Below are 143,175 nucleotides of genomic sequence, written 5' to 3' on the forward strand. Positions count from 1 at the left end.
TCTGTAATGGTGATGTCCTATTTTTACAGACTGCATAATGCAAATGTAAACATGCAGTTATTGTGGAAACTGTGTGTTGATGTGTCCGTTGAATTCACTAGAAAATGCTTACATAGAGAATTTTTATTTCCTGTGCTCCTTGAAATCTTCTAAATACGACTGTTTCAATGGAGTTGGAAGATAAATTACTATTCTAGTCAGGTCCGTTGCGTGAACAGTCGTCAGGAGAAAGAAAACATTCGCATAATACATTTTTCTTGATGTAGCTACATGCTTGCGTATTCCAATTTTTACATTTATCACTCATCAGTACGTTTAAACGCGTACTCCCGGACGGACCTCGAGCACACATATTTCATTAGTGCTTTTAGTGATTAGTTTCACCTTAAAGATGCTGTTAATATAATCTTTAAATATCATTTGTTCACCTTTCATTATCATGTAATGTCATTCCATGTATCTTAATCTAGTAATTTAAGACAGATCATGAAAGAAAGAACATTGTTTTCGTGTACATTTCCGATTTGTTGATATTTCTTTTATTACAGGAGACGGTACTAAATGGTATCGAGATTAGTTTATCAAAATTTTAAACCTTTTTAACATTTTAAAAATATAAAGAATTCTTGAGCTGCAGTCTGCGCCTGTAAATTAAATTTCACCTTAATCAAGACCAGGCCCGTATCTAGGGGTCTAGGCCCCCCTAAATTTTTATTGGACCCCCTAAAATTTTCACGGTAGGCTTACAAATGAACTATAATATGGTGATGAACTATAACAGGGTTGGATCGGGACCCCTAACTTCTACCCCCCTTCCCCTTACATTTTTGGGCTAGCTACCGGCCTGATCAGGACATATCATGTCTGACAGAAAAGTACTACCCTTTTGTATGATGCATGTTTCTGTCAAAAGTGCCAATAGAAGAGGCGCATATTTACATATTTTCGATTATGTCCTCCATTATATCTCTCCCCATCTCATCGCTTCTCGGAAAGAGAGCGATTTTGGCCCACCTCATCGCTAGTGATGACGAATATGGATTTTCCTGGTTATGAAATTCCATGGTAACGTTCAGATGAAAGAAACAACTCAAAACAAATAGCAGTAGCGTATATAAAGTATATAACAAAATGAAAAAAAATAAACAAATCAGCAGTTGCTAATCTGAAATGTATAACGAAATAATTAAAAAGTGAAGAAATTAACAGTTTTCTCTGGAAACTACCCTGATCCTATGTGCCAACGACGGGCAATACACCTGGAAATTTGTAATGGACGAAATTGATCTACTTATAATCCCCTCCCAAGATAAACCCATAAGTGGCTCCAACAGGAGCCTTGTTACGCTTTTATCGTTGTCATGAAGCATATTGCTACAAATGAGCTGTTGTTCAAGGTTAACCATATACCCACAGTATGGAAGAGCTCGACCTATGTCTCTAAGTTGTTTAAATATACTTACGACGTCATTTACTCTGCTATGGAGATCTACATACTCGTTTTTTTTTAAAGTAGCCATTAAAGTTTTACACTAATTCTATAGCCTGTGGAAATTCAATTATTCTTAACCACCAATCATTGACATCCGTAGTAGGCAAAAAAAAAAAAAAAAAAAAAAAAGATAAAGTTGCCCTCATACATGATGCTTTTCCTTCTGATTATCTTTATATAATTTTACCATTCCGAGATCGTTCATTTCTTTCCACAAACACTGACTAAAGTGGAAGTTACACCCTCGCAACTTGTACGCGGGAAATGTTTCCCGAATAGCCGTTATCATAGGTGTTTCAAAATCTATCACCATAATCTTAGGTACCCTATGCAAACAGAATCGATTTTGAAGGTGAAAAAAGGATAGATGTGTCACGTAACTTTCTTTTTCTCTGTTGAGTATTAGGCAATCAAATGTAATTCTGACCAAGCCCTCAACCTCAGAATGTTAATGTGTACAATTGATCAAAGTAGTTTGGACTTGTTTTGAACATTCTGTCACCGATTACAAGACTACTTTCACAAAATCCTAACATGTCCCATTGCTATCAAATGCAACAAAACTGACATCTGTGTCAGAATAGCCTACTCATCAAATTGATGTCTTCAATATGTTTTCCAAAAATCTTGTCACATTCTGATTTAGCTGACAACGGTACTCCTAGGGATGTTGCACGAGTTCTACACATGCTGGATTTGTACTTTGATAGAAACAGCATTTTGGTACCAAAATCTCTTGCTTTACGAAATTCCTCTTGAAATATTTCTTCCCTAGCCCTTTTCATGCAACTGCTTTTACACATCTCAACTTCAATTGCAGCAACAGCAGGAACCCAAGATGTGGCTTTTTATTAATAATCGACGGAAAATTATTTTATAATATTTTGCAAATAATATTACAAGTTTCTGTTACACATTACAATAATAGATTATTTAATAGAGAAAATAATTAATATAACTAACTAAATACTGAAACAGTAAAGCCAATAAATTTTACAAGAGACGAAATGGGACCTCATTACCAGGAAAAGACATATTCGTCATCACGAGCGATGAAGTTACTCGAAATTCGTACCCTATTCGAAAAGAGATTAAATGGGAAGTGATGTAGTGGGCTTAATTGTTATCAATACATTGCATCTGATTCTATAGGTTGGCACCCGTGGCGGATTTAGGTTTGATGGAGCCCTAAGCTATTGAAGGTAATGGGGACCTTTATATTTCTAGCTTTTTTCAGTGACAAAATGTCTCCATTCTTTTTTTTTTTTTTTCTGGTGGGGGTTGAATATATGCTAGCTATATTGCAATTTATGGACCGAATAGATATCTAAGTACGTTTACAAAAAAAAAAAAAAAAGTATTTCATTAACTTAACTTACTGTTTTGAAGATATTACAGAAATACTGTAAAATTAGCAGTAGTTTAATTGCATCCCAATGAAGCCCCTTGCCAATCTTCTTTGTCTTCTTTTACTCCAACTATGATCAACGCTTCACTCTATGCTTCTGTATGTGGAGGACTCATCATTTCTAATTCCAAGTTGTTTCTATTCAGTTTGGAAAAGTTTGAAACGTTTCCAGGGATCCAAAGCAGGTAAATACAGTCTCAATATCATCCAGGGTTAGTAGGCCTATGTATTGCCTCAAGCTCAACTCCTCCCTCAACCAATCGTGTGAGCTTTTTTTCAGGTTAGGTTATAGTAACTGTAAATGGAATGCAGGTCTCGAAGATTAGGCCTATACAAGGTGTAATACCATGCAAATTCGCTGGGAGCAGAGGCGAATCTAGAAGGTAAAAACTGGGGAGGGACAAACCAGAACCCAGACTCTGATACGTTTATCGTGAGTTTACTACAAACTTTCAAAAATATATAAGTAATAGCTTCAATTATTTTTGTCTCTCAAAAAACTGGGGGCTTAGGGCCCTGCGACTCTGGGCTAGATCCGCCTCTGGCTGGAAATCATAAAAATATCGTTGAAAAACGTAACTGTTGCAATAGAATTATTATAAGATCTATAAATGTACGTAGCTTCTTTTTTACTGTGACGTGAAAAGATGTTAGTGCCTTGCCTTGTTATGTAGTAACTAGTACCAATAGCCTAATGCATTTAAACTCGTGCATACTAACTTACACAAGGCAAATTCACTTGGGCAATTCTGAACGTAATAATGCATAAAATACAGTTAATATATATATATATATATATATATATATATATATATATATATATATATATATATATATATATATATATATATATATATATATATATATATGAACGAACGGCTTATATGCCTAGAACGGATGGCTCAAATCACTATGATTCACTTGCTCCTATTCTTTCCTTTAGTGATCCGTTATTGACACTCTACAGATCACTATGAAAATCAGTGCCAAGGCTAGCAATTCTGAATGTTATAAAATGCGTCTGCGCACTACGTAGGCCTACTTCTGCACTCACACTTACGTACAGTGAAATATCTATAATTTCGCGAAATAAAAAGTATTGCCACTTAGGGCTGTAATTCCTTTATATTTTACTATTATTTTGCCAGTTTGTCGTCTCATGTCTTCTTCTTATGTATGATATCCACTGTTACCAGACTCAATTTCTTTTCGAATTCCAAAGAGTACGCAAAAGGGTAGCACTAGAGTTCTATCCACATTCAAGCACAAGATACCGTATCGCTTATACTGTAAAGTTTTATTAAAGTAGCTAAATGTATTGGCTGGGAAACGGTGTCTCCACTAAAAGCGGGGCTCTGAAACACGGTATCCATTACAAGCAGAGCTAAGAAACATGGGCCACATTACAAGAAGGACTGGGAAACGAGGGCCCCAATATAAGCGGAGCTGTGCAAAAGAGGTTCCATTGCAAACGGGTTGGGAAGCAGGTCCCCATTACTTGCTTCATAAGAGCCTAGTACATAACAATACAAAGAACACCGTTGTTATATGCGCGTTTTAACTTATTTGCTTTTTCTTATTATTTGGAAATGGCATTACAGCCAGTTTTTTCTTTAAATTTTTGGGACCGCCAAGAGAGTGGGACCCTAAGCTATAGCTTGTTTAGCTTATACATAAATCCGGCACTGGTTGGCACATACACAAACACACAAATGACATTGAAAAGATTTTAAGTAAAGAAACACTGAATTCCTTAACAATCGAACTTGTATCGTCAGTAATTCAAGCACATATCCGATTCTTAGAATGTCTCCTACATCTTAGCTGCCAACTACTTAAAACTGTAAACTTAGCTACCAACTGAACTTAGTCATTTACAGCTACTGTATATAATTCTCAAATAATACTTACCGTAAAATGGGGAACATTGACAGGTTTTTTAAAAGTTTTATTTCAAGATTTTTCACAAACTATTGAAGATTCATTTTTTTAAAAAAGTCAACATAACATTTGAACCTTCCCCTTGAAATATCTGGAACGTCTTTTGAAAATTCTAATTTGTACCTGTATAAAAAATATACTTTTTGGTGCCAATTTTACCCCGTTTAGGGTAACTTTGGCAAGTAATTTATAAGCCTCGTTTTTACAAATTTTGTACTAAATAGAGGCAACATTGGCACCTAAAAGTATTTTTAAAAATATTTTACAATATTTTTGGGTTTATTAAAACCATTAATTGTGCATAGGAAAACTGACATCCATAGATTACAAAAAAGGAGTGAAGAAAATTACAAAAATAGTGTTGAACAGAATTTGGAGTGCTCAATCAGAGAGGCACATTGAACATTCATAATAGGGATCTGTAGTGTTCTCATTGCAATTGCCACACACCCAATTTAAACAGTTCACACACTGAAACCAATTCGGGCCTAAAAAATTACCCCAGAGACAGAAACACACGTGACATTTGTTTTCGTTTGAGGAGATCTTCGCAGCCGAAGTCGAAGATTGTCCAGAATCATCTTGGCTTCCTGACGAAGCAAACTCTTCACCTAAATTTGTACCCGGAATTATCTTCTTTCCTCGTTTCTTTCGCGGTTCCTTCACTTGGCCTCTTAACTCCTGTAGCATCTCTTGAAGACATTTGTCCAGAGAACTTCTAATTGATTGTCCCTCTTCTGCATCCGGTATTTTTTCCAGAACAACTGACGGATTAAACGGAACAAGTCTAGTAGCTCGAAATCCAGATAGCACAATGTTCTCCTTAGGTCTCATTTCATCCGAAAGTCTTCTTAACAGCAGCTGAAAATGCTCCTTGGGTAAACATCCTGATACCCTGCTCTCCTTCCCCCATTTACCTAGGATCTTCCTCCAGATGATCTTCATGGGACGGAACACAGTCACGTCTAGAGGCTGTGTAATATCTGTAGAATTCGGAGGTAACGTCGTGAAGTAGATTTGATTCTCCTTGCAGGCTTTTATTACAGTAGGTGAAAAATGTGACCCCAAGTTGTCTCTAACTACCAATTTCTTTCCATCCGTCTTCTGGGCGTGTGGTAAAAGGATCGTGAAAAACCAGCACTCAAATGTTCTGGATTCAAACCAACCAGTGTTCGTACAATCGTAGAAAGTTCCTACAGGGCCACCCTCTGTCCAGCCTTTCTGAAGATTAGCTTTGTACACAACAAATGGCGCTAGCAATTCTCCGCCGGCAGTGATGCTCACCATAAGAGATAAATTCATTTTAGAATGATCCTGCACTCTCTCAATTCTTTTCATACCCCGCGGTACCAACACTTTCTTCGAACCAGGGTCGTCCGATAAGTTTGTTTCATCAAAATTGTACACTAGGGAAGGCTCTACTGAATTAGCGTATCCTTTATCCTGGTAAAATAATCTGCCACAGCTGTACGTGTAATGGATGATCCAGATTTCTTAGTATTACTTACAGTTCTCAATACAATATCGTTCCTTTTGAGAAATGAATATATGAAATCGTCTCCAGGCAGAGTTTTAGAAAAATAGGGCATGTTTACCCCTTTCTTATCCAAATAGTTTTTAACCATTATTTTCATATCAAATGGAGTCAAGGGATAACCCCATTTAGCAATCTCCACTATAGTATTAACAAGTTCTGTTTCTTCCTCTTTTGTCAAAGTGGGGGCCTTTCTACAGTTTTAGTACATTGGCCTTTTAAGTGATTTTGGATTGTTCCCCTACTTATATTATACTTTTTGCTGGCTTCATTTTGTGACATGCCGTTTCTAACATCCTGAATTGCCCTTTGTAGATCTTCATCTGTATAAGGTTTATATATTCTCTTTCCATTTCCTTTCTCGTAAGTTCTGACCATCTTGAAAAAAAGGAAGATATACAGCACGCAACTGATTGTGACTCCAGTCTACTCTGTAATGAACCTCGAAAGAGGCTAGAGTTTGTAAATTGGCGGTATCGTTCGTATTGGCAAAAGTAAAAATAATAATAATGTACGGTACTGTGTTTGTCTAATTGTCGGTCAATGTTGAAGTAATTGTTGGAAACCCGATTAAACAAAAAAGAGCTAAAAGGAGAGAAAAAATTTTGCTTAGAACAACGTTGCCAAATTTACCCCGCTCTATAGCAATGTTACCCCTGGGCCAATGTTCCCCCATTTTGCGGTATATTGTAAAAAACTGTATACAGTACGTGTTAACTTTTCCACGTACTGTATAAACTTTGATTCTATTTCTCAACTTTGGTAATTTTTAGACTTAATTATATTGTGCTATGAACGCCGCAAATGTTCAAGAAACATTTACGAAATTAATGTCGATACGATAATCAGAAGATTTAAAATTGTACTACAAGCTATTTATAATGGTCACAGAACAGATGAAGAAAAGTTTCGCACTCATGCTCTGGACACAACAAATCGCATTGTGGAGAAATACCTCGGTAGCCTATGCCCCCAACTGTACGCAAGGAACTCATCCATGATTCGGCTGTAGTTGTACACGTGCTGACTGAAATGCGGGAACTGGCATTCTGCTTGAAACATGTTCTGTCTAGAGACACTTTAATGCCTTTATTTGCATTAATATCCGCAACTTATTACTTTTCTTATCTATATCTTCGCTAGTAATTCGTAGCACATCTCCCTGTACTTCATTTGTAGCCTGTATATAGTGCATATTTATGCCGTCGTCTGTGATTCACATGGAAGCTTTCATAAATGAAAAAGTTCTCATTCTCATAGAAGTACAAGTAATCGAATAAGATCTTTAGGTTAGTTCAATTGACTGTTTTACCAGTACTAGTTCGAAACTATTTTTTTTACTAACACTAAAAAAATAGTAATAGTACTATTTCTTTTCTTAAATAATAATAAGGGCACTTGCATTACCAACGGGTGCTAATTATGCCTACATTTAATTAGTTATAACGAAACTTGAATAAAAACATTCTAATTATCAAAGGACTGGTTTGCAAAATATATATTTGGTCTAGGAATTAATTCGTGCGGGTGGACAAGAGATGGCGCAACGAACGGAGCGTCCCACAGTTCCGTGTATCCACACATGTGTTGCAAACCCCTGTCATCGCGTATCGTTCGTAGTATAGGGCAGTGGATTAAAGCGTCAACAACACCAGTTTGTAGTTAAGTGAACATGGCGCAATTTGTGCCTGATAAAGTGTTTTTGCGGGGTGTCCTGCTGCATTACTTTAACATGCAGAAAAGTGCGACTGAAAGTCATCGTATTTTGGTGGAAGTGTATGGTGACCATGCTCTAGCTGAGCGAACGTGTCAGAAGTGGTTTGCACGGTTTAGAAGTGGTGATTTCGGCTTGGCAGACCAAGAGCGAGCTGGACAGCCAAAAAAATTTCAAGACGAAGAATTGACAGCATTGCTCGAGCAGGATTCGTGTCAAACGCAGGAACAACTTGCAGCAGCATTAGGCGTTGATCAAACAACAGTCTCCAAACGCTTGAAAGCCATGGGAATGATTCAAAAGATGTCACATTGGGTTCCACATGAATTGAAAGACAGAGACGTTGAAAGACGAAAAACCATTTGCGAATTGCTGCTTCAACGACAGAGCAGAAAGGGGTTTCTGCATCGAATTATTACGGGTGATGAGAAGTGGATCCATTACAAGAACCCTAAACGAAAAAAGGCCTGGGTGAAACCAGGTGAACCAGGTCCATCACAACCAAAACGAGATATTCACTGTGCAAAGGTTATGCTGTGCATATGGTGGGATATGAAAGGTGTGGTGTACTATGAGCTGCTGCAACCGGTGAAACTATGAATGGAGAACGTTATTGACGACAATTAATGCGTTTGAAGCAAGCTCTGGCCAGAACACGACCAGAATGGGAGAACAGACATGATAAACTTATTGTTCAACATGATAACGCTCGCCCACATGTCGCAAAACCGGTCAAAACCTATTTAGAAAATGTCGGATGGGAAGTTTTACCCCACCCGCCGTATTCACCAGACGTTGCTCCTTCGGACTACTACTTGTTCGATTGCATGAACAACGATTTGATTGGACAGCGGTTTACTTCTTCAGAAGATATCGAAACATGGGTCTCTGACTGGATCGCTTCCAAGGATGAGGACTTCTTTCGCCACGGAATCCGTACATTGCCTGACAGATGGGCGAAAGTGGTGGCTAGCGATGGACAATATTTTTCTTAAGGTATTTATGTATTTTGTGTTTGTACTACAGCTTCAATGTGTGCGTACCAACCGCACGAATTAATTCCTAGACCTATTAATTCCTAATACATGACATCACACCTCATGTTCAACAGCATTTTTTAAGAGTTCAACATAAAGTATGAGTAACGTGAGATGTAAGGAAAGACTTAATGACACTTTTGAAAATGTGAGAAATATTTGTTAAATGGTGTTGAATTGGGTAGAATAGCACCAACTTTTTCACAAAAGGGGCTGAAAGTGCCAGCGTGGTACCAAAGGGCTGATGAATGACAAAAGGGCTGAATTTGGTACAATTGTACCAAGTGTGGCAACACTGCCGGTAGGGCAATCGAGTTCAAATATATATTGCTACTCTTTCACGTTTGTAGGACAGCGCCAGAAAAAAAAAACGTAGTACATAATTGTATACTAGAAATATTGCTCTATCTCATGCACTCTTTTTTTTTTTCATTTTCGTATCACTCTTTACAGTTTTGTAAAGATTTTTTTTTTCAATTTCTCTTAAGTTGTCGCCATTTCAGGACTATCCCCTGTCTTTGTGAAAGTATTGTTGAAATTTACTAGCAGTGGATGGATATATTATTTGATCGTATTTTATTTGCAGTGTTAATTCTCAACGGAAGAATGTACCTTTAATTCTTAAGGTTTTAGACAAGCTTCATGGCGATAAATCGGAAATATTATCGAACTCAGGATGACATTTAAACTGAGACTTACTGTTAGATAAGTGGCTCAATTAAGCATATTGAAACACTAAATAGCTAATTATGTGTTTCCTTCCCCATGGTACACACTCACACTTGATGTATAAATTTGATCTTCGATGGTCAAACAATTTTCAGTTTGGTGCCATAATCTCGAAATAGATGTGTAATTCTTTGAATTAAGAAACGATGAATTGCAAAGGGCATGGTTGATTGAGTCGACCTTGATCACACATCATTCCTCTAAAAACTTATCTAAATGTATCTTACAATGCACTGTCATGTTACCTTTGCCGAAAGAGCTTTCAGAAAGATGTTTCGTGAACCCACCTACAGGAAACCTCAGATTACATTTTTTTTTCTTTAAAGAAGCATACGGAAATGCCTTTGTGAGTTATTCAATAAGATGTTGGATACCACAAACAAAGTCACAAAGTGAAAGCTGCTTGTTAATCAGCAGCAATAAAAGACAGGCAAGTATATTCTTCGCCAATAAACCTTGAGTGACTAGCACATTTGAAAAATTTTGAAAATGTATTGACGAATAGACAGAATTTGTAAACAGGAAATTCTTGACGCACTGTTAGATCATATATCAATGTTGTCAAAGATCTGGCATGCATTGTATCTGAAGTTGTAAGTCAAATCACAATAACTCAGGTAGATATTCCGCAAATTGAAACAACACTCTGATAATACCACAAAACAAATTGTAATTGAACATATTATGATATATTAATCTTACGTTTAGAGGAAACTGAACTTTAAACGAAACAAACAATTTAAAAAAGATCCATTTCCTTTCCAAAAATGTCATTGAAAGTCTGTCTCTGGAGTTAGGAATAATACAGAAAAGGCTAGTGGTACCGCGTACTGTAGAAGTGACCTAAAAATGTTTCCGCTAATGTAAAGGATTTCACCATCATCCTCTTGACTTATTTCAACCCCAACCAAATAGAGTAATTCTTATTCCTCAAATAAAATGACTTATTTATTAATTTGTTACAAAAATTACCTTGAAATCTTTTCTCGAAGTTCCAACTGAATTTACATTTTTACCCTTCACCAGGGGTGGATCCAGGAGGGCGATCGCCACCCCAGAAGAGGAAACTTTCTTATTTTATATATAAATAAAACCCATCCCAGAGTTTAGAGTTCTTAAAAGTAGCTCTAAGTAGCAGTATTACAACCTACCGACCCCCCACCCCCCTTAGAGGTTCGTCCTGGATCCGCCCCTACCCTTCGCTAACTTCGATCCAAACAGTATACCTCACTGAGAAACCTGATGAAACACACGAGCCATTTTTCGTGCAAATCTGATAATTTTTAGGGAAGATACTGTTAGATATGATTATTTAAAATGGTGTAAATTCACTGAATCCACTCTTTCCTTATGGCTCTGAAATTTCCTCTGTTTAATATCAACTTCAAATAATAGAGAGAACTTTAGACTTTCAAACACAACTGACGCTGTGTTTCATGAAAATCATGGTTTGTATGAGTTTTATTTTCGAACACGTCTTTCACGCTTAAATAAAATGACCCTCTTGCATGTTGCTAATTACAACTGCATACATTTGGGATAGGTCTTGTATCAAAGAAAATCATGCTTAATGAAAATAGGAATACATTTCTCACATTTATCATACAACGTAACATTTAAAATGAGATAAAGTCAGCTTACTCTAGACTTATTTCAACCTAAAATTTTATATATATATATATATATATATATATATATATATACATCAGAAGGAATAAAATAAGCCTTGTGGACCCCCGACCACCGTTAGTTTTGTTTTTAGTAGTACCACCGTTAGTAGTATATATATATATATATATATATATATATATATATATATATATATATATATATATATATATATATATTAGGGTGGTCCACGAAACAAGGCTTATTTTATTCCTTCTGATGTATACAAATAACTAACGAAATTTCAGTACAATTAAGTCATATTTACAAGTGGCTTTATTTGTGCCTTTTTTTGTTAGTTGTTGTCACACATTTCAGACCAAAATGTCAGTATTTGTATTCTCAAGTTACAAAAACACTTTCTCCAGTGTACCGGGAACAGTTTTACTATGGATTTCAACCAATCGGAGACTAATCCGCTTTTGTTCCTCGTCTTTTGTCAAGGCTTCATTACGTTTTTGGATGAGACTTATATCTCTTTCAGCTACATCATCAGCACAGTCATTTGTTTTAATAATACACAAACTTCTTGGAAAAAAGGATTAACTCGCCATCGAATGACCATAATGAACGCTACGAAGTTATATATATCCGGTTATTAGCACAGCTACTGTGTTAAATTACATTGTAGTTTTGGCACCTATAATGTATTAGTATACAGGAGTAAATTGGTGCGTATACCTATTACCCACCTAACTTACGAATGAACGAGTTTATACGAAGGTAGCATACGCTATATTTTCAAAACTGTCCACCGTATACCTCCCTAAAATTCTAGCATTAAATCATTGGTAATACTACTAAAACAAAAAGGTTTAAAATGGAGAGACCTGTAAATATTGAGCAATAGGGTTGAAATTTTGGAGGAAAGTACTTATGACTCGATGGAAAAAAATAAACATTGTGGAAGATATATATATATATATATATATATATATATATATATATATATATATATATAGGGGCCGCGGTGGCTCAGTGGCAGAGCGTTAACTTTTGCTGCATGGGGTGCCCGGGTCGACCCCAGCTCGCGCAAAGTGATCTGATGGTCTTATTCACCTTATATATGGAAGTTCCGATGGACTTATTCACCTTAAACATATGAACAGGCTTTTAACTTTGAAATGTTTTGCAAGAGATTTTTGCTCTCTTAAACCGTTTTTCCGTACTAAAAAACTTTCGAGTTTACTTATTTTAGGTCTACTATTTGTGTATGAATTTAATTTCGATTGTTCATGTCTTTTTGTGGATTTCTCCACTGGTTAGAAACTATTTGAGATGTTGCTTTTGCCCCCTTAAACCGTAGGAAAGAACAATCAAACTTTCGCTTATTTTATGTCTACTACATGTGTGTGAAATTTTCTTGAATTCATGAATACACTTTTGTAGGTTATGCTGAAGATTGATTAAAATTATCACTTTTGCCTGACAACATGTTTTCTTGCAGGAAAATAATAATAATAATAAAAACATCTGTTTACTCATTTTATGTCTACTATTTGTGTATGAAGTTCATTTCAATTATTCTCTGTGGATTTTGGCACTGGTTAGAAACAATTTCAGTGGCCCCGCGTCGCGAAGTTGCTAACGCTTTCGCTTTTGGTGTGAGCGGTCCCGGGCTCGATTCCCGCTGGGTACACTCGTTCGGAAATGTGTAACAGCTTTTTAAGAATAGTCCTTTTGAATGAGGTTTTTGTTGGGTTTTTCTCATTCACACAGGTAAATACCGGGATGGTACCAATATAATGGTCCCAGGCCGCTTCCTTCCTTTCCCATTTCTTTCGTCCTCTCCAATACCACAGGAGCGTGGTCACCGAGGGACGTCATCCCTTATATGTGTGATGAGTTAACATGGCCATAGATGCCGATAACTCAGAAATTTATTTCCTAATCCTTAATCCTAAGAAACAATTTTAGGAGTACTCTTGTGCCCTTAAACAGTTTTTCTGTAGAAAAGAAAAGAAGCATGTTCGGTCATTGTAGATCTACCTTCTACTTACAAAATTTCATGAAAATCGAAGTACAACAATTGTAGCGAATTTTCCTTGTTTGAAAGCGTCCTTTCATTGAGCTAAAACACAAACGTATTTAATGTGGAGTAGAAGTATTATAACCGAATTATTAGCGCATATACTTTTGGTAAACTGCCTTTGGTTTTGATTTTGGTAGGGGCGCAGAATTTTCGGCACTCATCCAATATCGTGAGACAATTGAGAAAATACTTGAATTGTGAGGTGGCAAATTCTAGTTTGAGAAACTAGAAATACCAAAACGTATGTTGACGATACTCAACTTAAAGACGCATTAAGGATGAAGTTCTTCATGAACTAGAATATCAGATAGTAGAAGACTAGTGACATCAAATCTTTGACTTAACGTTCCTCGATTATGCTCTGTGGGTTGACGGAGATGCATGGTTAACTATTTGAATATTATAGAAGTGACGAAATGTGGGAGGAAACAGGAGAACCCCAAATAAATCATAACTGCTTATTCATACGCAGTCACTGAGTGACGCAACTCGGTGACACAACTGCTTGTGAATCATTGCTTTAAATTGTAGTATTCGTACGAGGCAACTGCAATTGCCGTCACTAAAACGGTTGCCGTCACCGACCTCTCTCGCACAACTGTCTCGAGCAACTCTCAGTGTCCGTCACTCGAGGAAAAGCGGGGACACTGCAGTGACCGTCACCGCATAAGGTTGCCAGTGTTATGTTGATGCCAATGTATGTTTAAAAAAAATGATCAGACGAAACATGCACAGTAGACCTTTCCGTCCTGCACTAGTCGCGGGTTTTCCACTCCTCCCTGATGGGAGAAATTTTTAACACAATAGAAAATAATAATAATAATAATGAAAACACTTATTTTATGCATACCTCTGTTTAGTTTTTTCTTTAAATTTTAATAAATTTTCATTTTGCATATGCTGTGAAGAAAGGCGAATTGCTGCAAATTCACAATCTCTTTTTGTTGTTTTAAATAAAGTTACAGAGAATGAGTTTGAGTTTGACAATATGCATTGATGCAATAATGAAAGAAATTCGATTTGAATTTTCGGCTGTAATAGTTTGAATATTCAAACACTAAGAATTTCATTAAAATAATTAAAATAATTGGATTTTAGAAATTTATCGAGATTGATATTGTGACAAAGTGTTGATGAAAGAACATGCACAGGAGGGATGAAGGGGAAATGACGCACAGCATACTCACCGGTCTCTTCGTAACGTTAAAATTCCATTTAGCTTCGACCAGGGCCGTGCCGTGGGGGGCGAGCGGGGTAACGGCCCCGGGCGCCGAAGTAAGGGGGCGAAAAAATCGGGATAGAAAAGGAAAAAAGATGAAAAATTACTTGCGGGCGCCATCGTGTAGTCTCGCCCCGGGCGCTGATTTTCCACGGCACGGCACTGGCTTCGACGACCAATGATTAAAGCCAATACACTTGCTAATTCAATAATTATTTGAAGAGAGTTTAATTTGATTTCTATTATTATTATTATTATTATTATTATTATTATTATTATTATTATTATTATTATTATTATTTTGCACTTTTCTTCATCTTGCTTATTAAATTGTTGTTCAATCTGCTTCCCTCAAAATGTTGCGCAACTAGACCCGGGCCTAATGGTGAATCCAACCCTTCCTAGTCGTCCATTATGTTTTGTTCTTTGGGTATTAGTCATTTATATTAATCATAAGATTTTCAGCCACCCCTAATGCCAAATGAATCATTTCTGGGTCTACGTTTATTACTATTATTATTATCACATAGCGGGACTAATAATATTGTACTGTTAGTACGTCCGTCCGTTACTCCCACGATAACTCTTGGACAAATGACAATCTTTTATATTCTGTTTTTGCAATAGATATGTGGTGCGATTATGGTATCTCTTCCGAGTTCGTCGTACTTATCTTAAAGTTACAGCTAGCTTTTCTTCCGGCGTAATACTTGTTCTCATCACTGTATCAATCTCTATAATATCTGTCCGTATTAACTCCAGAGGCTCATCAAATGAAGGTTTCGACATACGGAAGTAGTTTAAGAACTTCATTTTGTCTGCACACAGACCACGGTATAACGTATGATACGGCCAGTTTGCAATCTCATTAATAGCATAGGATGCACATACATTCTTTTCCCCCCTCTACCTTTCCTCTTTTTGAGCAGCAAATGAAAACGAAGCGCTTGCTTACTATTAACAGCCATTTCACAAACTGGAATAAATTCAGACGGTAGAAATTATTCTACGAACCATATGAACTTAGCAGTCGCCGAATGGACACTGCAATCTCGAACCATGAATGGCTGTATGTGTGTTTCTGCATGTTCCGTGTATTTCTATGTGTCCTGGCAACACCATTCATAAATTGGGGAATAAAAGGGAGAGAAAAACAGAAAAGGACAAGAGGCCTCGGTATCTGCTGCCTGTTGCCTGGTTTGTATTTCTTTTCACAAACAGTGACGCAACTAACAAGGAGAAGGCAGACTTTGGTAAGTGGACTTCGGGGCCATTTTTTGCGGGGAGGTAGTGCACATTTAAAGAGTTAATATAGCAAACTGGGAGAACGCAATGGGCAAAAATAAAGGAGAAAAACCTTCTTCAAAATTTTGCTACTCGCCAGAAATACTCTTCGACGCGCAAAATTATCAAATGATGGCGTGGAAGAGTGAGTAACGTGTGCAACTCATAAGCAAAGACTCCCGCGTTCGATTCTCGTTGCAATCAATCTTTGTTTTGTTGTTTGCTTCAACTAATAAAGTAACCATTTGTAACTATAAATAAAATATTAATTCACCATATGTTTATAGTGAATAAAACAATAGAAATTTTAAAATCACTTGTAAAATCTTTCAATATTCCATGTTAACTAGCAAGAAAATTGAATCTATTCCTTAAATATACTAATATCACGAGTTGTATTATGGTTACGACAGTCAACGGCGCCAATTTCTCTGGAAATTTGGAAGGGGGGGCATTCATAAAAATATATGTAACAATAAAAAAATACATATAACAAAAAAAATACATATTCTTAAAAATACATGTGCCCAAATGAGCTTGGGAAACGGGCCCCCGGCCCCCCATAATCGGAGCGCTTGACGACAGTCGTTGTGTAATAAATGTTCTTGACGCTTCGTGTCTACATCTGTTGATTGTGCGATTTACAAAGGAGTTGAGTGGGAAATCTCCTTTGCTAATACTGGATGTTGCTATAACCAAAGCAGATTTCCCTCTCATTACCCTTGTAATTCTCACACTGTCAACAGATGTAGACATTAAGCTTCAAGAACATTTTGTACACAACGACTGCAGTAACAATAATATTTACGGAAGAGATTAAATTTTGTTCCTAGTTAACATGGAACATCAAAAGAATTTACAAGTGATAGAAAATTTCTATTGTTTTATTCATTATAAACTAGAGATGCAAGGGCTCGGAAAAAAACCGGCTTTTTTGGAAAAAAAACTCGGTTTTTTCTGCTTTGCTTTTTTGCTTGGGAAATTTTGGGCTTTTTTCAAAATTCTGCTTTAAATCGATAAAGCAGACTTTGTTTCGCTTCTCTATAACACAGAAAGTCATTTAATTAGTGGTTGATGCCGATAATAATATAAAACCTCGAAAGTAAACCATGAATTTCGAAAAGATATTTTAAACAATTTTACTTCAACATTTTTACATTATGAATTCCAAAGGATTAACCAATGTATATAATAAACACATTTTAACCTCCTATATACTAAAGTAAGCAGAGTTGGCAAGAACCATGGTTGTTTCTGAGAATGCCAAAAACCCGTTTTGGGGGGGCAGTTTAAACCAGGCTTTTTTGGGGTTTAAACCAGGTTTTTTGATTTAGATATTTTGCTTTATGTATTTGTATTACATATTCACAGAAATAAGTTTGTTTCGCCTTGGTGTTATTATTCAACAACGGGGTTATGCTGGAAGAGGTCACATAAGCTTAAAGAAGTCCGGTCAGTAAATTTCTTAAATTGACAAACTCCCGCCCTAGCCATCGGGAAAATCCCGTCATTCTTTTAAATGTAAAACAATAACGGGAAAATCCTGTAAAATTTAATTTGCATGTAAAATTTAATGGTCAACGTATTATAATCAGTACGCTAAAACTGAGTGACACACAATCATAGCCAACGTCTTGCGAATAAAGTCAGAAAAATAAACACACTGCTGAACAAGACTGCACTTATTTAATATAAAAACACATTTACACCTGACGTTTCGATCTTCTATCCAAGATCCTCATCAGACGTGAGTGTACGTCTGATGAGGATCTTGGATAGAAGATGGAAACGTCACGTGTAAATATGTTTTTATATTAAATAAGTGCAGTTTTGTTCAGCAGTATGTTTATTTTTCTAAAACAGGTATTAAATTACAAATTTAGTATGTAGGTATCATTGAAAGTTCAATCCAAGCTAATGTTGGAAGCTAAGTAGGCAATCGATAAATTTTACCAATTTTAATCAATATATTTAAGCAACCTTCGCTTCTTTATAAAACAACAGGCATGCAGAAATATATAATTTGGTTTCGTTTTGTATGTTTAGGCTTAACATCCTTACGTAATACCGAGGTTATCAAGGAGAAGACTTTCGCTTAAAGTGACATCCGAAAGAGTACTTGGTTTACACATGAAAGAAGGGTTGTGGTTCGACCGAGAATTGAACATGGGACACCTTGATTAAAAGGTGAAAAGGAAATAAGACTAATGCAGATGGTTTGACATGTGAAACGTCACTATGAAGTTCACACGATTCGCATTTTTGTTCTTTTAATTTTTTTAGTTTAAACCAGTTATTTAAAAAAAAAAACAGCTGGTGTAAACGAGCCAACCCTAAGAGTAAAAACTTCTTTCAAAAAATACACAAATAACTACCAAAATTGTATGTAGTATTTTTACTTCAAAATATTCCATACCCTCTTTTTGAAACAAAATAAAATTAAAATAAAACATAAGAGAAATACTTAGATTTGTATGATACAATTAAAGGCTGCACATGGTTCTGTATATTCTTGAAATTCTACAGTCAAGTTTTTTATAACCACCATCAAGGGCGCCCATCAGGGGGGTTAAGGAGGCGCTTGCCCCCCCTAGAGGAAAATGTACTTCAGAATATTGAAAATCCAATAGGATTTTTACATTAGTTACAGCAAAATTTGAAACTATTTTTGAAACGTCGCTTATACTTCCCCTCCTTGGAAACCACAACATGGGCGCCCTTGACCACCATCACGGTTTACCCAGTCTTCAAGTTTTCTGAATTTTTAACAAGAGGGATTCAACATATCATTACGGAACAACAAAAAAAAAAAAAAAAAAAGACTAGGGAATATATTTAAGTTAAGCTAAATACAACTGCACAACAAACGTGACTGAGTGGTTGGCTTTTGCGCTTCTATCGGGAAGTCCGGGATTCAACCCAGCATTCGACCATTCTGACAAAGCCTTCCTTCATTCCATCTGAGAATCTAGAAATAGTGCGTGTACTGGCCGACTAGGAGTGTAGAAGTTGGCCGACTTCCTTTCTTATTGTTTTTAAATCGTTATTATTACTAATTACCAGCAGTGACGGTTTTGCGAAGGTTAGAGGATCGGTCTTTCGGACTGAAGCCTGTTCTCCAAAGTTGTGGAATGTCTAAAACGAACGAAATATCTATTAGTTATGCCTTTTACTCATAAACTTTAAGCTCCCGTCAAATAAAAATTACGAATATTTAGAAAAACTAAACATTAGTAGTAAGAAAACCCCTCCCAAAACACTTTTTTAAATTCGCCACTAATTCTCAGTATAAAATGATCTTCAAGGTTGTATCCGGAAGATTATTGCTAAACATATAAACGAAACGAAATATTAGTTATGCCTGTACTCATAAACTTCAAGCACCTCCCAAATAAAATTAGGACTTTTTAGAAAACGAAACAATCAGAGAAACCCCTACCAAAGTACTTTTCTAAATCCGCTATTGATTATTTGTATAAATTGGTAGAAACACGGATGACAAACTAAAATGATCTAGAGAAGGAAAAAAATGTCGATAACTCAAAAGTTAAAATAAAGTTAAATAACCTGTAAAATTGCCCTCAAATACTACATTCTTCATGTTAGCTTTAATTCGTAAAATATGTGCTCCATCCATCTTGATGGTGAATTACAGAGCTAAATATGGCATTCAGGTCGTGGAAATCTTATCTACTTACAGAATATACTATAAGAAAGCTATTTGGATAGAAAAATCATGAAAATGAAAAAAGCCAAAATTTCCAAAATTCTCGGTCTTTTTCCAAAAAAGCCGGCTTTTTATGTGAAAAAAACCATTGATTCAAAAAAGCCGGCTTTTTTGCATCTCTATTATAAACATATGGTGAATTAATATTTTACTTATAGTTACAAATGCCTACTTTATTGGTCGAAGCAAAAAACAGGAAAATAGTTTGACTCGAACGAGAATCGAACCTGGGACCCTTTACACTTGAGTCGTTAATTCTTTTTTTTTTAAGTTAACTAACTCACCGAACGTGTCTCAGTAACTTACCTGAACTACTTATTACTTAATTTTATTTGCTTTACTCGTTTATTTGACTTTTTTCCAATCACCTAGAACGACTGGGACACGAACACAGAAACATAGAGGACAATTCAAATCACAAAGGCTCTCCCACCAGGAATCGAACCCGGGAACCCGTACACCAAAGACGCACGTGCTAGGTACTAGACCACTTCTCCATCTGCCACGCAGTCACTTGATAAGTTTGCGCGTTGTACAATATATGCGTCGAGTAGAAAACTTTAAGACGTTTTTTCTGCGTCATTTTTGCCCATTGCGCTCTCCCAGTTTGTAATATTAACTCTTTTAATGTGCACTACACCTCGCAAAAAATGCCCCGAAGTTCACTTACCAAAGTGTGCCTTCTCCTTGTAAGTCACGTCACTCGGTGACCACGTGAAAAGGTAGCATAAGATATGATGTTGTCCACCACAAATTCATGTGACCTTGGGTAGGTGCGCGCGGCGCCTAGTGCGAATAATGACTACGTGGGGCCAGAGGTCTGATAAAAATGCTGAGCGTGTGAATTCAAAATATCTCTCTCTCTCTCTCTCTCTCTCTCTCTCTCTCTCTATATATATATATATATATATATATATATATATATATATATATATATATATATATATATATATATATATATATATATATATATATATATATATATATGTGTGTGTGTGTGTGTGTGTGTGTGTGTGTGTGTCTATAATGTTTATTTAGGAAATATGAAGAAAATTGTCTGAGAAATTTTTGAGATTATCTTTTTTAAAATACTCGGATGAGTACCCGTTTTCGGAAAATTTCAGGAGAAAAGTCTAAGGCTACATTATAGGGTTCTTAATGAAATATTTATTTTTCAAATAAGGAGACAATCGTCTAGCATCATATTCGAGAAAATCGCCAGGACAAAACTCAACTCCCAGAGTACATTCTCCCTTGTGGATTTTTCAAAGAAACAACACTCAATTCACATTATAGATGTATTAATAAAATATACATTTTTGAAATATGAACATAATCGTGTGAGATGTTTTGGTTTTTAATCGCCCCAAAACTATTTAAAAAATAATACCCCTTCCATTATTTGAGTATTATTTGAACACTTCTATTTTTTCATACTCTTAACATTGTTTTATGTTGAAGAGTATCTTTTTTCCTGTTGTTTTCTTCATAAATGGAGTTCCAGTTTGGGAGAATTAAGGAATATCAGAATTTTCAATTCTGTTCGTTTTAACTACTTACATTGCTCTTCCCGGCTATTGCTAATAATTATAGTGGTTGCGGATTTGCGATATAGCTGAAATTAGAAAAAAACGTTTGAGTTTTACGTCCCACGCTTATGCCGGTTAGGCTAAAGGAGACGGTGATGATGAGACATGAATGAAATGGTGGAATGAAGAAAGTGGGAGGAAACGGGAGAACCCGAGATAACCCACGCACACGGTGTTTGTCCACCACGAACTTCACTTCGTGGGAGCAGTGTTTGAATCCGCGACCCATAGCACGAGAGGTGAACGCTCTACCACTGAGCCACCGCGGCCCCAGCTGAAATTAGAGAATGTAAAGTTTCACCAATTTCATTCTCCGCCAGTTTGATTTTAGTTTTTAGAAATATAATTTTATTATTATTATTATTATTATTATTATTTTAAAATTGACTTATTTTTTATAAATTTTCTTGTGAGTGTGTATGTATGTTTGTATATATGTATGAAGATGGTACAAACTAAATCATGCAACAATGTAACACTTGCTCAGGGTGTTACATACAGATTTAAATGTGTAACATAAGCTGAAATGCATAAGTTGTTTCAATATTACAACTACAACCTACGTAGGATTTTTTTTTCAGTGTAAAAAAATTTCACATAAATTTTCAGGTAAGATCTTTGTGGGTATTCGATAAGACCATGAGTTCAAACAGTGTTGGGAAACATTTCTTTTTTCTCATGTGAAGCTGTTTCCTCTTGTACTATACATTCTTGATGCTGAAAGAAATCATTCACCGATGAGTCTTCATAGTATGATTGTTCTTACTTAAAAGAATGCCAATTAACCACGTCTCTCTCTTTATTACAAGTAAGTTTATGACTGAGCAGTTGACTGACTGAAATAAACAAGTAGGCTTTGATGAAATATATGCGATGTTAGCAACGTGCGACTGATATAGAAATCAAATAATATCCCACCTGTTATTAAAAAAAAATCAACAATACTGGGATATATATAAAACTCTTGTAAAAGAAAAGATAACACTTCTCAAATTCCATTGAATTATTTATGCGAGCAACTTCCTTGTTTTAGGAATCTTCGTCATTTTTTTCTAATACTTACTTACTTTTTTTTTTTTGTTCGTGTATGTTAAATGTGCATGCAAAACTTTCACTTAAGTCATAGCTTCTCATTCTTTACATTTATGTACCTCTAGACATAGGCATCTTCGCAGCATATATATTGCGAAATTAATTTTTAAAAAACAATTCTTAATTCAAATATTTGATTTATAACTTATTGAAACCATTACTACTAACAGTACTTCATCCATCTAAATATTTTCTTGCTTCATTAATACAATCATAAGTATTATTAATTTTGTTAATACCATCATACTTACTGTTACTACATTTTTAAGAAAGTTACGTTTGATCGTGAAATCATTAACACGTTAGTAGTTAATTTAATATAACTTGTGCACATCAATGCACTTGAACGTTTTCAGGTACCATATTAAAAAAAAGAAAAAGAAAAGGAAAAAGTTTTGTTTCTCTAAAACTCTTCCTCATTCATGTCCCCATTGCACCTCTTCACTTTCAGATTACGTTATTCTTTTTCTTTTACATAATTACTACTAAGAAGCAAATAAGACCATATAGGCTAACTATAGCAGGAAGCAAGTAATAAATTATATCATGAAATGCAGGAGAAGAAATTGTCGAGTATGGTTTATATTTCATCTAACTTCCTCTCTTCCGCAACGCTATGAATATGATAAAATATTCTAAGGAAGGGTTACATTTTAATCAATATTCTCACATTTTCTACCGATGTACGTTTTCTTACTAATATTCTTCACTGTCTAAGTGGGCTTTAGAAGCACAAAACACTGCAAGCGGATTTTGGGGGTAGCCAGTAGGGCGTTGCCCTAGGACCTGCGCTCAGGAAGGCTCCGCGCTCTGAGCATGTTTCGTCCAAGAAGTAGACACAAAAGCACATCACACACACACACACACACATATATATATATATATATATATATATATATATATATATATATATATATATATATATATATATATATTTATATTTTGAGAGAGAGAGAGAGATTTTGAATTAACACGATCAGCATTTTTATCAGACCTCTGGCCCCATGTAGTCATTATTCTCACTAGGCGCCGCGCGCACCTAACGCCGCTTCTGCACAATATTCACCTGTGACGCGTGGGGACCCTAGTTTCTACCCAAGGTCACATGAATTTGTGGTGGACAACATCATATCTTATGCTACCTTCTCACGTGGTCACCGAGTGACGTGACTTACAAGGAGAAGGCACACTTTGGTAAGTGAACTTCAGGGCATTTTTTGCGAGGTGTTATAAAAGAGTTAATAGAGTTAATAGAGTTAATATGAACTTAGCAGTCGCCGAATGGACACTGCAATCTCGAACCATGAATGGCTGTATGTGTGTTTCTGCATGTTCCGTGTATTTCTATGTGTCCTGGAACACCATACATAAATTGGGGAATAAAAGGGAGAGAAAAACAGAAAAGGACAAGAGGCCTCGGTATCTGCTGCCTGTTGCCTGGTTTGTATTTCTTTTCACAAACAGTGACGCAACTAACAAGGAGAAGGCAGACTTTGGTAAGTGGACTTCGGGGCCATTTTTTGCAAGGAGGTAGTGCACATTAAAAGAGTTAATATTACAAACTGGGAGAGCGCAATGGGCAAAAATGACGCAGAAAAAACGTCTTAAAGTTTTCTACTCGACGCATATATTGTACAACGCGCAAACTTATCAAGTGACTGCGTGGCAGAGGGAGAAGCCCTTCCCGCTGGTCTAGTACCTAGCACGTGCGTCTTTGGTGTACGGGTTCCCGGGTTCGATTCCTGGTGGGAGAGCCTTTGTGACTTGAATTGTCCTCTATGTTTCTGTGTTCGTGTCCCTGTCGTTCTAGGTGATTGGAAAAAAGTCAAATAAACGAGTAAAGCAAATAAAATTAAGTAATAAGTAGTTCAGGTAAGTTACTGAGACACGTTCGGTGAGTCAGTTAACTTTAAAAAAAAAAGAATTAGCGACTCAAGTGCAAAGGGTCCCAGGTTCGATTCTCGTTCGAGTCAAACCTTTTTCTTGTTTTTTGCTTCGACCAATAAAGTAGGCATTTGCAACTATAAGTAAAATATTAATTCACCATATGTTTATAATGAATAAAACAATAGAAATTTTCTATCACTTGTAAATTCTTTTGATGTTCTATGTTAACTAGGAACAAAATTTAATCTCTTCCGTAAATATTATTGTTACTGCAGTCGTTGTGTATAAAATGTTCTTGAAGCTTAATGTCTACACCTGTTGACAGTGTGAGAATTACAAGGGTAATGAGAGGGAAATCTGCTTTGGTTATAGCAACATCCAGTATTAGCAAAGGAGATTTCCCACTCAACTCCTTTGTAAATCGCACAGTCAACAGATGTAGACACGAAGCGTCAAGAACATTTATTACACAACGACTGTCGTCAAGCGCTCCGATCATGGGAGGCCGGGGGCCCGTCCCCCCAAGCTCATTTGGGCCCTTGTATTTTTATGAATATCAATTTTTTATTGTTACATGTATTTTTATGAATGCCCCCCAAATTTTCAGAGAAATTGGCGCCGTTGACTGTCGTAACCATAATACAACTCGTGATATCAGTATATTTAAGGAATAGATTAAATTTTCTTGCTAGTTAACATGGAATATTGAAAGATTTTACAAGTGATTTTTAAATTTCTATTGTTTTATTCATTATAAACATATGCTGAATTAATATTTTATTTATAGTTACAAATGGTTACTTTATTAGTTGAAGCAAGAAACAAAACAAAGTTTGACTGGAACGAGAATCGAACGCGGGACTCTTCGCTTATGAGTTGCACACGTTACTCACTTTTCCACGCCATCACTTGATAATTTTGCGCGTCGAAGAGTATTTCTGGCGAGTAGCAAAATTTTGAAGAAGGTTTTCCTCCTTTATTTTTGCCCATTGCGTTCTCCCAGTTTGCTATATTAACTCTTTAAATGTGCACTACCTCCCCGCAAAAAATGGCCCCGAAGTTCACTTACCAAAGTCTGCCTTCTCCTTGTTAGTTGCGTCACTGTTTGTGAAAAGAAATACAAACCAGGCAACAGGCAGCAGATACCGAGGCCTCTTGACCTGTTCTGTTTTTCTCTTCCTTTTATTCCCCAATTTATGTATGGTGTTGCCAGGACACATAGAAATACACGGATCATGCAGAAACACACATACAGCCATTCATGGTTCGAGATTGCAGTGTCCATTCGGCGACTGCTAAGTTCATATGGTTCGTAGAATAATTTCTACCGTCTGAATTTATTCCAGTTTGTGAAATGGCTGTTAATAGTAAGCAAGCGCTTCGTTTTCATTTGCTGCTCAAAAAGAGGAAAGGTAGAGGGGGGAAAAGAATGTATGTGCATCCTATGCTATTAATGAGATTGCAAACTGGCCGTATCATACGTTATACCGTGGTCTGTGTGCAGACAAAATGAAGTTCTTAAACTACTTCCGTATGTCGAAACCTTCATTTGATGAGCCTCTGGAGTTAATACGGACATATACACCGGTGTATTATAGAGATTGATACAGTGATGAGAACAAGTATTACGCCGGAAGAAAAACTAGCTGTAACTTTAAGATAAGTACGACGAACTCGGAAGAGATACCATAATCGCACCACATATCTATTGCAAAAACAGAATATAAAAGATTGTCATTTGTCCAAGAATTATCGTGGGAGTAACGGACGTACGTACTAACAGTACAATATTATTAGTCCCGCTACGTGATAATAATAATAGTAATAAACGTAGACCCAGAAATGATTCATTTGGCATTAGGGGTGGCTGAAAATCTTATGATTAATATAAATGACTAATACCCAAAGAACAAAACATAATGGACGACTAGGAAGGGTTGGATTCACCATCAGGCCCGGGTCTAGTTGCGCAACATTTTGAGGGAAGCAGTTTGAACAACAATTTAGTAAGCAAGATGAAGAAAAGTGCAAAAGTATAATAATAATAATAATAATGATAATAATAATAATAATAATAATAATAATAATAATAATAATAATAATAATAATAATAATAATAATAATAATAGAAATCAAATTAAACTCTCTTCAAATAATTATTGAATTAGCAAGTGTATTGGCTTTAATCATTGGTCGTCGAAGCCAGTGCCGTGCCGTGGAAAATCAGCGCCCGGGGCGAGACTACACGATGGCGCCCGCAAGTAATTTTTCATCTTTTTTCCTTTTCTATCCCGATTTTTTCGCCCCCTTACTTCGGCGCCCGGGGCTGTTACCCCGCTCGCCCCCCACGGCACGGCCCTGGTCGAAGCTAAATGGAATTTTAACGTTACGAAGAGACCGGTGAGTATGCTGTGCGTCATTTCCCCTTCATCCCTCCTGTGCATGTTCTTTCATCAACACTTTGTCACAATATCAATCTCGATAAATTTCTAAAATCCAATTATTTTAATTATTTTAATGAAATTCTTAGTGTTTGAATATTCAAACTATTACAGCCGAAAATTCAAATCGAATTTCTTTCATTATTGCATCAATGCATATTGTCAAACTCAAACTCATTCTCTGTAACTTTATTTAAAACAACAAAAAGAGATTGTGAATTTGCAGCAATTCGCCTTTCTTCACAGCATATGCAAAATGAAAATTTATTAAAATTTAAAGAAAAAAACGAAACAAAGGTATGCATAAGTGTTAGTGTTTTCATTATTATTATTATTTTCTATTGTGTTAAAAATTTCTCCCATCAGGGAGGAGTGGAAAACCCGCGACTAGTGCAGGACGGAAAGGTCTAGTGTGCATGTTTCGTCTGATCATTTTTTTAAAACATACATTGGCATCAACATAACACTGGCAATCTTATGCGGTGACGGTCACTGCAGTGTCCCCGCTTTTCCTCGAGTGACGGACACTGAGAGTTGCTCGAGACAGTTGTGCGAGAGAGGTCGGTGACGGCAACCGTTTTAGTGACGGCAATTGCAGTTGCCTCGTACGAATACTACAATTTAAAGCAATGATTCACAAGCAGTTGTGTCACCGAGTTGCGTCACTCAGTGACTGCGTATGAATAAGCAGTTATGATTTATTTGGGGTTCTCCTGTTTCCTCCCACATTTCGTCACTTCTATAATATTCAAATAGTTAACCATGCATCTCCGTCAACCCACAGAGCATAATCGAGGAACGTTAAGTCAAAGATTTGATGTCATTAGTCTTCTACTATCTGATATTCTAGTTCATGAAGAACTTCATCCTTAATGCGTCTTTAAGTTGAGTATCGTCAACATACATTTTGGTATTTCTAGTTTCTCAAGCTAGAATTTGCCGCCTCATAATTCAAGTATTTTCTCAATTGTCTCACGATATTGGATGAGTGCCGAAAATTCTGCGCCTCTACCAAAATCAAAACCAAAGGCAGTTTACCAAAAGTATGTGCGCTAATAATTCACTTATAATACTTCTACTCCACATTAAATACGTTTGTGTTTTAGCTCAATGAAAGGACGCTTTCAAACAAACGTAGGCCGAAATGTCCATTGTTAACACGAAACAGGAAGAAAACTAAACAAGAAACGTACTAAATGGGCTTCAATCACTGGTAGTTCAAATCATGCTTTTGATGACCAATCCAAGAAGATATGTTCTACACTCCGGAGCTGAATGCCAACTTGCTGTAACACTAGAAATAGTCCTTTGTGGTTTATGTAGTCTCCAAACGAGCGCTCGTATCGCGGGTTGCAACTGTGGGTTTTTAATGTCCCAAACGGAATCCCAATATCCTCGAAAGACAATGTGTCAATTCGGATGCACTTCCATGCACAGACACTGTCGCAGTTACTTTTCGCGTACCATTGCTGTGGCGTCTTGCCCTATTATTCGTCCTTCGCATACACGTTTGTTTTGCCCGTGTCTTCCACACTTCGCCCCGTCCACACCATTACACATATGTTTTTCGCGGTGTAGTTTTCGTTTTGCATTTTACCTTACATTGATATGTCACACACACCGCTTTTCATTCCAATACCTTACACTATAATCCAAGACCGTGGTTTCAAGATGGCCGCCAAATCAGTGTTATAGTATATCAGATATCTTGATGTGACCCCGGTGCTCCTCGTCCTTTCCGTTTTCGACATAAACAGTATCTGGCGACGTTTATCTTATATCATATTGTCGCGTGCTGCGTTATGTTGCGGAGCATATCTTCAGTGTTTCTGGATGGGCATTGGCATTTTTTCTTTTGTATTCTGTGTCTTCCGGGCGAAGTTTGAATCGGATCTGATCGTGCCTTGTTCTGTACGTTGCTTGTTAGGCATGGAGCTCCATTGATTGACAAAGACTAGGATTATCAAAACCTGAACGGAATACTTAACCGTGATGTGGTATTCCATCCACACAGTCCTTCCAAGTGAACTTTGTGGTGGACAAACACTGTGTGCGTGGGTTTCCTCGGGGTTCTCCCGTTGCCTCCCACTTTCTTCATTCCACCATTTCGTTCATTGCTCATCATCACTGTCTCCTTTAGCCTAGCCGCATAAGTGTGGGACGTAAAACTAAAAAAAAATCATTTCATTTTTTTCCATCCGCACAGTTAGGGTGGGGGTGCAACGTCACCGGTATTTAGTCAACTGCAACAAAAGAGCGAGTACAATAAAGTGCACTGAACCTGTTCAAAGTCAAGATCATTCTACAAGGAAAAGGATTGTGATTGATTTCCGTGTTTCCCTGAGGAATTGAAGACTCGCTGTAGAAAAGAATGTAAGTGTCAGAAACAAAAATTACTGTAACAGTAGAGATAAAAGACAGTAAATAATGCCCAAACGTCACAAATAGAAAATATTATTGCTTAGAAATATAACCTAGCATATAACGAAGTATGAAAATCTAAGTAAGGCACAAACGTAGTAAAAAAATAAAATAAGTGGAACAATTACAAGGTGACACTTACATTGTTTTCTACAGCGAGTCTTAAATTATTTTCGGAAGAGAACAGGAGTACACACTTGTGTTTAAACTCATTTTTGATAAACATAACAACCTTCACAAACTTACAATTCTGACTGTGATGTTTTTGTTATGTCGTTCTTCAAAATAATATCCTAAACCTGTCTGTTTACAAAAATGAAGTCATGCATGAAGACATCAATGAACTTCTTGGTTTGTTGCCTTATGAAATAATGTATGTAAATAATTTTCCAATATATATATTTAAGTGTTTGATTTGCGATAAATTATATTCTCTCTCTATCACGATATGGTCTTAGAATAAAATGTAGTTTTTCAAATTACTTCTTGGAAGTCCATAAGATGCATCATGAATGTTTATTTCGTTGTCTCCAATGTTCCCAAGTTTCTTTTTTGTTTTATTTTCTAGTTCATGCTCCGCTCCCCCTTTATTACACTATTGAAGCTACTTATTTCTTGAAAATGATTTAACAGAACTGAATCAATCCAAACTAGATTACTTTAGCAGAGGACAGGATCTCTTTCTTGCTAACTACAAATTTTAAATCATTTATTAATTAATTTATTTATTTAATGTCTCTCTTTAGCAACGATACTTATATGCTCATGGGAGACTTGGATTTACTGTTTAACTGTCGTTTACTAATATTAAACACTACTGTTTAACTGTTTAACTTGATATCCGAACCACAAGTATCGTATCAGGGATAGATCTCTGCAACATGCACATAGAACACATGTTACTGTTCAAGTACTTAGAGAGATAGTAAGATTATATCGAATAAAGTTTATATGCATTAAGACTTTATGAAAAGTATAGCATATCAAACGATCTATAATTCCGAATATAATCGTCTTCTACATATAAAGAAGGCTATAAAATAAGTTATTCTAACTTGCACGGTTTACTATAATAATAGAAAATTTGAATATGCTAATTTATGACATGGTCGTGACGAAAATTACTTTCATCACTGTTATGGCATATAGAGCAGGAAGCAGCTTCAGTGGGCTCTTTTAAATGGAAGTACGATTTATTTAATTTTCTTATAGAATATAATATCATATAGAAAAAATATTTACAGTTACGGAAAGAAACAGAAATGTCCTTAGCTGTTAATTGTTCTGCCTTGAACATTTAATCTAATAGAGTACCTTTTGATGGAAACACGATCAACTCAGATCAATTTGTCCTTATCAAGATGGTCACGACTACAGGCTACTTAACGACATTGGGAAATAACTCGTCATGATCAGCATAAGTGATACTCACGTTTCTCTACCGAATTCATCTACGTGTTCTTTTGTCCGTCTTAACTCGTGATATCTTTAGAACCGTGTATATTGCCAAATAAATCAGTTTAAAACACTTACTATGGATGTTCTCACCATTTTCCACGAAGTACTTTTAAGTTTGGAAAGTGTAATTTATGAGAAACTAAAAAAAAAATCATGGATTTCCAGTTGTTCGATATATTTTAAGTTACATTTTATGTAATGCGTTTCCACTATAAATATAGAATAAAGTTTTCAATAGCGTGCACATATAATAGATTATGACGCAGTTTTATTCAAAATCATAAAGTTGAAAAAAAATAATGAAAATATGATTTTCCTAATAAACTGATTGATTGCATTTATGTCCTTTGTCAACAGGGATGCCGTATAGAACGAGACCTGCAGTTTGACGTTGAATCTAAACAGCTGACGTGCTTTTAATGCTCTCCCCCCCCCCCCGGAATCAAACATGGAATCTCGTGCATTAAATTTACGCGCTCTAGCCACTACAAACTTTTAATGAATATTAATGCAAATAAAAGGATGATAAATAGATAAAAGCCAAGAAACGTCTATGGAGGGGTTAAGAGTTCTTGGACATGTGTTCAAAATCAACATAACAAATAGGTCAGGTCATATACTGTACATATTTTTAATTTGACTGTATAAACTCCACTGTATTTCTTGTGAATCTATTAATTTTTTTGGTCAGGAACTATAATAATTTGATTTATGATAATACTGAAAGGTTTCTTTTATCTTTTTTTAAAAGTAACATATAGCCTAGTTTATAGGCTATCTTGTCATTCGCATAAGAATTTATGAGCAAACGTTCTTTTCTATATGTATGAAACACAATTATCTATATCTATCTATCTATCTATCTATCTATCTATCTATCTATCTATCTATCTATCTATCTATCTATCTATCTATCTATCTATCTATCTATCTATCTATCTATCTATCTATCTATCTATCTATTTCATTTTCAGCAAAATGCAAGGTTTTCTTTAATATACCAGGTGGAAATAAAAATTGTAATCCATTTACTGCAATATCTCAAACTGGACATAGAATAACGTGGGTAGAGATTGCTTTACTGCTGAAAATGGTGTGTGTTGGATATTTACATAATGATTGTTGCTTTTCTTTGCTTCTTTAATATTACAGCAACGAGTTTTGGTAGTTGTAATTATAAGTTCCCGCACTTACATAATTATAAATAGTGTTGCAAATTTTACCAATGTTTATCATATCTCCGGAACGGTTTCAGACATCAAATTGTTGTAAACAGGTGTGGTACTTGTGTAAGGAGTTTCTCGAAAAACGACTTTCTAAATAACTCAAACGTTCAATTCTTTCTAAGTTTGTTCCTATCTGCAGAGGTTGATGCATTTAAATTGAGTCGAAGTGAATGTGCAACTGTACTGCAGATGCACAACGCATCGCCATGAGACTGTCACGAAGTAAGCAACAGCATCTCATTAGTCACGCAGTAGGTCAGTGTGCTCGAGCGCAATTTGATCCCGCCGAAACTGAACAGATCCTGGGAACTTTCTGGCGCTAAGTTCACGGCGTCGCGCATCGTAGAAATGTGTAATTTTCGTGTATACCATGTGATGCTGAGTCGTATTATACGGAAATATGCGGCACAGAGCCCTGGGCCCAGAACATTGACGCGAGTAGCAGGAAACCGACCTCCCGTGTGGAGGACCTCGACGCTATAGATGTGGTTCGGCATGTAGCGACCTCCGAAAATCATCATACACACCGTATGATAGCCAGCAAATGCCACACATCGCAGGCGACAATCAACCGTGCAATTCACATGGATTTACGTCTCACGATCGTTCGCAAAAGCACCGTGTACACCCTGAAGCCGTGTCATGTAGCTGAGCAAATAAGGAACTGCAAGAATCTGTGTGAACATCATCTCGTTGGAGATTGGTGAAAGTTTGTTGTTACCCTTTATGAGGCGTGGATTTACCTCACAGACAGGGCCGGCCTTAGGTGGTGCGGGCCCGATTGGAAACATTTGGCTGGGCCCGAGGTTTACAATTAACTTGCACCAAGGTATATATTGCTCTCTCAATGCTGGTCTAGTAGTTAGCGCATGCGCCTGTGGTATACATATTCGCGACCTCGATTCCCAGTGGGAGAGTACACAAAATTTAATTTCATAATCACTCTCTTTCGTTAATCATCCATCTCCTAAGAACAAATTCTGGGATGTCAAATAATAAAAAAGTATCATTTTCATTTCATTTCAAAAGTTTATTATCGATTTTGCAGTCAGAATGAATGGCAATCAAAGTGTGCGGTTAAATAGTGCGTGGATGTTAAAAGACGAAACATATATATATATATATGTAACTTAAAACAATGTTAGACATGGATTTGCATGAATATGTTTTTTATAGCTATTTTTCATTCAAAATTGGAGTCATATTAGTATATCATAGGAATATTAGTATATCATATCTGAAAAGGAATACTACTTCGTTTAGTGACTGTGAAATGATATATTTAAACAATTAATTTAGTTTAGTTCAGAAAAGACAGGACAAGACAAGAAGTGTTGATTAGTTCCCGCGAAGTGGGGCCAGAACGTCTAGATCTCAGACTACTTTGTCCAGAGAGAAAATTGTTGAATGGTTTTGTTTTTGTAGATAAGATGACGTTTTCTCACCTGCAAACTGTTCTGTGAAAACGCTCAACCTGTTCATTGCTTATAGCAGCTAATTTTTCAGAGAATAACTCAATGGAAATGCAGACTGTGAATGAATTTTAAAATACATACTTCACCCTTGTACCTCGCAATTTTTCAAGAAAGTTCTGTATCATTATTTCATAATTTTCTTCTCTTACAAGTAAACATATCGATGTGAAAATCTAGTTTCTTGACCAAACTTGGCAGAGAAGTGTGGAATATCAAAGGTCGAGCCTAGCAAAAATTAAAGTGAATCCATCCATAAAGGCGGCCGCAGTTGCCAAAAACCTGGTTGATCAGAATAGGTCATAACAATGTGTTTCTAGATTGAAAATTTCATTGTATTTGTAAAACGGGTAAAGGAATGAAAAACAAAAGCACATTAGCTGACACCGAGAGGAAGTAGCCTTCTATTTGAGGTTATGGTTATCATGGCCGCCATCTTGAAGTCCGTCATCTTGTTTCCCACTATACTTTTTTTTTAATTGGAAGGAGGTCATGTAATGCAATCAAATTGGGTTAGAATTTTACGAGAAATACAATGGTGAAGACAATGTTTCCATAAGTTTATTTTTGTAAGACATAATGGAATACACATTGATATGAATTCGTTGGTTCAAAGATTTCCCCTCAGCAGTATCTTTTTCAGCAAAATCTAATGTACGCTAGTGAGCAGTGATGCATTGCTACAATTTTCGAAAATATAGCATGTATTTGCCCCGTATATGCTTGTTCTCTTATAAATTTAAGGTGAGTAGAAGCTGGACTATAAGATTATTAGATGGGTATACGCCGTATACTCCCGTATACGTCCCATTACATCCTGCTAGTGAGAACATCGTAGGTCAGTTTGAAATTGCTATCGCCTGCAGACAAAATCAAATGGTATTGAGACGATCACAAACCTAAAGGAACTGATGGAAGATGACATATTTTCCATTGGATTATTTGAGTTAGAAGACAAACCTTCATAAGCAGCCATCAATTCAATACGCATTAGTGTATATTCGATTTCCTGACCTGATTTAAAAAAAATCCACGATATTTTTCGCAGGGCAAAGATTGTCCTCTGATTTTGTATTTTTAATATAGCTATAATAAGAGAATGGATATGCAAAGAAGTCGCATTGAGGCTGATTTATTTGATACCATCTCAGTATTCACATCAGTATCACATGGCATAATCAGTGAGAATGCCAGGAACTTTTACTTAGAGGGGTATTAAGGCAAAAATACAAGAAGGTCTGCACCCTGAGTAATGATATACATATTTATACAAACTCAAAGAAAACCATATTTATACGTCCAGAGGTATGTGTAAAGAAATTTGGGGAAGTGTTAGGGGTGTTGGAGTGTGCAGAATATTCCCTGGACATAATAGAATATTTTTTTACAACAGAAGTTGTAAACGTAAAAAAATAGAGAAACTACTGCAGCATTTAATTAAGAAAATATTTACTTATGCCCGGGAACTTAACACAAACTATTAATTTACAATACAAAATGTTCATTCACTTTTAGGGAGAGGTACCGCTCATACCCTTCCTTGTGGACTCTATGGGTGCACCTGTATTGCGATATGTTGTTGTGTGTATTTGATAACTGAGAGTAGCAGAGCCATCTTAATGGAACCAAAACTACTTGGCCGGGGGCCCCGCAGTAAACCTGTCGCTACAAGTGGTCAACAATAGAACAGCAGGTGGTCTAATTAAACTCGTACTTAACCACTTTCATGTCAGGTAGGGCCGAACAGACCCTGGGTAGGTCCCTGGGGGAGGAAGATTTATTACCCTGACCGTTAGGTGGTCAGACTGGTTCCTGGAAAAGGTTGACCGTTAGGAGGGATGGTGTATAGTTTCTAGAAAAGTTTGAATGACCTGTATTACGTGATTTTTTATAGGCGTTGTTCCTATAGGAAAGGCGGGATATGTGTTGGATCGTATGTTATACAAACTCCATAGAAAAACTACGCTGTGATAATACTAAAAATAAAATTAATCTCGAACCCAAATTATTTATCGGAGTGTTTTTTATTTCATTCGATCGTAAATTATACATGCTTCATAGAACAGCAACGATGTGATCATATTAATTATTTTAATTGGCTCGGTTCCATTAAAGAAAACTCAGAGGAATTATATTCCGAAATATTAACAAAGTCGTCGAACAATCTTTAATTGTGATCCTATTTTAAAAATGGGGAGGGAATAAACTTTATTCATGCGTTACTTTTTTCTTTAATTCGATTATTTGCTTAGCGAATACGGAACACTCTTTGAGTGTGAGCGTACTAGAAAGCTCGTGTACGGAGTACATATACAGAGCGTGGTTCTAGTACGTCTTTTCTGGTGAATTAAAGACGGGAACTAAACTTTTCGTGCGCTTTTTGGAAACCGGTTGGACGGGAGTGAAAGATAGCGTTGTTCTGTAATGACGTTACAGGTACGTGTTAAAACATTAAGACAAGTAGAAAAGAAAACCGACGTCGTGTCGGGTAGATATCACAGAATGCCGAGTAATAAAAACAAGTTTGGTTCCGCGGTAGGTGAACGTAAGACATTGTCGGGGGAGAATACAAAGAAGATTAAGGTTGCGGTATGTGAACATGTTGAAACACGCCTCTATGGTAATTTGCAATGTAAAAGAATTTTGGCGCCACGAATGTTGAACACGTGATTACCTTGCGGGTATGAAAATACTTTAATATATAGAGAGAATCATGCATCTCTTTGAGAAAGAAGATCCCTACGAAGTTAACACTGAAGCAATATTTGATACTGAAACAGAAATATGGGAGTCGTCGTCAGATGAAGAATATGATTTTGATGCAATAGAATGACCAATGCTAACAGTTTCACCAACCCTGCTATCATCTCCAGTTGTATTTTCAAGAACATCACGATTTTGGGGTTTAGATTTTTGTTGCAATAGTCATCAAAAGGTGAATGTATAAAGAAGGCTATTGAAAAATGGGATTTCAACGATTCAGTAATATGCGATGGATGTAGAGAAGGATCCCATCATGATTTTGCTCATGATTGTATGAATGTGCACCCAAAGTCATTGGAAACCCGTGCTTGGAGTATTATAACAAGTCCTAGTGTTCAAAAAGATGTGTTTCACTTGTATGCAACACTCATATTATTGGAATATTAACAAGAGAAAAATTCTATGAAACGTATGCGGAATTATTAAGTGATACAGATTATCTTTCGGAATTACTGGACATTTTCTTAAGAAAAGACAGACGGAAATCGGACATTCCAGATTGAAAAAATGTATTTGAATAGAGCTAATATTTCATGTGTGTTATATAGTGATGAAAACATTAATGTCAATTGTGTATTAAAACCTACAAAAGTATTCTTACGCAACAATAATCCATTGAGTGCATGGAATGCAAGTTAAATCTTCCTCATAATTGTACTCTTCATAATACTGGTTGATTTGCAACAAAGTACTTATCTCTTGAAAAAACTCTTAGTGAACCTTTTGAAGTTTTTGAACAAGAACATAGTGAAATCTCATTTATATGGTTTACGCGTAAAGTTTGTGATCATTTAAAAAATACAGAATTTGTTGGAAAGGTTATTTCATTTTTCATTCATTAGACAAATGAAATTTTAACATGTGTAAATCAGTATATTATCGATATTCAAGATTTCAAAATTTCTAATAACGAATTTATCATTCGTGAGTTTTGTTTAGCTGCATGGGATGATACAGTAAATTTCCATTGCTTGGTAAAATCACCAATAGATTATGATTTATTGTCACTAGGTTGTCAAAAACAAATTGATTGGTTAACATTAAATTTACACGGTCTGAAATGGAATAACAAAACTGGATATACTGTATCATGCATACGAAACCTTGCATATGAATTATGTTCAAAGAATTCAACCTTTTATTGTAAAGGTTTAGATAAATCTCTTTGGATTAAAATGTATCGTTCGATGAAGATCGTAGATGTGGCGTAGATGATGCGTTCTGTCTATCGCCTGGTGGAGATGTGGCTAACAAGCTCTCTCTGTGCGTGCGTGAGCATTTGCTGTTGGCTGTCAGTTCAGAGAAAGTGCACGTAGTGGAAGTATTCCTGTATCTATGTTTCTGCAGCAAGCGCAGTTGAGAACTGTGCTTGGAAGGAAAACGGATTTCGCTTTGCAGCAAAAAATGAAAAATAAATAAATATTCTTTCCTTTCCTTTCCCGCTCCTACATATCTTATTTCTATTTTGTTATGTTCTGTTAATATTTTCAGAAAAAGTTTTCTAAGTTACCGTATCTCATCTTAGTAATTTACGTAGTAGAACAAACTGAAAACAATCCATTAAAAATCATACTTTTTAAATATTTTCGGAACATTTTCTTACAAGTAGTATGCTCTGGCATACGAACTAGTACATAAGCTGAGTTTCTTATTGAATTTTAACATCGAGTTACTTTTAAAATTACAAGTCAAATAAAAGTGTTCGAGTAGCTACGAGAGAATTAATTTCAAGATTATAAGTTAAATAAAAGTGTTCAATTAATTTTAATGAAAACGAATTAAATTAAAAGAAATAACATCATTTTGACGGATCGAATTAAACATTTAAGTAGGATCATAATTAAATTAATGGAGAAAAGCTTGTGAGAGCTAGGGATCGTGTTTCAAGCCTTGTACTGAAGTTCTAATGATCTGAAACATATTTTAATTATAATTTTTAAAATTTCGATTAAAGAAACATGTAGGATTATGTTTCAAACGACAAAAGAGGTCATTCCACTTTCCAGGACCACTTCATCCCCTTCTTTCGTCAGGGTAATAAATCTTCCTCCCCCAGTGACCTACTCAGGGCATGTTTGGCCCCACGTGACACGTAAGTGGTTAAGTACCAGTTTAATTAGATCACCTGCTTTTCTACTGTTGATCACTTGTAGCGACAGGTCTGCTCCCCGCGAGCAAAATGGCATGTATTAGGAAAAAAATGTAATCATATTGAACACAACACACTTGTATGTTCTGGGCCTAATATGCAGTAAAAACGGCACTGGAGAGTAAATTAGACTGTTGAGTAGAGCAGACTGCACTAGCGCGGGGCCCCTTTAGGCGGTCCAATCGGCTTAAGGCCGGTCCTGCTCAAAGATTGTGGTAAAGTTCATGCCATTACTTACAGACCTGTTGACGGCAAGAGCCGAAACATATTTATCTACCGGTGTGCGGAATATTTCCCAAAAAGGTTTATGATCATGTCTGGTTTCTCTTACACGAACAAACTACGTCTGCGAAAAGTAGAGTAAAACGTCGTAATCAATGCTGCGCACTACCAGACTCATGTTCTGACTGAAATGTACCAGTATGAGACCTAGAATTGTACGAGCAAGACGTGAACCAGATTGAACTACATTAAGATAAGGCATCCAGCAACACGGCAAAAACATCTCTGAAATTCTGTTGCTGTATGGAACAGTAAACTGGAATTGCGGCAATTCCCTTTGTCAAGAGTTCAGATGAACGTCCAATGGACTATTGTGCTTTCAGACTCCTCAAGCGGCGCCTGATTCATCGTCAAGTTCGTACCGTCTCCGACCTGTGGAAAGCCTGTAAAGAAGAGTGGGATAAAATACTTATTTCCAGCTGCAACGCAGTCTCCTGCAATGTAAAATCCGATCTGGGCAATAGTCGTTAGATTTGGCCTGTAGATCGAACATGACCAGTGATATTTTCTAGATAAGAAGCACATTCAAATTCGGCTCAAAATAAAGAAATTAACCTCTCTATTCGAGATACTTCGTATTATGATCACAGTATTCGACGTTAAGGTACTCTCAATGTGCATTAACTTATTCATCTTACTTGATTTATTGCTGTTAAGGAGGCCTCCATTTTTTTAATTTGTGACACATCATAGTTAATTTGTAATACAGAATAATAAGTGTTGTATTGTAAATTTTCATTTAATATGTGTATTTGAAATGTATAACAACCTTACCTAGAGTCACTTCAAAAATACAATTTTATGTTAGCAACACTGTTAATCTCGTGGTATTGAAGATTATGTCAATGAATGTCCCTTCCGATTGCCCTTCCGATATTTGCATATTTAAAACTTTCAGCAATTTCTCTATTACTTTACAAGGGTCTTCCAAAATAAATGCTGCACCCTGTATATCCCAAATATTAAATATAGGACAAGGAGCAGCATTAACAGTACATTTGGAACAACATACTACCAAACAAATAAAATAAGTATTGTTTCATGATAACATAAACGAACTATTGATGTACGCAACAATAAAATGTATTTAAGTGCATCTAGGGTTTAAAAATACAAATATATCAATAAATTACAGGAATGAGTACAATGTAATGTACAAATATGTCATTAAAATCATAAATATATCTATCATAATGTATCTTTTGATACAATGAAGTATACCGATTGAAAAATATTTTTTACGACGGATGATCAGAAAGGAAGGTTACAAAGCCTGCAGTGAAAGGTGTATATATTATTTCATACAACCAATACAACCAACAGATAGTACATACATTAGGTTATTTTTTTTAAATAGTCTCCATATCGGTTGATGGACAAGTCGCATCGTGCGACGAGTTTGAAGATTTTCTCCTGGTAAAATTCCTGTTCTTGCGTGTTCAGCCACGTTGTCATAAAGCGTTTCACCTCCTCTGAAGCGAAACGACGGTCTCCTAGCTGCAAGTGCAAGGACAGGTGAAAGTTACTAGGAGCGAGGTCCGGGCTGTAGGAAGAATGATCGATGATGTCCCAGCGAAACTGCTTCAACAGCATGGTGGTCTTCTGGTCTGTATGCGGGCGCACTTTGTCGTAAAGGAAGATGACGCCATAGCCTTAAATTTCTACCAGCTACCGGTGAATTTCAGCCGCGGTTACATGTTTCGCTCGCACTAATCGAATAACTGACCGGACAGTTTTCCAAATGAGTCACCATTTGTGTTTATCTACAACCAGTGCCGTAGGTAAAGGGTGGCTGAAGTTCTGCATAGTTGCCAACTACATGTAAAAATTACCACACACTCCTTATTCCTCTATAAGAGATGAAACTCCAGAAATATCGACCCTGTGGCCTTAGTTTTTAATCCTTCATCATATATTAATCAAGTCGTTTCCAACCGGTGTGTCGCCATACTCCTAGGTAGCGCGAAATATTAGAATTTAAAAATTCTGTCGCACTTTATAATTAGTTAAAATCAATTTTGATTCAGATTATAACAGTAAACACCCCTTGCAGCATCAACAGTATCACATACTCACTATTTTATAGAAACTTATATAAAAACTACTCTCTCTTATAATTTATATTATAATTAAAAAATAAACAAGTTTGTCGCGATGTCATAAGTGTTTACTACTTGTGTTATTAGTCAATACAAAAGGAATCATTATATTATTCTTTCAATAAAATAAGTAGTATATTTGCAATGGTATATTGTATTCTTTATCGTATACTTGTATTCTTTATTGTATACTTGTATTCTCTTCGAGCAATAGTTGGTTCATAAATAGGTACAAGCCAGTTTATTTTTATAGAGGAAGAAAAAGAAAATAATATAAGATTAATATATATATATATATATATATATATATATATATATTAAATATATAATGGAATGTTGATACGTAACTAAGAACGACGAACAGAAGGTTGTCATAGGAACAAACAAACAAGATATAATGTTATGTAATGTCATAGTTTCGCTGTTATGTTGTATGTGAGTTAATGTTTTACGAAGCTTCAAAAGGATAATAAAAGATTTAACAAGGTAATTTAGACTCGGTCAATTTTACTAATTATTAAGAACCATAGGGCCTACTATATTTGTTATATATTTACAGAAAAAAATATGAGCGAGTTTTCAGGTGTCTTGCAACAATTCTTATATCCTTAAATAATCCACCAAAGTACACAGAATGAAGTTTTTAGCTATAGCAAATGTAAAGTAAGGAATAAACATAAACGACCAAAATGGTCATTAATTATAGTAGCATTTTCGGTCGTTTATTTTTGTCCTTTACTTTAAATACCCATTAATAGAATAGATTATTCACTGAAGAGATTCAGAAGAAATACAGGTCGTGGTACTTCAATACCCGTGAAAGTTAAGAATTTATCAAGTAACCCTCATTTGTTGGATGTTAGTGCACATTAATTAGATGGGAAACGTGACTTAATTTACCAAACATTGAGTGTTCATGAGAGGCATGTGTTAACAGTAAGTTTATTTATCATTGAGGTATGATTAACAAAATGCTATTATTGATTTGTTGGTGTATTTTATTACACTACCTTGGTTGTATCATTGGGATTGAATCTCAAATAGGGGCCACGGTGGCTCAGTAGTAGAGTGTTCACCTCTGGTGTTTGGGGTCCTGGGTTCGATCCCATCCCGCGCCAAGTGAACTTTGTGGTGGACAAACACCGTGTGCGTGGGTTTACTCGATGTTCTCCCGTTTCCTCCCACTATCTTCATTCCACCATTTCACTCATTACTCATCATCACCGTCTTCTTTAGCCTAAACGGCATAATCATGGGACGCAAAATAAAAAAAAAATAAAAAAAAATCATTTCATTTTTGAATCTCAAATAAAACAGTACAATTACGTACTTTTAAACACCAAAGTGTATTATTATATGAAAGACATGTCTTAAATACAATTTTTTGAATATCATTTGTGCTCTATACCAGTGGCTCTCAACCTTCATTGACTGAACGTCCAGGATATCGCGACATACTTGTTTGATACTTTTATTATAAATTATATACATGTGTGTGTGTGTGTGTTAATAGTGAAACATATTAGTATTTATAATGATTATAAGAGGGTCACTACCAAAGTTTTGAGATGTGAAATAACTTACATACTTAAATCGTATAGCACTGAGCATTATTGCTACTGTTGGAGGTGTTGACGGGTACAATCTCTCTCGATTTTAACTAATTGTTATTAAATTCTTCATGATTTTTAAATTCTAAAATTTCGCAACAAATCTTAGGGGATTGCGTGACACACCAGTGTATCGCGACACATCGGTTGAGAACCACTGCTCTATACATAATTGTATCTACTAATAACACAGCTTTCCTAATACACTGGACGAGTGTTTCTTGTATATTTGTGAAATAACTGAATAAACATCACTCTGTACTAGAGATCTGCACGGGCCAAATTTTTCGGCCCGAGCTCAATCCAGCCCGAATGTACCTAGGCCCGGCCCAGCCCGGGCCCGAAAAGTTTTGGAGATTTTCGGCCCGAGCCCGGCCCGGCCCGATAAGTTTTTTAAAATTCTTGGTCCAAGCCCCAATCTTTCTCAAAATTTAGTATTAAACTTGACCTAACCCTCATAAACATTTTCTAAACTCTGGTTCACAACCTGACGTTTGCCTCCCGAATGGTACCATTGCCTCCTAGAACTTTACCTGTCATCGAGAAAACAAACACTGCATTTCCTGTAACAAAAATCGTACTTATTTGATTTTTATCATAACGTGAAGATGGCAATATTGTTTAGCGACAGACAAAACTTTCCCACCCCTTATTGTCATATGTTGGGTTCAGTAAAGATCAAGGTAAGAGTTAAATTTACCGTGCAATGCCTGCAATCCTCTATAGTGAAAGTGGAGCCGCTAAGCAACACAAACTGTAAATAGCTATTGCATTCTTTGTAACATTTTTCACGGGCACACTTCTTCAACGTTTGCCTTTATTCCAATTATCGTTCAACGAAAGTTAATAATTATTAAAGAATTGCAATTAATCGGCCCCAGCCCGGCCCGACCTAAAGGAAATTAGTGTCGGTCCGCCCAAGCCCGACCCGATCCTAAGAAATAACAGAGTCGGCCCGCCCAAGCCCGGAACGTGCAGGTCTTTACTGTGTACTATTGAATTTCTGCTTTCAACAATAAAATTTAAGTAATTGCAAGAAAATATCGAACATTAGCGCATTTCCTCATATGACCATTTTGACCAACTTTTCATGCCTTTGCTACCTTGACTTTTTGGTAGTTATTTTAATTCATACTTCACTACCTAAAAGAAAAAAAAATAATGGTGAGTTTTGTGCAAAGAGAATGTGTTTTTAATAGCAATGTTGGAAGAGTCTCAGAATTATTGAAGATTGGTGGAAGCTCGAGGGAATAATGGGTGACCGAGATTTTTCCTTTTCCCCTTCTACATAGAAAGGAAATTCACCCTTTGGCTATTTGAAGTTCGTTAGACGTGGTTTTGGAATACCTTCTTTCTTGTTATATATATTAAATTCCTGCATTATATATTAACTTTAGTTTTTCTCATACTTCTACAGAATCACATAATTTCTTCTTCAATTTTTAAAGTTTCATTCTACAAATTTGTTTCAAAAACACTCTTACATTAGCAATACCAGTTCATACATTGGTGATACAGGTCCACGTATTAGAAACATAAGTAAGTGTAATACTGGTTGAAGGATGAAAACTTGTGTTTTGATTGCATTTAGTTGTTCTAGCAGATATTCTATTGACAGTAAATTTGCAGTATTTAATTAGTAAATACTGCAAACAAACAAGAAACTAACTGAGTTGTGTAATATTCCCACTTACAGAAGTTGTTTTGCTTTATGGACAGATTGTACAGTACATGTAACACAATAAACGAGGAGTATTCAACAATTATTGTCCTTGGCATAGAAGATTTGTCATTTTTTCACATAATCTCGCCTCACTGTAATGCACTTCTCCCCCCTATGTTCTAGAGCATAAATACCAGTTTCAGAAAAACTTCATGGCTGTGCTAGAAGCCATTCTTCGACAGCTTGCGTAGCATGCTAATCATTGGCAGACTTTGTCCCTCGCAGGATCTGCTTAAGATTGGAGAACAAGTAAAAGCCACTTGAGGCAATATCTGGAGAGTAGAGAGAGTACTCAAGTACTTCAAACCCGGTATCAGCGATAGCGGAGGTGGTAAGGTGACTTCTGTGAGCAGAAACATTGTTCTGCAGCTGGAGCATTTTCCTGTGTACCATCCTTCTGCATTTTTCCTTGGTTGTCTCCCTAACGTTTGGAATCAATTATGAATAATAGCTCCTGTACTTGTCTTTTGGTCCTGGAGATAATAAATGAACAGTACGGTCTTACTATCCCAAAAGATCGTGGTCATAAGCTTGTAAGCTGGCGGCATTTCCTTAAATTTCTTGGGGGCGGAGAATCATGATGCCTGTTGCTTGAACTGTGGATCGTAAAGATGTACCTAAGTTTCATCTACGATCACACATCTGTCTCTGAACAACGGACTCGTTCACACTTTTGGTCAATGGTTAATATTCGTGCTACCTATCCGGCTGATACCTTGTGCACCTCCTAGTGTTGGTGGAAATCTGTGTCTATTAGGTGGGGTGCTGACTGCCACGGGTGCTGACTGCCACAGCCAATTATTGGTACTGATTGCCACGACTGGCGCTGATTGCCAATATCAAGGTGCTGACTGCCACGAGCCTGAGAGAAAGTTGCTAGACGTAACATGACCGGACGCCAAGAAGCATGAAAGAAACTAGATGAACCTTAGGATCGTGTTGTTCAGACCAACACTTAACAACGGTAAACAGGTCTCTGTATGTACACTCATGTCCAAAATTATTGTCGCATGACTATAAATATGTTGTTCTAGTAATATAATTTGATAACGAATTCGCCCGGTATTTCTTATAATGTTAGTGTGTGTATAATCGGTAAAGACAAGTATGTGGTAAATTTCATGTCAAAAGTGCAGTAAATAAGAACAATAAAACGAAAATAAAATTTTCTTGTCCATTTAGTTACATTTTATTTTACTCATTATGATTTTCGTATTTATAATTCTTTTCCTATGAAATTTATCACAAATATACATTTCCTGATTCTCTGCAAAATTATCAAATTATATTCTTGCAAGAAGATAGTTATAGATATGCGACAATAATTTTGGACATGAGTGTACTTTCAGTTTTGTCAGGGAGCGGTGCGTACAAAATTGGTACGATTTATGTATTCTCACTTGAACTCCCTATGTCAGTATGAACTGTGTACAGCTGCTCAAATGGTTTCGAGCAGCTCTTGAAAGTTAAATCAAAAAAGCACTGCTGGCTGTCCCTCACAAGGGAAGCTCAGGAGAAAGCACTCGCCTGCAGAGAAACTAAACATGCCATTTGAAGTCCCAATTCATCTTATTACAACAAGCTAATAAAATTCCTGTACGGTTGAGAACGGTTCGAGATATTCAACTTGGAAGTTTATATGAGAAAATGAGGATATACACATTTATACGTGTTAAGTACAACATAATTAGTAACGAATATTGACATACGAATTGAAAGCTATCGGAAGTAATAGAAGAAAAGAGTTTCGCAATAACTAACGGTTTGTTAGATAGAATTAGTCATTACATTGTTCACAATAATCATAGGTTAGAGATGAAAATTGATCACTGTTCTTCTTCTGTTTTATGAGGAAATGACGCAGGCAAAAGACTCCCTTGCACCATGAACATTTTATATGTGCAATTGCGTTGTATCCGTCGTGGGAACAGTTCGCAGAACCAAAGCAAAAAGCAAATTCGATAAGTGATTCAAAAGTTATAGGCCCATAATTTGTTCGTAACCTGCCTTGTAGAACGCAAACTGAAACGATCCAATGTATCACGGTGATCGGAAGTGATTCGTATGGACACGAACTTTATTTGATTGTTTCGTTGGTACATTATAACGTCCAGATGAAGTTTCATACCATGTACAAATCTCCTGCCATAATCTTTGATTGATCGGAATCAAAACACATCAAACGGTTGCACAAATCCTATGCAATTCTTTGGTATCTTCTCAACCATTAGGTCTTTGCTATCCGTCATTCAACTTGTAATGGACAATTTGTCTGTGAATGAACCCCAGTGATCAAACAATAGCAAGTTCAAACCATCAGGCTTCGCCATGGGAGAGAATACTTAAACGTGCATCCACTCATTTTCTCATGAACTTTCAAGCTGAATATCTCGAACAGTTCTCAACGTACAGGAGTTTTATTACATGTAATCAGCATGAATTGGTCCTTCAAATGACATGCTTATTTCTCTGCAAGCGAGTGTTTCTCCCAAACTTCCCTTGTCAGCTGGCTTCAGACCATCATATCCATTAAATAATACAATAAAACAATTAATATAAACAATGAAATGTGCAAATTGTACATACAACAGAAAAGACAATCCCTTTATAAACATCAAAGTGTATGTTGTTTCACTTAGTGAGCAACTTTGCAACTTATAGGATGCCACATAGATTTGCTAAATTAATCCCTACTAAATTAATTAATAATCATACGAGTAAATTTAGTGTGAGGGATTAATTCCTCTCTTTCCAATTACAGTTTCTCCCAAGTTCGTGGCAGTCAGCAACTTCATATTTGCAATTGAATTGAATATGCCTTTATTCATGAGGCGAGGTTTAGCCGTAGGCTGCTCTACCACCTAACCTAACAAAAGTACAATCAGGAATGTCACATGGGAATATACAGGGTGCGAATTACCGGGGGGGATGAGGGGGATTTTCCCCCTCAATCACATTTTGTTCCCCCCCCAAAGAAGTCAGCTGAAGTATCCCCATCGGGGATGCTCGCTTTCCCCCTCAAACTATGCTTAGTATAACTCCAAATTTCACTGATTTTTGTTATTTCTTGTAAATTTAATCTTCTGGCTGTATTTCGAAATGATCGATGTAAACTGTTCAGTTTTGGTCATTTCTACTTACCACCTAATTACCCACTATTTTCAACGTTGTTTAGTAGAACTATATTATTATGACTACGGTTGTTACTTGCAACTGTACCTTCGTACCCTTCAATTCGTCATCGTTTGTGAATTTGAATGTACTAATTGCGTATAACAAAGCCACATATAGATTTATAAATGTTATTAGCGGTTGGCCAAGAAGAAGTGAACAAATAGCTTCTTCTACCATACTTGGCGAAGTTCGGATATGTCATATTCATCCTCTATATTTGTATCGATTATCATCTTATTTTAATTTTTGTTATAACATGTTATTTTATTTTCCACTGTACTCTTTGTTAGCACATGGTCTTCATTCCCTAGTAGGTTGTGTGTATGCAACTCAAAAGTTGCATTTAATTTGTGATAATTAGCATAGTAATCACTGCTTTTACAGTTTACGGAAATGAACTTTTGAAACTGTACTCAAAATCTGAGATATAGGTATTCTCTCGTAAGTATATGTTAACGTACACGCTGGGGGATACGCTCCTAGTGAGCAGACATGTTAATGAAGGTGATTTTTAGGTGAATAAGCGAATAATTCAAGATTTGTTTCAGCATTTGTTAATACGACTGGTTCTCCGTGTCATTGTCCGTGTCTGTATAAGCATTTGAACTGAAGCGTTTTTTTTTTAAAGTTAACCCTTCATTTTTCCATCTTTTCGCTGTACAGTTTGCTGTACACGCAATTAATGTTGTCTGAAAAACTTCAGTGTAATGTTTTACTTTATTTGAATAACGTAGCCCATAGTGAATCAACTCATCTTCAACCTAACAGTAAAGTAATTTTTAAGTGTTGACTTCCTGTGCCCATCACGGAATCGATATTTGGAGAAAAAAAGTCGTGATGAGCACAGCTTTAGCGGGAAGTAGAAGCACAAGCTCAAAATTTGAATTGAGAAATTTTAAATATTTGGCCTTCGATTTGATCTTGATGTGAGAAATCGGGACCAGCAACAATCCATTTCTTATTTGATAGGCTAATATCTAGATTTTCTTTTTTTTTTTTTAAATGTCCGGTTTAACTGATAATTTTAGTGGTTTTCACAAGACTGAAGTAAGGTTTCTTTTCGCAACCTGTAGGTATTAATGCAAAGTGGAAGCTTTCAATATGAGTGGAAAAATTAACATATGCTTGTGATCATGGCTATCGCTCGAGCCGAATTATTAACTAACTAAACCTTAGAGAGCTACGGGGACAAGAGTGAGTACAACATTAAAACACGTTCAGAAAGGTTTAGTGGGGTGTGTGTATGTCAGACAATATATATGTGCCTAGTTATTGTCGGTAGATTTATTAAATTAATAAATCTCTTATTTATTACAGATGTCACACACACACACACACACACACACACACACACACACACATATATATATATATATATATATATATATATATATATATATATATATATATATATATATATATATATATATATATATATATATATATATATATATGGGGAGTAAGGCATTTATTGTCTCATTTTGAAATTTGAACCTTCAGACTATGTCCTTTGGCCTAATTTTATCCCCCCCAATATGGATTATCTAATTCGCACACTGGGAATATATATATAAAGATATTATACATATATAAGGACAATAAACATATATCGTTTAGTTAACTACAAACTAATATTATATATATATATTGAAGAAAACCAATATGAAGTAAGAATATAATAGTTGTTCAGATACAATAGGCCTAATACTTGTCCTCTATACTACAATATGCATACAAAATTGGTTTACTTGCTGCAGTCTAAGGCGTAGGTGTTCAAGCTAAGTTTCTGTTGATGTAAAAGATGATCCTTTACCCTACGTTTGAAGGTCTAGAATCCTTTGCACTCGATTATATCGGAAGGTAATGAATTCCAGGCTCTCACAGCTGAAACAGAGAATGATTTCGCTGCTTTTGTTAATGCAATCAGCGACAGTCGTGGCAATCAGCACCAATAATTGGCTGTGGCAGTCAGCATCCGTGGCAATCAGCACCTATCCGTCTATTAAACCGAGTGGCAAGTTAGTAACCTCAGCTAACCTCTGCACAGTAAGTCGTCTGTCAGCCATTATCAAGTCGTGAACCATGTTAATGTTTTCTGGTGTGCATATTGTTACTGGTGGTCCTGCACCACATGCATGCTCACACGAACCCTGCCGCATCGGAAGTCAAGTGACCTCTTCTTGATGATTTGGTATGTAGGGGCGCAATTAGCTGATACATTCATCATGTCTTCATGAATCTCCTTGGGTGTTAACCCCTTCCTCTGGAGGTACTTAATGATGGTTCTTTGTTCCGATTTGTTCCTTTTCTCTATCCTCGCTCAACTTGACCTGAGAAACAATGCAGAACATTAACATTATACAGCCGACATTCTTGAAACTGTCTCTAAACATTCAAAGAATATATTATGCTCCATGTACAATTTCATCTACTTCGGATAATGCCTTTTACATTAGGGACAACAATTGCTCAACACCCCTCGTATTATCCTGATTAGATACCGTATTGTAAATATATTGTGTGCTGAAAGTAATTGATAAAATATTTTAGAAAGTAGTGTTTTATGTACCTAGAATATCTTATTACTACGTATAAAAATAGTTCTTGCAATCACCACACCAAACACCAACACAACAAAATTATATCTCCTAACCAAGGGTAAAAGTGGATCTGAAAAGGTAGGGGGACGCATCACGTCACGCCGTCTTCAGTGCTTATCTTTGCCATTGTATTTTTTAGAAAGTAGAGAGACGCCATAGATATTTTCTGGAAGTAGGGGAACGGCATCCTTCCTCGTACCCCTCACTTTTACCCCTGCTCCTGACAAAACAAATGATTAAATATTTCATTTAAATGACATTTAAACTTTCATTGTTTTTCAAAGACCAACTCTATTGCTTAAATAGAATGTATCTTTTATCACACCACATAATATGCTGTATTAGACCAAAAGTTTGCGTAAAGCTTTTATGTATTTAAAGTAAATAATTTTAATACACTAAGAATCACAAGGACAAATTTAATAACTAAAATATAAGGATGGTCATATTTTAAGGAACAAAGATGCAACAAGAATCACAGATTATACACCGATGTGTTGTCTATTGAAACATAGATTCCGATCGAAACCATGTACGAGATTTTACATTTTCATTTGATTATGATTATGTTAACCTTACAGCAGAAAACGTTATTGTTGTAATAACATGTCCATATATCGAAATCCCATAAGATTAGAGACATAAGAATTTATCTTTAAACTTTTAACTTAAATTAATTAAAGACTTGTTGTAGCGCTTTTTCATTTTTCCCTGGAAAGGGAAGAAAAAAGATTGGGAGCTGCAATTGTTGTAATAAGATTGCTATATCTCGAAATCTCTTAAGATTAGAGACGTGTTGAGAATATGAAAATTGCTATATACATTCCATATTCAAAATTAGTGGACACGTGCCACACAGGCCCGTATCCAGGAGGGTCTAGGAGGTGACGGTCCCTATTAAATTTTTGCTGACCCCGCTAAAATTTTCATAGTAGGCTTGCAAATGAACTATAATACGGTTGGATCGCCTCCCCCTCGCATACATTTTTGGGCTTGCTACCGGCTGGTGCCACAGCATTTCCGGATATTCTACTTTTATTTTACTTTATTTTTATTTTTATTTATTATTATATTTTTTAATATTTAAAAATGACTCGAGGTTATCATTTTTAATTGTCACGAGAAAATGTGTGAACCATTTGAAATTAATTTTTGAACACATTGGGACTTGGGAAAACAGGGTTTTTATTATTTCACTTTAATTCAAATGCGTACTCTAAGGTAGAAAGGGTTTAAACTTTCCGCAAAGAATTTTTAATTCCATAAACGAATTCTTGCCGTATGGAGGACGGAAACAAATGCTGAAATATGAGGTGCGAGGCCTTAGGCGGAGCAAATTTGGGGGTCTGAGGGTGAAGTTCCCAGCTAGTCGAAGGCTTGTCTAATATAAGACCATAAATTTGTAATTGAGTTCCCTCCTGCTATATGGATATAATGTGCACCTTCGATGCATATTCTAATCATTTGTCAATCTGTAGGGTCACATCTAATGTAGCCTCGGTGATGAGACGGACACTAAACTCCAAAGCAACCGATATCACGTCAGAAGAGCACGCACAAAAGAGTGAAGACAGGAAGCAGAGATTCTCAATTAGAAAGAAATTCAATAAAGTAAATGTTTTTAAGTCTGATCATATTGCACCAAGACGTCAAGCTTTCTTTGTAGTTGTTTCTCCAAATGGTCTAACACTGTTTGGAAATGCCCTGGCTACTTACATGTAGATCTTGCTCGACTTTATCCAGGATATTATCCATTTTTGCTGTGGTTGGTGGTAAACTGTGAGGAGCTTCTTGGACTTGGAAAAATTCAAAACGAAAGCAACTGAACCATCTCTTGGTTATTGCTTTTGATAACGTATGTTGCCCATAATCAGTACACATTCCTCCACAGGCTTGCGCAGCATTTCTATCTTTATAGAAATAAATATGCAAAATATACACCGGTGTAGCATATAGTGCTGTCAACGGGTCGGGTCGGGTGGGGTTGAAGACCGACCCGACCCGACCCGTGACCCGAATTGACTGACCCGACCCGATTGACCTGACCCGACAACCTGACCCGAGCTGACCCGATTGACCCGACCAGAATAACCCTACCCGACAACTCGACCCAAGCTGACCCGATTGACCCGACCCGACAACCCGACCTGAGCTGACCCGACAACCCGACCCGAGCTGATCCGACCCGTTTGAGAGCACTATGGTCACGACACTGGGTGAACGCCAAAACACACTCCCATTGGGAATTAAACCCGAACCACGTGTAGCGAAGTCTTACACGTTAACCACTAGCTAGATCAAGCGGGGGATTTGTATATGCATCTTAATGAATATTTGGCACTTTTGAGGTTTGGTTATTTCTTTTTATAACTGATACCAATGTCCAACGTGGGAGAAATTTATTTTTTTTTTTCTTGGTTTAGTTCTATGTGACGAAATTTTTCTTCAAGGTCAGTGTTCTCACCTGCTCGGACGTTAGTGGGTCTTCTCGGAAGGCAGTAGCAAAAGTCTCTTAGCGGAGACAAAAGGAAATCGTTTAACTACAATGATAAGGGTTGAGGAAACGGGAGAACACCTGTGATTTTTTCCAACCCTTCAACTTTCATTCCAAAATAGGTTCTTATGATTCCGGGACCCGTGCCACTTTGATTTTTCTTTCTTGGTAATTAAAACGTATTTTACAGTATATATAGTTGCAAGTAAGAAGATACATAATATGAATTTTGTAATTAAAATTTAAAAATACAGTATGATAATTAATTATAAAGTACAAATTTTATTTCATCACTTTCAGCCCAACAAATGAAATTCAAACAATTCGCACCCTGGGTCTTGGTCATCAATACTGCGTCTTATTCTTTGTCTTGTACAGTCAAGTCTTGGTCCTGCATTTCGTAGTCTTGGTGATTTTTCATGCTATACAAGAGCCAAGAATGCTCGCCTCATCGGTACAAATGAAGACCAAGTGTGATTTTGAATACGATCTTTCATACTATACGGAAAGCAAGAAAATATGCTCATCGCTACTTGTTGATCACCAAAACAAGGCAAAGAGCAAGATTACTATGCACTTCGTCTTGCATATCCAATCTTTATCTTGTTCTTGTATCGATGTCCTTGGGCTTGGTGAAATAAAATGAAATATTCAGTTTAAGGTCCCTCAATTCTGCACCGAGGCTAAAGGATATGGTGACCATGAGAAATGAATGAAATGGAGGAATGAAGAAAGTGGGAGGAAATAGGAGAACCCCGAGAAAACCCACTACACGGCGTTTCTCCACCAAAAAGCCCACTTAGCACAAGCTGGGATCGAACCATGGACATTATGCAGCAGAGATGAATTCTCTACCACTGGGCCACCGCGGCCCTGCTTGGGCTTGGTCGTCCATATCCAATCATTCTTTTGGCCTTGATTAAACAACTTCTAGTTTTGTTCTAAATCCAGACTCCATATTGGCGTAGATATTAATATTACAGTCGATTGGTAAAATAAAAATTCCACATTTAAAAATTAAAGTACACACAAGTACAAAAATAAGCATTTACCATAAAAACACTAGCTGCGAGTGTTCAAAATATATTTATGGTTTCTATAAAATCAATTGAAAATTGTTATTTTTAATTAGGCAGCTAGTGAAAAACAGCAGCTTTCGACTCCAGCCGAGTTTAAGCTCAACCTAAACTCAGTTGACCAAAGTGAACTGACCCGACCTGACAAGCCGACACGAGCTGACCCAACTGACCCGACCCGATAACCCGACCCGAGCTGACCCGATTGACTCGACCCGAGCTGACCCGATTGACCCGACCCGAGTAGCCTGACCCGACAACCCGACCAGAGCTGAACCGACCCGATCGGTTTCAAAGCATTAGTAGCATAGTTTTGCGGAAAGTTCACTTATCTTCAAGGAACAATAACTTTCGTCTGATTATATAAGAATTCCAACACCTTTTGCACATCTACTAGCTTCAACTGTCAGCTGCCAAATGAAACTAGGCCTAATTCGCTGTCACTCATATGCCCTGAGGTTTATGACACTAACATCATCTCTTGCGCACAAGGCCCAGTATTTTTTAGATTGCCTGATATTTCAACCAAGTTTCATTGACATACAGTCTGTAGGTATGAATATAAAAAAAAACTTTTGGAAGTATGTTGAGCATTTTGAAATTCGAAAAAAATACGTTCAAGAAGCACTTTCTAGCATGTTTATCGTATCTTTATGGCTTGTACATCTTCTTTAGAATGATACTAATATTCGACACACACACGTGCAGTGATGAAAATTTTCCGATTCATAAAAAGTTGGGAAGTAAAAATTTACATAGTGTTTCTCTCTCTCTCTCTATTATATCTACTTATTTATAAATGTTGCAGAATGTAAATCTATAAAACTAGTAAAGCTATGAGAAAACCGTCTTATGCGTATTAAACTGACGAAATCTAATATTGTAAGATCAAAGGTGGATTCTGAGGGAAGAACGCATTGAAGGTTTTGAAATATTTTTGAAATGAAGAATCGTTAGATTTTCACTTCATGAAACTTTTTAAGATAATATTTATTACCGATAAATTTTACGGCTAAACAACGATGTAGGAATAGGTGGAGTATGTTTTTATGAATCGGAAAATATCATGACTTTTAATAAATTGAAATTTTAAATAATAGAATGGGATATTTGTACTTTACGAACTCATGTTCTCTGCACTTTGCGTACACACACACACACACACACACACACACACACACACACACACACACACACACACAGAGAGAGAGAGAGAGAGAGAGAGAGGAGTTGAATTGAGTTAATTTTGAGTTTAAGGTACCTTTCAGCAGCAAGACTATATAAGACGGGACCAACTGATTAACGTGAAATCCGAACTACATGAGCTCTCGCTGGGAATCGAAGCCAGGTTTTCCATGCCAAAGGCGCGTATGCTAACCGCTTAGCAACAAAGGAGCTCGCAGATGAAGAGAGAGAGAAACACTGTGTAAAAATTACTTACCAACTTGAAATATTAGAAAATTTTCCGATTCCCGAAAGCTAATTGGAAAATTATAATTTGTTGCTGACTAACTTTCCTCTACAGAAATTCAATTTTGTAGCTAAATATGCAGTTAAATATAGTGGAAAATTTTCCACCTAACATCACTATATATAATATTCAAAATTGTCCGGCTTATGAAAAGTTTTTCTACTTGTTTCTATATCGTGGTGAAAATTTTCCGATCTATGAAAATTCCTTTCACTTGTTTCTACAGAGCAATAAAACTTTCCGATTCATAAAAAGTGGTTTTACTTTTTGCTTCAAAATGATGAAAATTTTCCGACTCATAAAAAGTTCTTCAATTTTCCATATAAGACAGAAAATATTTCGATTCATGAAAAAATGATTAACTTGTTCCTACATACTACTGAAAATTGTCTGAGCCATGAACATTTTCAGATTCTTTAAACGATCTTTCACTTTTTTACATTTCTGTACATGAATTCAACCAATTTTATGATTGCTGAGAAATTGTTACTTGATTACTGATATTTTTTTAGAACGGAAAATTTTCCGCGGAAAATTTTCCACCTCACATCACTACACACGTGTCATAATCTATATATTTGGAAAAATTTTCCGAAATTCTCTGAAAAACAAAATTCTTCTATTTGGGTGTCCCTGTCGGGACAGAGGATCACGTACCTGAACGGAAGGTACTTCAAAAAATGCTACGGGATATATCAACAAGTAGTTGATAGAATGGGAGAGGAAATGACAGAGAAGAGATTCGAAGGGGAGTTCGACAGGGGAGTTCTCCTACATTCTTTAATATCTATCTAGAAAGATAGCGAAAAAGAGTCTACAATATGAAGACGGTATTTCAGTAGGAGGTAAAATGATTAGGTGTATATGGTTTGTAGATGATAATGCGCTTGTTGCAGAATCTGCAGAGAAAATCAATAAGATTTTAGAAAACTTGAGGAAGGGCTGTGAAAACATGGGATGAAAATAAATGTTAGAAATAAAAAAAAAAAAAAAAAACATGGTCATTGGAACGAAGCGAACAGTGTCAAATATAGAATTTGGAGGTGAGAAAATAGAACAAGTGGCTAGTTTTCGATACTACCCAGGTATCATTAGTGATGGTATGAAAAGTGAACGTGAAATAAAAGCAAGAATAGGAGTGTTAACAGAGGCCTTTACGAGTAAGAAAATATTATTTTGTGAGACCTTGAAAAAAAGAGTTGAGAAAAAGACTCATAAGATGCTTCGTGTGGAGTATTGTACTGTATGGAACAGAAACATGGACATTACGCAAAAATGATGAAAAATGACTGGAAGCTTTCGAAACGTGGATTTGCAGAGGAATGGAGAGAATTAGCTGGGTCGAGAGGAAAACGAATGAGAGGTTCTTAGAAATGGCGGGGAAAAAGAACAATTTTAGATATTAATAAAAAGAGGAAGAGAAACTGATTGGGACATTGGCTAACAAGGAGCTGTATCCCGAGGAAACTGCTACAGGGTATGGTGGCAGGAAACTACAATTAATGGACCATACCAAGACAGAAAAATCGTACGTGAGGACGAAGAGGTTAGCGGAAGACCGTGGAGCATAGAAGCTTCTGAGTTCCAGCGCGTGGTCTGCCAATAATAACAGAATACCCACCGGGTTGTCTTGGTCTTATTCCTAGTCTTGCACATCCAGTCTTGGTCTTGGTCTTGGTTTTGCTTGCAAGAGTCTTGCCAGTCTTGCATTAAGAAATCGTATGCTTTCCATAGGTAAATTTTACTCTATATATAAGGGATAATAAACTTTACACTGCGCCAATACAATGTATGTTCCTAAATACAATATAGTTTAGTTTACCTTCGTGTAAGTATGATGATAGTGTACAACATAGGCAATGACTTTTTTTTTTTTTTTTCAATGGGTGCCCACGCTTCACAGCTTATAAGATAAATCACAACGTTTCGTAATCCTTTTATATTTTTTAACAGATCCAAATACTCTACTGGTTTTCAAACTGGAGAGCCTACCGCTGAGACGCATGAAAGACAGTGGCGTATTTTATGGGCAACCGAGGCTACCGGCGGTAGCCCTGCCACATTAATAAAGGAAGTTAATATAACACGTATAAACTAATTTAAAATAATACGTTTACAGTTTATTATCTTCTTTTCATGGTACTAGTTCCTCTATATTTTTCGCAAACATGAATACATACTAAGACAGCCGTTAACGCTTTGAATGCAATCCCTCTCGCTTTCGTGGACAGTGATGATTTGGCAAACCTTGGGATACCGCTCTTTGCAGCCAGCAAAAAGAAACGTGTAACTGCTTGTGCACCCACGTAAGTTCCTCCGTAACAGCACATATGTTAGCGACCTGTGGCTGCGGCTGGCAACCAAGCAAGTTTTCTATCTGTGTATCGGTTTCCGTAGGCGGAGCGAGTAAATCGAAGTTAAGAATAATGACATAGCAGCCATTTTGGGGCTAGCTGAGAATTTCGGGGCATCATATTGTAGCACTTTGTGTCAACGCAATGCAAAATTTGAGTTTTACTTCTCGATTGTTGTTGTTATAGATATGATTACTTATAGCGTTATTTGCATTAAGTAGAATCCGCTTATTTTGCGCCAACCGTTACGAAATGAGGCCCGTAGACAGTATTGTAGATTGGAGAATGTGTTAACTTCTATTACTCTGGTGAACATTGTGAGCAGTGGCGTATTTACGATTTTCTTTCGGGGGGGCTTTGCTAACTTTCGGGGAGGGCTTTGCCTGAAAATGTGAAAATTCTGCAAGATATTTCATATACTTTACTATAGTAAGTAAGATTTCGAGGGGGGCTTAAGCCCGGAAGCCCCCCCTAAATACGCCACTGATTGTGAGTAATATCTAGCGGGAAAATGAAATGCTACGAAGAATTTTTATTTTTGGTATAAAGTAAATTGATTATAGAACGTTCATTTGTAAGGCTAAAATCAATGCAATAATGTATTTAAGACCAAATAGTAAAATCACTATACATCGTGATGGAAACTGATGAACGGAAAATATTGTATGGAATAAGCGGGCACATTTCATAACCGTTTGCATTAACACAAAGCAAAATTTCGATTTAGGTAGCGATAATCGACTTAACAATTATAATGACTGTCTACATTTTTGGTTACGTTGCTATACCTAGAATTTTTTGTGAAGACTGACAAAGGCGACTCTTGAGGGAAGTGACATTGGTAAAAGTTAACATTTTACGAATGCAATCCACGAAAAGTTAAATGCGCAAATGTATGATGGAATTTCATTTACGGTGGAAAAGATTAATGGTCTCAAAATAAAAGTTCAAAGATAACACACAAACCACTTTTTGTTCATTGTTATGCATATTTTGTATATTATTATTATTATTATTATTATTATTATTATTATTATTATTATTATTATTATTATTATTATTATTATTATTATTATTATTGCTACTACTACTACTACTACTACTAACTACTACTACTACTAATACTAATACTACTACTACTACTACTACTACTACTACTACTACTACTACTAATAATAATAATAATAATAATAATAATAATAATAATAATAATAATAATAATAATAATAATAATATACGAGGGTTATACCAAAAGTAAGGTTCCCATATTTTTACCAATAGAAAACATTGTTTATTGTTGTTAATTTACACATCGGTCGAAAGCTTACTCTGTTGTCTATTTTTCAACATAGTCTCCATTTTTTTCAACACACTTTTGAAGACGGTGCTCCAGCTTTTGTATTCCTAAGTCGAAGAAGTCTCCCGCCAATCCGTTGAGGAAGCGTGTGACCTCTGCTCTGACTCCATCGTCGCTCTTGAAGCGTTTGCCACCTAAGTATTCCTTTAGCTTGCGGAAGAGGGAAGGACAAGTTCACGAACAGTGACCCTCCGATCTTTGAGCAGCTTACTGTTGATTTACTGGACAATCGCATCCGACACCGGCGGTCTTCCACTTCGTTCTTCATCGTGAACTTCGGTGCGACCCTCAGCAAAAGCCCTGCACCATTTGCGGACTTGCTGCACAGACATGCATAAACCTCAGTCAGTTGCCGATAAATATCACGGGCGGTAACTTCCTTGCGTGGAGAAACCGGATTACTGCTCGAACCTCGCACTTGGCGGGAGCGGCGATCAACACTTCCATCTCTAACGGCTGCCAAGCGAACACTGAGCGACCTGAAAAAATGGAGACTATGTCGAAAAATAGCAAACAGTACAAGCTTTTGAACGGTGTATAAATTAATAACAATAAACAATGCTTTCTATTGGTAAAAAATACGGGAACCTTACTTTCGGTACAACCCTCGTACAAGGTCAGTAGTACCCCATGCCGTCAAACCAGTATGCCACTGATGAAAGAAAATGAAGGCGGCACAGAATACTGAAATACCATTTTTTTAAACTTCGATTAGCTAATCTTTCTATTGAACAAACTTCCAATTAAATTTTGCGATTTTGTTTTACTGGCTTTAATATGTACTCTATGGGGCAGAAATATGCACATTACGCAAAAGCGACGAAAAAAATTGGAGCATTTCGAAACGGGAGGAGGAAGAGACAGGGGAAGGAGAGGCGAAGAAGACTGTAGTTGAAGGAAGGTATTAAATTGCTACGTCAAGACGAAGAAACTAGCTGAGGGCCAGGACCACAGTACATCGAAGTTTCTCAGTTGGAGCAAGTGACCTGCCAATAATGACAGAATGGCTATGATGATGATGATGATGATATGGTTAGCAATATTGGCCAAAAAAGATAGAAAAAATTAAAACAATATTGATTATAATCAAACCAGGTTTAAAGAAATCTTCAATATTTCGAGTATATTGCTGCTTTAATGGAAAAACTTTTTGTGCTTCGTTTCTATGAACTGATAAAAAGATGTATTTTTCAGTCTTGGAGTGTTTTCTGTTTTTCATTTTTGTTGCCACTTTATACTTCGATTTTTTGCATAGTTTTCATAACCTATAGGGATGCTTCCCACTTCCCGCAACAACTTCGAAGTTCGCATGAAATTTACTTTTTGCGCTCGCCACTTGTGATGTTTATTTTGCAAATTCCTTCTTACTGGACATTTGTGGCGTTTCGTCAGCAGAGGCAAGGTAGTCCAAATTCTTCTTTTGCTATATTTATCCCAGGACGAGCCGACAAAGTTTACCAGCAGGAAGGTCAAAGGTTTAAGTTTATTCCAGACAGACACATATAGAATAGTGTCTGATTTTCCGATAAGTAATCCTCATGTTTAAAAATGCAGGAATGCATCCTAATCCAGCACCAATGACACATTTGTTTCTGCGCAACATGCTTTGATTAGAATGACACCTGTGTGGCTTGAAAACGAATAACCACAGAAAACGCGACCAACCGATCCAGAAAACGACATACTGTAACTATATGCTTCAGGGGTACATCGACTCACACGGATTACATAAAATACTGGGAACACATTCACTACAGCTGTATTTTAACTAAAGCCAAGAAATTCGAGTGAAAGATGTAATGATTTTCCCCTTTTTACATTCTATAAAGAAAATTCAAGTAGTACCGGTATTTTTGCAAGACTCTTGCGCAAGAGTCTTGGTCTTGGTCTTGCATGCAAGACTCTTGCAAAAACTGCAAGACCAAGATTCTTGCGTTCATCACTACCGCGGAGTGTTCGGGATTGCAACATGGTGTGAAATAAATTATCAAAAAAATGTTAATATTTTTTTTTATTGAAAAGTAAGTAAAAAGTTAATGAAATTGGTTTGGGAAATAGATCATATCTTGGTAATAAGCATTATCAGCTTTATTAATTAGAATAGTTCGCTATATTTATTATTTGCTGTATTTATTAGTTATGTCTGTAATTATAATTCTTATTAAAGATATATATATATATATATATATATATATATATATATATATATATATATATATATATATATATATATATATATGCGAGAGCCCGTAACCTTAGCTGTAAAAAGGTTGAAGGTTGTATAAACCTCATTTACAATAAATTTTAATATCTGTCAAAAATACAGCACTTTACTGTGAGAACAAAACATCTTTTAAATATCAAGTGAGTTAAAATTCACATGGTGAAGCTGTGTCCTACTTCCAAACTGTGGGAAATTAATATTGAAACCGCAAGTGCTTCCCTTTGTCACTTCCCCTTGAAATAGATCCTTTGTTTTATGTAGTTAACGTCCCATTCAGCACCGAGGCTATATGACACACATATCTACAGTTTAACATGGAATCTGAACCATCATAATGCATTCAATGACCTCCACTTGGGATCGAACCCAGGACCATTTGCACGAAAGGAGCGAGCGCTAACCAGTGGGGAGGACTCCATCACAATACGGGAATCAGATCGGAGATGCAGCCTGTTTTCTCTACGGAGATCAGAATAAAAACCAGAAGTTCGAGCAGGTTTCTACAGCTTCCAATCCTACTAATGAGATAAAGAAGTAGATAGAACTTGCTTTTCAAACGCCGTATCCGTTTGAAAGAAGCGTTTGCCGCTATCAATTCAATTTTTATGCTATGGCGAGCAACGCTGAAATGTTATGAATTTGTTTTTATCACTCCTGATTTGAATAGAGTGTTAAGGAAGGAGATTCCACCTATTCTTTGGACTCTGAATCCATATTTAAAATAAAACTCTTTTGGTTATCTGTTATCGTTTGCAAAGCACAGTGTGCAAGTCGAATAAAGTCGGCACGTCTGAGTTGGGCAGAATGTCACATAGAGCCCGTAGAAAGGACATCTTTCGGTAGACCCAGAGGAAAATGGTATAAGAATATAAAATCTAATGTTAGAAAATTTACAAACAAGAATTTTGAGTGGACATTTTTGATAGAGAAGAGAGTCCAAGGGCGAAGTTTTATTTCTACAGTGATAAGCCTTCTTATCTATCAAGCAATAGAGCTAGTTAGTTATGAATAAGAAATTGGTTATTAATAAATCTAAAGGTGAAACTAGTTCTGAGAGTGGTGTCAAAGGATGTTCCTTTTAATTTTTATATTATTCCTTTTAATTTTTTTAGGCTGGTTCATAGCAATCATTATGTAAGTATCACGATGTGGGAAGTATTACAACGTCGAATTTAAACCTTGTATCTTCTTTTGTTGAAGTTTAGCTTATCTCTTCAGCACGGAGGATATGGGAGACCAAAGGTGCATGTGCTAGCCAGTACAATAAATTGCTAAGATTAAAACATCAGTAAAGTGTGCACCTAAGAATTTGCATTTGAAAGTTAAAACTGTAATGAGGCAGGTTACGACAATCAAAATACAATATTTGTTATTCCCATCAGGGGTGGAGCACAAAGATCTGCTGCAATATCCACAAACTTCAGTAGTTTTCTTTGTGAGGCAAACTGAGTCATTGATATTTTGCAATGTTTCGACATGGAGAGTTCACAATTTTCAACACCCATAATTACTAACCTATGTAAGATTAGGGACACCGTTAACTACTAATTATCCCATTAATTAATCTATATGTGAAATATATGTTGACTAGCCCCATACATGAATTACTGTAATTAATTTGCATGCTTTTGACAATAGTATAATTTCATTCGCTTCCCCAAAGTTTCTAGTAAGGCATACTTCTCTTCTAAAAATATTAAGTAGGGAGAATTCCCTCTCATCCTCCCAGCATCCTTCCCTTGCAAACTTGTGTAAATATGTTCAGTATATAGAATAAAAATGGTTTTTAACCAAGGCTATAGGTCAGGTGATCTGGAAGGAAAGGCGTTTTGAAAATCGATGGTTGCGATCCTCGCCATGTTACGGATATATTATTGCAACTAATAAGCTATGTGAGGTAGAAGTTCATTCTGACAATATTCACGAAGTCCATCCAACCAAAGTGTTACTGTTATTTTGATAAAACAGCTTCACCAATAAAGGCCTTTCCTTATTGTTCGAACCTACGTTGATTCTCCCCGACTCTAGTGAGTGCTGATCCTTGTGGTTATCAGCATCTGGCCGCAAGTTGTGATACTACGTTGCTGAAGCCACCACTCAAAATTTTTAACACATACTTTGAACATTTTTCCACGAGTTTTGTGTTAGTTGTATCAATATATATATATATATATATATATATATATATATATATATATATATATATATATATATATATATATATATATATATATATATATATATGAATATTATATATATGAATTTTATACTGAAAATATGGTAGGGGACGTGGTGGCTCAATGGTAGATCGTTCTCCTCTGGTGCATGGGGTCCTTGGTTCAATCCCAGCTCAAGCCAAGTGAGCTTTGTGGTGAACAAATACCTTGTGCGTGGGTTTTCTCGATGTTCTCCCGTTTCCTCCTACTTTCTTCATGCCACCATTTCATTTATTTCTCATCATCACCGTTTCTTTTAGCCTACCCGGCATAACTGTGGAACGTAAAACTTAGTACTATAAGATTCGTACTTGTTTACCTACGTTAAATTATTGTTAACAATTTTGACTAATATTATATATAAGCACAAAGATCTGCTGCAATATTCACAAACTTCAGTAGTTTTCTTTGTAAAATGTAAGTTCAGTGATAATGTAAGAAGAATTTGACCCATTACATCTTAAAATTCAGGATATTCATTGAAACTGTTATACATCTAACTGATTTCCTTTATTATATAAAAGGTATTTAGTCAGCACGGATGGAATCAGAGAAGATTGAAACGAAAGTGAGTTTATTTCTAGCTCCGCTAAATGAATGTGAATTGTATTTATGCTAATTGCTTTAAACTTCTCACACAGGATTCCCTGCTGAAGAAAATTTCCATCAAACTATGTGGAATCTTCCTCTAGCCTGTTCACTATTACATTATCTTCTTCATGGATTGTATGCTTCTTTCATGTCAATTTTCTTTCAAACAATAATAAAAAATTTTTATCATCTAATAAAAGTGTTATATTATGCATAATAATGAATGTGCAAAATACCTGCATATCATACGTTACTCTTGGAGGAAATATGTATAAGTGGTTATTAATATTTATGTTTTTTTTTTAAAAAAAAAAAGTCCCCTAATACCAAATTAAACTTAGTTTAATCTAATTTTATTACATAAGAATATACTGTTTCTGGCCTTGAAAACTTTATAATGAGCCTTCAAAACAGAGGATTATTGTGCCTTGACTTTCCTACTTTCAATACAGACACATATGCACAAATGTTTCATTTATAATTTGTTCTCAGAAACATAAATCTTTCTTAATACCTATCGTAATTATATTACGCCTTTTTCAAATCGAAAATAAAATAACTTGTAAAGACGTTAAGCACGTGTTTTTATCAGTGTAATAATGTATTTTGATAATAATAATAAAGTTAACCTATTTATTCACTTTGATGTGTTTCTTTTAAATCCTTTCGTACGAGTTCTACTTAAGAATAATTTGTTCTGTTTTTATTGATCACAATTTAATTAATCGTTCTTTGGCTGAACTATGCCTACCATATCTAACGAGCAACGCCGTTTGTACATACGTGAACAATTAATTAGTCGTGAGATAGAGTTTTCATGATAGGATTTATTTATATAATTTTGAAACAAAAAGTACACGAACTATCAACCAGATTTACTATATTTGGAGAGGAATACATACTTTCTAAAGTTCTTTTTCACATTCTTTCCTTGTTCGAAAATCAACTTTATCATATAAGATTTAGTGAATTTGAAGGTGTTAAAGATTACTTTAAAATTACTGACAGCCGGTATATATTCTCTGTTTAATATGCGATTATATGATTTAATTTAAAGTATATACTTAAATCCGAATATAATTTTTGTCAACTAACTTTCCTTCATGTAAAAAAATGTCCCTTAATATTTTTCCTTCCAGGTATTTCTAAATTGAAATAGAAACTTGTGTGTCATTCTTGTAATAACTATGAATGCATCACAATACCTGTTTCAGAATTTGACAATTTAAACTTATTATATCAAAGTTTTAGAAACTTTTTAGATTAGTTTTATTTATTCTGGAAAAGACAAATAGATGAAGAAAAAATAATAATAAGTAACACTAAGACCTTCGATGTCCCTGATTAGTGTAGCTCTCAGTTTGATTTCAATGTTGGTTCATGCTGTCCGTCGGCCCTGATAAATAAGAAAATAAAAGCAAAAATAAATTGCCAGAAGTGTAGTATCACCTTCCAGTTAATTGGTTACCATGTTTGCTTTTGAAGACCGTATTTACAAACTTCTCGATGTTGTGCATCATTAAAGGCGATGAAAAACTACTTGAGTTCTGAGATATTAAGTTCCTACCTGGGAAAGCTGTAACTAATTTCGTTGGCACTTGATTCGCTGACCCATTTTAATGTGAACCTTTTGTCCAGCCATATCATTTTATACTTATCCATAACAAGTTTAGCTATACTTTAGTTGATTGCACAATAGTTGTACAAACACTAGAATTTAATGCTCGTGTTAGTACTTAGCCATCATTAAATATCAATAAACTTATCGCATTGTGCACAGTTATCAATTAAAATAATATAATTTCATTCTAAAGTATATCATCTTTCAGTATATCATCTAAAGTATATCTAAGGGAATTCTGGTCTCCAACAATATCGGCCATTGCCATTAGAGTAATCCTGTAATCCAACATTCTGGAGGTAAGATATGATCCAACTGTACCGGATTCAAGTCCAGGTCGTAACTTGGGGATCATGTTATTAGTAGACTCTGTCCTTCATAATCTCGTTGTTGGAGACACAAAATCTCAAACTCCATCGGTACCAATTTTGTGTGTTGAAGCAAACATTCATTAGCCAGTAAAAAAAAAAAAAAAAAATCTGCTAAGAAATAACTAATATGCTGAACCAACAATTTGTATATCAACACTTGGAAATCAAAATAACATCACACACAACGAAATATTGTAATTTGTTTAATACAACTATCTTTCAGTGAATAAAATAATGTATAGGAAGAAAAATGTATTAAATGTTGCTGCTTTATTATGTTTTCATTCCGAAAAATATGTTAGAATTGGTGCTATTAAAGTAATAACTACACAATTAACCTTGACACACTCTTTATATGTTAAAGTATTATTGAGCATTATAACTAAATAAATACAATATACAATATATATACTGATAAGGAAATGTGTTTTTATAATAATTACACGAGAAACGTTAAAGCAACTTCAAAACTGAACAAAATTATAACCATTAAATAACACGGAAAAGGTCAAAAGTTTTGTATGTAGCATTGGTTTTACAACAGATAACGAACGCCTATATTGGTATATTTAATAATATCTAATACAATCTCTCAAAAGTGAGAACTATAATTACCCATAAGATTTTATTTAGTTAAAATTTCAAAGAAATATTTTTCCAATTCAGTAACTAATATTTTAATCTTCAAAATCCATTAATTTCTTAAGAATTGTGAAATACATTAAATTATTGAGCTTCTTAATGAAGAGAAACTGCTCTTTTACCGTAAATTAAAATTGTTAATGTTTGTGACACAAAATTAAACTAAAGAATAAATATTCAAAATTGATAGTTTTGCACAAATAGATATAATCATCACATTTCTTTCTTTTTGTTTCTTACAAGTAAACCTTACGTTTGGGTGAATCGAGTTGCTGACTGAGACACATATGAGAAAGTACTACTAAATGTGGCCAGTATTTCAGTGAAGTTGAAGGTGCGAAGCTCCAGGGGTTTAGGAGATACAGCTACCAGAACATCACATGGAAGTACTGAATAGTCTTTATACAGTTCGAGGTAAAAGCTCTGTAAGACCTCTTGTAACGACAAAAGGTGAATAATAAATACATGGGTACATATTAGGGCTAGGGGAAAGTCATATAGTAAAGGTATACCTGACGGCGGCCATCTTGGAATCCGCCATTTTGAATTAAGGTTAAGTTTTTAAAATAGGAATAGGGTCATGTGATACATGATTTAAGGCGCAAATTTAATCAGAAGAACAATGGTGATGTTAATTTTGATTTACGCGCAATTGGTAAAAAGTTACAGGGAAATTAAATATTGTTGCAGCATATATATTAGTCCTTTACCCCACCTTGTAACTTTTGTGTTAATGATAATAATTAAATAAAAAGCAGGTGGATAAATATTAGGTATATGGTAAGAGTTGCCTTGATGACGGCCATGTTCAAATCCGCCATTTTGAATCAGACAAAATTTTTAAACAAAACGCATAACAGTGACACCTTATTAATAGCAAATTTTACCGTAACTTCAACGCTATAACCATTTTTGCTATATCATTAACCAGCACAAAATTAAATGGATCGCTCCTTACGACTACTGCTTTGACGGAATTGTTAACGACAAATGGGTCAAGTGTAACTCGATTGCCTTTGTCAGAATCTGCTCACTGTGAGCAGAGCATTTGTGCAAGTCATGCACTCTTTCTGAACTACATATTGATTGTACTAATTGAGGACTTTTCTGGAAGAAAGACCCAAGTTCAATTATGACTCTATTCCACTTCGGTCATTTTCCCTTAAACTAGCGACTTGTTTATGCGATAACAAATGCTGGTTAATGATAAAGCAAAAATGGTTATACCATTGGATTTATGGTAAAATTTCCTATTAATAAGGTGTCAATGTTATGCGTTTAGTTTAAAACTTTTGTGTGATTCAAAATGGCGGATTTGAACATGGCCATCATCAAGGTAACTCTTACCATAGACCTAATATTTATCCACCTGCTTTTTATTTAATTATTTTCATTAACACAAAATTTACAATGTTGGGTAAAGGACTAATACATATGCTGCAACAATATTTAATTTCCCTGTAACTTTTTACCAATTGCGCGTAAATCAAAATTAACATCACCATTGTTCTTCTGATTAAATTTGCGCCTTAAATCATGTATCACATGACTCTATTTCTATTTTAAAAACTTAACCTTAATTCAAAATGGTGGATTCCAAGATGGCCGCCGTCAGGTATACCCTTACTATATGACTTTCCCCTAGTCCTAATATGTACCCATGTATTTGTTATTCACCTTTTGTCGTTACAAGAGGTCTTACAGAGCTTTTACCTCCAACTGTATGAAGACTATTCTGTACTTCCATGTGATGTTCTGGTAGCTGTATCTCCTAAACCCCTGGAGCTTCGCACCTACAACTTCACTGAAATACTGACCACATTTAGTACTACTTTCCCATATGTGTCTCAGTCAGCAACTCGATTCACCGAAACGTAAGGTTTACTTGTTAGTTTCTTTTTTTCCTTTTTTCGTGAATCGTTCCATTCAGCAACTAGGACCCTTATCAATGTGGTCTACATCTATCAGAAATGGGATTGGTCCTGGATATCCTGACCCTCTCAAAACCCTGACTTTTCTTTAAATTTGGTCAAATTTTAGGAATTATTTTACAAATTTTAATATAATTTATGCTCATGTTGAATTTTAATCCTGCCTGAAATAAATTCCTGCGAACGTTCCTGATATCTACCATGAAGTCGAATGCCATGTTTCCCTAGAATTGAAGCCAGGTTTCTATCATTATTCCATGCTTGTGCTTCCATCAATACCTTATGGGATTATTTCATTCGTAGTATTAGGTATAGTCTTGTTCAAATAATCTTAGTCAGTCATCTTCGGAAGGCATACTCTGGCAACCATATATTGGTAATTCTAATAGTTTACTCTGACAACCATATAGTGGTAATTCTAATAGTTTAACTCTAAATAAAGATCACAATTGGGCAAAGAAAATTTACATTTGTTTCACTTAATTCCATATATGGCAATTATACAAGTAGTCTTCAGAGAAAGGTGGGTGGCTAGCTTTTCTTGAGCAAGACTGTAGCCCATTATACACAGGGTATGTTTATGCTAAAATATGCATGCTAATAACCGATATCAAACTCAGGACTATGAGTGCAGAAATCACAGCTATTTACTCTGAAAACTTTTAAATACCCCAAATTATCTGTGGTCTGTGCATACTGAAATTTTTTAAAATATGACCATTTTATATTTATCATTATTTGAAACTCTCCTTCAGAGATTCAGATTTAGTGCAAGATCATTATGAAGATCATTACATCTTTGAACATTATAATTAGTAATCAGTGAAAGTTCTTTTGTAGTAAAAGGAAATATGAAAAAGCAAGTTCACTGCAGGTGTATGGTGGTAAGTGACACTTAGAATACTACAGAATAGCTAAATAGTTCTGAGTATTTCACTTGGAACAGTTTTGACAGTTTTAAAAATTAACTAATAGGAATTCACAGCCCTCTTGTTGAGACATATGAAATGAAATTTTAATTTAAAATTTACCGCATATATCCTTTAGAATAAAGATGCAAAGAAATTATGAAGAAATAGTGAAAGAAAGATGATATGAAAAGAAACAGTGGCGTACATTGAACTTCACCAAGGTAAATTCAAGATCCAAAGTTCATACTGTTTCAGGATGCACATTGTTTTTCTAGTCGTATACGTATCCATGTCCTATTCCAAAAACTAGCAATGAAAAAAAAACTTTAGACCAATTGCAATTCTATCTCCATTTGCAAAAATTTCTGAATATATAATATACAATCGCTTACTTAATCACATTAGATCTAGCCTCTCTATATACCAACAAGGATTTCTCAAGAATAAATCCACTTCAACTAATTATAAGAATCTTCATAGCTTCAGAACTACACAAAGGAGATCAGGTGAATGTAATCTATACAGATTTTCAGAAGGCGTTCGATTTAGTTAACCACGACATCTTACTTGAAAAACAAGCTCTTATGAGCAAGCCCGTATTAGGTAAGTGCTATTCTGTGCTCGAGCACAGACAGCAGAATTTAGGGGGCGGCAAAATTTTGGATTTTTTAAACATTCAAAATAATGTAATATTTAAAACTAGCAACCCACAGAGTCCCGCGCAAGCGCGAGGAAATATGTTAATATGTTTAATTCGCTCTAATCACAGTAGATACTAATTAACTAGCTTATCTGATTGCTTTTAAAAAGTCATCCTCTCTCACCCTTACAACACGGGGTGAGGATGAACTTTAACGTCATGAAAACCGATCCCGCCAAACTCAGGGACCTCGAAAACTATGAATTAAACACTAATATCTGTCGTTTTCGATTATTTTTAAAATCTCACCCCCTCACTGGGGAATGGAGTATGACCTTGATGTAGAATTGCATTAAAACTGTCACTATTCATCTCAGCGAGCCCAAAAAATATTAATTCAACTCTAATATTGGTCGTTTTCGATTATCTTTAGAATGCACGCGTATTATTCTTATGAGGACTTTGCACCCCCATATCTCAGCTGAGTTGTGACCTAGGACCTGAAATAGGTCATTTGGATCATTTCTCTGAGAGCTTTAAAACATATTAAAATTTCACATTTCTATCTATTATGGTTCTCGAGTTGAAAAGTGCTACAGACAGACAACTTACTATATTATGATATTAAGCTATTACTGATGATGAATAACAAAAACGAATATTTTCTTATCAGTTGTCACCAATAATTGTTGTGTGAAATATAAAAATGGTACAATAGTTGATTAAGAATTAATAGAATGCATTTTCGCCGGACAGCAAATTAAAACCTACATGAATAAATTACATGCCAGTATTGAGAGAATGTGTACCCAATTGATGAATGGTTAAGCTCGTTGTCTGTAATCAAGGGGTCCCAGAATCGATTCCTGGTGGGAACACAGGTGGTTCGGATCTCAAGTTAAGGTATAGATCTCGTCCATAGTACATCATCATCCCATGGAAGGCAATGGCAAAATACCATGGGTTCACCTCGCCCAGGGACCTTCTGGTCAAACACCTACCAGCGGGCAGAACAGCACATCATAATCATCATTGAGAGAATTAAGCCATCTAATATTACGTTGTAACTTTTGAAACTAGTAATACCTAAACTGCTACTCGACAAGAGCTGGTATGTTTGCAAAATCACGGCTTGTTTCCTTGTTTGAGACATAGGTTTGTGCGAAGGGGCGGCAAATTATTTGGAGCACAGGGGCGCACAATATATAAATACGGGCCTGCTTATGAGTCTTTCTAAGTAAGCATTAGTACCCTTTTCACATCATACTTACGTGATCGTAGACAATCTGTAGCTTACAAATGTCATATCTCCAATAATTTCAATGCTTTGTTAAAGACCTTGGTGTTACCTTCGACCCAAAACTGACTTCAGAAATCACATCGAAACTATGGCAAACAATGCGTATAAGAATCTTAGCTTTGTTTATCGTATAAGTAGAGATTTCCGTAGCCACATGACAATTTTGAAATTATATTATTCCTATATTAGACCCCAACTGGAATACGCTTCTCTTATTTGGACTCCCCATAATGCAAAATACACCCAAATGATTGAAGGAGTACAGTGCAAGTTTTTGAGATTACTAATGTATAATAAAACTAGACTGTACCCTGCATATATATTATACCTATTATTATACATATTATACATATTATATTATTATAAGAAACAATTTCAATATTCTGACAGTAGAGCAACGTAGGCATGTGAATGATTTAGTTTTTCTACATAAAATAACAAACACTAAAATTGATTGCATAGGACTAAGTGCTAATATATTTCTGCATGTTCTGACGTCTAGAACGAGATTGAAGAATAATAGCACCACGTATTCTAAGAAAGCACGTACTGAAATCCTATGTAAATCCCCTTTATGGAGAATAAGCTCTTACTACAATAATACTGAAGAAAATTGTGAAATGATAGACGTATTCGATATGTCTGAAAAAAGTATTTAGGAATACAATTTCTTGTATGATAAGCTGAGTTAATTAGTGAAGCAATAAAAATTTATTTATTTTTTCCTTCTGTGAAAATAATGACATTTCATCATTTATGTAAACAAACACTGTAAATGGGCAGAACGCCTGCTGTGTTGTTACCATATATAAATAAATATCTTAATACGGTGAATGTTTATTTTTAACAATATATTGTTGAAGAAGGGTTTATTAAAATTCGGAAACCCCCTTTTTGCTTACACCACTGGAGAGAGACAGAAAAACATCATATGTTCTCAGGGAATTAATGTATTCACCACAAATCAGCATGGTCTTAGTTCAAATACTAAATAATTCATTATTGAAACATTATGCTCTAACGTATCTTTCGGGTTTGGTGACCTTTTGTACTTAGGATTATTCTTTTGACCTGCAGCATTTTAAATATATTACTTTTTTTTGTTAGTCAAACTTTAAGGATTGTAGTATAATGTTTTTACGAAGCACATATTTGGTATTGAACTATGTTGCTGAGCTGGATTTTTCTAATTTTTAAGAGAAAATATTAATAGTGAAACTTTTTCTCATATATTCAGGAAGGTGAGAAAAACAGGTAGATTTTCCTCTTGTCCATTTGAGAAGGTAGGAGAGAGAGTCTGAAAGTAAATTCAATTGATGCCGTGAGCTTTGATGGTAATTAATTTTGCCTCAATCTATAATACTAACCTACTTGGTTAATCAACCAGTAGTCCTATGATGCTCTCTGAAAAGGTAATAACTTTTTGAAATAATAATAATAATAATAATAATAATAATAATAATAATAATAATAATAATAATAATAATAATAATAAAATTAATAATAACAATTTCATTTTGGAAAGGGAAAATAACATTCTCAGGTGGCGAATTGAGTAACTTAAGACATTGACTACAGTTTATTAGTTATATTTCTCATCATTTAATAATATCTACATATAATTAAAACAACTGCATATGAAGGTTAATGCAATTGGTATCCACTACATTTTCGTCTCTATTTTGATTATACAAGTTTTACAACTGAATATACGTATATCTTCATTTTATTTCATATTAATTTGTTGGATTGTTGTAACTGCAGTAGTTCAAATTACCGGACTACGGAAGAGGGTACAAGGTAGATTGATCCCGTTTGGGAAACGGCATCAACGGGCAGAAGGAGGCAAATGATTTAAGAGTAACAATAGAGCAAAAAACATTAAAATCCTCTTTTATATATATATATATAAAACCTAAATTAATTTAAATTAAACTGTTTACAACTTTTTTCCAATTAGATTATGTGGTTGTCTAATTCTACTCATATGTCTACTTTTCTGTATTGGTGGGACAGTAAGTAGTAGGTCATTATGCGCTAAGATGAGACTTTGAAACTACTCAAATACTGTGGTACGTGTAGAATGGTTTCAGCTTCTTATTTAGAAAAATAAGCGAGAAAAAAAACATATACTTACAAAAAATCATGCTGATTTGACTCAGCTTTCATCTTCTCTCTGTATCCATATTCCATTTTCAGTATAGGTCTCTATAGAGTAAATGATCTTATTTCTGCTGTGTCATTTTTAGGCTGTTTCAACAGTGTCCACTGTATGATATATCTTGAAAAAGAGAGAGTTAAAGATACCAAACAATTGTAATGTGCTACAAAACTTGTTCTTATTCCCAATCTGAGCAAAAGTTACGTCTAAAATGTAATTTCGAAAATATACTTAGATTATTCCAGAGGGAAATAAATCGAAATTATCCTTGTACGAAATATGTTGATGCCTCACATTCGACACCTTCTCACCAAAATACTTTACGCCATCAATTATCATATCATAATAATCAAATTACGACAACCATTGGTGAGTGTGCTTTATTATTATTCATGAACATCGTATCGATTTAATACTAAGGTAATATTATATTTCGAAATTCAGTGAATATTTTATTACTTTCAAGAATTTAGAATGTTAAGTCGTTGCGGAAAATAAGATATTATAAATAGCTTCGAATGTAAATCACATAAAGCAGAAAACTTTTAACTATGTCATATTCATAATGCATTTGATTGACTTTTATGGTATGTGCCTACTTAGCATGATTACCAACCTACGTACTATCACACTTGCCAACATTTATAATTTCAAATAAGTAGCTCAAGAAAATTAGCACAAACGAAAAAAAATCAAACAGAAATAACAATTGGTGAAAATATTCAGAAAAATCCCTTAAGTGATATACTAAAAGTTCTCGAAAATGCAAACCGAGGAAATTATTTGTGACGTCATCAATATAGGGGCCACTGCCAAACTAGTTGCCCAGATAAAATAACGATATCTACGTTACGGTTCAATGTAGAGAAGTAATTTCGATGTCAGTTTAAAGAAATACATAAATCAGCATTTTATGAAGAGACAAATTTTCATAGAACACATACATTTAGAGACGTGTAGCATTAAATTCTAAAATTTAGAAGAATATTTTTCTCTCTTCAATTTTGAACTTGAAATTTCTCGGAAATAACGAGAAATATGAAAATTTGATCTTAAATAACCTGAAAGAGAGTTGGTATATAAGTTTCTTATGATGCCTTTATATTTGCTGTATCTAATAAACTAAGCGAGTAACTTGAGTTTATGCACTACCTTTTGCGGTCGAATGTGCCAATAGAGCAGACTAGTTCAGAATGACGTACTCTCATAAAAGAGTAATTTCTTTGTTAAAATTGAGGATAAGTAATTAATTGAGGTGTCGTTTGAAACAACAAAGAAAAGACATTACTTTATGTAGATAAATCATTTTTTTATATCACGTTTACAGATATTTAACTCTAAATCCTAAAATTAAGTTAAATTCTGTTTTTTAAGCTGCGTTTCTTTGCTTGCTTTTCCTTGGGTAATGCAACCATTGTAACATTAAGAAAATCTTTTGGCCATTCTCCACTCTTGTTAGTAGGTGAAGTTAATACTTTCATTGCTTTGTCTCCTAATACCTTGAGCAAATTTGCTGGTATGTCGTCATTTCCAGCGGCCTTCGTCCTTTGCCCTATGAAAACATTGCATTATTTCACATTCCGAAAATATAATGCTCTTTTAATCCATTAGTAATATTGTGTTTTTAAATAATTGATATGTATTAAATGAGTTATAGGCAGAAATTTTGTTTGGATCTTTATTTGATAACATTTCTTACACGTTGGGACATATAGCTTCTTGCCATACAACTGGAAAACAAGCGATTATTCAATTGACAACGCATTAGTACCTGGAATCGCATGGACAGTAGCACGTTGTGCCTCTAGTGATTAATTTAATAACTCTATGGGTTTAGCACTATTTGGTGATGGACATTTAAGTCATTGGCAACTACATGTCGGTCTTGCTCACTGTTTAGTAGAATATCACACAATTTTGCTGTATTTGCTTCTCTATTGTGAGGACGATCTTGACATCGAAATTTCCAGAACGAAATCGACTGAATCATCGTTTTGCTGTAGCTTTTGTTAACATATCTTACTCATAAACAGCACAATTTTTTCACGAGCCTGCATAGTATTCGCAGCTTTATCAAAATAAAATTGTAAAATATAGCGCAGTTGTGAGGGAAGTTCATTCATCTTCAGGGTGCTATACTTTAAGTCTGATTATTCGTATTATAACACTTTTTACACTGCTACTAGCTTCAGTTGTCAACCATTAAATAACACTAGACCTGGCTCATTGCGACTCATGTATCCTGTGGTTTGTGACACTAACATCTTCTCATGCGCAAGAGGTTCAATACTTTTAGGTAACTGATATTATGCTTTATGTAAATGCTGTTAAGATTGATAACAACAATCACTCATTTAGTATCATGATTTGACAGAAACTTAACGAGTGACTCTTCATACCGAAGTTACTTTCTTCTCTTTAATCTCCATCGTTTTACAAATTAAAGTCTGCACGACAGTTTCCAGGTGAATATTTTACACAAATAAGGGATAATTTCAGGGAATTATAACACAGTAAATAATTCATAAACAAAAGCACTATTTGATAGCGTTAAACATAAAAAAATTGTCAATTAGTTAACTGCTACGTACTACCTTATACTTAAAATATGAGATAAATTGATTACAATTAACTTCAGTTGTCAACCATTAAATAACACTAGACCTGGCTCATTGCGACTCATGTATCATGTGGTTTGTGACACTAACATCTTCTCATGCGCAAGAGGTTCAATACTTTTAGGTAACTGATAATCAGCTAGTTTCAAACAAAAAAAAAAAAATGCAATAAAAAGTACGAACCTGATGTTTAGTCTGTAGAAACTAGAAAAAATTAAATGAAATCTTTAAATTTTACGTCCCACGTTATGCCGGCTAAGCTAAAGGAGACGGTGATGATGAGAAGTAAATGAAATGGTGGAATGAAGTGGGAGGAAACGGGAAAAAACAGAGGGAACCCACGCACACGGTGTTTGTCCACCACAAAATTCATTTGGAGCGAGCTAGGATCGAACCAGGAACCCCAATGTAGATACTTTAGAGTTTGATAAAAGTGTATCAGGGTAAAAACATCAACTTCGTTGAATCAAAAAGAGCAATACAAGTGAAGGAAAATCAACTTCGCCATCATTGATATGCATTTACATCAAGGTCTATCACATTTACATCAAGGTCTATCGTAGTAATCTCCAAAAAATATAATTACGTTTCAAGAACAACCTAAAAGCTAGTAAAAGTATTGTGAATTGTGCTTTGGGTCCCACATATACAGTATGTTGCGTTTGTAAGAAAATGTTACGAAGTTGGTAAAGTGACTGAGCCAAATTTTATTTTCAGTGTGAGACCCACTCATTAGACTGAAAGAAATATACGTTTATCAACGTTGTTGCTAGGATCGTAACACCGCAAATTATGGATGCGTTAAAATATCAAATAATACTTTTGATAAAGTGGATACTTTCAAATATTTAGGATCAATATTATGAGACTAAAACCATATTCACGAAGAAACTAAATGTCAACTGAAAGCAGGAAATTCGTGTTATTATGCAGTTCAAAATCTCTCGTTGTCGCGAATTCTGTCGAGGAATTTGAAGCTTAAAATATATAAAACGATAATCATGCCTGTTGTTCATGTCTGTTGCGAAACATGGTCGCTTACTCCGAGGAAAGAACGTAGCCTGAAAGTATTTGAGAACAAAATCCTGAGATGAATATTTAGACCCAAGAGAAACGGGAATGGGAATTGTTAGGCTCATGAAATCTATGAAGCTTAGGTGAGCAGGTCATGCAGTTAAAATGGAAGAAAGTAGGAATACTTTGAAAGTCTGAACTGATAATTCAATTGGTAAAGGACCATTAGGAAGACTTACGCGCAGATGGGAAGACGATATCAAGATGGATATCGCAGAAATAGAAATACAAGGTAGAAATTGGATCCAGTTGTCTAAGATCAGAAGTCAGTGGAGAACTTATGTGAACGTAGCATTGAGCCTCCAGATTCCATAGGCCATAGAGTTAGGTAGTTGATAGAATTAGAAACTTTAAGGGCAGTTTTTATAGATAGAAAAGAGAAGAAAAGGTGTTAACGTACTGCGAGAAAGGGGGAAAAAAGGAGCTATTTCCCTCAACTATTTTGACAGCTGAACCTGTTATATTTGATTGCAAGCAATATAAACTATGTACCTCTCTCTATAGTAAAACATGTTTGTATATACTAAAGCTTCTTTCCGATTTATAGAGACCAATGAAAAGAACTTTGTATTCAGTAGGAGTGGCAATTCTGTAAATGTTGCAAATTTGACAATATTCGAATTGTTTTAAAGCATCTCTTTAGCAAAATCATTTAAGTTTTGACTCACGGAATTAGATTGCAGACTGTTTTTTTTTTTTTTTTTTTTAATTAGCATTGTTATTCCAAGTTCCCTTTTAATGATATGAATTCTTTCAATTGTACGTCCCATAATTATGCTCATTAGACTAAAAGAGACGTATGAAAGTGAATACTTGTGAAAAAAGAATAACATCGTGGAAACCTCGTGGAAAAGAAGCGGGATAACCTTGTGGAAACGCACGATCATAATGTTGTCCATCACAAACTCACATAGCCTGAGATCGAACAAAGAATCTCTCACACCAGAGATAAACTCTATACACAGAGTCACTGCTTCTTAACTGAAGGTACAAAACTGTTCCGTCTGCAAACCACGAATCTTCTTTCACTGAAGAAATTAGTGCATCTTTCAAATTAGATGTACGTCTTGGGACCTAGTAAACCTCTTTGATCGTGCCAAAATCCTCGCACAAGAAACAACACATTCAATCCACGATGACCGAGATATTTTTAATAAAATTTGAAGAAATGGTACCAAAAGAATGGGAAATGGGTAAAGGGGAAATCGGGAACATATTAATTGAATAAAGTACCTAAAAAGAAAAACAAAAACAACGTACTGCAAAATTATCTTCATGCCCAGCTGGAAGCACCATTTGAATACTTACGGAGAGCTCGCATTTGCTCTAACCTTTATACAGCGGGCAGGGATTTGAACGACATCGTAGACTCTCTCGTTGGGGACCCTGTTGACTCCCCTAACTATCACAGGGTATTTGTTGGAAAGCTAATGGATCACAGATTCCAACGAGATAACACTTGAGCAATTCCCACCCTATTTCAATTCAGTGAAAAGATATCTTGTCTTGCATGGAACCGTGCAAAAAAATATATCTAATTTACATAAAAAAACAGAGACTCAAAAAATTGGCCAACTTTGCCCCCCCCCCTACTTCCTCACATAAGTTAAAACTACTTTTGCAGGGTATCAGCGTGTAGCGGACTATTGCTTCACATAACAATTTTTATTACTGTACCCCCAAGGGGGGTATGCATGGTACCTTGCATATACATAAAATGCATATCAGCGGTAAGTTTCATCCTTTAGGAACACATTGATCTAGCTTAATTAGGAGCTGAGCTATTAAGGTTTAAAGCCTTGACGCAGCAGTTTCGTCCTTCGGCGTTTAAAATCTAATAGAAAAGAATGTGCGTCTAAAAGTCCTAACCGTAGTTATTAATTAGACCCTATTCCATCTTACTTTTTTATGTTTGTTTGTTAATCTATTCTACAAGATCTTCAATGAAACTCCCAATATCAATCTTTATCAAATACTGATGATAAAGTTGTTTAACCCAATTAAATCAAATAAGAACTATTTGCAATTATAGCACAACTCACAGTAGAGTTTATGAAAAATTGTATTCAAAAGGGCAGACAGAGACTAAGATAGGTAATTAGGCGTCTTGATTGAAGTAATAGGAATATTACCTTCTATTGAAAATAAACTATTGTATTAACAAAATACGTTTGAATATCGTTTTAACGTTAGTGACATTTACAAATATTTAATTTTTTGCATCAATGTTTAAAGTACTAGTTTTCAAAAATAAAGCTGAAGCCGATTACTTTCTACTATAGTAAAACTCACTTGTAAGCGAGGTATTCTGGTGAGGAACGATCTATACTGTGAAGGTTGATCTTGTATGGTAGTGTGTTCGATAGTGTACGATCGAGGTTCAGAGCCTACGTTAATAGAAGGCCCAATTATTTAGAGCCTTGTAATGTCGGTATTGGGTAAGGATGCAACACACAAAGACTCAAACTCAACCAATTTTAAAAAGAAAGGATCTCTTCACTACCTTGATTAATTTCTTTTATCCCAAAAATGAACTTCTTTTTGTCTTTGATTTTTCTGGAGAGTGAAAGACATTTATTTATTTTTGATTGAGTCGAATTTAGTTGAAGTAGAACTGAGATTGTTCCTAGCTTTTCACAATGTGAGTTACATTCTTTGTGCATGCAATTACATTCTAATGTTTGTTTCTCGATTTTCTTTTTGAGGGCCACGGTGGCTTAGTGGTAGAGCGCTTACCTTCGGAGCGTGGGGTCTCTGGTTCCATCCCACGCCAAGTAAATTTAGGTGGACAACATCGTGTCCGTGAGCTTTCTCGGGTTACTCCAGTGTCCTTCCACATTCTCATTCCATCAATTCTTCCACCAGCATTCACTTGGCTTAATCATCTGTCTCCCTTAGCCTAACGGGCATAATTGTGGAAGTTAAACTGGAAGAGTTTCTTCTTCTTTTTATCTTTCTATCTGAGCGCAAAGTAATACAAATAAGAAAAGATGTAAAAAGGTAATCAAAAGAAAATAATGTTGAAAATAAAATGAAGTGAATTTGCTGATTAAAGGTCTCCTACAACGTCATACTGTCATGTTGGTCCTCTGCAGGAAAGGAAGTAAACAATTAATTACTAGATCAGGAGGAATCAGAAGCTAAAAACGAATCAAATTCGAAAAAGAAGAAAAGAAATGAATTAAGTTCAAGGCAGACTTGTGCTACAGACGCTCCGCCCTATGCACTTGAAAAATCTTCCAACTCTTCGTTTCCTTTCCCCGTTGAGTGGTTTCCGCGGTGGAAGCGGCCTGGGTTCGAGAGTAGGTCAGTGGCGGGACGGGAAAGCGGCAATAACTTCCATGGTCTCACAAGCAGGTATAAAACCTGAGATCAGGAGAAAGACGGCGATTAGTATTTCAGTGCTCTAGGAAAAGAGTGTACATATATACACATACGAGAAACAAAATGAAGACTTCTGTATTAGTGTTATTAGCAGTTGCTGGGATCGGTACGTACCCGATATATTGTACTCTATCCCCCATACATCACATAATCATGCAAAAAGAATCATTCACATATATTTCATTTTTCACTTTATATACACACACAGACACACACATATACACACATACATTTACAAAAATTAATTGAAATCAAATAGCAAAAACTCATCGACGCACCTCAGTGTTTTCAAACAGGACTTTGCAATTTGACTATTGGAATTCTCAAAATGAACTGTGTTTCAGTGAAATTCGAGGATACTGCTGCAGGACCATTTCTGTTTACGTTTGAAACAATAGTTACGTGAAAATCGTGAACAAGTGTGAAATTTTCTTACATTTGGACTATTTTGTGCATCTTTTATGTCGAGTTTCAGCACCCAATACACTTATGTGAGTGAATCCAACGAGAAAGTTGAAGTTTGTTTGGAAGAGAAATGCGTGAATCTTTCGTGAATGAATGAAGTTACGTTTAATTCTTTTGCCAGAGGAAACAGAAACTGCACTGAGAATGTGTCGATGGTGTTTTGTTTTTTGATAGTTTAGTGGTTTACTTAAATTACAAATAAACGCTATAAAGAATAAGTTCAATTAAAAACTAAGTTCCTTTAAAAGAGAATATATGAAACTTGGAAGAAAATATCCAACGATAACTCTTTGTAGATTTTACATTCAGCTCTTTCCAAAGGTTATTATTTGAAGCGTGGTTTCCAACCATTTCTTTCCTATTAAAGTTCCAACATATCTATTTTCATTACTTATTCTATTTTCATATACAAAATCAACTGTACTATGAGAACTTCTTTGTCAGGAATTTGAAGGGAATATTGTTATTAACTGTAGTTGGTTTAGTTCATTACTTTCTTACTTAAAATCATAACTTCCTTTAAAAGGTAGAGAATACTTTGCTACAATTAATAAATTAAGAAGAAACTAAGAAACAGACTTCTCAACTTTTAATTTGAAATCACTAACTTTAAGTTCAAAACAAATTATAGAAATTTTAATAAGGAAATTATATCTTTATTCACATTAAGAGAAATATTCCTTTTCTTTTTCTTTTTAGTTGTCTATTTTTTCTACGTAAGGGCTGTCTTAGTAAATTCATTTATTTGGGAACACAGTTTTCTCATACTTTCTGCACTTGCTTTAAACTTTTGCTCTCTGCGGTGTATGCAATCGTATAACACATACACAATTATACATTTTATTCACATTATAGTAATTGTAAACAGAAATTCAGCATTGGTAGAGTTAAGTTATATATGTATATTTCAGTATATTGCATACTTTATGACGGCAATGGACTAATTAGAATTAAGATTTATTTTCCAGTAAATTTTCGATTATTCTTGTAGGAAGATTATTTATCTTTACTTTATTATTATTGTTTTGTCTTTCTAAAACTAAATTTTTACTTGAATGGTATGAGAACCGGAGATAAATACTGATACAATATTTCTAGCAAGTATGCCATACAATTAAAGCGATTAAAAATGAAATGAAATAAAATATTTAAGTTTTAGGTCCCATAGTTATGCCGGGTAGGCTAAAGGAGATGGTGATGATAAGAAATGAATGAAATGATGTAATGAAGAAAGTGGGAGGAAACGGGAAAATTCCGAGGAAACCACATACATGATGTTTGTCCATCACAAAGTTCACTTGACGCGAGCTGGGATGGAACCAGGGATCCCATGCACCAGAGGTGAACGCTCTACCACTGAACCACCGCGGCCCTAATTAAAGTGATTAAGTGCAAATAAGTTTTCTCAGTTAACATTCGTTGTTTGAAACATATGTACTTTCAAAATGCAAATAATGATTCAATACATATTACTGGGATTACTGGGCAGACACTGTACTTAAATGTAGATTCATAGTTTACTGAGGTAAAGAAAATGAAATGTGAAATTACATGACTAGCCACAGATACAATACGGTGTTGCTGATTAAGAAACAAGCAGAGTGTTAATGTCCACGGAAACTATGGAAGTGCCGATTTCCCTGAATAAACAAATTTAAAAATAATGCATTATATATCAAGATCAATGGATTAAAATTAAAAGCTTCCTCTCAGTAGAAAACCACACTACTCCGCTGGAAACAAAAGAATTAACTCCTGAACATTCTCCCTCTCGTTATTGTAGAGTAGATATTATTTCATGTACCTTAGCTTAGTTTTACGCACATTGTCTATAAAATATATTCAGTGTATTTGTAGGCATATTAGAATATGCCCAATAATTTTTACGCAATGTGCTTATGTCTCCTGTACTGGAAAAGGCAGAAAGCTGCACACTATCACGACACGTCTCATATGGGTTGTAGTTTAAACAAATGCAAAAATTGAGCTCCCGTCGTTGAATAAGCGGTTTGTGTACGCGCCTTTGGTGTGGGAGACCTGGGTTCGATTCCCGGCGGGAGCTCATGTGCTTCGGTTTCCACGTTAATCAGTAGATTCTGTCTCGTATAGCCTTGGTGCTGAAAGGGTCGTTAAACTCAAACCCAAAAATCAAGTTGTGTCTCTAGTTATTTTGCTGTCTTCCGTTCGTTGAGTTCAATGTACCTCTACTTTTTGTTCTTTCGATTAATTGTCAGTGGTCTCCACTGGGAATGCAACCCAAGGCCATGTTCAAATGTGTAAACGTCGCGATAGGTTTATCACATGATCCTTCAATTTATTAAAGTAAGCTAATATTTTTTGATCAGAAAAACCTTACAAAGTTTTGTTATTCTAAATTATTGCAGAGCGAGTATCAGAAATTCATTCCAGAAAGAATTTGTGTTCAGAAAGCAGAAGAAAAAGAAGACTGAAGTGTGATTTGGCATGGTTCACAGTAGAGTGACAACACGCGGGTATTCATTGGCCTGCTCTACATTGCAATGAGAAATTAGTGAAGGCGCAAAAGCCTATCAGTCACGCTAAAATTTGGGTCACAACATATGCTGTGGTGCATTGCGAGATGCATGCATGAATGGCTGACTGGTCGTTGGTTGACTGTTTCTTCAGAAATTGTCAGGCAAACTCATCTAGATGTATAAAAGGGCCACGATGGACATATTTTCTTTCCTTCTTTAAGTTAAAGAGAAGGAAGGAGAAGCATTCACATGCATAACTTTTCAATGATTAGTTAAAAAAAATACTTCTCGTGGGTTTATGTTTTTCCCTAAATTTAATGAATATTATGACGTTGTTTATATATCCCATTAGCTGTTAGATTACAAATAAATAAAGGAGCAACCAATAAGTTCACGAAATGGCATATAAGGAAGGAATGCTTTCTTACTTTTTGAGTATCATGCAGTTTCTTCATTGCAATTAGAAACGTATAAATGCTACTTTTAATCAAATTGCTCTGTTTCAGTTTTGTTTTGTTAGTTTTACGTTAGACGTCTATGAGTAAAAATTATGAGAAACAATGTTTCCAGTTGAGATGAAACTCGGGAATACGCATTCCGATTCCGAAAATTAACACGTTAATTATTTGGACTACCATAGTCATTACTACTTCATTTACGCTTCTAGATTAGGCTCACAACTTGCCAAAATTCTATTTTTCATTTACATGTAACACATTACAAGATAAGGAGAAAACAAGAGAGATACCATTAAATAGAAGAGGAATATGAATTATATCATTTGCCTGTCTTCGAAAGTGCTGTTTCGTTTATGCACTTTCAGTGAATTGCTATTTAAAAGTTATAAATTGGGTTAAATACTATGTGTAGTTACTATACACGAATATGGTCGCTTATTTGAGTTTAGTGACCCTTTCACAAACAATACTATATGAGACGTAGATCTGCAGCTTCACGTGAGATCCGACCCACGCGAGCTACCGCCGGAAATCGAACCCGGGACTCCCATGCTAAAAGCGGGGACTCCCTATCCACTTACTCACGAGGGAGCTGTAAATACGAATACGGAGATTTCAATTGTTGGTAGGAAACGTAACCATTACTGATACTTTTCTTTTTCTAGTATTGATATGTGTAGAGGTTTCTAACTTAAAGATAACAGTTTTATTTCTTGTAGTTAGATTATCCAATTAAAGCTTTCTTTTCTTTTTCTTTTCTTTTCTCTTTTCTCTTATAATTTTCAGAATATTGAATTCGTTCAAATTAATTTTGATCAGATTAGTCGAAGATATGGAATTTACTTTCAGTTTACGCACGATGAAAATTATGTTCCTGTAGATTTCCTTTTATATTTCGCTACGTAAAGTTTAAATGCAACACTCAACTTAATTCTTTATTACTTTTCCTCTTCTGAAATCTTGAGACGCTTTAGAAATTACCGTGTTAGAATCATGTAACGGTTTGTATCATAACATTCTTTTCTAGTTCTAATGTACTAACTATTGATATTTACTCGAAACTTTTTTTTTTTTTTTTGAAATTTCTGGCTATCCACGTGCTCACGATTAACATGGTACTGCGTTTGAATCGTATTAAGCTTTAAAATGTTTGCTATTGACTCAGCATCATGCTAACTAACTAACTAGAACTCTATGACCTATGGAACCCGCAGGTTCAATGCCGCGTTCACAAAAGCTCTCCACTGACTTCTATCCTTAGCTAACTGCATCCAGTTTCTACTTTGTATTCCAATCTCTGCGAGATCCATCTTAGTATTGTCTTCCCATCTGCGCCTAGGTCTTCCTAATGGTCGTTTTCCGATTGGTCTTCCAGTCAAGACTTTGAAAGCGTTTCTACTTTCTTCCATTCTAGCTACATGACCCGCCCACCTAAGCCTCCTAGATTTGACGACCCTAACAATGTTGGGTAAACCGTATAAATTATTTAGTTCCTTGTTATGAAGTTTCCGGTATTCCCCATTCCCGTTCCTCTTGGGTACGAATATTCGTCTCAGGATCTTGTTCTCAAATACTTTCAGTCTATGTTCTTCCCTCAGAGTAAGTGACCATGTTTCGCAGCCATACAAAACAACAGGCATGATTATCGTTTTGTATATTTTAAGCTTCAAATTCCTCGACAGAATTCGCGACGACAAGAGATTTTGAACCGAATAGTAACACGAATTCCCTGCTTTTAGTCGACATTTAATTTCTCCGTGAATATGATTTTCCTCTGTTAATATTGGTCCTAGATATTTGAAACTATCCACTTTATCAAAAGTATTATTTAATATTTTAACGCATCCATAATTTGCTGTATTCCGGTCCCGACGCAGATGATGGAATTGTATGTAACTAGTAAAACTATGGATCAACAAAGAAAACCTTAAATTTGGTAGTTGATGTTGATCATTGCTTAGATCTTGCATCACCCAGTTGCAGTCTTGCACTGTCACTGTGTCACCAAACTCGTGTGTTTGTAATCATGATTTTGTTTGATGAATTGAGAGCTGATAAATATTGAAATGACTTGCATGGAAATAAATAATCTAAACGCCTTCTGCCTGGAACGTAAAATATTGACAGGGTATTAAAGAACTCAACAAGTCGATATTCTGATTAAGTGCAAGTTCACTAAGGACTGAATTCAACTAAACTAGATATGTTTTACAAAATCAAATTTCTTTAGTTTCCCAGTGTTCGCAATGAGGAAAATCTTATCGTGTGTTTGATTCCTGCAAAGCTATGTAAGTATATGTCACTATATACTAAATCCGTTGGATGTTGTGAGAAAAGAGTGAACGATGTGAAACTTCTACTAAACATCTTATTTCTAGGAAGTATACAACACTAACAAACGCATATGTATAAACGGTTACATATATTTAGACATCGCATCAGACTATTAACATCCATTTCTTTCCTTTTCTTGCTCGCCAATGATTCTGGTGGCCATGTTGAAATCGGTTAAACCGTTTAGAAGATGAAATCCAAAATTCATTTATTTTTTTAAGGGAAGAACGGAATGCCGCTCACTGACGTTTACTGTCTCGATTATATATATATGTTTCGAATCTAGTAATGAATACATGGTTCTTTCCTGGAGTTTTGAAGACTTTCCGAGAAATTTTAAGCGTATGTTTAAACACAATTCAGTCTCTAAAATTATTACATCTGACCATTTGTGGAGGTACCTTTGTGTCTGGCCTCGTTTTTGATAAGCAAAGGAAACACATTATGTTCTGCTTAATTCAGCGTTGTAAGGTAGGTAGAAAGCTATTTAAATTAAGAAATCGTAGACAGTGTTCTAGAAGAATTATGTTAATAGGAGTCGATGTGATGATTTTACATAATCTAACCAAAAATACGTTTGGTCAGCCATAACCCTTCGGTGAATTGTAATACTAGCATGTTTAGTTTAAGAGGTTCCATATATTTGCAATAATAATAAAATTCGCTAAAACCGCTAGGTAGAAAGCTATTTAAATTAAGAAATCGTAGACAGTGTTCTAGAAGAATTATGTTAATAGGAGTCGATGTGATGATTTTACATAATCTAACCAAAAATACGTTTGGTCAGCCATAACCCTTCGGTGAATTGTAATACTAGCATGTTTAGTTTAAGAGGTTCCATATATTTGCAATAATAATAAAATTCGCTAAAACCGCTGATCTCATTGGGAAGATAATTTTACCATCGCATAGTTTAGCGGAATGTATGCGCCCTGGAGCAGTCTTTTTTGCTCGGGGATTCTCCTGTACACAGAGGAGAAAACTGAATATTAGAAGTAAGTGGTGTGTGTGATCGATCAACTTCCTGATTAGACAAAAGTAGTTTTTTAGTCGGTTACTGCGTGTGCGGCGTGTCTGTCTGCTGCTTGGCCGATCGTGCGCACGTGATCTTCTAGTTTTGTGATTGCGTCATATGATCCCAAATACTTTTAGCGAAGCGATATTATAAAGTCATGGCGGGCTGTTTTACTTTTCGTTTTCTTTTTCTTCCTGGGTTGCACAAGAACACTCCAAAGCAATTCCATTGAGAGAAAGTCAAAAATTCTACTTCTTTTAGAACAGCCTTTGCTCTTTCCCCTCCACCGCCACGCTGATGATAACGATGAATACTACGTAGGCGACCATTGGTATTCCTCTAATAACATGTTGCCACCACACCTAAAAAGTAAAACATAACATTCAACAGCATTCCCGTGCACTAATACACAAGACATTCACAGACACCCATCAACACCCGAGAAAGAATGTAAATCTAAGTAAAATATTTATATATATTATTCTTTTCTCGTTTATCACTAAAGATAAAAAGATACTATGTAAAGCGAAGAAACTCATTTGAAAATTTGACGATAAGCGTATTCTCAACTTCTACGTATGGTTTAAACTTAAAAGAACTATCTACATCTTTCTAGATAACGGTAACATCTACCAAGAAAAAAAGAAAGAAAAGAAAAGAAAAACTACCGTTACGATAAAAGCGACATTAACTTTTCACTTTCGCCCGCTGACCTCCTTTGTCTCTCGAGATACTCCAAGTCCTTTGCTTATTACCGCCTGTTTATGTTTTCAAATTTCTCATAGTGTAATCGACGGGCAAAAAGATATTATATCAGGACATTTATTATTGATAATTGTTTCATTAAAGCAGACAATTTGTAGTAAGAAGAGGTCAAAATCAAGACATCAGGTAACGTATTGTATCATAACAATGTGAAGAGCAGAATTGAATACAACGATCTCAGTGAACTAACACAAATCGCTTGAAAAAAAAAAAGCAATGATCTTCGTAATAGCCATAGTTCTAAGATCGGTTTTCGGTTAAAGCACATATAGAACTTATCTCACGTTGAAGTGTAGGTCCTGTCTTTATAACTTGTGTAACAATCGTTATCACCATAATCATTATAGGCATTCACCATTATTATCAGGAGCGTAAATAAGGGCCCCGCAGACCCCGCATTGCGGGGTGTGTGCCAAGCCATCAGGGGTCCCCCAACTCGTGAAGTGGGACGTAGAGTAGGGCTCCACTCCACGCTGTCTGTGGTTGGCCCAAAAGCCTTTAGTTACGCCACTGATTATTGGCAAGTTACTTGCAGCAACTAAGAAGCTTTCATGCTCCACGGTCTTCAGCTAATATCTTCGTCTTCATGTACGATTTTTCTCTTTTGATACCGTCCATCAACTGTAGCCTTCTTCGCCCCTCTCTTTCTTTCCTGACACCATACCTTCTAGCATCCCTTATGACATAGGTTCTTCTCAGTGAATGTCCCAACCAATTTCTCCTCCTCTTTTCAATTACATCTAATTTTTTCTTTTGTTCTTCGTCATTTTCTTCTTCGCAAACACCTTTCAATTCGTTTACCATCTGACTCAGCTAAGTCTCTGCATTCTTCTTCACACCCATATTTTGAAAGCTTACAGTCTTTTTAATCGTTTTTGCTTAATGTCTATGTTTCTGGCCCATACTATACAATACTCCACATGAAGCATTTTATTAATTCTTTTCTAAACTCTTTATTCAAGGACTCCCAAAATATACTTTTCTTCATTCTAAATGCTTCTTTCGCCATTTTTATTATTGCTTTTATTTCACGTTCGCACTTCATATAATCACTAACAATACTACCGGTATCAAAAACTAGTCACTTGTTCCATTTTCTCCTTTCCTACTTCTGTATTTAACACGGACCGCTTCCTTCCAATCACCTTGGCTTATGTCTTTCTCCAGAGTAACATTTATTTTCATCCTATATTATAGCCCTTCCTCAAGTTTTCTAAAAATGTTATTGATTCTTTTTTAGACTCCGCAATAAGCGCCCTATTATTTGCAAACGATATAGACCTAATCATTCTACCCCCTAACGAAATACCATCTTCATTATGTAGGATCTATTAAATAGTGTTGGCAAAAGATAACATTCCTGTCGAAGTCTTCATCTCCTTCCAACTGCACTTTCCTCTGTCATTTCTTCTCCTATTTTAACACTTACTTGTTGGTTCATATATAAGTTTCTTGTGAATCTTCCCATTCCAATCCAACCTTCTTCAGAACTCCCAACAACAATTTCCAGTTTGCGCGATCAAAAGTCTTCTCTAGATCATTATATAGAGCATACACCTCCTTCCCGTTCTTTTATAAATCTTTTACCGAATATCCTTAATAATCGAATTGTATTTCTTGTGCCCTTACCTCTTCTAAACCTTAACTGTTCCTCCTCAACTTCTTCATTTGTTCTTTCATACAACCTTCTGTTCAATATTCGAAATATAAAGGACTATAACTTCTATCAATCATTCAAGAGCTCCCTCGTGGCTATACAGTTACCATAGGCAACTTCGGAGTGTGAGCCCAGAGTTCAATTCCTTGTGGGAATTCATGTGGTTCGAATCCCACGTTACACTGTAGATCCACTTCTCATGTAAACTTGTTGCTGAATAAGACATAAAATTCGGAAAGAAGTTCAAAACCTGAATAAATCGAATACGAAAACAAAATATAGTCTATTTCTTTATAATAATATATTTAATCAATTCCCTCTGCAAATGACCTACTTCTTTTTAATATATTAATCTAGATTCAGTATAACAAGGAAAGCTAATCCGCAGTTCCAAATTTTCGAAGTAACGGAAAAGAATGCAGCAAACATTATATCATATTTTGTAACAGTACAACACGTGTATTTTGTAAGTAATATCAAAGAACACTATTAGGTTTTCGGAAGTTTACACTAATTATAGATTACGTTTCTCTAGTTAATTATAACTTCTCCGTCACAAAATACAAAAGTATTAGTCATCCATAAAATATATGACACTCACTTCTTTGTCTGGTAGGTTTGTAACTGCTATAAAGATAATTTGAACGTACTTTATTTTCCCGATATTATTATACTAAAACCTTTAAGTTTTTACGACGAAGTTGATATGTCTTTAACAAGACTTACATTAAATTATCCTTGAATGCACATAGGGCTACTTTTGACGTAGTACATTGATTACTTAAAATATCTGAACTTTGATATGAATAGTACTGAGGGAGGAAAGAGAAATAATTATTAAGTTGTTTTTGTAACTTGAAAAAGTTATCTTTATAAGACAAACTAAAGTGTCTTTTTTTAAAACATAACGCAGCATCCTTTAAAGCAGGGGTCTTCAACATATGGCCTACGGAGCTCTTTCTCGTGGCCCAAGAACTTCTGAAATCGAGAACTTTAACATAAATCTCCGATTTTTAGAAAGTTCTAAGTATCCGATTGTAGCGTAGTAGCTTTAGTAGCCTACGAGTGTCGTTTAACTGTTAATTTGACACACACACTATCTGACAAATTGAAGACCCCTGCTCCACTGAAAGGAAAAATTGTAATGTCATCTTCATGCTTTAATACATAGCGACAGTAAATTGTCCTTCCATTTCAATGGAAATATATATTAGTTTGGAACAAATTAGCGCGTTTCAATTTTGTTTCTACAAACCACAGAGAATTATGAACAATTCAATAAATTAATTCCAGGTAAATTTATGTATTGTTGACAAAATGCCGTATGCAAGACCTATATTCTTTTAGTGAAAACTGTGCAAGTGAAAGTGTGCACTGCCGCAATTATAGGAACGAATTTAAAAGATCTTGTTTCCTTACAGTACGAAATTCACTATGATTTTTAAAAATACTTTATGTTATGTTTACTTCAGTTATTATTTTCAATCGAAGTATTTAATTATTAATAAAGGTTGGCTCGTCTATGCTATGTTATGTACAAAATTACAATGGAATATTTACAATTTGCAAAAATTCCTTGCTGGTTATCATAGAGAATAATACTAATGATAATAGATATTATCATTATTATTCTTTCCGTTATGTGCGTTCCCCACATAGAATTCCCTCAAGTGAATAATAGATTCGTATTCTTCGAAGTAAGAGACCTTCATATAACTAATGTTATGTCTTTATGTCAAAGATTCGAAACGATCATATAACATTAATAAATTTCTCCCTTTTCTATTCGGGACGGAATTTCTAGAATTCGTGTAGCAAGATGTGCCGATATAAGTAGAAATACCTTATATTAGGGAACTTCCTCCAAAAAATTCGAGGTTATGAAAAACTTTGAGGATTTAGTGATCCGTTATTATACGAAAGATCATTGCGAGCTACGAAGTAAATTTTCTCAAAGGAGTAGCGTCGATGGAAACTGTGGAAGCGCCACTTTCCCTGTGTAAAAAGAATAATACATTAACATATCTTATTAAAATAAATAATTCAATAGTCTTTTAAGAATAACACATAATATTCAGAACATTAAAAACAACAGCTTTTCCTAAATAGAAAACTATGCTACGCAACAGAATCTTCAATGCATAAAGCTCAACATATAAAAGTTCCTTATATGCAGTTATCTGTTTCTTCGATACATTGAACCTAATATTGCATGCGAAGCCTGATATTGATAGGACTTATAGTTGAGATACATTGTGAGTAACTACAACAACACCAATTGTTATTTTGTTAGATATTATTATTATTAAAGATTTGAAAATTTAATGCTGCTTCTGAAATCGAGAAGGCCCAGACAAAAATAGGTATGACCAACGAGCAGGAAGCACAGAGCCGTGAAGTATGCAGAGCTTATGAAGGGGGATGTCAGGCAAAGAAGGTTAGATTCCTCTGCTCTAGACTGGTTTGCTAATTCTTTCTTAAAGTAAGTGCGCATTTCTTGTTGAAATATTGGGTAAACAAGGAAATTATTGAATCATGATCAGAAATTAAAACTGTGGACGGTGAAGTAAGTAGAATTTCGTCAAAGACTAAAGTTAAACGCTCAATCGTGATTTATGTACAGTACATAAAAATATATCTTAATGTAGTAAATGTTTTTTTTTTTTAATAATATTTTGCTCATATGAAATAGGGGTTTAAACTCCTTACATATAAGACTACATCTAAGCATTATACATTATTATACAAGCATCAGATTCTTCTAGTTTGAAGAAGAAACATAACAATAACGTTCAATTTCTTCTTCCTACGAGTAGATACACCGTTTTCGGCAGCCATTAGTTAGACAAAAAATAAACTATAGAAATAGAAATGACGTAATGAAATCTCTAGAAATATAAATAAAATTGTATCTAATTTAGAAACGAGAAGATTAATATGAAGAATGTAGATTTTATGGCCATTGAGTTTAATTACTAAATACTAGGTGTGAGTAATTTTGTGCACGAAAGAATTTAAGATATTTTATGAAACGCAAGAAGAATAGTAATAATTATAATGATGTAGTCACGCCATGCATAGTTCTTAGCATTTTACAAGTTGAGAAAGTAGAGAAAGACGCAATAATAAAACGAACCTAGGTGGCAGAAGAAAGCAAATAACAAAATAAAAAAATTCGTCTGACAATTATATTAGATTAATTTAAGTCTGAAAGATATGTGTGTCAGAATTCAAGACTCACGTAAAACTGAATTACTGTAGTAGATATAGTCAAGATTTCTTTGGAGTAAGAATATCTTTATAGAAAATGTCATTACATTTCTTTCCTGAGAGCTGTATTGCCATCAAATTGGAAAGACTGGGAAAATTAAGAGAAAAAAGTCATATATAGCAAGGATAATACCAAAGTATTATCACCTTGTACATCAGTTTTGTGTATACCGTCCTTGCTGTCACTTTAGTGATATATGTTGAAGAAACAGTGTTGTTAACTTTCATTGCTTCATGTACGTTAAGAAATATATATATATATATATATATATATATATATATATATATATATATATATATATATATAAATATATACACTATATTTAAGTAATACGGTCAACAATGCTATAGTAAACAGAAGGCGAAATGGTGTGACAACATGACTGAGACATTGCACTGTTAAGCTTAATAGGAAAGCACTGTTTTCTACTACAAGGTTTGTCATGCTATATAGAATTCACACAAATTCAGAATCATCATCTAAACCTTAAGCATAATTTTCAAACCTGTAACGATACATATACTTTACTTGTCGGTAACAATTTTCGGAATTAATTTAATTTGCATTATAATTGATAACTTTTTCGTAGCGTTTTCGGTAGTAATGGACAGGGTAAATAATACTTATTGATTTTACTCTTATGTGGGTGTCAAATAATGGAAAACAAATAAAGATTGAATATAATGAATATGTATAATAATGGAAAACAAAGTACAGATTGCATAAGACAGCAGTTGCTTTTGAATTTACTTGTATGGAGTTTTTTTCCTATTAAATACTAAATACATAATGCCTTCAAGAGACCGGAAATTGCCATTGTGCAGCCACGATATCAACTTTGATTTTTATAACGAAAGCTCAGAAACATAATTTCACAAGTGTACCTTTACATAGAGTAGCCAAATGCTGCCCGAATCCACTTCGTTTTTAATTGTTTTTAATAGTTAATTATACGGCCTTCACTAATTTGGTATGTGATTGATATATATTATTGAAATGAAATGAAAAAATGAAATCTTTGAGTTTTACTACCCGCGGTTATGCAGTGTAGGCTCAAAAAGACGGTGATGATGAGAAATGAATGAAATAGTGGGGGAAAAGTGGAAGGAAACGGAAGAACCCCGAGGAAACCCATAAATATGGTGTTTGTCCACCACAAAGTTCACTTGGCACGAGCTCAGATAGAACCAGGGGCCGCATGCACCGGCGGTCAACGCTCTATCACTGAACCACCGTGGCCCTATATGTATTATTGAGAACCTATAAGGCACCTACAGGGAACTTCAGATTTTCGTTGGGAGACTTTATCACAACTATATGCACAATCAAAAGAGAACTCTAGTATCATGAAGAAAAAACGATGGTTTGCTGTTTTCGTCGAGAAAATAAGAACTCTAGTATCATGAAGAAAAAAACAATTCTTTGCTGTTTTCGTCGAGAAAATAAGACTTCGGTACTAAATTATGACCATGATGCATCACAGTTTGCGATCCACCAATTTTGCGTTTGCATAGCATTTCCATGATTTTGTATAGCAAAGTGCAACGCGATATGTCTCAAATAGAATGTTAAAATTAAAATGAGAGATGATCTCTTGTTATTTTCTATCTTACATCTGTGAAAATATTTTTTATAATTGAGATGAATGCTAAAGTTAGAGCTAGAGCTGGAGAGTAGTAAGGATGTTATTTCAGCGAAATGAATTAAGAAAATTGAAATACACCTAATCCATAACCTTAAATACAATTCCCATGAAGTTATGTACATTATATAGTATATTTAATGTTTATTTCTAATACTCATGAATAATGATCATGAAAGAAATGGCTATATTTTTCACATCAAAACTAATTCTCTGCACTCGGAAATTCAGGACGATTTTGTTTCGTATGCTTTGTAGTTGGAAACACTTAAATTATGAGCAATGCTTGGGAATAGAACGGAAACTGAAGGAAAGTGGAAGTAAGCAAGTGAGTGCGATTTCTTACTAGAGAAAGTTCTCTATCGAAGTGGATAGTCAATGAGTATAACACACATTCACACTCACACACACACATACTCAACACCCTTCTTTCGTTGTGTGTTTCGATTTCAATGTGTCTCACAGGTAGGCGATGTCACGGCCGAGATTCTGTGCTCTGTACTCCTTGATCAACGAACGATGAAGGCTAGCGGAGGCCTTCGTGCAAAAAATGAACAAAGCTTTTTTTTTCAATTTCAGAAAAGAAAATATTACAAGGAATTCTTTTCAATTGAGGGGAAACCATGTCAAATGGAAAAAGGAGAAATAATTTGAAGAATGCATTTTCTTCTGCTTTTTCATCTTTTTTAAAAAAGAAAATAATTTCATGCATCATGTATAGCCATATCGCTGAATCTTAATTTTATTCTTTGTAAATTTCTTTTACGTTTTACCTTGTTTTCCCTAGTAATGACAGTAATTATTTTATTGTATTAAAACGCAGGAAATTGTGTTCGATAAATTTAACTTATCTTAATTCGGAAGATTTTCTAGCGACTGGAAACAATCCTTTGAAGAGGTCTTTCACTTGGAAACACACTTTGTAGAAACACCTTGTTCTAGATCATATTACATATGTGGATCATATTGCTGTAACTTATTTCAATTATTATTTTTTTTTTACTAGTAACATTGATTCAGTTGAAAACAGTTTCAATATTCTCCTCCTTCGTTGAAAGTGTGACATAGTTAAAACAGAGAATATACGTTCTAATACAGCTACTCATTATACATTAGTCATTACAGTAAGGTTACCCATTTCTTTTATGATATTTAATCCGAGGACGCTTTTCAACTTGAGTAGGAATAATAGTTTGATAGGAGATTTACATCGTATTCTTAAAATAATACTAAGATTTTGTTCAAGAGCATATTTGTGAATCCAGGGAGTGATCTCATGAGACATCCTGGTAACCTTCATTACACTAAAAAAATAGATTTTCCGTCTTATGGCATAGTTCTTTTTGACTGAATTATTAATATAATAGTTACAATCTGTTATAAGTTATGAATGGAAAGTGAAATGAAATTTCAATTTAACATTTCGTGGTTCTGCCTCTAGACTAAAGGAGAGTGATAATTAATGAAAGTAAATGATTAAGAATTGAAAGGAAGAATGTGAAAAACAGAATGTTGTGAGAAATGGCATATACTGTGAGAACCGATCTTGCGATGACGATCTGTCTATACGCTAATTCCACCAAATTCAAACTTCCCTTGTAGTGCGGAGTTTACGCTAATAGTAGATCCTACGCGTCATTACCTCTGCTGAATAATGATATAAACCACAGAAACTAGTAAAAATTCAAGAATGTTTGTTAAGAGTACTACTGCCTGAATAATACTCATCAGGCTGACTGATAAAGCTTTCTTGATTTTTAAATACTTGCTGCTTTCTTAACGTGTGTCCAAACTAAAAAGAAGAAAATAATAAAGAAAGGCAAGCTTGTAAATAGATTTTTAGATCTTTAAGTAATAAAATTCTATTCTGAAGTTCAATAAAAGAAATAAATGTTTTATATTTCATAATCTTATCATATGTAACTAGAAATCGTGGGGGCAGTCAAAAATTAATAAAATTCATTCAGTGAAACGCATAGATATCCGCCGAACGATTTAATTTGTACCTACATTATGACCAAAAATATTATAGATCGTGATAATGTTTTCAAAATCTTTGAATGATTGTGCGATTTTATTGTTTGTCCTTCTGTTTCACGTGTAAATAAATATTAAAAGTTCTATTGCTTAATATTATTTTAAACTTATTTAAATGGTCTTAAATTGTTTTCACGGATTTTGTATAGTAGGAAAACATGAATACGTATTGCCAGTAGACGCTATAAAAATTCCACAGTTACTTACCCATGTACCGGTGCATGTGGAATATTGCAGGCAGATATACATTAATTTTCTGTGATCAATAGGTAAATTACATTTATTTAACACAATTATATTCAATCTACTTACAAATCATATTACTTCAAAGCTGGATGAAATTCAAAATAGCTTTTTTTTTTTTAATTTCATATCTGTCTGTTACATGAGATGTACCAATGTAATAAACGTGATGTACTCTTCTTCCAGTATCGGGGCCGCGGTGGCTCAGTGGTAGAGCGTTCACCTCTGGTGCTTGGGGTCCCGGGTTCGATCCCAGCCTCCGCCAAGTGAACTTTGTGGTGGACAAACACCGTGTGCGTAGGTTTTCTCGGGGCTCTCCCGTTTCCTCCCACTTTCTTCATTCCACCATTTCATTCATTACTCATCATCACCGTCTCCTTTAGCCTAACCGGCATAACCGTGGGACGTAAAACTCAAAGATTTCATTTTCTTCTACCAGTATAGGCATATCTGTAGCAATCAGTTGTTTCGTTAGGCATTAAGGTTACCACTATAATGATCCAGGATATATTCAGCAATTCTTTTCAATTATTATTTTTCTGTAGAAATACATTTTAATTGAATATTTTCTTTATTATATTAGGATTAAAACAGTTATATTTCTTGCGTTCACTTGTGGCTATACGAAAAGTGTACGCGTCTTTTGCGCGGAGACCCACTTCAAATTTCCGGTGGAAGTTCATGTAGTTCGGATTCCACGTTAAGCTGTAGGTCTGCGTCTCGTATAGCCTTGCTGCTAAAAGGGACGCTAAACTCTAATCAACAACAACAATAATATTTATTTTTGTAAATATTATTTGGCAGGATTACATTGTTTATCCTCTTGTATTGTTTGGTCTGTTTATTCTCTTATAGTCTTGTCACCATTTCATCACCTAAATGGACGATCCGTAAAGTTTTCTTTAGCAAGTATTCAGTAGTTTTTCAATATCTTCTAAACTACACAAAATTAAATTTCTTATATATTTTAAACACTAAATCTATCGTTCTTTGTGAGTTTCTACGCTATATTAAAAAAAAAAGCTGTCTACAGTGTGTTTCACTAGTTTGTGCTAGGCGTGGCTAGGGTCGAAGCACGATATCTGGGTCACTTCTTCTCATTTCGTTTTCAGCAGCTGAACAGATATAAAGTAGGCGAAACCCAAACCACACGATACCCCTCTTTCCCTTCGTTCCTCTCAGAGAACAAGAATTCAGAAGGCTTTTCCTTTCTTGTCCTTTTGCTTCACTTCTCGCGTTGCTTACCACTCTGTCCCACTCAGGAGCCAGCAGCTAGGAGTACAGAGAAAGTTACGCATTCAAAAATTGCTTCATTCAGGAATTACAGTATCACATACGTGGGAGATTTTAAGATAAAATATAAATAAACAATAATTTTATTTGCCCGTTTTACTTAAACCACAAAGGCCGCAATTGGCAAGGCAAGTAAAACAACTTGCAGCTCTTAATTGAACAAAATATTAAAACAAGTCCAATTCCATAGTTTTCCTTTAAATGTTTTTTAATAAACAATATTAATTTGACCATAGTTATACATCTAGTTGGTAGGGCTAATTTTCAAGCATTATTACTTAAGAACATGTGTAAATATAGAAACTACGTGTGTATCGCCTGAATACTTCCACATTCCAAACCACCGCATGATCTCTTGAAACCTAAACAGCAAAACGTAAACTTCCTGCTGGGACGTTTTTTCTAGTTGTTGATTTAACCTGTTTTGGTTTTATATTGAACAAGGAAAAAAAGTAATACATATAGACGTATGTATGTTAGGAGCATCCAGTTTGTGGTATTGGAGATATATAAGAAATAAAACAACGGAAGAGGAAGTGGTCAGGCAAGCCAAACGAAAAACAGATATACCAACATACATATATACATACAGAGAAGCAGTAAATAAATACCACGTATTTAATAGATTCCTACAAAAGCAATCACTTTCACTTTTGTTCAGTACACAGCTACCGTATTTGTTATGCGTCAGTCCTCACGAATGGAATTTCCTTATTAGCAGTTGGATTTTGTAATTCATTACAAAGAACAAATGCACGCCGTACATCAATTGGATCAATTCCATATTTTCTCCTTCATATATATATTTTAGAAACTCTTTAGTGGACACAGGATAAAACTAGATAAAGGTTGATTGAAGGGAAAGAAAAGTAAAACATTAAATTCATGGATGTCAAGGTGGACTAGTTAACTGATCTGGTTACTGGACGGAGGTGTTAGTTTCAAGCTGATTCCTTTTCATCAAGTCATTTGCATATATAGTGGCTTGACTAGATTATTCTTGTTAATTATATAACAGAGCGTGAAAACAACGTGAGAGCAACGTGTGCTCTTTGCAAACTCTTCGGATATTTTTCGTTTAATTTTTGTGAACTTGTAGAGCAGAATGAAGACCTACTTGTTGCAAGGCGTGTATAATCAATGCATTTTTGTTTCAACAAATGTACGCAATATATAAAGTATATAAGTGTAATTCGTTTTAGATGTAACACTAATCAGAAACTTATGAGATAATTTTATACTTTCACAACAATCTTTTGTAATATTTTCCATGAACAGAAGCTTTGCTTTGTATATAATTAAATACGGAGTTGTTGTTTGCTGAGCAAAACAATATATTTTTACATCAAAAACTAAATACTTGTGACAGTTTCGCCAACTAACTCTGGCTTCATCAGACACTATGAGATAGGAGTAATATACGTCTCAGCAGTTGTATGTATATGAGATTGTACATTACTCCTGTATCTTATAGTGTCTGATGAAGCTTAGAGTTAGTTGGCGAAGCTGTCACAAGTATTTAGTTTTTGATGTAAAAATATATTGTTTTGCTCAGGAAATAACAACTTTGTATTTAACAATCTTTTATTTCAAGTCTATTTATTCCTTTTAAATTTTTCACAATTACAGACGGCGCTGAATAATTTATTTCTTTTACAGCATATTCATCCAAGGAAATAGAAACTAAAACTCAGAATTTGTTTGATACTTTTGATTCTCAAATCTAATAACTTTTCGATAGGTAAATGACTCGACTCTCAAATGAGGGCTCTGAGTTTAATGCCAGATAAATTCTATCTCCACTAACCTATAGTTGCTGATTGACTTACAATTAACTTTCCATAACTTTAAACTTTAATGCATGAAACTCCAAGAATTAATTTTATTTACTATGAAAATATCTATGCAGTTTCAATTGATAGTGTTAAATGGAATTGCAATGTAGTTGTTGGTTGAATTATTGACAGATAACCACATAATATTCATTCATAAAGGTATAACTTGTATGTCTATGTGTATATTTTCAGCATGTTTAATGCATAATCGTTGCACCAACTTATTCACAAAAACATTGGCGGAAGTTTTAGCAAAGATTGATAACGTTTTTCCTCAATATTATGCTAAATTGAACAATGAAAATTTATATTCCTTTCATTATTTCTTGAAGAAGTTTTTGTCATTTTGTTATTTTAGTTTCTTTATAATTTTATAATTTTTTCTAATGATAGAAATATGAACATGTATGTACGTGTATTCTCTCTAGTTCTCATACCACTTTCTAATCGGAACCGTTGACCTAAAAAAAGAAAGATGTATATTCTTTTGTGAGATGAAGGTGACAAATAATAGTAGAAAAACTTTCATATTTTGTTCTGACTTTCTCAGTTTTATCCACGTTTAGTGTACTGTATTTTTTTGTATACAAAAAATAGATAGTTTTATGTAATATAAAAAGGTACGTTTCATGTCTTCACTATTCTCTCTCATATATATATGCACGTATGGTGAGCAATAGAAACCAGAATGTTGTCAAAGTTTCTCCGATTTTCCCTCTGTTTTGAAAGTCATTCTGTACAAATTAACATACTTATATATTCGTCAACTTAAATCAAATTGATTTGAGAACATATTGCGTTTTGACAACGATAAACTAGATTTAAAAACATAATATTCTAAATGTTGTTTGATACATTTATTATCTTTATCAATACCTTTTCAATACAATTATTCAATTATGAAAACAACATAAATTTTAATTTATTTCTAGTAGTTAATTTATTTTTTTAATATATGCTTACAATTTTGACTGGCCTTATTTTAATAGTTGAAGAGCATTTTCAACAGAGCTCAAATATGCAACAACACGTATATGACAAATTTCACACGGACGAATCACGATACCTATTTTTTTTGTATATGCTTGACAAAAACTCTATCAACTGACCTATGCTTATCTATTTCTTTCGCATATATTCTATTGTACAAATACTTTTTTTAATTAGTATATATTTCTTCTTTTACCCTATATATTTTTCAAAAAGTGTTTGATAAACGAACTTATATAATTTTCTTTTTGTATAATTTTATATAATTTTCTTATATACGCTTTAATCCGTCTTCTTCTTTCTTATTTATATTAGCATGATCCTGCGTTCTATAAAGTACAAGAAAAATTATATTCAAAAATGTTGTTGGAATCGATTTATATATGAATAATAATTTCAAGTTGCGTACCATTTTAATCTCAAATAAAATCATAACATGAAATTTCACTCCAGAGTTAGTGATTGTCGTTCTCTAGAAATGAATTGTAGAAATAGTCGGAAAATTATCTTCTATTTTAGTTCTTCAAAATACTTCAATTTATATATTTATATCGTTAATTTCAATTGTTTCATGTTTCAAGTACGATATGGAATAGAATTTCACATCATAGTACTTCGAAGTGATCAAATAGAAGTGGCTTCGCATAGCGTAGTCGCTAACGCTTTCGGTGGAGTGGTCCCGGGTTCGATTCCCGGTAGGGGCACTCGGGGTGGAAAAAGTATAAAACGCTTTTTCAGTCCAGCCAATCTGAATGAATTTTCCTCATTCACACCAGCAAATGCCGGGGTGGTACCTAAATTACAGGTCCCAAGCGGATTCCTTCCTTTCCCTTCCCCGGATAGTATGCTCCCGACAGACATCATACCTCAAACATGACGGGCTAAATGGCCATAGATGCTGAAAGCCCAGAAATCTAAATCCTAATCCTAATCCTGATCAAATAGAACTAATATACATAACCGTTCTTTACGTTGGAACCTACTAAAAAAATCAATATTTTTGTTGATAGTTATCGTTTCCTAACTGTCTTACGCGTGAGTACGGTAACAAATTGCTAATATGAAGAATACGATCAATATGTTTTCCTTGGTCGGTAATTTTCTTGTGTGTGTTTTTCAATGGGAGAGAGAACATTTATTTGAGGAAAGAGGTCTGGGTTTTCATGGAATACGTAAGCTTTGAATGTTCATGAATCTTTTAATGAGACTTTTGTTATATAAAATATATCCTAATATACCGTATTAGACAATGAAGAATTAAGTTAGACATAAATAAGCACAAAAAGATTAAATGAAATCTGAGTTTTACGTCCGACGGTTATGCCGGCTATTCTAAAGGAGACGGTGATGATAGGAAATGAATGAAAATGGTGGAATGAAGAAAGTGGGACGAAACGGGAGAACCCCGAGGAAACCCACGCACACGGTGTTTGTCCACCACAAAGTTTACTTGGCGCGAGCTGGGACCTAAACAGGGACTCCATGCACCAGAGGTCAACGCTCTACCACTTTGCTTGAACTGCTTATTACTTAATTTTACTTCCTTTACTCGTTTACTTGACTTTTTTCCAATTACCTAGAACGACAGGGACGCGAACACAGAAATAACGAGAACAGTTAAAATCTAGAAAGGCTCTCCCACCGGGAATTGAACTCGGGACCTTGTACACCAAAGGAGCACGTGCTAGTCACTAGACCAGCGGGGAGGGCTACCACTTAGCCACTACCGCCTTCATAAATAAGCACAATACATGCAGGTTCTTACGAGAAAAGTCATGTTATACTAGGAATTCTTTCATACTTACACGTTAGAGAGAGAAAAAACTAAACAAATGTGCTGGGTTACCTCCTAGAAAAATATTTATTACTGATTCTTTATTCGTATATATAAAGGAGCTTACATGAGAGTTTGATAGGAATTTTTATAGATAAAGAAAAACATTGTTGATGAAAACTCTATTCTTAATATTAACATATTTGAATTATTATATCATCACTAATTATTATTAATGTCAACTGAGTCTTAAAGTACTTTATGAAAGCATTATTAGAAACAATTGCTTATTTTCTCTGTTAGAAGCTTGCATTTCTTATTTTTTCTGTTTCTATCAACATTTGCTTATTCTACATGTCCTTTACTTTTTCGCCTGCTCTGAAACAGTGTATATATTGAAACGACATAAGTATGTAAACTTTTCTTGCTTTCTTTTGCATGTTTCTTGACTTGCCTCTCAACCTAACATTTTCAGCTCTCGGCCAAGAGAAGTTCAAATGCCCGGACGACTACGGTTTTTATCCTCACCACTCATCTTGCGACAAATACTGGAAATGTGAAAACGGCGTTGAGGAACTTAAAGTATGTGGAAATGGTCTTGCTTTCGATGCCAGTGATCCTAAATACCTGACTGAAAACTGTGACTACCTTCACAACGTCGACTGTGGGGACAGAACAGAAATTGGTAATGGTTATATTTAGGAGCTTCCAAAAGTGACTAGTTTGTAGATACAATATTTTGTGTACTAATAGTCCTAGAACTTTCCTTGCACTACCTTTGAGCTTTATCCCAATATCCTTTAAGTGTTCCGTATTATTTTATTATAAACCAATTTTTTTTCCTTCCTTCGGAAATATGATCAGTCATCCATTAAGGTTCCTTATATATAGCAAAAGCGTTACACACGATTTCACTTTAGAGCTTGCAGAAAAGAAAAGAAGAAAGGTACATTTTCAATATATATATATACATTGGAAACAAAGTTTTTGCTTACGTTTTTCCTCTTCAACTTTTTTCGCGATTACACGTAAACGGAGACAAATGTTTACACTGAAAGTAAATGTGCTTCCTTCATAGAATTCTGCACGTTATTCCCGCTAGCTTAAATAGGACAAAGAATGGAAACTATACATTTATGATTTGTACATTTACAACCTTTTACTTACTGATGTTTCTCTACAATAGCATTTTGCTGATATACAAGTCAGAATAGAAAAGTTGTTATTCGGAAAGAAGTATATGTGATATGCATACATACGCTTTTAGAAACTAACATAATACCGAAATTTTCATTGTTTGTTTTAAATTGATGAATAATGAATTTGTTATTAAAATAATTCTACTGTCAAAATAGTTAAACTGAGGAACATAGGGGTCCATATGCATTAAAGATAACAGATTAAATGACACTTTTCCCTAAATGATTATTATAGTGTTAGCCAAATAATATTATAATATGAAATACAATCTCCTGACAATTAAAGAAGTTACTTTGTTACCTGTAACATTTTATTACTTTCCTGTGGAAAATTCTTTCTGCTATAAATCGCAGAACTTACAACAACCCGGAACATACGATTCTTACAGTAAAAAGTACTCAGAACATTTTATCTACCAGTTAACCTAATATTATGTCAGTATATGAATTTATTGCAGGAAAAATAAGTTTTGACGAGTATTAACAAATATATGATTGAATGAGGAAACTTCCGTTATTTTTAATACGCGAAAGATTCCATCATTTTCAAATAATAAATTGACTCCTTCATATTAGCTGATAGTAATTTTGACGTTTGTAGCTAAGAGGAAGAAAACGTCTCATGTAAAAGACAAAAAAAGATGTGAACACGCGATATCAACATGTAAGGAGGTTTTTAATGTATTGTTTCCATTATGAGTAACTTTCACTGCGTAGCGTGTATAAGCAATTCTATGATCTTATCAGTTAGCACATTTGTACTGGAGCACATCTTGCCATAGTAAGCAAAAATGTGCTGTGAATACAATTCATGTTTAAATATTTGCATGCCTACTGCGTTCGTTTCGTGAACGTTGTCCTTGACAATATAACTGGAACATTCTAACCTGGAGGGATGTACATCAAACAAATAACCTTGATGAATACTTCTAGTTCAAGTACAAAAAAAGAAAAAAAAGGAGAAAAAGAAAAAAGAAAAAATGAAAAAGTAGGAATGGTATCTACTTCTCTCTGCAAGCGTAGCACAGAGATATTTTCCTGAAGGATATCACCCTTAACTTATTTCCTTTCCATAGAAGTTCCATAATCATACTCCTTGCGATTTTCATCCATTTAAACCCAGAAAACGTACTAATCTATCGTATCTGAAGGTACTGTGGCGAGTAGTAGTTATTTTTATATTGAAGATAATAGTGTGTTCGTGACCAAGAGCGAATATACGAACTTCGAAATCTTGATCAAACTTTGGAATTGATAATTTTGTTGTGTCCAGCGTAATTCTGTTGAAATAATGACTATATTTCCTTAATAAAATAACATCGTCTTCAATACAATATATTACTACTGCTTGCCTCACCTCTTTATTGGGTGATGAAGACAAAAGTAATACAGTGTAAGGTGATGGGTTTGTTCTTATAGGCTTTGCCCAGGACAGATCTGATTTCAAGTGTCCTGAGCCAAACGGCTTCTTCCCTCATCATAAACAATGTGATCTTTACTGGCAATGTACAGAAGAACAGGCAGAGCTAAAGGTTTGTGGTAACGGGTTAGTATTTGATGATTCTGACTTTACAAGAGAAAACTGCGATTATCCTTATGCTGTCGATTGTACTGGAAGAGAAGAGTTGGGTAAGTTATACGATGCGCAAAATAACAACTATAGCTTTTATCTATTTCTGAATTATAATGTATATTATTAAGAGGTAATTGTCAATTCCTAATAGAATTTAATTACTTTTTCACTGACAACAGTAAAATGAAGAACATTTTCTTCAAACTGTTAAATTAAAAATGTACATGTTTAGCATATCTACAACATAACATAATTGATCTTTAAATATTTCGTTTAATTTTGAGAAAGCCTGTTACATTTTTGTAACGTTTTTAAAAAAATTCTCTATTTTACGAAATGTCTTTCTAGAGACTATTATTTGTTTTATTGTTACTAGTAAAAATTCTTGAATCATATGTTAAAAATTTACCCTATTGTGGTACAGGTTTCTTCAAAGATTGTTGGCTCCTAACTTACGTGTTTTATTTGTGAATCATTTTACTAAATATATTTTTAATTTGATTAAGTGATAACTTCATGAAGTTTGCGGAAAGATTGATTCATGTAATTTAATTGGAAGTGAATTACTTAAGTAATAATTGTAATGAAGTCCTTCGATTTTACACGTTAATAAGGATTATTCTCATATGGTATTAACGACTACAACTACAACTGATAGTTTAAGATACAATAATTGAATATTTTATGTACTGTGAATTGCAAACATGTATTAGCAGCACAATCATATGTAGTTTTTAAAATCAAATATAGTGTATGAAAATGAAACTGATCAAGTGTGTGATCGAATCACGAGAAAACGGCAGAACAGATTGAAATGAAATTTTGGATATAGTTGAAAAATACCACGAACTGTTTTTTTTTTATCATGCTACTTTGATCAAAATCCATATCCTAAGGGGAACAGTAGGGAGATCATAATTTACGTTCTCGTCATACTGAAAGCGACGTTATCTGTTTGTGATCGCATCACGCGAAAACGGTTGAACAGTTTGAAGTGAATTTTCTAATACATTCAGTACCTTCCTCAAGCTAGATTTTCATCATGTTATTTTGATTCAAGGGTGTATCCTAAGAGATTAATGAGGATTTAAATTTCAGCCAAAAATATAGTATCTTAGGAAGCACACAAGTTAGGACGATGAAACTTGATAAATGAATTCCTCATTAAAACTAAGCGGAAATATGTCTCAGCATTTTAAAAATTCCGGTTTTAAGGGTGGAAGGGGCAATTCCTATTTTTTTTTTATCATATTTAAATTGACATTGCCTGTTGATTGTGATCATATCACACCAAAACAGTTGGCCTGTTTGAAATTAAATTTAGGAACATAGTTTAGGTAGTTAACTCAAACTGGGATTTTATCGTGTCACTTCAATTAAAGAGAGCAACGTGTAAGAGGTAGTATGGCGGTAGAGGTTCAAAATGTATACTAAAAGTATAACATCTTACGAATTTTTATTAATACACTTTCATTGAAATGCATACCCTAAAGGGGGTTCAAATACTGTTCACAAACACATTCTTCCCGTGCGACAAAGTCATTTCAGTTATATTAAAATAATTTCGATATTTCTGTACCTATATTTCTGAAGTCCCATTCTTTGTTTAAATAACATTCAATTCTTCTCGTGGAAAGATGTATCTGCGATTTTAAATTTTAAACTTGTATCAACACTAATCCTATAAGATAATTATTTACGATGTTCGTATGTGACGTGGAAACTAATTTGACGATTAAACCTAAAATTATTAACGATATTAATATTAAATTTTAATCTAAATACAATTAGTTATTATAGTAAGAATTATTTAATGCTTTAGTTATTTAACATGTCACTACTTTTATAATAATTATTTCACTGTTTACTTAGTTATTAGAACATTTCACTTTCCAATAATAAAGACATTCTTATTCTTCAAACTTCAATATCTATTTGTCAAGGATTAATTTAAAATACATTATATTTTTTTTACACAAGTATATTTTTTCAAAAGGTATAAAGATTAGTTACTTTGGTTGTTTTACTTTGTTTCATAATGTAATTCTATGCATTTTAAATAGTCATTCAAGAAGTATTTAATATTTATTTTGGTAATATAGTCGCTGCAATTTGTTTGTGCACACTACTTCTACATATTTAAATAATATTTTTTATTTTAAATTTTCAATAACAGAATTTCTTATAATTGCAATTTTGTTTTAAAGAATACTATTGGCATTATATATATATATATATATATATATATATATATATATATATATATATATATATATATATGTACTTATTTGTATATACATAATATACATATATATGTATGTATTTGCAATTTCTAAATTTTCTTGTATTATAAGAATTCATAATATTTATATTCAAAATATATAAATATATATAAATTCAAAATTAAATTAAATCTTTCGGTTTTACGTCTCGCAGTTATTCCGCATAAGCTAAAGCAGATCGTGATGATGAGAATACATGAAGTGGTAAGAGGAAGAAAGTGTAAGAAAACGAGAGAACCCCGAGAAAACCCAAGTACAAACTCTACTTGATGGGAGCTAGGATCGAACCAGAAACCCCATACATAAGAGATGAACGCTCTATTACCAAGCCATCACGATCTGATACCTAAATTCGAGACTTAAGAACATAAGTCTTCATTAACTAGAAATGAGGCCGTAAGTCTTCAGAAATTAGAAGCGACTCGAAAACATATATATATTAAATATCATAAAAAACATTTTCTAATTTTTTAAGTAATAATGCTTAACAAAGTATTAATTTAAATCACCGAAACTTTATACTTATGAAAATAACTTATTAAAGGAAGAAATGGTTTATCTCTTTCTTTATGAGTGACATGAAAATTGAACATGTCACAGTAAACAATAATAAATCTTTTAGTTGTCTGCAATATATGTATTAAGTTTCCATCCGAAAGAAAATTCAATTACTTTTGACTATTACTTGAAACCACTCGCTACAATTCAATGTTCTGGGCAGAGTATTTTAGTCAGTAGCATAAATAAATATAGAGATTATAAATAGTACTTTGGTTTCTCTAGTCTCTGACGTATTAGTAATGTTATTAAATATTTACTTTGTATTTACTATGCAATTGTTAATAAAATTTTTAAAATATGCTGCAGAGCCCGCAATTAGCACTCCACACTGTCCTCGACTTTTCGGTATCTTCCCTGATGAGCAAAAGTGTGATGTCTTCTGGAACTGTTGGGATGGTGAAGCTAGCAGATACCAGTGTTCACCAGGTCTTGCATACGACCGTGAGGCTCGAGTGTGTATGTGGGCTGATCAAGTACCTGAATGCAAACATGAGGGTGAGCTAAGCAATATGCCAGTATTATAGTTGACGTTAATTCATTTAATTTTAAACAACGGAAGAAAATAAATGCGCGAAATTTCAAAAATTAATGCTGAGTGGGTTTCTTAGTTCACTCGAAATAGAAATTTTAGTGAGGCATTCAAAACGTGTGGTATAAAAACATACTAACAATTTTCGTCTTTATTGTTTAACATTTTTTAGTGATTTTAAATTGTGAGATTATGACTTTTAAGATAATGAATAGAATATCACTACGAATTTGACAAATAGAGCAATAAACTAATTCTCGCCTTTATGAGAAAAAATGTTTCTATTAGAATACTCTTAGATTTACGAATATATAACCTTTTTTAAAACTTCTGTAGTGATTCAAACTAAGGTATTAATAAGAATAAGAATATACATGGTAAAAGTGTATTTTTCTGTAATACGTATGTTGTTTAAAGAGAAGGTTAAAACCAGGAAACACTATCTTTGCATATATCACTGATTAGCACTAAAGGTAGAATTGATATTATGGTCATCATATGTATTCTGCCATTATTGGCATGCCACTTGCCGCAACTGAGAAGTTACGGTCTTGAGCTAACCTCTTTTTCTTCACGTACTATTTTTCTGTTTTGATACCGTCCATCAATTGTAATCTTCTTCGCCCCTTCTTCTCATTCATATTTTGTACTGCTATCTAATACCTCCGTTCCCTCCAATGTTCCATAGATTTCACCTCTTTGTACATTTCCTCATATTATCCAACTCTTTGTAATTCTTCTATATCGAGTTTTCCTTTGTAAAACTCTTTCTCTCTTTTCCTTCGTAACTCCTTGTTTTACATCCTGAACATCTTTCTGACCTTTTCTGTATCAACACGTTTCCACGCCCTTCTTTATCTCATTTCTTGCAACATCTGTTCCGTAACCCATGGTTTCTTAGCTGTTTTGTGTTCCTGATAACCTACTATTACTTCTGTGGCCTGTCGTATACAACGTTTAATATGCTCCTACTGTCTGTTATACCTGCGCTTATCCTTTTCTCGTTTGCGTAGTTTTCGTCAAATTTTTCAAGGAAAAGATTTTTTACTGCCTTCGTTTTCAGCTCTAAGCTAAATCTAAGATTATTCTACCATATAGTACGTAATTTTTATGGAGAAAGCCGAGGGAGAAAATTGTAAAACATATTTAGAAACAATAAAGACACAAAATAGAGATGAAAAGTATAAATATAATATTTAGCTGATAGAAGTAAAATAAGAAAATAAAATAAGTTTTTAACAATAGGAAGTAAGATAAAGTTTGCCAATAATAAAATATGTAATTTGTAAATCATGGGGAATCATGTACTACTTGAAAATTTTTTGTGTACTTGATTTCATACAGACGTATTTGAATTATTGAAAGTTAGAGCAGGCTGTCTGCACTCTTACGGAAACAAAGAGTCCAAATACTTCGAAGTCCCTCTTCGTATATTCAATACATGACCTTGCAACTGTTATATCTTCTTATATTCGAGGAATTATTCTAGGTAGTTTAATTCATTTTTAGCGTTATTTGTAGTTTTTAGGACGGAGTTAACTATTTCTAAAATTTTATGGTCAATTATACATTGATTCTAGAAGCTCTCTGTCTCGCGATGCTAAGACTGAATCTAAAAATGTCTTTGTCATTGGGATTTAAACCTGAAACAATGAAGGCAAGAGAATCAATTATGGTTTAATATAATTAATCTCTTCTCGTCTAGTTTATGTATCGTTACAGATTTTACTTTGAAATTGTTCCAAACATTTTGATTATTTATAATAAATAACATACCATAAGACTAAAGCTGTTTGTGAATCACAATGTTACGATTTTTCCAACTAATTTTAACGAACTAATTTATTAGAAAATGATTTGAAACACCAGTGGATATAAACCTTAAAATAATTTCTTTTAGAAGTTGCAAATGGTTTCTCTTGTCCTGCTCCTGGCGAAATTGCAAACAGTGGAACCTTCTCAAGACACGCTCACCCTGAGGACTGCAGAAAATACTACGTATGTTTAGATGGTGTTCCACGAGAATATGGATGCCCTATTGGTACAGTATTCAAGATCGGTGATGACGACGGAACTGGTAACTGCGAAGATCCAGAAGAAGTTCCAGGGTGGTAAGTTTCTTTCTATGTTCTTTCTTAACTTTTGAAAGAGTCATAACTGATATTGCTGCTATAAAGCGCTAAAGAGCAATTGTTACATTTTAGCTTTAGTTAATTCAATAACTTATAATTTTAAAATTTAGTTTCCGTTAAACAGTTTTAGATTTTCGGTAGTTCCTTTTATATTGTTTCAAGCAATATCCTGCGCAGAAATTAATCAAAATTCAATGTAATTCGAAATGATTCACTTTGTGATGACATATAAAGTTGTTGTTGAAGTTTAGTGTCTCGTTCAGCAATGAGACTATATAAGATATGAATCTAGAATTGAAAGTGCACTGCAAACCATCATAATGTTGTCCATACTTTTCCACCAAAAATCGAACCCGAGAAAAATCGAACCACGTGCATGAAAAACACGCGTTCTAGCCACTAGAGCCCCTGAGTGTTTACATAAGAAGAAAAAATATGTTGATATTTTTACTTTCGAGAGATGAAAGGAAAGAAGAAAGTATGGTGAATCAATAAAAAAAAAAAATCAGATTCGAGATTTGAACGGATTAACAAGTTATATGACACGTAGATAGCGGAAAAGTTAATTTTCGTTATCTGTCCGCGTGTTCGTCCGTTCGTTCTGATGTACACTAGCGTAGAGACCACTCAACCAAATTTTGAACTTGAGGTTTTCATGTAATTCTCCAGGTTTCTTTCTCGATTCTTTCTCCTACTAAAAATAAGAGTAGTTCAATGAAGTTAAGAATAAAAAAATGCGATTCTATAAAAGAAAATGGCTCCAACGATTTTCTTTATATTTTATAAATCAATTTCTCGATTACTACCCCATCATGAGCCATTTTTTTGGAAAAAATCTAGAAGGAGTAGTCTTTTTTTTCAATTTTCTGAAAAATAATTCAGTTGATTTCGTTCATATTTCATTAAAATAACGTGACTTACGACATAACTCACTTTTCCTGAAAACATCTACGAGGAATAGTTTATTCCTGAATGTGAATTTTTCGGACGATTTTCTCATAAACGACTCGTTCAGTTTTGTTTATATTTCATAAATAAGTAGTTCAGTAATAGCCCTGTTATGTTGTATAAATTATTCCTTTTGAAAAAAACGACAAGGGATAGTGTACTCTTGGAGTTGAGTTTCGTTTAAGACTACTTTTTAAAAAACGACTGGGGCGATTTTGGTCATATTTCATAAATAAATATTTCATTATTATTTCTTTAATGTTGCATCAAACACTTCCATGAAAATATCTCCAAAAGGTAGTTTATTCTTTGGGTGAGTTTTTTTTTTAATTTTGACAATATTATAAAATATCACGCATATGGTTTTGTTATTTTGTAAACAAATATTTCATTAGTAGGCCTAATATATGGCTAACTTATTACTAATGGAAAAATCTACAAAGGGTAGTTCACTTTTGAGAATAAGTTTTCTTTGGACTAACTTTTTGGAAAAAAGCGATATAATTTTGTTCTTATTGGACAAAAAATGTTTTATTAATAACTTGCAGCTCATCATGATTTATTTCATAAAATTAGGGCGAGAAAGTTAAGTGCGATGACCTGTACCTTTTATTATTATACTTATATCATGACAATAATATGCTAGCAACTACGGCTATCCAATATATGAGTTCTTCATATTGTTCAACATCTTGTAATTTTTCTTTCAATTTTGATAGTCTTTGTTCTTTTTTCCTGTATACTAATAAACTTCGATTTAACTTCGAAAACAACTTCAAGGGACACACGTGGAGATGTACTGAAGTGAACTGAGTAATCTTTCCGTACTGAGTATAGAATTTTATTCTCCGCTCTTTTCGAAAAACAAAACCGAACGATTCTATCACTATTGATTCTCGAGTTATTCAAATTTTTTATTGGTATATTTTCATCCGGACACACTGTGTATTTACGATACAATGAAAAGCTCTAAAAATAAAATACTTCCCTTTCCCGTTACATTCTGGTAATATGATAATTTAAAATTAATTACGTGGAGAACTGAGTTTATTGAAACAACTAGTCTTTATTGATACAGTGAGCTAGCTCTTGAATGCAGAACACCGAATTTTATATTTATCAAGTTATTATCTAGCCATTGTAGTCATATTTCTCTTTTGTTTACATATTAGTTTCATATATACTTCACATTTCAGTTATTAGCAATACCACTTATACAATTTTGATATAAATTGCATACCTTCAATGAAGTATAAGTAAATAATGCTGTGTATAAAAACCGTTGAATGATGTAAATATTTTTCGTTTATGTATTTTCCATTCTTGGTGATACTTTGAGTCACTGAGGAGTTTATTTTGATTTTAAAAATAGTTCCTTGCTCTTATAACATTTGTGTTTTTAAAAAGGAAGTTTATTTCAGTTGTTATCATTTTGAATTTGGAATAAAAGTAATAGTTTTCTATTAATTTATTATATTTGTTTATTTTCCTTCTGCTATGTTGCTTGTTAGTCATAAATACTGACTGTTGCTAATGTTTGCTGATCATAACTTCATGAAATTATTATTAATGTTATATAATAGTTATAAATGCATGTCTCTTGTTAAGGTATCATAACGCGAATGCAAGTGTGGTAGATATAGTTTTGCTCCCAGACAGCATAAACTAACTGACTAAGACAACAGACTCACTGACTATTTATTTCATAAAATTTTCACTAATATTGTAATTAATTTATATATGTATAATATTTTACTTATAAAAAATTATAACAGCTTCTTATTATAACAATCCTACTAATTTATATAATATTTAGCATTTCGAAATGTTTAGCTGTTTCTTATGCCTGCATTTAAAATTTCTATCAGATTTGGTTAAGTATTACGAATGTCGTAGTATTGATAAAACTAAAATTGTTCATTCATCCTTCTAATCATTGCACGAATTCATTCTGTTTATAAAATTTGAAAAATGGACATTTTTTAAAAAATAAATCGCGTGCAATGTAAGTTAGAGAGACCTAAAAAGTGAGCAAAATTTTCTAAAATATTGCCTTCCATTTTGAAAATAGTCTTCTAAGTTCAGTATGTGAAGTTACTAAGTACAAAATTATATGATAAGAATGTCTAATCCTGTAGCTTACAGCCGTTTAAGGTGAAAAATTCTGATATTACCTTATGAGTTCATGCATCTTACTATCAATGTCTAGAATTCACATAAGGAAACAAATTAATTATTATTTACTGTTTTACGATTCATTTCTTATTATTAACGTGTTTTAAAGTTGAATATAATTCTTAAAAATAACTTTAAATCTATACTCATAAAATTAAAAGAATAACAAGGTAAATAATTATAAATATTGTAAATAAAGTAAATATTGTTTATAAATGTCTTATAAGTAGTAGTATTTCCTTTTCAGTGTGACAAGTATGACTGTATAGTGCATGTGAGGAGAATATAAGACTGAGTGTAATGGCTGAATGTCTAGCGACAAGTTGCTAAATCTACTTTTTAAATATATTTCTACCAATCCCTTTTCGCATATACAATCCTTTGTTTTTATTTTCATTCTTAAAAATAACAATATTTTTAGAAACTTAAAAAGATAGAATTTTTACATAGTATATTATTTCAAATCCCTCTATTAATCTTTGTTTTGGTTTGTTGTTATTATCAAGAAAATAATTCTCTAATATTTTCCTTCATCTTAAATACCGTATCTCTAATGATGGAGGTTATAAGGGTCCTATAGTTCAATTAAGAACATTTACTCGAATATTCTATCATTCTCTCTTTATAATTATATAAAATAACAACATCACTAGAATCATATAATTAATAAAATTATATTTCAATAAGTTTCAAAGTTTTCATATATATCAACTCCGAATGCAAAAACCTTCATGTGTAAGTACAATATGCTTCAATAAATTCTTTTACAAGTTCTTGACTGAGATTTCCACAAATGTGTGTGTATGAAAATGAGAATGTTTGGTTTGAATGAGTGTCTTGTGTGACCAGAGAAGATAAACTTAAAAAGCAAGGGAGCTTGGAGTTCCATCATCATATTTATCACACCATCATACCGTCTCCATCACTCATCGTCACCCATGTTTTAATTAGTTGCATCACTGCATGTCTTGATCTCTGTTTTCTCTTCTTCTCTCTCTTTATTCGCAACCGAACGATTATAATTGCGCAGTGAGGACTACTACGGAGACCTCGACTTGAAGAGCATCAGGAAGAGTGAATTGCTTGCTGGTCTCCAAGGAAACACAGGTCATTCCAGGAATGTTGCTGCTCCTTCAAAGAGCCCCGCAAGCCCATCTAAACCCCGCCCTCAACAAGCTTCTTCCAGAACCAATCCTTCTCGCCCATCCACATTCCAGTCATCAAAGAGTAATGACAAAGATTTCGAATATGAAGAATCTAATTAGAAATTGAAATAAACTAACCTTCCTTTCCCTTTCCTTTCCCTCTCTTTTGCTGTAAAGAAGAAATCACATAAAACTCAATCTCTCCCTCTCTATCTCTATCAATCTTTATTTCTCACGTACACGTTTTTCAATTAGACCATATACTTTAAAACTTCTTTTCTGCTCTTTCACTTACTTCTTATGAGCAGAATGTGAAAGAAGCATGAATGGTGTGGTTCTGCAATAATGAATGTGTTTAATGCATGAAACAAACTTAATTTTTCAATTATATTTTTATATATATATATATATACATCTATACAAAAACAATATTATCACCCATCGTTGACACAATAGGTATAGTAGAGATGTTAGAATATATTCTGATTTTTATTAATTACAACAGTATTTTTTATCATTTACATTTGCACTTTGATTTAAAAGAAAATTGCAACATAAGAGAGAGTATTCATACATTTTTTGTTATATCTATCAATCAAAACAAAAGTACTTCTTGCATATTTCATATTACAGTCTCTCTTCATGCCAAATTAAATACCTCCATCTTAACGATTCAATTCTGAAATCTGATTTGTATTTAATAGTACAAAACAGACAGAATTAGGAATATCAATTCAAGTCAGTAGAAAAATAGATACAAAGTTCAATTACTACTGAAGGCATGTACTAAGAACTTTTTAACAAAACCAATAACAACTTAGAATAAAACACAAGAAACTATTGTACTTTAACACTATATATTGTTCAAGACACATTAAACAAATCTTTCTCCTAACTTCAGCGAAGACTACTACGGTGATCTGGATGTCAAGATGCTCAGTAAATTGGGTTTGAAGAAATGAAGAGAATATTTTATGACTTTGAAGCCACTACTGTAAATAAGTGTAAAATCCTCTGTATTTTTCCGTAATACAAAACAATTGTTATAATTTGCTATGATAGCATCGTTTTGCATCCTTTCCAAATCACTGGAAAAAGTTTTTTAAACCTTTGTGTCAAGGATTTCAATGTTTATTCACAATCAGGATCAGTTAGAACATTTGTGTTGAAAGAACATTCCTTGAAAATATTATTTATACATTGATTGCTTAGTTACATTAAGCGTCAGTATTACATATTTAAACTTTAGAAGTAAATATATGATCCATGGTGATATTTTTTATTACAAGTAAATCTATTGCCTCGAAAAATATGTAATTCAGTTAGTGTTGGCTTCACTTCTCAGCAAAACAAGTTCTTTTTTATTGCTCAACTCGGCAATCAAATACATTATATAAAACACATGTTATTTAATTAAATTAGGAAATGTAAAACTATTGTAAATGTGTAGTATCTATTTGATTGCCAGAAACATTACATCTAAAAAATGATAGTATGAAATATTTGTTTCTATGTCTGATACATTTTGTGAGTGTCCCTACTCGTATGTTACAATACTTTTTAAGTGCACTTTAAAAAAAAAAAAACTCCAAGAAGTGTGTGTTTCAAATAGGACAGTAATTGCATGAAATAGAACTAATTATGAACATTTTCTTTGGAATAATAATCAATAATATTAGACATTTTGGTATTAACTATGCATACATGGTTACCTGATTACAAAATCGGAACACAAATCAATGCTCATAATCTACTTAAATGTTCAAAATGTTTATAAAATGTTTATTTGTAGATTTTATTCTTATTCTCCGGCTCTCTAAATATGAAATATATATGTATAGTAGTTATTATTTATTCATATTTTCTCTACGTTCTCCAGTAATACAATACTTTGTATTTGGACCAGGAAATTAATTATCTTGTAGCGAGCAAGATACAAACATTTGCAATTATTGTCCTACCTCCTTGAATTATTCACGATTCTTATCTCTCTATGCCTGTTGTTGAATAATATATACTCTTATTTTTAATGAATGCCATGTTCACTTGAAGACAAAGACCAATTATAACACTTGTGGCTGGTTGATCGTATGCGTATGATTGTGTAAGTGTGTTTTGTAAATAAAAATGTTCCATGTGTACTTTTGTTATATGTTCTATTTTCCTTTTTCCAAAGTCTCTTTGAAGAATGTAATATATTATTACTGATTGAAACTTTTTTTTTAAAGATTTAACATGCCTTTATTTTACATTTTGAACACACTCATAACTGAATACTTTGAGTTCTGTCACAGTTTTGTAGAATACTGAATTCGATCACTGGTTTGAAAATATATTTTTCGGATCACACGTTAACATGTGGTCATAGGTCTCATATAAAATATATAGCTACTGTGATGAAAAGGGGTAAACTTTAAACATACAACGATATTTTCAATTCATTTTCTTTTTTCTACGTAATATATTCCCATCTAATATGTAACTAGCAGCAGTGTCCGTTCTTCGTATGGAAATAATAAGTTTTATTTACTGTAATATAAAATTGGAAATTTCAATACTGAAGAAATTATCCCAACTCCCGATTTACAAACCAAATTTTAGAAAACGATGCAACACGTATCCGTTTATTTTTAATAAAGTTTGCAAACAAAATTTCACACTTCCACCTCAAGTAAGTCTTATCACTAAAGTGTATTCAACGTAAGAACCACACCTGAGATAAACAAAACAGTTTGTATCCCTCCGCGTCAAGCACGTGCTTCACGGCGAGATTTCTGCTTCGGTCAGCTGTTCTTTTTCCGCCGCCATGTTTTCAAATTGTAAGGTGACTGTTGGGAGCGGGACTTAAAATGACTGTTGCAATCTCTGCGTTTCTTAAGGACAACCATTACACGTTTTTAAAAACGGTTTTTCTTTATTATGGTTGTTAAGAGCAATTCAAAATATATTAAATTTGTACCGAAACATATTATATAAATGTTTATTCATTACTACATTTACTATCTACCTCTCTCTTTCAAGTGTTTAACATTTGTTGTTATAGATACTTATCGCTTTGCATGTTAGCAACACTGTGACGGTTGTTTTTTCTCGATAACAGAGGGTAAAAATCACAGAATATGGCATATATTTTGTCAGTAATTTGTAGTAGTATATTTTGCTCCGTGAATTAATATTTTTTCGTCTCGTCTAACGAATGGGTGAAGTTAATTATACGAAACAATGTGAAAAAATAGTTCATCTCTTTACCCAATTACAAATAAGCAATTACGTCAATCACGGAACTATATTTATAACTCCAGCCAATTACATTTCATTGTAGTACGTCATTTGTTTATCCCAGGTGTGTTTCTTACATTGAATACACTTTAAGCATTTTCTGAATAAATAAAGAATTTTAAATATAAAAATTGCCTCCCTTTTACCCCCTTAGGAGAGAAATATTCAAACATTTTCTTTTTCTTTTTCTCTTTTTGTTAATAGCTTAAATACCCAAATTTCACAAGTTCAATTCAATTGGACATTTTCTGAATATATAGTTGAAAATTTGAGTATCATATAAATTCCCTCCGATTAATAGTTATAAAAGCGTTTCAAGATAATTGTTTAACCTTGTATGTGCATATTAATGAAATCGTTCTTGTCTGTTATATCCTTACGGCAAAACAGTTGAATGTAATGAATTGTTTAACACAGGTAGTATCTACCTTACACTGGGATTATACACTTTGATAAAAGTACGTATCTTGATACAAACAGAGGGAAAACGGGTTAAAATGTGTCTCAATAATTATCCCAAGGATTTACAAAGATGAAACTCAGGATATAAACTCATTAAAAATAACTTGTGACGGTGAAATTGTTTTCGGAAATTCTACTTCTAGAGTGGTGAAAAGGACAATTTCTCCAAATAAAAGAAAGGTTGATCTAATTAAGGAGGCAAGTTAAAATGTACGTCATAAATAGAATATCTCAAGTACCAAACCAATACCATCTCAAGAGAGATGAAACCTGTATACAAACACGTTATTAATGGACATGTGCCTAAGAGTTTTCGAAAATTCAACTTCTAACTGGGAAGGGGGCAATATTATTTATGTTTTTCAATACATACACAGTGGGAAAAACGCTTGTGGTGTACGTAAACACGTAAGTTACATGCTTGAATCCTGTAGTTTTTGGACTTAACATAGGTAACATCCTGCAGCAAACGTATAACTTAAAACGTATCTTATAATACTTTCCGTATAAGTATTCCATCTGTGCGTATTTTCCGCATGAAACAAAGAAATGTATGGTTAGGATGTTATACAGTATTAATATACAGCTGACGTATGTAACATACGTATACATATGTAATATATGGAAGACTATTAGATGTCAGACATCCTGCAGTGGCATGATATAACATCTAAGCGGGGAAAAGACAGTACTTATGTAGCATATGAATAACGTATACTTCATACGATTCCGTGGCCCCGCGTGGAGTAGTCGCTAACGCACTCGCCTTTGGTGTGAGCGGTGCCGGGTTCGATTCGCGGTGGGGGCACTCGGTCGAAAAGTGTAACAGTTTTTTCAGGTCAACCATCTTGAGTGAGGTTTTTCCTGGATTTCTCTTATCACATCAGGCAAATTCCGGAATGGTACCTAACATAATAGTCACAGGCCACTTACTTACTTCCCTTTCATCGGATAGTGTGCTCGCCGATGGACATCATCCGTCATATATGTGACAGGCTAAATGTACGGCTGTGCGATATGTCGATATATCGATATCGATATCAACTTATATCGATAATCGATATCACAAAAATATCGAAGTCGATATATCGATATCGCCAATATTCGATATCGATATCCGATATCGTCGATATTTAATATTGATATCAATGTTGTCAATATCGATATTCGATATCGATATTGATATTGTCGATTTTCGATATTGGTGTTTGCCACTGCCTCAAGAAAATTGCGGCGGGTTTTGCTTTATACATATAACGCTTTTTGGCTCGTGATAGCAGCTGCATTTGCATTTCTTAACCTAATGAAACGAAACTGCATGATACCCGTCTGAGGCAGAAAAACGCCCCGTTTCATGAGTCAAATTAATGTAGGGCTTGGGGACTATACCCCCCAACATTCCACGTTAGTATTTAATTTTCTCTCTTGACTTCATTTCTTATCAGAATGAAACCAAATTTACAGAGGATTAGTATGGGTTAAAAATTTGGTTTCTTTTGAAGACAGTCCAAGTCGGTGGGGGGTAGGGATGTGTCTACGTTTACTTAATCCACCTAAATATTGTATATTTAACTTATATTATCAGCTGCACTTCTTTACCAAATCAAACCAAACTTTCTGCAAAAACTGTATTGGGCAGAAATGATGTTCCTTTCGAAGATAAAGCTAAAATTAGTGTAGAGTTATGCCCTCCAAAATATTTCTCATCATTAACATATCTCCGTTCCTTAACCGAGTCAACTTGATATCCTCACTACAATTAATGTTTGTGCTGTATTGCCATTGCGAGTGAAGAAACAAATGCCAGTGCTAATATTTGCTTAAATCTAAACAGACAGGGAAACAAGAATTTACTCGTTTTTTTGCGCAAAGTAGTAATTTTCCATTTTTTTTTTTTTTTTTTTTTGTATGTGGTTACTACAATCTGTTTCACGTAACCTGATAGGAAAGAGAGGAAGTTTTTCCCTCCCACCACGCTCAAGTACAGGTGAATGTTGGTGTTCCGTCTTCCACCATCAGCCCCCGCACACGGAAGTATAGAGTGTATCTAAATATGTCTAAATAATAAATTACTACTTTCATAACAACACTACGTGTTTTAAAACACTTAATTACCTTTACCTGTATTAGTGAGGTAAGTACCATATGTTATTATAATGGAAATTTTATTGAACTGTTGTATTGTTTATTTCCCTTCTTTTTCCTAGTCGGGCTTGTGACATAATGTTGGAATGGCAAGAGATGGCAAAGGATGGCAGGGTTGGTAATTCAATGGATATTTACTTATTGATACAATGATTTCATAATATAAAATCGAAAACCGAAAATGAAATCTTTATAAGTTTTACGTCCCACGATTATGCTGGCTAAACTAAAGGGGGTGGTGATGAGAAATGAATGAAATTGTGAAATGAAGGAAGTGGGAGGAAAAGGGAAATCCCCGAGGAAACCCACGCATGAGGTGTTTGTCCACCACAAAGTTCACTTGGCGCGAGTTGGGATCGACCAGGGACGCCATATACAACAGGTGAAAGCTCTACCACTGAGCCACCGCGGCCTCAGGCGTGCAGGATAGTCTAATGTAACAAGAGTCAATTATTATATAAGAAAGAAAGAGTAACGATAAATACGAGTTCGTACAATTATATAAAAATAACGCACGCTTTGGTTTAAAGGGCTCAAAGGCTCATCGTAGCAGAAAGAAACATTTCCATTAGATTTTAACCTGAGAAAAGTCAATGTACCACGTTTGTTATCAACCATCCTTCAAAGATCCTGCTTTACATTGTCCGGAAGCCTTCTCTTTCGTCCTGTTAATCGTATCTTTCTCCTAGGCTTTTTGAATAGGACTTGGTGACTTAGTGCTTATTTCCCATACAAGCAACGTGTCATGCTTACCTTAGACGTATTAAATTTGTTATTTCTATAGTACTCGGTGACCTGTAGTTGTTGTGAAATAAAAGCTTGTATAGCGTTTTAATTCACCTGAATGTTTGCCCAAATATTTTAATCAACATTTTATTTTCGAAACCATGCAGTTCCCGTTCTTGTATTAGTGTTATGGATCAACTTCCGCATTCATACAAAATTGGGCAGATTAAGCTCTTATTGATTTTAATGTTTTAAATATTTATTAAGACAATAAAATGTTTTATAGTGGGGTAAACTTTAGTACATAAATAATACCTACAAGACAAAAATTAAAAACTAATTGTTTGTTACTCGGGATTGATAGCGAAAAGGAACAGCAGTGCTTTCTCAACATTAGATTTGAGCGAATTGACGTACGAATTTAAGAGTTTACGCGATTCTATTTCTTAAAAAAACTTCCCTCCCTGTGAAGGTCAGTGACTTGCTCTCCCCTTTTGCAGTGGTAAATGGTGGGATGTAGGGGAGTTTCCTATCAGGTTGCCTGGAACAGACTTTGGATTAAGTTGAGCCACTTAACTCAGCCCACTAAAACAAACAAAAGCCTCCATTCTGTCATTTCACTACAGAGACCTACATATTCTGTTTAGATAGTATCAACACTTCCCTATTTCTTTGGATTTGCTTAAGTATTAGAATATGCATTATTAATTACACTATTATTAGGAATGACTTAGAACCTTTCTAAATTGATTTCATAAGCAAAACTGAACAATCGTATAAGACGTAAGCTTTAGCCTAAATTTAATGAAAACATCAACACTTTTAGATATGAGTTTGCACAAAACCAATAACAAGAAACCTCTCCAGTTCATGTGGGAGATGTCACGTCTTTGCGTAAAGCTCTTTAACACAAAAGGATCTCGATTGATCGCGGGGCCGCGGTGGCTCAGTGGTAGAGCGTTCACCTCTGGTGCTTGAGGTTCCGGGTTCGATCCCAGCCCCCGCCAAGTGAACTTTGTGGTGGACAAACACCGTGTGCGTGGGTTTTCTCGGGGTTCTCCCGTTTCCTTCCACTTTCTTCATTCCACCATTTCATTCATTACTCATCATCACCGTCTCCTTTAGCCTAACCGGCATAACCGTGGGACGTAAAACTCACAGATTTCATTTCATTTCATTTCGATTGATCGCGTGTTTTTTAAAATTGAATATTAAAATAGAGTACTACAAAAGAATAAGTCCAAGTGTTAAATTTGTAAAGCCAACGGATTAACTTAGAAGAACACAAACACATACATCACACACAGAGAGAAAAATGAATAATAACTGTCTTGTTTAGAAATATGCCTATTAGCACTGAGTTTTCAACTAGAAACGTATGATGCATTGAAGTTCATGACACTGCTATTTAGGAAGGAGCTTTTTTATTCATGGAAAGAAAATCAGTTGTTTCGCATGTTCTGCACTAAGTGAAGTATGAGCATCAATCACGATATTGCATCCACAATTAAATACTCTTTCCTATAGAACACTGGTACCTACACAAATACGAGCCAGAAGAGCTAATTTTGGAAAGTCACTGTCATGAGATTTCCTCCAGTGAAGGAGGTTTTCTTCCATATCTGTAGGCAGTGGTGCTATTCTAATTTTTTAACAACTGGTTATATATATGAGAGAGAGAGAGAAATAGTAGATGGATACATAGAAAGATACCTCTTTCCCTCTCTCTTAGGAAGCAAATCATACATGATAGACAAAAGCAAATTTTTCACTGGATACCACAAGTGACAATTAGCGACCTACACAGCAACCTAATATAAGGTGTTGTGACGAAATTAGGTAGCACTGCGAATATCTTGGAAACGAATGATCTAAAATAGATGTTTGTCAAGAAGTATTGGAAACACCTTAACCCAGCAATGGACCAACAATTGTTGATAATGGTATGTATGCGTTTCAAATGTAAATAACCCTCACCACTGTACTCATGTAATCCCAGTTTACATTCTTGATATCTAACCAGCCCATTTGAAATTAAGAAAAAATCGCTTATACCTTATTCTGAGAGATCATATATCTAACCCTGTAGCTGTAACAATTTCTAAGAACAAAGCTAGACAAACTTAAACTTGCTCGTTCTTGGGTATAACTGGGTAAAATTTACTGTTATGTCTGGGTATAACAAAGGGTTTAGCAAACTCGAAATATATAGCACCATTGTCTGTAGATGGCACTGAAAGATATGCATCGATTTCCTGTTGCAGTAAGACATCAAATGATTAGCACAAAAGAGAAACGGTGATTCCCCGATTTTGCTTTTGTTGATCGGGTAAGCCATTCTTCCATATCTGAAATGAAATGAAATTTTTGAGTTTTACGTCCCGCGGTTATGTCGGTTAGGCTAAAGAAGACGGTGATAATGAGAAATGAATGAAAATGGTGGAATGAAGAAAGTGAGAGGAAACGGGAGAACCCCGAGGTTTTTGTCCAACAGAAAGTTCACTTGGCGGGAGCAGGGTTTGAACCCAGGACCTCATGCACCAGAAGTGAATGCTCTACGAGTGAGCCACCGCGGCCCCTATGGTTCATATCTGGATCAAGTATTGTTTGTGCGTGAGCTTCAAATACAACCCACGCACGTGTTTTGTTGTACTGTGTGCACGTGTTAGAAAGAACTCCGTCTTTCTCTCTCAAACGCATACCGCCACATATGCATATTCACAAGTGCACATACATGAAATAAACACCTATACACAAATAAAACATGCATATTCTATGCCATCCTGTTTCACTCTAATTATTTCCGCAATGATGACCAAAATGATAGCTGGAAAAGAAATTAAATGACTATTTTTATTAACTTTTTCTGAGGAAAGAGTGATGGATTAGAAGGAACACAAGTCTGTTTTCTGTGACTAACAAGTATTCTGAGATATCTCCCATTGAAATGTCTTGAGACCAGATTGTCTATATCAATATGAATATTTAAGACCAATCAATATGTTGAACATCCATGGTTGATGATGTCGATATCAATATTGGATATTGTCTATATCGATATTTGATGTCGATATCGATATTCGATATTGTCGATACCGATATTCGACATCGATATTGTCGATATCGCTTTATCTATTCGATATCAATATCAGAAAAATATCGAATGTCGGCCTTAGATGCCGACTGTCCAGAAATCTAATTCCTAGTTTCTTACAGATTTCCCTCGTAAGTTTATGGATTTCATATATTTGTACAATATGCCGTTGTCCGGATAACGGATTTTCTCAGTGTAAAAATTACATTGGAGTTGTTTGTCTCATTACTACAGGAAAACAGCTTATCCGTTTAAAATGAATTTTTGAACATATTAGCACTTGGCACGAGAGGGGTTTTTATATTTCACGTTTTTTATATGAATATCCTGAGGAGAACAAGGGAGTTAAAAGTGTATGGAATTCAAAAATAGAGTATCTCCGGAACCCCTCAAATTAGAGAAAGGAAACTCGACACAAAAACTTCTCTCTTAAACTAATTGGACATGTGTCTCAACATTTTCAAATTTTGCTTTCAGGGGGAAGGGGGATAACTTCTAATTTTTTCACTCTTCTTTCAAATGAAGTGATCTGTCTCATCATCATGGGCAACCAATTCCACCGTTTGAAATGAATTTCGAAACATATTACATGGGTCTAGGTTCGTTTTCATAATTTGATTTTGATTCACAACCATATCATAAGGATACAATAAAGATTCAAATATACCTTTTAAGCATTTCTTAGAAATCAAATTCTTCTCTATGAAAAATGGGATTTTTGATAGTTATATAGCAAATAAAATGATATAACATAGTTCCGTGAGTGAAGAATTGAAAAAAAAAAAAAAGACTGGTTGAATGTTGACTTTTGTTTGAAACGTAGTCATAAAATAGCGGTAAGAAGTCTTGAGTTCTAAGAATTTATATGTTGACTAGAAAGGAGAAACATATCTGATTATCTGAATACTGTAGGTGGGGATATTATTCGACAAGAAAAGTGCATTTCGAATAGGGATGGTTAGTCTCGGTCTCGTCTCGATAATTCGAGACGAGATCGAGACGGGCTTTTATATACCGAGACGGGACCGAGACCGAGACAGGCCTCTATAAATCGAGACGAGACTTAGGCCAGTCTCGAAAGTCTCGGTCTCGTCTCGAATATTGATAAAAATTAAAATTGTTTTCACTCCAAATTTTTTTCGGCGCAGTGTTAGATAATATGGGAACGGTTGACTGATGTACAATCCTGTATTTAGGGGGTGCCTATCAGGCTCAAGCCTCTCCCGAAATAAATTTGTGATCATTTTTTCGAAATGCACTTACAGCACAAATGTTTCTTACCCGTTTCTCAAACCTCTCCCGAAACAAAATCCACTGCTGATGTAGCCTTCTCTGTCCGTCTGTCTGTCGGTCTCTTTCTCTCTCTCTCTCTCTCTCTCTCTCTCTCTCTCTCTATCTATCTATCTATCTATCTATGTATATATATATATATATATATATATATATATATATATATATATATATAAACAATGTTTGGAAGGTGATTCCTGACACCAAGATAAGACAAAAAGTATACACCAACCTCGGTTCACAAATGTTACTTTTGGAATTACAGGCTGCCGGAAACAAGAAACATGAAAATGGTCCATAGCTTCAATACTATGGGATCTACGGTAGTCGGGTCAAGACTTCACTTAGGAACTATAATGTGCCCTATCCAAAAATATATGTTTCGGAATCCTGCGGTACTCACGCAACAATTTTCATAGAAGGAGTTTGGCTAAGGGCATATAATTTGAAGTACTCACCAACTTCCTCTGTAAAAACTGTTACAGAAGTACCGCAGGATACTGATACATGGATATTTGGATAGGGCACATACTAGTTCTTAGTTGAAGTCTTGACCCGGCTACGGTAGATCCCATAGTACTGGAGCTATGCAGTAGCATACTAGAATGTTTTTCAATGGAGCCAATGAAGGGGCCACGAAAATTTTGAGAGGGGCATCTTCAATGAATGAAAAACATGATTCATATACTCACAAAACTTGTAAGGTTCAATCACAAGCTAAAATGTATAATTTATCATTGAATGTGCATATCTTATTCTATCCATTAGGCCTATCCTATCCAAAAGCACTATTTTCAAAAAAACAGAAATATGATAACTACTTCAAGCAAACTAGGAAACAAGTCTGCTTATCATATTTATACAGTGGAACAATACTTCTGAAAGTTGAATGGATAACAATACTTCTGGCTAGGTCGGTCAAGATGGAGCTCCACATCGCCATTTACGAAAATAATTTATACCAGGGTTTTGTACTAATTTTGTACTGTTTTGTACCAACAATAAAAAGTTTTGTACCAGTCCCAAAATGTCCCAAATTTTAGATTTTAGTGTGGAACTCCAACTTGACCTCTGAGTTGTACATTCGCCGATTTGCATCAAAGTGATGTCATTAGGTAAAGTTTTGTACGGTTTTGTACCAAGAATAAAAAGTTTTGTACCAGCCCCAAAATGTCCCGAATTCAGGCTTTCTTTATCTAATGAGACTATTTCGACAGAAATCGGGGTATGTGGAACTCCATGTTGACCTTAGTGTTCCGCATTAGAATGTGAAATTTGGGACATTTGGGGAAAGGTACAAAACTTTTTATTGTTGGTACAGAACAGTACAAAATTTTCTTTATCTAATGAGACCATTATCATTGATATATGTGTTTATGAGACTGAGATTTGTTTATGTGTTCCAAATTAGAAGTTAGAATTTGGGACATTTTGGGACTGGTACAAAACTTTTATTCTTGGTACAAAACAATACAAAACTTTCTTTATGTAATGAGACCACTTTGATGCAACTCGGCAAATGTAGAACTCAGAGGTCAAGTTGGAGTTCCACAATAAAATCTAAAATTTGGGACATTTTGGAACTGGTAAAAATTTTTACTGTTGGTACAAAACAGTATAAAACTAGTACAAAACTCGGGTACAACTTTTATTTGTAAATTCTTATTTAGAAAACTGAGATGGCTGTTGGCGTTTCACATTAGAAGATGAAATTTGGGACATTTTGGGACAGATACAAAACTTTCTATCGTTGGTTCAAAACATTATAAAACTTTCTTTATCTAATGAGACGATTTTGACAGAAATCGGGCTATGTGGAACTCCAACTTGACCTTAGTGTTCCGCATTAGAATGTGGAATTTGGGACATTTGGGGACAAGTACAAAACTGTTTATTGTTGGTACAAAACAGTACAAAACTTTCTTTATCTAATGAGACCATTATCATTGATATATGTGTTTATGAGACTGAGATTTGTTTATGTGTTCCAAATTAGAAGTTAGAATTTGGGACATTTTGGGATTGGTACAGAACTTTTTATTCTTGGTACAAAACAGTAAAAAACTTTCTTTATGTAATGAGGGGAAGTTTGATGCAAATCGGCGAATGTAGAACTCAGAGGTCAAGTTGGAGTTCCACACTAAAATCTAAAATTTGGGACATTTTGGGACTGGTACAAAACTTTTTACTGTTGGTACAAAACAGTACAAAACTAGTACAAAACTCTGGTACAACTTTTATTTGTATATTCTTATTTAGAAAACTGAGAAGGCTGTTGGCGTTTCACATTAGAAGATGAAATTTGGAACATTTTGGGTCAGAACAAAACCTTATATTGTTGATACAAAACAGTACAGAACTTTCTTTATGTAATGAGACGATTTTGAAAGAAATCGGGCTATGTGGAACTCCAACTTAGTGTTCCGCGTTAGTATGTGGAATTTGGGACATTTGGAGAAAGGTACAAAACTTGGTACAAAACAGTATAAAACGTTCTTTATCTAATGAGATCATTATCATTGATATACAGTGGAGTCTCGTTAATTCGAACTTGGATAATTCGAAATATTGGATAGTTCGAACAGAAGTCCATTCCCCTTGAAAACTGTATTGAAACAATAGTAAAAAATCGTGGATAAATCGAAGTTTTGAACCTAAGTTTTGGATAATTCGAAGTAAATACAGTTGAAAATTTTTAATGTTGGACAGATGTAAACAAAGAAATACAGTTTTAACGTGTTTTCCGTTATCCAGATGCAGCCATAGGGAAGAGCAATACAAAAGATAAATAGAAAATCTATGTAATTATAAAGATGAAGGTGAGTTGGGCAAGAAGTAAAGATAGAGAACGTGTGCCAATCTCATCTTGTTTTAGAATTGGTTGTAAATTTATGATGAATTATTGATAAAGTCAACCAAATGTTATTAATTTCGTATTCCACGCAATACATGAAATTCAAGATTTATTGACCGTACAAAAACAATCAAATTTACCAAATGAGGTTTTCGACTTCTTAAAAGTGAGAACAGAATATTCAAATTGTTATTGGTGCTTAATTTTTTGGGCTATTCAATGTATGTTGTAATGTTGTACGTAAAGATACTTTCCATTGTACACGTAGTTTGAATTATGTGGAGTCAATGTCTATTGTTAGTTTGCAATATTCGATCACGCAAATAATAAGCTGCTTTAAAGGTAAAGTCTACACCATATGAATATGTTTTTGATGCACAGTACTTTGGTTTGTTTGTTGTTATATATGTGAAAATGAATGTTGTTGGATAATTCGAATTTTGAATAATTCGAAGTTTTTTCGTGTCTCCTTGGACTTCGAATTAAAAAGAGTCCACTATATGTGTTTATGGGACTTAAATTTGTTTACGTGTTCCAAATTAGAAGTTTGAATTTGGAACATTTTGGGACTGGTACAAAACTTTTTATTCTTGGTATAAAACAGTATAAAACTAGTACAAAGCTCTGGTACAACTTTTATTTGTAAATTCTTATTTAGAAAGCTGAGATGGCTGTTGGCGTTTCACATTAGAAGGTGAAATTTGTGACATTTTGGGACAGATACAAAACTCTAATGTTGGTACAAAACAGTACAAAACTTTCTTTATCTAATGAGACGATTTTGACAGAAATTGGGCTATGTGGAACTCCAACTTGACCTTAGCGTTCCGCATTAGAATGTGGAATTTGGAACATTTGGGGACAGGTGCAAAACTTTTTATTGTTGGTACAAAACAGTACAAAACTTGGTTTATCTAATGAGACCATTATCATTGATATATGTGTTTATGAGACTGAGATTTGTTTATGTGTTCCAAATTAGAAGTTAGAATTTGGGACATTTTGGGACTGCTACAAAACTTTTATTCTTGGTACAAAACAATACAAAACTTTCTTTATGTAATGAAGCCACTTTGATGCAACTCCGCAAATGTAGAACTCAGAGGTCAAGTTGGAGTTCCACAATAAAATCTAAAATTTGGGACATTTTGGGACTGGTACAAAACTTTTTATTGTTGGTACAAAACATTACAAAACTAGTACAAAACCCTGGTATAAATTATTTTTGTAAATGGGGATGTGGAACTCCATCTTGGCCGACCTCTTCTGGCTCTTGAAAGTTGAATGGAAACTGTAAACAACAAGCTGTTCGCACAACATGCCGCGACATACTTTGTGAGTAAAATTAGTGCTCGTGATTGCTGCCGAACATGAGCAAGGGTTAGGTGACTACTCCACTTAGACGTGACGGAGGAGGTTGACTGCTATAGTAGGAAAAAAGTGATCGATCTGGCTCAACATTACCCATAAGAGGCCAACTCACAAGCCCCTGGGAAAATGACCACCGTGCACCGTGAGCCCACGGTCTTTTACGACCTAAAATTTAGGGGTGAATTTAATCCCTTTTATGAGCACTTTTAAGGGGGTGTATTCGTTCTCTTTTATGACCACTTTTAAGGGGTGAACTCGTTCCCTTTTACGAGCCCCCGTGGGAATTGACCACCATACAACGTGAGTCCATGGTCTTTTACGATCTCCATTTTAGGGGTGAACTCGTTCTCTTTTACGACCTCCTCCATTTTAAGGGGGTGTATTCGTTCCCTTTTATGATCTCCATTTTAAGGGTGAACTCGTTTTCAACCCCTACGAACACAGAGAAGAGAAGATAACACACAGCAGAGCAGATACCAGATAAGAATATGAAACATAGAAGGGGTGTATTCGTTTTCAACACCTATTTTAACATAGCAGAAATTACACTGAGATTATGAACACAGAACAGAGGCACTTTTCCAACCCCTATTTTAACATAGCAGAAATTACACTGAGACTATGAATACACAGCAACCTCCATTTTAAGAGTGAACTCGTTCTCTTTTATGAGCATATTTTTCAACCCCTATTTTAACATAACAGAAATGACATAAGAATACTAACATAGCAGGGTGAACTCGTTCCCTTTTATGAGCACTGTTTAAGGGTGAACTCGTTTTCCAACCCTTATTTTAACGTAGCAGAGAATAGGGGTGTATTCGTTTTGGATTCCACCCTTATTTTAACATAGCAGAGAATAGAAGTGTACTCGTTTCCAACCCCTATTTTAATGTAACATTATTTTCTTTTACGGGGGTAGCAATACCCCCAACCCTCCTCCTTTCTCATCCAGGGCTTGGGACCGGCAATGGCGGAGTTTAAAAAAATAACATCATCATACTCTCATAAATGAATAAAGCATAATATCATTAGCATCAATAGTAGTGAGTGAGAATTTGTTTAAAAAATCCTGCATCGAATACCCAGATGCACGACATGCTAAATATAGGAAACAGTAATGTCCACAAAATTGAGATAAATCACCTTGAATACGTCTATTATTCCATGTATAATACAGACAGTTTCGTTTTAAAAACCTTATATGATGTTGTATATAGGGAGGTATACCATAGCTATCGAAATACTCTCCCACACACATATTAGATATATAAACAGCAACCCAATGTTCACCAGGCTTATCACTAGAATCAGTGTTTATAATTATGGCGGCTGGAAATGTATGAATAAACAAAGGTAACTCAGCAGCAGCATACACACCAATAAAATGATCTTTAGGCAAATTTTGTTGTAATGCTTCATAAAGCTCAATTGTATTTAACATCTTTAATTAATATATATTTTTCTCTGGAAATCAATTTCTAATTCTGGAGAGAATTCACCATAAATAATTGTTGTTACAGGAGATGGCAGTGCTTCTTTAAAATGAACCTCTAAACGTACACTTCCTTGCCGTTGCGGACTAGTATGAAATGCAGCACTTGCGCTTGAATCAGGAGTTAAATCAAACACCAGTAGAGTATAACCATTAGGATATTCAGCGAGTGAAATATTATTACCTTGATTCGAATAATAAATACCTGAACCTGTAAATAACGTAGAATATGCTTGTACATATAGCTTGTTATCAAAATCTGGCTGTGAAGGTTTGAAGGGCATTGGATTTCCATCAACATACAATGTAAAAAATGACATACTAAAATGTTGAAAATTGAATGGATTTGTTTGATAAGTACCATTGAAAGCAGCATTAGTAACAAAACCAATAATAATACGTTTAGGCACTATGCCTGAAAACAGATCTGGAAGTGTACTATCCATAATTCCTTGTGGCAGAGTTTCTGTCTTCACCTGCACTTTTGTTATAGGATATTTTATTCTAAATTTAGGATTTTGTAATACTTTATTTTGTGCTATTTTAACTGCTGGTGATACATCAACCTTTTTCACAAGCAATGTTGCATCTGTAATTACAACTTTTCCATCAGCATCTGCGTCACCCATTAGACAAAATGTAGGTTTAGCTGGAATTAGTTTAATACGCAATTGTACACCATTCAGTAAAAATTTCTCCTGATTGAAAATATCAGCATGAATATAACCCAATAATTCAAACGACTGACTTAAAGCAGTGAGAAGAAAACGTTGTTTAAATCCTACATTAGCATCGGCCACACAAAATGAAATTAAATCTCTGAGTTTTACGTCCCACGGTTATGCCGGTTAGGCTAAAGGAGACGGTGATGATGAGAGATGAGTGAAATGGTGGAATGAAGAAAGTGGGAGGAAACGGGAGTACCCCGAGAAAACCCACGAGCACGGTGTTTGTCCACCACAAAGTTCACTTGGCGAGGGCTGGGATCGAACCCGGGACCCCAAGCACCAGAGGTGAACGCTCTACCACGGAGCCACCGCGCCCCCATCGGCCACACTGTCCATATGCCCTGCAGTATCTTTAAACCACATTGATGTTTGAAGATGCGTTGATTTAGCTTCAGTATTATAATTTAGTAGTTTTTCAATATACGATCGATATGGATATGTATGTGAAGAGTAGGAAATAATTTGATTATTTAAATATAATTGCACTTCACTGAACATTGCATTGAGAAAATCATTTACAGGGCCGATTTTCTTATCGGCAGAAGTTAAATTAGAACCATCTGATTTAGTAATTTTACCTTTAACATATAACATTGTGTGCGGTAAGTCAATATAGTCATCCCCATGACCGGGGACTACAAATTCTATTGGTGCATTATCAGCTATTGAAGCTACAGGTTTATATGGAACTATTTTATTACCTATAATACTGGTTTGAGTGGGTAAACCAGCAAATAAATCTAATTCTGATTTCATACACTCACACTGCATTTTTCTTACTATTAATATTCACACATGGTAAAATTTACAATACCATATTACGTCTACGAAAATGTAATTTTACACATACACTGCCATATTGGAAAGGAAGTGGATTACCTGTACTATCTCTTAAATCAATAATAATTTGATCAAATTGTTTACGTTGCACACTGACATAATGAGGATTATCAAAAATATGTACATTATTAATACCATGCTCTGTAATATTTGTATTTATAATACGTAACAACGGAGCTACGGTGTCACCCACCATTTGTGGTTCTGCAATATCACTGTAAATATACATAAGTGTAGGTAGCGCTTTTTGTAAATCAGGTGGATAACGAGCATGATGAACAAGTGCAATATCTTCCTGCTGTATATGATCAAAACCTAGTATTCGGGCTAGTTCAGGAGATAGGCGTACTTCTATATGCTTCTCTTGATCTTTTATTACTCTATTAACCTCAATTCGTTTCACTGATGCTTTGACTTTTAATTGTAAATTTAATATATCACTTTTATGATTAATTTGAGATAGAATATCATCAACATGATAATAGTGGCCTGGTAAGATTTGAGTTATGTTCCAGTTTTTTGTAGTAATGAGACGATAATAAATATTATTTGTATATTTTGAAACATTCTGAAATGAACTTGTATAATGTACTTCAACAACAGCTGTTTCCCACACTCCCTTCTCCAGTACAATAGGCAAGAGTATTTTGAGGAAAATATTCCATAGAACTATTGCTAGGAAGTGTGAGATAAAAACTATCACTTTGCTCCATAGTCAATCAAAAATATCTTTGGATCTTTTTATCCGTTTCACACCACCACCACTAAAATGAACTTTCTTTCTTTTTCTTCTTCCAGATCCTTCCAACACTTGATTTAACTTATTTTGAGCTTTATTTTTTAAATTTGTTTTAGCTTCTTGCCATCGATCATGCAAAGACTCTTCAATAGGTCTATTATTATCTAGTACATCTCCTGCTACATTAATTCCTGTACGTATCAATTCTTTACCAACAGTTTTTGCACCTTGTTTTAATAAAGGAAATACAGTACGAAATAAACCTCCTAGAAAACTACCAATGCCATAACCTTCTTGATATGCTGTACCTCTATACACGTTATAATTACCTCCTGCTTGATGTATGTAATAATTGAGGTAGGGCTCATTCATCTTTCTATATACTTAAAATATCAATAGATTACAATAGAATATTATTATTATTGCTTATAAGTACACCATTTGCGTTTACGGGGTGGAGGACCATCCTCTTCGTCCTCTTCGTCTTCTGTTAGTTTTCTAATATAATCTATTCGTTGAGGATTACCAATATACTCTAAGGGTATATTGGCTTTTGCTAATAATGTAGCAAAAGGTTTCCAGCCGGCAACTGAAATATTTTTCTTACGACATCTAACAAAATCGGATATCAAATCCACTATATTTGCACCTGGAATTAATTTATTATTAATATTCACATTTCCATTATCGTCCCATTGAATATTTGGATTTTGTTTCAATTTACGTAATAAAGGTCTTGCTTTACGTTTACAAATTTCAGGGAGAGTAGATATTATTTCATCCTCCTCCTCCTCCTCCTCCTCGTCCTCTTGTTCTTCTTCCTCCGTAGTAGTTGTTGCTGTTGTTGTAACTGCTGCCGGTTTTTGAATTATATTTAAATATTTTTGTAAGACTTCTCTATATTTTGTCCATTTTTCTTCTGCATTTAAACTTTTATTATTTAAAATTTCTTTCATTTCATCATCAAGATTAGATATCGTTTGATAATGATGTAATTTTTCTGGTGCGATTAAAATAAGTTTTTGTGCGTTTTGCATAATTATTTAATTAAACTAGATAGTATACCTCCAATAATAGGTGCAAGCAAAGCAGTAAGAAAACCACCTTTTTGTATAATTATTCGTTTTTTCTTTTGTTTTAATGACGGACCTTTTTTCACCAAATATCTCAGTTCCTTTTTATATTTTTTAGCTTATTTATCTCTGTTTTATTTAATGGAACATTTCCCTGTAATACGTTATAGGAACATTCACAAATAGAACGAATTAAATCAGGATCTGCATTTTGTAAAATTGCCTTACGTGCTTTCGGTTTTGACTTTGCTAAAAGTTTTAACCTATGTGCATTTCCTTACTAATCATTTTTTACGGCTATTAAAGCACAAATAGTTGTTAGAATATAAACCATATTACAATTATTATTTTTTTACAGGTACATAAACATAATTAAAAGAATCTGTTGGAAAGATATTTGTTCGAACTCGCTGCTCATCAGGAGTATTTTGTTTTAAATCAAAGAGTAAATAACCATGTGCAATTCGAGTTGCATCTTGATATGCTTCTTGAATAAATTTTGTATTACCTGGATACAATTGTCGTGCGAGATAATTAATTTGAGCTTGGTCTCTAGGATTTTTAAAACAAACAATATAATGACAATTTAACGAAATATCCCGCATTCCTTTTTGTTGATGGAAAATATTCTGTGTGATAAATATTACACTTATATTTCTGTGATGGCTACCCTTAGTAAATATATCTACAGTCCTATGGTCACACTCACGCATTAAATCATCTATAATGACAAGATGTGGACCCTCATGTGCTTGAAATTCATTATTTTGAGGTAAACCTTCTTTAAACGTACAGTTTGAAAGAGTATCATACAACAGTTGCCATTCACCATAACACCATACAATATTTTTAAATAACTTACTATAATGGTCAAGAAATGTTTTAACAAAATATGATTTTCCACAACCTGTAGGACCAGCTACCATACATGTAAAAGGAATTTTCCATTCCATTGCTAGAATTTAAAATACTTGTGACTACATGCTTCACCTATAAATTCTTGACTTCTCTTTTTTTACAATATAGTATGTTTTAAATCAATCCAAGAATTTTCACTTTTTGACAGACCTAACCATTTCACATAGGCCTTATTATTTTTCTTTCGCAAAACTTTTTCAATTAAATATGTTTTTGGAAATTTCGTTAATTGTAATTCGTGTCCGTAAAATCTTCCCTCAATAGGTTTATTATTTGAGTTTACTAAGTGATATGTCGGAGGATTAGTGAAGAAAACTTTAGCAATTCGAAAAATTTCTGTACTCCAATTGCGTGTAAAACCTCTATCAAAACCAGGACGCTTAAGTTTACTAATTCTTACATATTCACCTATCTTAAATTTACTTTTTCTTTTTATCACAGAAAACTTTTTGCAATAGATGTTTGTCAATAGATGTTTTTCATTTTCTTTTTAATAGCGTCGATAGGTTTCATTTTAATAGTGGAATGAATAGTATTATTATAATTATGTAGTAATTCCGGCAGAATGCCAATCCATTTATAATTTCCCTGCAGTGTAAATTTTCTCTACATTAAATTACGTAATGATCTATTAAATCTTTCAATAATACTTGCTTTCACATCACTGTACGTGGAATAATGTTTAATGTTATTTTGGTTCATCGCCTTCTGAAACTCTGAGTTATAAAATTCTCGACCCCTGTCAGTTTGTAAAAATTTAGGGCTTTTGTTTGCTTTTCTCAGTACTGTTATAAATGCTTGTGTAATTTCTTTCCCAGTTTTATTTTTCACAGGAATAGCCCAAGCATATTTCGAGAATGTATCTATCACAGTTAATAAATATTTGAAATTTCGATTAATTTTTGCTAGACCTTTCAATTTTCCACTATTCATTTCAACTAAATCAGCTTGCCATAAATCATGAATCCCTTTCGTTATAACGGGTATTCGAGGATAGTTTCGTCTTGCACTTTTATGTAATTCTGCAACTATTTGTTCTCGAACTGATTGTGACATATTTTTTTAATACTAATATATCCAAAAAAATTATATCGTATTTACAATATACAAATCGTACATTTTACATCTTTATTATTATAATACCCCCAAGGAACAGTGTGTATATTACAATTTAAAATTTTTCTTTTGTCATCATATGGATCTAACGCTAATTTTCTTACCTGATTTGTTGTTAAATTATGGTATTTACTTTTAATTTCAAATTGTGTTTTATAGATCGTTTCGTTTTTAAATATACATGATTTATAATCGTTAAACGTAATTTGTTCTTTAACTATATTTTTCTTGATCCCTTTACATTTTTTCAATTCTTTATTTTCACCAGTTTTTATTGCATAATTTTTTGCTCGTAACCCAACATATTCAATCATAGGAACTCCACCTAATTCGTCTTTCATTTTACCCAAAACGTGTTTATTTTGTGTGCTATATAAAGGATTATTTTCAGGATAATTTGAGGTGTCAAAATACTCAATCATATCTTTTATATCGTTATAAATATTGTTAGTTTTAATTTGGTAAATGAAAGAGTCAGTATCCATATATGCAATTCTAATTTTATCTCCATATCGCGGTTTCATTATATTATAATGGAAGTTATATATAGCTAATTTTGATAATTCTAAAACTGTCGCTCCTACGTAAATTGGTTTATTAAGGGTTACCAATTTTTTTACCATATGAAACAATGCCAAATTATCAGCCAATTTTACCCAATTTTGAAACTGATTTTGCGCTACTAATTTTTTACACTTTTTTCATTGTTAATTTTATATCAATTCGTTTTCGTACATTCTCCATTGTCTTTCCGTATACAAAATTATTTAATAACTTATAGAAATCTTTTTCAAATTCAATTGTAGCATGTGCACGGCGTTGAGTATTTTCTTGAATATAAGATGCAAGCCATTTAGATTGACGAAACCATAATATTTTATGTACTTTTACCAATATTAAACCTTGTTTTAGATAAAATTGTAATACTCTATAATGCAAGATATAATTCGATTTCGATTTAAGTGTCAATAGTAATTTTGAATATTTACCATTCGGTGGAACTTCATTAGTTGGAGCACACGGAAAATCAGAATGGTATTCGTGTAAATAATTTGGATACTCTAAATCCACTTCTAGAAAAAATCCCCATTCACTATCCGTGGGCCAATTGATAATTTTATGTTTGTCTTGCCAATTGTCAATTTTATTCTCCCACCGAAAACCATTATATGGTAAATAGTCAATCATTGATAGTCCGTACAGATTGTTCATGTCAATATACAGTAAATAAGATTTTTCTTTTTCCGCATCAAAATCATGTACGTAAGGATTATTAGCTTTGGCATATCTTAACACAGCTTGAGTAATACCTCCGCGAATCGATTTTTCTACAAACATATACATATTGATATCTGATAAAAGTTCAAGTTCAATTTTTGTTCTATATAACATGGCTTGCCATGCCAACCCAGGTGCAGTAAAACAATTAATCGGATCAATACAAAAAGCATTTAAACAAGTCTTTCTAAAATTCTCCAACACATCTGCTGTGAGAAGTACATCACATTTTAAATATAGATCGTGGTAGTCCCCTAAATTTTCACATTTAAACACACGCCAAATCAGTTTTGCATATTGATAATCAGTCTCGGAAATTTGTGTTCCATTCAATTTGCTACTAAACGCCTCTCTTCCAGGAAATTCAGTTTCTTTAAATGTATCTAAATTTGTTATGTATTCATAAAAATAAATTCCCTTACGGAGAATTAAAGGAAACTTTTCATCAGAAAAATATTGCTTTGTATAGACAAATTGCTCAGGTTTTAATTTTGACACCAAATTTTCGAGACTATACGGTAGGAATTTAAATAAGTCTACAAAACGTAACTCGATAGGTCTACCATTAAAATTAAAGTGCTTAGAGAATGTTATGTATTTCTCAGTGCTTTCAGCAATTACAAAAATATTTCCAGGGGTGCAACCTAATTCTTTCACAAATAAATGTGCATCATACCCAGACAAATTATGGAAGAAGACAGGGATAAAATTACTTTGACGTTTAATTTGTAAATTACACTTGTTGCATACCGTGGCAATAAATTGACCAGTTAAATGGTTATGATGTTTAACTTTTCTATTGTTACTCGTATATTTACTATCACAAACTGAGCATTCAGTGGATAGGTTAAACTCCTGTAACTGAGAACTATTTAATGGTATTAATGTTTTTTCTTGATCTAATATGTTTATGATTTTTCTTAATTCATTGTCCATAGCAGACATAAACTTCATCGATACATTTTCTCCCCGATAAATAACTAAATCTGATTTCATATAGTTGTTACTCCAACATACAATATAACCAAAACTGCATGGTATATGTTGGTGAATTTGTATTGTATGAGATCCACTTTGTTTATTTATAGGTTTTAATAAACTTTCCATATCTGCAATTATTATTACATCATTCTGTAATAACAATTTCAATTTTCGAAATGTTAAAACTTCTCCTTGTTTCGGCATGTTAATTTTGGTTGGAGTGTGTTCTTTACATAATTTGTCATGTTCATCTAATTTTGATTTGTTATAAAAAGATATTAAACATCGTCTACAAATAAATGTTTGATGACTACCTAACTGATGTCTGACTAAACCATTTAAATTTGTAATTAAACAATAATGAGAGTTTAAATATAATAAATCAATATGTTTACCTACAGCTGTGTTTTCGCTTATACGTAACGGAAATGAAATGAAATGAAATCTTTAAGTTTAACGTCTCACGGTTATGCCGGTTAGGCTAAAGGAGACGGTGATAATGAGAGATGAGTGAAATGGTGGAATGAAGAAAGTGGGAGGAAACGGGAGAACCCCGAGAAAACCCACGAGCACGGTGTTTTATATGTAACGGGAAAATAGTTTCATGATCATAGTTAATGCCATATATATTAATGGAAATTTGTTCCTTAGGAAATACGGAATTATACATATGTTCAAATTTGCTTATGTGTTCTATTTCAACGGGAAATTGTATATTGTTTTTTTCAAATAATGGTAATAAAGTATTAATATATTGTATGTAATTATTCACACGATATGGATTATCTTTTGTGGGATGCAACGCAGCTAGAATGCATTACATACAACATTTATTATCGTTATTTTCAATATTTAAAACACAATTCTTTTTGGATAAAATCCATTGAGGCAATTTTACATAAGTTTTCTCTTTATGACTTCAATAACGCATTGAGATTTTTTATTAAACAATAATGAGAGTTTAAATATAATAAATCAATATGTTTACCTACAGCTGTGTTTTCGCTTATACGTAACGGGAAAATAGTTTCATGATCATAGTTAATGCCATATATATTAATGGAAATTTGTTCCTTAGGAAATACGGAATTATACATATGTTCAAATTTGCTTATGTGTTCTATTTCAACGGGAAATTGTATATTGGTTTTTTCAAATAATGGTAAGGTAATGAATACACCCCTAAAATGGAGGTTGCTGTGTATTCATAGTCTCAGTGTAATTTCTGCTATGTTAAAATAGGGGTTGAAAAATAAGCCATGTTCTTTTATTAGCTGTGCTATGTATTATCTGTTCTGCTGTGTATTCATAGTCTCAGTGTAATTTCTACTATGTTAAAATAAGGGTTGGAAAAGGGAACGAGTTCACCGTTGAAATGTTATGTGTTATCTGATCTTCTGTGTGTTCGTAATTTCTGCTATGTGTTCGTAAGGGTTGGAGAATGAATACACCCCTTAAAATGGAGGTTGTAGTTTTATGTGCTCTTCTATCTGTTCGTAATTAACATAGGGGTTGGAATGAATACACCCTTGCTATGTTACGTATTCTTATGTATTATCTGCTCATAGTCTCAGTGTAATTTCTGCTATGTTAAAATAGGGGTTGGAAAAGTGCCTCTGTTCTGTGTTCATAATCTCAGTGTAATTTCTGCTATGTTAAAATAGGGGTTGAAAACGAATACACCCCTTCTGTTTCATATTCTTATCTGTTATCTGCTCTGCTGTGTGTTACGTACTCTTATGTGTTATCTTCTCTTCTTTGTGTTCGTAGGGGTTGAAAACGAGTTCACCCTTAAAATGGAGATCATAAAAGGGAACGAATACATCCCCTTAAAATGATGGAGGAGGTCGTAAAAGAGAACGAGTTCACCCCTAAAATGGAGATCGTAAAAGACCATGGACTCACGTTGTATGGTGGTCAATTCCCAGGGGGGGCTCGTAAAAGGGAACGAGTTCACCCCTTAAAAGTGGTCATAAAAGAGAACGAATACACCCCCTTAAAAGTGCTCATAAAAGGGATTAAATTCACCCCTAAATTTTAGGTCGTAAAAGACAGTGGGCTCACGGTGCACGGTGTTCATTTTCCCGTGGGCTCACGGTGCACAGTGGTCATTTTCCCAGGGGCTTGTGAGTTGGCAAACGCTGAGCCAGATTGATCATTTTTGTACTACTTGCTATAATAGAATTGGACATAAGGCGAAGCTGAAGGTTATAGGCAGTAGTTATCTCAAATTTTACCAGCTCGAAAACATTCCTTCTTGCACACATCAGACCAGTTTGCCTGATGGAATGATGGAAGTGAACAAATATCACAAGTTTCAGATTTGTTCTAATATCGCATAATAATATAAATAGTTACTTATATTATTATGTAGATAAACTGTAATAATAATAATAATAATAATAATAATAATAATAATAATAATAATAATAATAATAATAATAATAATAATAATAATAATAATAATTATTATTATTATTATTATTACCAAATTATTTAATGATTGTTATGCATTTGTTCTATGTCGTCATAGTCAATAAGAATTAATTAGCCTACTTACTGTACGAATTTTAATAGATAACGTACGAAAACTTCTTTCGTGTAAAGTTTTACTGAAGTGTATGCCATTTGTAAGTAAGTGTCTCATATTTTAGTATAAATTTCAGCATTGAAGCGAATGAGAATGCCGACTGATTTTACTTTTCTTTCTGGCCCTTTGTCGAAAACAAAGGAGATAACTACGTCAATAAGATACAGGGGTTAAAAGGTAGTTCAGGTGGTGAAATCAATGCATGCGCAACCACAGATTTCGTTGAATTAGATCTTGCTGTACTACGAACAGAAACTATTGCAGGTTTCAAATGAGAAACGACATGGCCTTGAGTTGGCTTCACACGGCGTCCAATTGGCATTGAGCGGTGTTGACAGTTCGCGACAAGAGTTCTGCACGCTGACGCGCTACTGCGAATCTTGACAATATCAGAGGCGATACTTAGAAATGTTGGATTAGCACATTAACTGCTCACTTTAGGAAATAGAGAAAAGATTTACGAACACATACGTGAAAACTACATCTTTCTATGTCAACTGGTTGCCATGATACATGCTTTGAAAGGTTTCTATATAAAACAATTAGTCAATCGAGCGTTGAGTCCCGCGTCTAATTTCCAGTGGATTTTGTTTCGATTTGCAAATAGAATTCACAACTTTTATTACTGGATAATCACGGGTGTAGCGAGCAGGTTGTTCTAGGCGAACATTACTTTCAGGGGAAAGCAAGCTTTTTACATATTAAAAGCAGAACAAATTACCTCTTTCATAGCATTTTAACTCACCATACATACATAGGTACATACTATACACATATTATATTTTCACAATGCTACCTTATCAAAAGACGGATCTTGACAGTACTGAAGTTAAAAACCGGATTGTAAGATGAATCAATAAGCTATTCATAAGAAAACAAATGCTGTTTATGGCAATCAGTTTATGTGGTTTTGTGTTTATGTGGGTTAAAATAGTAAAGGAAAAAAACTTGACAAAAATATAAACTCAGATATTATTATGCAATAATATAGAGTTCACACGACGTGCGCCCAGAAAGGGAAATTAGAATGTAAAGCACATGATTAATTTTAGCTGTTTTAATTAGGTACAGAAACCGTACTGATGATGTTTTCTTTTTTAATTTTCATGTTTTATTATAAACGTCCCTAATTTACATTAACTATTAAATAAGTTTATTAAACATATACCAG

At 34.4% G+C, this 143,175-nt stretch overlaps 1 protein-coding gene across 3 annotated transcripts; it reads left to right on the forward strand.

Moving 5' to 3' along the window:
* The first annotated feature begins 80,152 nt into the window (after positions 1-80,152).
* Positions 80,153-117,166, forward strand: Gasp (Chitin binding Peritrophin-A domain-containing protein Gasp). Of its 3 annotated transcripts, none has more exons than XM_081765616.1 (5): positions 80,153-80,313; positions 102,957-103,166; positions 108,403-108,591; positions 110,526-110,736; positions 114,911-117,166. In XM_081765616.1, the coding sequence occupies exons 1-5, from the start codon at positions 80,271-80,273 to the stop codon at positions 115,143-115,145; spliced, it is 888 nt and encodes a 295-aa protein (XP_081621742.1). In that variant the 5' UTR covers positions 80,153-80,270; the 3' UTR covers positions 115,146-117,166. The 3 variants fall into 3 exon arrangements, with proteins under 3 accessions (XP_081621742.1, XP_081621744.1, XP_081621743.1); XM_081765618.1 differs by having other exon boundaries at positions 115,927-117,166; XM_081765617.1 differs by lacking the exon at positions 102,957-103,166 and adding an exon at positions 105,100-105,309 and having other exon boundaries at positions 80,156-80,313.
* The last annotated feature ends 26,009 nt before the right edge of the window (positions 117,167-143,175 follow it).

This window comes from Thermobia domestica, chromosome 7 (genome assembly GCF_964235325.1).
Source record: "Thermobia domestica chromosome 7, izTheDome1.hap1.1, whole genome shotgun sequence".
NCBI classification, from domain to species: domain Eukaryota; kingdom Metazoa; phylum Arthropoda; class Insecta; order Zygentoma; family Lepismatidae; genus Thermobia; species Thermobia domestica.

What these genes read in the sequence shown, in the direction of transcription:
- Gasp (XM_081765616.1), top strand. Translation starts at nt 80,271, where the DNA reads ATGAAGACTTCTGTATTAGTGTTATTAGCAGTTGCTGGGATCG. An exon ending in ATTAGCAGTTGCTGGGATCG is followed by an intron (nt 80,314 to 102,956) that starts GTACGTACCCGA and finishes TAACATTTTCAG; the next exon opens with CTCTCGGCCAAGAGAAGTTC. An exon ending in CCAGAAGAAGTTCCAGGGTG is followed by an intron (nt 110,737 to 114,910) that starts GTAAGTTTCTTT and finishes ATAATTGCGCAG; the next exon opens with TGAGGACTACTACGGAGACC.